General features: G+C 49.2%; 4 protein-coding genes and 1 non-coding gene across 7 annotated transcripts; 1 reads left to right on the forward strand and 4 right to left on the reverse strand.

Annotated features, from left to right (window-relative positions):
- Positions 1–22,336: 22,336 nt before the first annotated feature.
- LOC125405121 (small Cajal body-specific RNA 2) lies at positions 22,337–22,605 on the reverse strand. The gene has a single exon (XR_007233474.3).
- Positions 22,606–34,362: 11,757 nt separating this feature from the next.
- On the reverse strand, positions 34,363–36,162 carry Fam209a (family with sequence similarity 209 member A). Its single transcript, XM_048441208.3, has 2 exons — positions 35,810–36,162; positions 34,363–34,713 (listed from the first exon to the last, which is right to left on the reverse strand). Exons 1-2 carry the CDS (start codon positions 36,056–36,058, stop codon positions 34,450–34,452), a joined length of 513 nt encoding a protein of 170 aa, XP_048297165.1. The 5' UTR covers positions 36,059–36,162; the 3' UTR covers positions 34,363–34,449.
- A 3,316-nt stretch (positions 36,163–39,478) lies between these two features.
- On the reverse strand, positions 39,479–67,200 carry Rtf2 (replication termination factor 2). Its single transcript, XM_048441206.3, has 9 exons — positions 67,044–67,200; positions 64,485–64,579; positions 63,772–63,865; positions 62,643–62,782; positions 62,244–62,322; positions 46,032–46,145; positions 42,787–42,841; positions 42,591–42,686; positions 39,479–40,046 (listed from the first exon to the last, which is right to left on the reverse strand). Exons 1-9 carry the CDS (start codon positions 67,110–67,112, stop codon positions 39,880–39,882), a joined length of 909 nt encoding a protein of 302 aa, XP_048297163.2. The 5' UTR covers positions 67,113–67,200; the 3' UTR covers positions 39,479–39,879.
- On the forward strand, positions 53,784–57,771 carry LOC125404945 (putative beta-1,3-galactosyl-O-glycosyl-glycoprotein beta-1,6-N-acetylglucosaminyltransferase 7). Its single transcript, XM_048441207.3, has 3 exons — positions 53,784–54,801; positions 55,662–55,757; positions 57,482–57,771. Exons 1-3 carry the CDS (start codon positions 53,835–53,837, stop codon positions 57,703–57,705), a joined length of 1,287 nt encoding a protein of 428 aa, XP_048297164.2. The 5' UTR covers positions 53,784–53,834; the 3' UTR covers positions 57,706–57,771.
- A 5,733-nt stretch (positions 67,201–72,933) lies between the features above and the next one.
- On the reverse strand, positions 72,934–110,666 carry Cass4 (Cas scaffold protein family member 4). 3 transcript variants are annotated; one of them, XM_048441193.3, is made up of 7 exons: positions 109,981–110,663; positions 89,388–89,810; positions 82,001–82,102; positions 81,409–81,483; positions 78,210–79,433; positions 76,424–76,498; positions 72,934–74,570 (listed from the first exon to the last, which is right to left on the reverse strand). In XM_048441193.3, the coding sequence occupies exons 1-7, from the start codon at positions 110,014–110,016 to the stop codon at positions 74,160–74,162; spliced, it is 2,346 nt and encodes a 781-aa protein (XP_048297150.3). In that variant the 5' UTR covers positions 110,017–110,663; the 3' UTR covers positions 72,934–74,159. The 3 variants fall into 3 exon arrangements, with proteins under 3 accessions (XP_048297150.3, XP_048297151.3, XP_048297152.3); XM_048441194.3 differs by lacking the exon at positions 109,981–110,663 and adding an exon at positions 100,423–100,583; XM_048441195.3 differs by lacking the exon at positions 76,424–76,498 and having other exon boundaries at positions 109,981–110,666.
- Positions 110,667–119,330: the final 8,664 nt, after the last annotated feature.

Below are 119,330 nucleotides of genomic sequence, written 5' to 3' on the forward strand. Positions count from 1 at the left end.
TCAAGACTTATTATATATCATGTGTAAGTGTGTTTTTGCCTGCATGTATGTAGGTACGTGGTGCGTTAGGTGTGCATCCCGAGGAGGCCCTGGTCATGAGCCACCTCTGCAAGAGCAACAAGTGTTCTTGGCCACGGAGCCATCTCTCCAGACCCTGGAGTGAAACTTAGTCAAGCTTCCCAGTCATTCGCCCGGACACAGAAAGCCTCCACCACCAAGGACACACTTGAGCTATTAACCCTGACATTTCCTAACAATGGAACCAGAGGCTCTGAAAGCCCCGGCAGGACGCTCCTTTTCAGGTCCCCTTTTGTTTGTTTTAATGCCTCTAGTGTTTTCTAAAGTGACTCCAGCCACACTTAAAGGTTGTTTCTTCTTTGACACCCAGTGGGGTGTTAGACAGAAACATTTAGCATTTCAAGGGCCCAGGCTGTTATTCGGAATCTCCGCCCGCAGAGGCTTTGTTTTCTGGCTTCTGCCCCTCCTTCCCTTCCAAGCCCAGAATTACCCTTCCCTGATGGACTGGTGACCTCTCCCCTCCAGGCGGCCCCCAGCTGTTCCAGTTTTTCTGCTTCTGCTTTTAGGTCTGGAGATAAAACTGTCCTCCTGCCATGCCCACACCTGTCCCGGCACACCTGCGTAGTCCTGTATTGAAGATGAGGCTCCGGGGGACCAGAACTGCTGAGTCACCGGGCTGGGGCGGGGGTGGTCTGCAAAGATTGCGCAAAGATTGCACAACCCTAGAGAGGGTCTTCATACCGCTCCAGACCCACATACGCCGTTCACCTAAATACATGCAGGTGACATAATTTCCTGCCACCCACGAGACCCCTGAAGGGAAGCCCAAGGCACACGTCCTTAACGTTATCTGCAAAGAGGAGGCAGCATTACAGGTTTGTGGCCCTGTCCAGTTGGATGGCAATAAATGTGTGAGTGCAAAGTACAGGGTCTGGGTTGGGAGGGGGGGGACCCTCACAGTTCAGTTTTCTAGTCAGTTTTTTGACTTTAGGCGTCAGCCTCTAACCCACATAGAGGGCAGTGATTCCAGTTTCTGATGGTACCCGGCTCTGAAAGGTCACGCACAGTGACGGAGACAGAAGGCTGGTTTCTTCCAGTGTTCATAAGGATCCAGGTGGTGATGGGTGACGGTGGCTATGACAGAGGTAATGCTGGTGATGGCTACAGTCGTGGGAGTGATGATGGTGACGGTGATAGGTAGAGTGAGGAGAGTATTGGTGGTGGTGATGGTGGTGAGGATGCTCAACATGGTGATGATGATGGTGGTGAGGATGGTGAACATGGTGATGATGGTGGTGATGCTGACCATGGTGATGATGGTGAGGATGCTCAACATGGTGATGGTGTGGTGAGGATGCTGACCATGGTGATGATGGTGAGAATGCTCAACATGGTGATGATGATGATGAGAGTGATTATAATGCTGGTGATCCTATTGATGGTGATGAGAATGACGGCCGTGGTGATGATGGTGGTGGTGATGATGACTTTGGTAATGAGGGTGGTGTGGTTATGGTGGAGAGTGTTACCTATGATGATCATGATGACAATGATGATGGTGGTGGTGGTGGTGACAGTGATGGAGACCAAGAAGACAGTGTGGGGCCAGGTCTTGTCTGCCACCAAGTGACCTGAAGGCTGGAGTGGTGAGCTCAAGAGATGTGTCTCAGGATGGCAGGAGCACTTAATATGTGGGCACTGACCTTGTGGAGCACACCCCGGCACAGGCTAAGCATTTCCAGGTTGGCCCCAAGCCAGGGCTGAGGACACGCAGAAATGTTGGGAACGAGATGTAGACCAGGCCCATCAAATCTGGACGGTTAACTCGAAAGTCATGCAAATATATACAGTATTTATGAAGTCTGTTACTATTTAGGGTTTGGGAGTCATTTCAGACAGGATTGGCACTTGGTTTGTCCTGCAGGGTTGTTTTTTTAAATTTGTTTTTGAATATGTGTGTATATATGTGAGTATATGCATATGTGTGAGAGCGTCTATATGTGTACAGAGTCCAGAAGAGGGTATCAAGCCTCCTCTTCTCCTACCTCTACCTATTTCCTTAGAGGCAGAAGAGCTCTCTGAACCCTGGGCTCAAATTTCCCCAGCTAGGCTGAATGCCAGCAAGTCCCAGAAAGCTCCTGTCTCTGCACCAATCAGAGCTAGGGTTACAGGATGTACCGGGCACCTGCCTCCTTATGTGAGTTTTAGGATCTGAACTCTAGTACTCCTGATGGCTCAGCAAAATCTAGCAATGGCTGGACCATCTCCAGCCCTGACCTGCAAATTAACATCAACAAAAACCTGACACATGGCCTGGCAGGGGTGGTGCTCTCCTTCAATCCCAGCACTTGGGAGCCAGAGGCAGGCAGATGTCTGAGTTCGAGGCCAGCCTGATTTACAGAGCAAGTTCCAGGACAGCCCGGGGCTACACAGAGAAATCTTGTTTCAAAGACAAAAACAAAAAAAATCAAAATTCAACCTGACACATGATAATCTCCCGTATTTATTTTTATGGGAACCAGAGTAATCCATCCATCAATCCTTTCTTCCTTTTTCACTCCCTCTCTCCCTCCCTCCCTCCCTTCCATTCTTCCTCCCTTCCTCTCTTCCTCCCTCTCTCCCTCCCTCCCTCCCTCCCTTCCATTCTTCCTCCTTCCCTCCCTCTCTCCCTCCCTCTCTCCCTTCCTTCCCTGGAGACAGGGCCTCATGCATTGTAGGTGAGCACGCTACCACCTAGGGCACTCCAGCTCTGAGGCACAGTGTTCTATACCCATTTACACTGTGTCATAGCAGGGTCATTAGTATACCTAACACCTCCATCCAACATCCATTATATCTTCATTGGGAACTTTCCAGATCTTCTCTCCTAGCTATTTTAAAATAGGCAACTAATTGTCAGCCACCCCAGTTCTGTGAAGTTATAGAACACTAAAAGTTATTCTTGTTTACCCAACACCTGAAATCAACCATATTCTTCTCTCCACCCATTAACCCTAAGCCCTGGCCAGCCTCTGGTAACCTTATACAACTCTACTTTTTAAAGGCATTTATCTATTTATTTATTTGTGTCTGGTGCCTTCAGAGTCCAGAAAAGAGCTTCAGATACCCCGGGACTAGAGTTAGAAGTGGTTGGAAGCTGCCATGTGAGTGCTACATATCAAACCCATGTCCTCTGGAGAAGCAGTCAGTGCTCTTAACCACTGAACCATCTCTTTAGTCCTATCAACGCTATTGATTGATTGATTGGTTGAGCTTTTTTTTTTTCTTAAGATAGTGTTGTCCTGGAACTCACCGCGTAAACCAGGCTGTCCTTGAACTCACAGAGTTCCGCCTGCTTCTGCCTCCCGACCGCTGGAAAGGCATGCGCCACCACTGCCTGGCATCAACTCTATTTTTAAGGAATTATTTATTTATTATTTTTATGTGTATGTGTGTATGCGTGCCTATGTGACTTTTATGTGCACCGCTGTGTGCAGGAGTTCCCAGGGGCCCGAGGAAGGCATCTGATCCCTGGAACTGGAGTTAGAGATGACTGTGAACTGCCATGTAGAGGCTGGGAACTGAACCTGGGTCCTTCGCAAGAGCAGTGATCTTAACCATTGAGCCATCTCTCCAGGACTAGGAGCTAGGATATTCAATCCTGGACTTTTGACTCCAAAATCCAAGAGGGGGAAAGAATTACTATGTTGTCTGGAGATAAAGTTGAAGCAGCAAAAGTTCAGTGTGGTTGTCATTGCCAAAAATACATCCAGGTGGCCCCGCCTGTAGGAGAAAACACAAAGTGTGAGGTGTACAATGTAGTGGTTTAGTTGGACAAGGTACCTCAGGCAGGCCTGTAACTGAAGCACTTAAGAAGCTGAGGCAGGAGGATGATTGTGAGTTTGAGGCCAGCCTGGGCTACTGAGTGGGACCTTTTTTAACATAAACCAAAGCAGCCGGGTGGTGGTAGTGGTGCATGACTTTAATCCCAGCACTCAGGAGGCAGAGGCAGGGGGATATCTGTGAGTTCAAGGCCAGTCTGGTCTATGAAGTGAGTTCTAGGACTGCCAGGGCCGATACACAGAGAAACTCTGTCTCAAAAACCAATAGATAGATAGATAGATAGATAGACAGACAGATAGACAGACAGATGATAGATAGATAGATGATAGATAGATAGATAGATAGATAGATAGATAGATAGATAGATAGATAGATAGATAGAATAAACCAAAGCATAATAATAAACAAGTAGCAACCATCACATAATCACTGCATCAAGCAAAATTGGGTCCTAGCAGAAGTCCCCTGCCTGCTGGCTCCAAGAATGCATTCTTTTCCTCAAGCTCTGCCTGACTGGGCTCACCTTTGCTCAGCTGTCAGCTCAGACACCATCCCAGCTAGATTCCCATTTTAAGGAGGCATCTTTAAATCCCATGGGCCAGGGTCCTGCTATCTGGTGACAACCACCCCCTCATCTCTCTAGTTGGAACCTCACCCACGAGGACCTGTCCTGCTCTGGGAGGGATAATAAACCCAGTTTTGCCCGATTAACAGGTTTTTCTGGTGGACTTAAGCCAATGGAGTTGAGGCCCTTGAAGGCGTTCAAAATGGTTTTTTGTGGGTGCTTATTCCACACAACAGAAAAAGCCGAACTTGGTAGGTGCCAGAAGGCACGAAAAAAAAGTTCACATCTGAAGCTGAGCATCGATGAGCAGAAAATATGACAGACTTCAAGGATGTGCTCAAAGAATGGAAGATGAGAGGTGAAGCCGTGGGAGGTCGTGGGGCTGGGCAGAGGTGACGCGCAGGGGACAGGGTGTCCTAATTTATTCTCTATTGCTACGATAGAACATTCTCACCAAAAGAAACTTGGGGAAGAAAGGATCTATTTGGCTTAAACACTTTCCCATCAGGGTCCATCGGGCTTGTCCATCACTGGAGGAAATCTGGAGGCAGGAACTAATGCAGATGTCGTGGAAAACTTTCTCTCCGAGACTTGCTTCGTCTGCTTTCTTATACTACCTAGGAGCACCTGTCCACAGTGAGCTGGGCCCTTCCACATTGATTATCAACAAATGCCCCACAGATATACCAACAGGCCAGTCTGAGGGAGGTAATTCTCAGTTGAGGTGCCTTCCCCCAGATAACTCTAGCTAGTGTTGACTTGATAGAAACAAATAAATAGCCACACAGAGAGAGTGGCTATCAGAGATTGCCGCTGGCTTCACAGACACCACCGAGTGAAGGAACACCTACTGTAGCCACTGGAAGTAAAGGCAGCTCGCTATCGGAGTGGCCAGGTATTCTGCCGCTGGGCACCAAAATCACCACACACACCCCCATAGCCACCACCAGTCTGCCTTCTCAGGCAATCGTTTCCTCTCTCCAGGTGCACAAGATTGCACAGCGGTCTTCAAGTAGGTGAGGCGCAGTATCCATATTTCACAGAGGCATGAAGCAAGCTGCTGAAGGCACAGCCATAGGATCAGCTTGGGTGGTGGTGTCTTCTTTCTGTCCTCCACCCCCCCACTTCCTCCTCCTGCTCCCCCTTCTCAACCCCTCCCCCTCTTCATTATTTTCCCTCCTCCCCATTCCCTTTTCCCTCCTCCTCTCTTGTGCCCCCTTTCTTCCTCTGTCTCTCCTCCTGTCTTCTCTTCCTCTCCCTCCGTCCTGTTATCACCTCCTCAGCCTTTTCCCCCTCTCCCACCTCTCCTCTTCTTCCTCTTCCAACTCCTCCTCCTTTCCTCTTTTTCATTCCCTCCCTCCCATCCCTCCTCACCTCCTCTACCTCTCTTCTCTCCTCCCCTTTTCTTCCTACTTTCTTCCGCCCCCTGCCTCTCCTTCTTCTTCCCCCTCCTCCTCTTCCCCTCTCTCCTTCCTCCTGTCTTCTTTTGCTTGACTTCACAGATAGCTTCAGAAACAGAACAATGGTGAGGATGCATCCCAGATGGTGGCAGCAAACAAGAGGAGGGTTCCTGAGGTGGCAATGGGGGCTCTAATTCTGCATTGGGAGATCTCAAAGGAGTGGCCTCTGTAAAGCAAGTCAGTCCTGAGACAGGGGGATTCTCATGCCCGTGCTGTGGTCCTCAGGGAACCTCTGGTTTTCATGTACTTTAGGATGACCCCAGAATTCCTTAACTTCCAACCTCACCTGTGCTGGGCTTACCCAAGCTTGCCATCTTGTCCCTCCAGAAGATGGGGAAGAACTCCTACGCTGGCCAGAATGTCTCTACCCTGGCAAGGAAGAACATTCTTGAAAGTCGCTTTTCCCCTTCTCTGGCTTTTAGAGTCCTCAAACGGTGGGCCCCAAAGAACGAAAGACCGTGATTAAAGGAGTGTGCCACCACATTGGACTCCATGCACTAAATTTTGCTTTTTTGTCTTGTCTGGTTTTTCATCTTTTCTTCAGTGCAACCCCCTCTTCTGGCTCAGCAGTTTGGTCCTTTTTAGTGAGGGTCACCTCCATGTGGCCTCCATCTTGGGTACCCTGGCCATGTCTGATGATCAGAGAATCTGCATCCAAACCTTATGTTCAGCCACACTCAGCGTTTTTCAGCATATGAAGCAAAACTTCAGCACTCTTTGGACCAAGCATCCTCTGTCCAGCCCTACTGTTTGGCTTGGGTGTGCCTATTGACTCTATTACATCACCGAATAGCAGACACTGCCTCTTTAAGATGACATCTTTCAGATGTTTGGAGGCTTCTCAGGTAAGGGCCCCCTCAATGGTCTGGCTGTCACACCGATGTCCAGAAAGTCAGCACAAGAATTTGAATCTCTTGTGTGATTTGACTGGCTGTCTGGGTCAAATGATTAGCAAACCATCTTCCTCAGGTTGCCTGACGGAGAAAGATAACTGCCTAGTGTTAGCATTGTTGGGAGACAGATTTTTTTTTTTTTTCTGAAGACAACAACATCACCCAGTCCTCACACAAAGAAAAGCAAAATATCAGGTGTGGCAATTCATGCAGTCTTAAAACTGAAGCAGCAAGGCTGTTGGGAGTTTGAGGTCAGCCCAGGCTATACCATGAGTTATAGTCCAGCCTGGGCTACAGAATGGAGACCCTGCCTCAAAACCAAAAAAAGGTTGAAAAAAAATTCACTGGACATTTAATCAGGCATGTGGCATTTGGTGTATGAGGGTATGATAGCGGCTGTGTGGCATTTGGTGTATGAGGGTATGATAGCGGCTGTGTGGCATTTGGTGTATGAGGGTATGATAGCGGCTGTGTGGCATTTGGTGTATGAGGGTATGATAGCGGCTGTGTGGCATTTGTTGTATGAGGGTATGATAGCGGCTGTGTGGCATTTGGTGTATGAGGGTATGATAGCGGCTGTCACTTTCCTGGGCTAAGAGGCATGAGTGGTTGAGCAGAGCTGGTGAAACGGCTCAGTAGGTAAGAGCTTGCTTTGCAAGCTTGAGGGCTGAGTTCAAATCCCCAGCAGCCAAGTAAAAAGCTGGGCGTGGCTTTGGGTGCCTATGACCCTAGTGCTGAGATCAGAGACAAGAGGATCCTGGGAGCTCACCAGCCAGGCAGCCTAGCTGGCAAGGCAAGAGTTTGGTTCAAGTTAAGAGACCCTATCTCAAGGAAGCGCTCTAGAGGAAGGTGTTTGACATCTTGCTCTAGCCTCTTCACCTACATTCAAACACAAACGTGTGCACACACACTCACATCACATTACAATTTTTTTTAAAAGATAAATTGGGGGCCATGAGACGACTCAGCAGACAAAGGCCCTTGTTGTACAAACCTGACCTCTGGAATCTGGTCCCCAGATCCCACACTGGAAGGAGACAACTGCGTCCCAAGAGTTGACCTCTGACCGCTGTGTGCCGGCTGCGGTGGGAGCTCGTCCATGCACATATGCATACAATAATACAGTTTTAAAATCTGAATAATTTAATAAGATTGAAATGGTTAGCTGGATGTGGTGTTGCATACCTTTAATCCTAGAACCTGGGATGCAGAGTCAGGCAGATCTCTGTGAGTTCAAGATCAGCCTGGTCTTCAGAGTGAGCTCCGGGACAGCCAGGTTTACACAGAGAAACCCTGTCTCAAAACACAAACAAACAAACAATTGAAATGGTTATGTAGTACTTTAAACATCATTCCTTTTGAAAAATAAAAATAAGTAAGGCCAAGATTTCAAACAGGAATAAACCAGGTTGAGCCTTAATCATGTGGGCAAGGTCATTTTCCCAGGAAGACAACACACTCCATCTAGGAACCAGAGTGACCATGGCAGTCTAAGAAAGATTGAAAACTCTCTTTAGGCCTCAAAAAAATTGTTTGTCCTTGTTCCTGCTGAGAATTGACCCATCTTCCAGTTGGTGGTGTTCCAAAACTTGACAAAGACTGCCAAATGCTGGTGTCCGTGAGGACTTCTGGGCAGGTCCTAAGCCCTGGGTACCGGGCTCCAGTCACCCCCAGGTTTCTGATTCCTTTGGAGTGGAATCACATTGTCTTTTTCTCTCTCTTTCTTTTCTCCTCTCCTCTCCTCTCCTCTCCTCTCCTCTCCTCTCCTCTCCTCTCCTCTCCTCTCCTCTCCTCTCTTCTCCTCTCCTCTCTTCTTCTCTCCTCTCCTCTCTTCTCCTCTCCTTTCTCCTTCCCCTTCCCCTTCCTTCTTCCCTCCCTCCCTCTCTCCCTTCCTCCCTTTCTTGTATTGTGTAGACAGTTTATTGTTTGTTTTGTTTTGTTTTGACACAGGGTTTCTCTATGTAGTTTTGAATATACTGGAACTTACTATGTTGACCAGGTTGTCCTCAAACACGCAGATCTGCCTGCTTCTGCCTCCTGAGTTCTGGCCTTAAGGGTGTGCACCACCACTGCCCAGCTAGGGACCACAACTTGGCTGTTTTTTGGAACTGAAAGCTGTGGACTGCGGCGTGGTGCTGACCTGAGTATGGCAGACAGAACCTACGTGTGGACTGGGGAGATGGCTCAGTCAGTGTAGTGCTTGATTCGCAAACATTGGGACCTGAATTCAATTCCACCCCCACCACCTTCTCACCCACTTCTCACCCATCCTCCCAAAAAAGGTGGAGTTGAGATTCCATCCTGGGAGATCCTGAGATCCAGCACTAGCAGATAGAAAAGGCAGGTTCCCACAGTTCCCTGGTCTGCCAGCCTAGTCTACTTGTCAAGATCCAGGCCAGCCTGAGAGTCTGTCACAAATGAAGTAGGTTGATGCTTGAGGAATGAATGGCACACACTAGTGTGAGTGTCACCTTTGTGCGGAGAACAGGACTCAGGACCTCTGGAAGAGCACCAAGTGCCCTTCATGTCAGAGCCATCTTTGCAACCCGTCTTGTTCGTTTGTGTGCAAATGCGCACACACCAATAAAATAAACCTGTAAAGTAATGTAAGTGTGCTAACAAGACAGAAGCCCCACGTTTTCTACCGCCTAGCCCTGGATGCTGCAGCCCTCCTTGTTGCGTAGACATCCTGTCACATGGTACCACCTCATTCCGTCTGGGAGGGATGCATGGATGTACTGGGGGACGGAAGTCCTTCAGGGCCATCTGGAAGGCTGGCTTCCACAGCCCATTCTCGCATCCCCACAAGTCCACAGAAACCCACCAATGTGTCCATCACATCTGGGGTGAAGCTTCATCCTGAGTTTTGGCTATGGTGGGACAAAAGTGCTTCGTAATTCCAGTCCTCTCCCTAGACTCTGTCTGCAGATGGTGTGAGCAAGCGCTCTTTCCCTCTTCCTCGTACATTCTTTTCTCTCTTCCTGGGGATGAGCAAGCGCTCTGCTGCCCAGCTTCAGTGCCAGCTTCCCTCTTCCTTGCCCTTCCCCTTCCCCCAGAATCCAGGGTCTCATGTAGAACTGTCTGTGTAGCTCTATAAACTCTCTTAAACTTTGATTCTTGTGCCCTCAGCTCCTGAGTGCCGGGACAACAGGTGTGCATCACCACAACCCTGTATGTGCACAAGGATGGAACACAGGGCCTCGGGCGCAAGACACAGACCTCAGCTTCCAGAGTGCTGACATTACCAGCATGGGCCACCAGCCCCAGACCTGTTTTGTTTTGTTCTGATCCGGGATCAGGCTGACATGGAACCCATGATCTTGCCCTAGTCTTCTGAGCTCCTGAGTGATGGGATTTCAAACATGAGCCCCCCAGCTAGGTAAATCACCTATTCCTTTAAGGGGTCCCGGTCCCTTGGGCAAAGGTAACATTCCAGAAACCAAGATCTGGGCATGAGGTTCCTGTTGTTCTTGGGTGGTACTCCTCCCCAGCTCCCTGTTGGACAGAATAGAAGGGTGTGTAAGCACACGTGCACACATGGGCTGTGTGTGTAGGCACGCCTTCACATATGTAACTAATTCAGTATCACTGTGTTGAGCAGCACACAATCACATAAAACCACCCTGCTCTGAAGAGTTGCCCTGTCTTCATTGCGGTGTTCCCCTCCATGCTTGGGTCCTTTATCCAATAGCAAGGAAGACAAGCCGGACATGGCGGTGTGCATACCTGTAATCCAGACATTTGGAGGGTGGGGGCAGGGGAATCAGGAGTTCAAAACCATCCTTGGCTACTCAGCTGCTTAGTGGATCTGAGGCCAGTCTGGGTTATATTAAACAAGAAAAAGCTGCTGGGCTGGGCGCTGGTGGCGCACGCCTTTAATTCTAGCACTTAGGCCGGTGGAGCTCTGAGTTTGAAGCCAGCCTGGTCTACAAAGCAAGCCAGGACAGGCTCCAAAGCTACAGAGAAACCCTGTCTCAGAAAAAAAAAAGAAAAAGTAAAGTAAAAAATATCAACAACAAAAAAGGAAAATGTTTTTAGTAAGTGCGCCTGGATATAGAGTTTGAGGGTGTCCCAAGCTATAGGCTCTAATGCATAAAATGGACAGAGATTGTCACCTGTAGGCAGAGGCTGTTCATTTGTTTCCAGGCTACCCAGACCCGAAATAATCACACAAAAACTGTATTATTACAACATTGCTTGGCCTATTAGCTCACACTTCTTATTGACTAGCTCTTATATCTTAAATTAACCCATTTCGGGGGCTGGAGAGATGGCTCAGAGGTTAAGAGCACTGATTGTTCTTCCAGAGGTCCTGAGTTCAATTCCCAGCAACCACATGGTGGCTCACAACCATCTGTAATGAGGTTTGGTGTCCTCTGCTGGCCTGCAGACATACACTGCATACAAAATGAATAAATAAATCTTTAAAAAAAAGTGAGAACTTATAATCATAAAAAAATGTTAAAAAAATAAATTAACCCATTTCTATTCATCTGTGTATTGCCTTGTGATTATGGCCTACCAGTAAGATTCCGTCCAGCATCTGACATCTGTTTCCTGCGTGGTGGCTACATGGCTTCTCTTGACTCCGCCTACTCTCTCTCTCCTCTATCTGCTTGGAATTCCGGCCTTGTTCTGCCCTGCACTACAGTACACCCAAAGCAGCTTTATTCATTAACCAATGGCATTCACAGCATACAGAGGGGAGTCCACATCAGTCACCTGAACTTGTGAGGCTGAGAAAATGTCCAAGATGGACAGGATTTACTATTGGTGATGGAGAGATAGCCTAAAAAGTTTTGAGATCAAAAAGAAAACACCTAGCTCCCTTCCCCTTCATAGCTCCTTCATTCCTCCCAAGCCCATGAGTGGAAAGATTCCTGTCACCCCTATCCCGGTTGAGTCCCAACACTTATGAAGGGATAGGAAAATAATTGAAGTAGTGTCCGTTCTGTCTATAGCCCGCATATGGCCTGGGACATTAGCTGGGATGTTGGTGTGTAGCTTTATTTTGCTTTGTTTGCCTTGCAGAAGATGGAGGTCAGGGCTTTCAGCTTGTGGGATGAACACTACCACTAAGCCCTACCCTGGAGGTGGCTGCAAAGTGTTGCTTTGAGTGGCTTGTGGGGAGGAGAATCAGGCCCAGCTTCTCCTCTGGGTGATGCTTGCTCCTCCACCCCATCCTCTTCTCTCATCAGGCTTTCCCAGGTCTCCAGGGGCGGGGATTTTGCTTTCTGAAGGGAAGCTGGGGTATTTCCAGCGAGGGATGTCCCAACTTCTCTTCCCTGGGTGCACTGTCAAGTAGGTAGTGTGGGTCCATCCTTCCCAACCCTGAATCACTGCACAGAGCAGGCAGGTTCTCTGGTCCTCTGGCTCCTGAAGCAGGGTGTGGTCCAAAGCTGCTGAGGTGCCTTCAGGAGAGCAGGAAACGTCTGTGGTGTGTGTGTGTGTGTGTGTGTGTGTGTGTGTGTGTACTCGGCAAGCCCTCTGCCACCGAGCCTCACCCTCAGCCCAGCATTGCCGTTTTGTGCCTTTCTCATCGTGTTTTGAAACATAAAGAGTGGAACTACTCTGTGGGCGAAGGGTTTTTCACACACGTGTGAGGACTGCATTTGGATCCTGGCACCCATGGAAGGAGCTGGGTGGAATGGTGCCTGCCTGTGATCCAGCAGTGGGAGTGTGAACAGGAGGGTCCCTAGGTCTTGTTGTTGGAGAGTCGAGCTGAATTAGCAAGCTCCTGGTTCAGTGAGAGTTCCCGTGTCAAAAACATAAGGGAAGAGTGTCTGACTTTTGGCCTCCCCATGCATGTGCAAACCCTGCCACATACATACACTCAGGGACACGGCCACACACACACACACACACACACACGCGCGCGAGAGAGAGAGAGAGAGAGAGAGGACTAGCAATGAGTGAGTGTACTAGTGTGACCCAGGCCACAGAAAATGCCTAAAGTCTTTATTTTGTTTATTAATCTTTGGGACAGGGTCTTTCTATGTAGTCCTGGCTGTTGTGGAGCTTTTTATGTAGACCAAGCTGGCCAAAACCTCACAGAGATCCTCCTGCCTCTCTGCCTGGGCCATACCTAAAATTGTAGAGACTCTGAAGCTAGCCCCCCACTTACTCTCCCCAGAACACTTACTGTCTCCGCTTCCACTTTCTCGAGACAGGGCCCCACGGATTCCAGGATGGCCTCAAACTCTGTGAGTTCCTGATCTGCCTGCCTCCACCTCCCAAGTGCTGGGGTTACAGCCATGTGTCACCACATCCGGTTTACACTGTCCTAGGATCAAGTCCAGGGCTCCCTGCGTGGGAGACAAGCACTCCACTAGCAACAATCGAGTCTCATGCCCAGCCCAACACTTTCTCCTCACAAGCCTCCAGAAGAGCTCAGGGCCTGTGTAGGGATCACACACATCAGTGGTGATGAGCCTCTTGTCTGCGGTCTAGTGGCGATGGATCAGCTCCCTTCTCTTCTTAACTTTACAAGGGTGTCCAACCACGGCCCATGGGCTGTGAGAACATACCTACATTTATTTTAGATGGCATTCTGACACCATGTTGTCATCTACATCTGTCATCTATAAAGTTCACACTTGAGAACTAGGCAGAATCACAGTACAATAAAATAAAATCTTACCATGTTCTCCGATTTCGTGTTGGCTCACAAAGCTGTCCTAGGTGATAAGTTGGACACCCCCTGCATCTCGCTATCTTCATGGGCCGGTTTCCTATCTGTAGATAGGGCTATTAGCAAGGCCTCTGGGAAGGTGAGATAGCAGAGCTATAAAGTACATATTTTTGAGGCTTCTTCATGAGAATGAGCACTTTGTCAGATGTGGATGAAGGGCCGTAACCTCAGACACACAGTTTACAGCTGCCGCGCGCGCGAAGCTCCGGATAGCAGCAGTGCAGTGTCCCGAGGCGAGAGCCCTCTTCCCTCAGCCTTCCAGTTTCCTCTTCTGCAAAGCCAGGGAGCATTGGGCAAGATCTTCGCCAGATGCCTGACATTCTACACACCTAGAGCATGCCTCGGAGCACAGGCTCTGCTGAGGACCAGCAGCAGGAAGGAGCGTGCTGTGTAGGGTGGGGGATGACTTCTGGCCTCACTGGTTTTGTTCCTGAGCCCCGCTCTGGAGTACCCTGCAGGCTTACTCCCTTGCCTGGCCGGTCCCCACCTGGAGTTTGGAGCCCCAGGCTCTGCGTTCCAAACTCAGACCCCAGAACCATCTCTGTTTCTGCACGCACATGGCACATGAACAGACTGGAAGGACACAGGATGGTTAGCTCGGCCCTGAGCACAGATGGTATTCAAATTCACGACACCAGCAGCATTTTCTATAAAGAAATCCATTGCTATGAATGCTAGTTAATTAAAAAAATAAATAAAATAAAAGTCAATTAAAAGAATCTTGTCTGTTGCTTTCTTCTTGCTTCTTCCACTTTGAAGGAAGGCCAAGGCTGGGAGTGTGTGTGAGGTCACAGGTTCTGTTCCACCACCACCGCACCACCCCACCCCACAAATGCAAAGTAAGCCAAGGGTGACAGTGTATAGTAGAGGCAGGAGGATCACTGTATGCTTGGGGCCAGTCAGGGCTATTTAGTGAAACCAAGTAAATAAAACAGTCTTGCCTAGAGATATCTCAAATCCCTCCTTGGCCTAGATGAAAATCCTTGGATATCTGGTTTTTTGTTACTGTTGTTCTGAGAGGACATTGAAGAAAGATGTTCTCAAGTTTCCCCTCTGAAAAATAATTCCCACAAACCACACACACTTACCTGACAGACAAATATACACAGAGAGAGACACACACAAATATACTTTCTCTCAATGTGTACATATATGCACACATATACATGTAGACACACACATATGAAGATCACATGCACACACGTGTTATCAAGATGCAACGATGTCTTCCAACTCTTTCCTCCTTGGGTCTTTACTCTGAGAAATGTGTATTCAGCTATATGGCTGGGAGCTGTGGTTTGAGTGTGTGAGCACTGGGAATCAATCACAGACAGGCCTTTACCCTGGGGACTTTGGAGGGAAATCCCTAAACCTGACTCCATCTAAATTCTGCCTTCAAGTGTCCTGGAGCCTTAAGGATAGGAAGGCTGCAATACCAGAGTTTGACCTCAAGATGGCAAACTAACGCTAGGAGTTTGCTTGTAAGTCATTTCCGTTAAAGTGTGGGGAGTCACAAGCATTCCTGCCCACATCGCAGCTTCCCTCCCTTCTTTCTCTTTTTTTTCTTTCAGCTTTCTTCTTCTTCTTCTTCTCTCTCTCTGTCTCTATCTCTCTCTCTCTCCTTCCTTTTTTTTCTTTTACTTTTTTTCTTTCTTTCTGACATAGGGTCTGATTACATAAAAAAGCTGGCCTCCGGCTCACAGAGATCTGCTGCCTCTGCTTCCCCATTTTAGGGTTAAAGGTGTGTGCCGCCATGCCTGGCTCTTTCCTTTGGCACATTCATTACATAGCCTAGGCTAGCCTTTAGCATGGAACAATTCTCCTGCCTTTGTCCTGAGTATGAGCATAGGAACAGGTAGCACTTGCCTGGGACCACACCATACTTCCTATCTTCAAACCTGGATATGGTTTTGTAGACCTTTGCAATGATCTCAACGCAGTCAAACGAGGCGGTGGCTAGTGGTGGCGCACTGCGCCTTTAATCCCAGCACTCGGGAGGCAGGCAGATTTCTGTGAGCTCAAGGCCAACCTGGTCTACAGCACGAGTTCCAGGACAGCCAGAGCTGCACAGAGAAACTTTGTTTCAAAAAACAAAAACAACAACCAAACAAAAAGAAACAGGGTGAGGCAATTGATACATTGAAGCCCGGCTGGACTATAAAGTCTGCGCACTGCTAGCTCCTCCTTCAGTTCCTTTCTTCCTGTGGTGAGGGGGGGCTCCACCCTGGCCCCACACAATGATCCCTGCGGGCTCCGCAATCTTAGCTGACCAGAGAGGGTGGCCATGGGCACTCCAGGAACCCTCCCGTTTTGTTCAGCTGTGGTTCTGTGATCCCACAGGTGGGAGGCTTGTCTGGTCTTGTACGTGCTGAATTGAGTGACCCGGTGAGGAAGACGGGTCCGGTTGAGCTCAGTGCAAGACTAGTGTTCAGGATGAGGAAGACCTTAAGAAAGAAAGAGAAGAGAGGAGAGAGAGAGAGATGGGGCGCGGGGAGTAAGCCCTGGAGGTTGACAACCCAAACCCTAGGAGTCTGGCTGAGAACAGTTTCATTCCTTCACCCATCATTCCCACCTCCTCCCCATCGTGTCTGCTAAACACTCAGCGCAGTTAATTGTGATATAAAGTCAGCCTTACAGAGGCCGGAAAAAAGTCTCAGTGGTCAGAGTATTGGCTGCTCTTCCACAGGACCTGGGTTCAATTCCTAGCACCCACAACTATCTGTAACTCCAGTTCCAGAAGATCTGACGACCCTTTCCTGGCCTCTTCTGGCATTTTACATACGTGGTGCACAGATATACATCCAGACAAAACACTCATACATATAAAAGAAATAATAGATAATTTAAAAAGACAAGAAGTCAATGTTACCAGTATCCTCAAGGCATCTCAAATACCAGAAACAATCACACTAATAAAGCAAGACTAGGCCTGGATGAACTTCAGACCCCAGGAGATGGCAGGTAATACATAAAAGGCAAATCAGATTTTTTACAATTCTGTCATTGAAAAAGCTGACGACCCACTGAGAAGAAAGACAAACCCAGTGTCCATTAAACTCCATTTGAGATAGTTTTATGTGTGAACAAAGTGTTCACTGATTAATCTCTGATTCCCCACCTCCCCAGTTTTCTGACCACTTCAGCATCATCAGGTGACTATGTTTGCATGTGTGTGTCCTCTCAGCAGAGACAAAGAAGGGCAGGGGGAAGGCCGGATATTGTTATGCAAACCCAACTTTCCAGACCCTTCCCAGGGATTAGGGTTGGATGACTCAGTCCTTCCCCTGACTCGGTTTTGATTTGAGATGTGTCAGGCAAGCCTGGAGGAAGTGACAGGCCAGGGACAGAAGACTAGATGGGAATTAGTCAGAAGTAGAGAGCAGAGCCATCACATTCCAGGCGGTAAGGGTCTGAGGCCAGTCCTGAGCAGGACTGAGTTGTAGAGTGTGAGCCTGGAGTCCGGAGAGGCCCAGAGGGCAGAAAGGAGGCTGTGTAAACCGGGCTGAGGAGTAAGTCTTCCTCAGTAGTGTGAAATGGGTTTGAACAAGGGACACACCTGACCATTCTAGCAAGATTTCTGCGGCTTTACTGTGAAAGCCAGTTCTGGTGGGTGTCGGGGAGATAGTCACAGGCTCTCTGTGGGATGGGAAGATGGCCTGGCCCAGGGTACAAAGCAAGGAAGAAGATAGATGTGAGGCACCCTGGGACTCAGAACTACCCACTGGCATGCTGGCTGTGGTGGGGGAGGGGGCAAGGAGGAGGCAGCTTGGGCATCTGACAGAAGAGTGGGGACAGAAACCCTGAGGAACACTGGGAGTGAATGGAGGCCGGAGGAGACAGTGGGTTTCTTTTTGGATGTACTAAACATGGTTCACCCAAGAGACCAATCACAGTAATGCCATACAGGCAACGGATCTGTGAGGTGGACAGGCTCCAAAGTCACAGAGAAACCCTGTCTGAAAAGAACAAAAACCAAAAAAACTGTCCTTTGACCTCCACAGTTGTACACACACACAGACACACACATACATGCACACTCATATACACACATGCACACACAGACATGCACAAATGCATGCACAGCATACACACACCGACACGCACACACACACGGCATACATACACACATGCACACACAATACACACACATGCACACACAAATGCACAGACACGCACACATGCACACACAGCATACATATACATAGTCACATACCCATGTACACACACATACACAGAGTTACACACAGACACACACACACAAACACAGACATGCACACATAATACACACAGACACGACACATGCACACATGCACACACACACTTTTTTTTAATTAAGGAAAATAAAAAATAATGGAGGCTCCTTGAGTCTGTTCTATTTCCCTTCCCGTTTCTGCATGAAAACCCTCCTGCGGAAGCGACTTGAGGGACGAAGGGCTTATTTTAGCCCAGGGTTCCAGGTTCCGATCATCACATCAGTGAGGTCACAGCAAGCAGGGCGTGAAGCACTGGTCGAGTCCACAGTCAAGGAGGGGAAGTTGAATGCACGCCCACTGCTCAGCTCTCACTTTCTCCTCTGCTATCCAGTCCAGAACCCCAAACCAGGGAATGACATCACACACAGTGGGTTGGGCTTTCCTATATCAGCTAAGGCCATTAAGACCTCAAACACCCCACAGGTCAACTGATCTAGACAACCCCTCGTTGAGACTGTTTCCAGGTGATTCTAGACTGTGTCAAATTGACTTTTAAACCTATCCACCACAAGGGGGATGGACAGAAGCCAGCCTGAGAAGGAAGAAATAGAGACGGGGTATAGAGGGATTTGTGTCTAAAGGGAAGCAAAGAAATGGGGCGCAGGATGAGAAGTGTTGGAACGTTGGACAGTTTGGTCTTTAGAACCATGATACAGGCCGAGGAGTCAGAGCAACAGATGACCAGGGTCCTGGAGAGGGCCAAAAACTGGACCTGGGTTCTAGCACAGACCCAGCAGCTCCCAGAGCAGAGTGTGCTTCCTAATAAACCAGGAGGAAGACCGCCCCAGGGCACAGGCTGGGGTGGTCACCTGACCTGGGGGTCAGAATCACCATGACATGCTCACCTCTGGGACCTGCAACAGCTACCAAGAGATGGGTTGCCTAGGCCGCAGCTCCCTGCCAAGGCCATGCCCACCGGCTCACAGGTCAGCAACTTAGGCCACTTCCTCCTGAAGGTACTTCCTGGGAGCTTCACCCAACAGTAGCTGAAGAAGGCCTGAAGACACTGTGGTTTCCAAGAAATTCTTTAGCAACCCTTCAGGTTTTGTCTCCACTGAGGATGGGAAACAAAGAACCTAATAGTCCCTTAATCCTGCGCTCTGCCGCCTAGAGCTTTTTTTAGCTACATAAGAAATGGCAGCCACTAGGGCATTTAAAGAAGGGAGGAGGAAGAGGACCCAAGAAGGATTCTCGATGTCGTGTTGTTTGCTGGAGCAGCTTCCGGTGTGCCAGATTTGTCCATCCAGTTTTAGCCGAGTTCTGCTGGGCACCAAGCAGCGGCAGCTGTTCCCAGCTGTGGCATTGCCACTGGGAGGAGTAAACCACAGGGTCCCAGAGACACACTGGGTGCTCAGACCCTAAGCCATCCAACAGTGAGAACCTGACTCCCCAATGAGTACCTCCTGCCACTTCCAACGAGAAGCACTGCATGCTGTTTCTGCCCATGCAAAAGGCCAGATCAGACCAGATTAGAAACACATAAATGCAAGTTTATTGGGCATAGCTCTCCTGCAAATCCATGGGTCCCAGAGAAGGGGCCAGAGAAGTCAAGAACCCAGGCTAAGGCAGGAGATTTTATGAACCTTAGGCCATGGATGATAATGTGGCAGTCAGGAGGTGAGACTGTGCGCAAGTATGGTCAAAGCTAGGTCCCTGGGCAGGCACTTGGTTGCCACTCCCTTGTTCAGAGTTTTCTCAGAGCTCTGCCAGGGTTGGGGGAAGCAGGGCAGACAGAGTTTCCCAGCTTGGGCAAGCGGGAACAGGGATGCCAACCGAACACTGCTCACCAATGTTTACCCAGTCTGGGAAATGGGCCCATGACAGGACTTAATATATGTAGTTCTTGCTTATATTACATATAAGAGTCCTTGCCTAGCATGCGCAAGGCCGTGTGTTCAATCTCCCTCACCATATGAACCAGACATGGTGGCGCATGCCTGTAATTCCGCACTCTGCAGGTGGAGGCAGCAGGGTCAGACACCTAAGGTCATTCTCTGAGTTTGAGGTTCGCCTCAAAGAACAACAAAGCCATGAACAAAACCGGAAAGCCTCCTGGGGTTGTTGCTGCAGTTGAATTAGCTCGCACTCCTAAAGTTCACAGAGAACATCCCAAGTGTTCTTATAATTATTGGCAAGCGATTTCCCTACCTGCCTCATCTCTGTCAACACCTTACACCAGATTAAGGCTTGAATGTACCCCTCAAAAGTCTGCGTTCTGCAGACTTGATCCCCAAATTATATGTTAATGAGATCTCCAGGTACAACTTTGGAAGGCAACTGGGGTCCCATGAAGTGAGGTTGAGGTCTCAGTAGTAGCTTTAGTGGCTTTATTTTACTTTTGGTTTTTCAAGACAGGGCTTCTCTGTGTAGCTTTGGCTATCCTAGAACTTCTCTCTTTTCTTTTTCTTTCCCAGTTTCTTTCTAGGAATAGAAAATGCTTTAGGTCGTTCCCTTTACAAATTAGATGTGCTGTGTGGAGCATGGCCTGGGAGAACTCTTCTGTTAGTTCCAGTCAGATCATTAAAGTCGGTCATCTTCACGGCGACAGCCTGTGTCCAGCACAGAACTGGGATGCAATATTAAGTTTGTAATAATTTTTAAACTTAGCTACAGGCAGGTTCTCAGGTCATGGGCAGAAGGCAGTCAGGTTATTTGCCAAATTATCCCATGAATGGCCTCTAATTCAGCTGCTAATTCTCTCCACCCCCAAAACCTCTTGAGTTGGGCATCCTTAGTCCACATGGCCCTCAGCACTACCAATCTTCTGAGATCCTACTAGAATTTCCCTTTAATCTCTACTTACAGTGCCCAACTACTCTTCCAGTTCAGTTTCAAAGTCTGTCTGTCTGTCTGTCTGTCTGTCTCTGTGTGTGTGTGTGTGTGTGTGTGTGTGTGTGTGTGTTTGAGAGGGCTTTTCTGTGTAGCTCTGGCTGTCCTGGAATTCACTCTGTAGACCAGACTGGCCTCAAACTCAGAGATCCACCTGCCTCTGCCTCTTGGGTGCTGGGATTAAAGACATGTGCCACCACCACCTGGCATTTTTCCAGTCTCTTTTATTCTTCCGAAAGCTAACATGGTCAGCTTTTTTACAGCAACACCCCACTCCTGGTCTGCATAGTGACACCCCACTCCTGGTCTATACAGTGACACCCCACTCCTGGTCTGTACAGTGACACCCCACTCCTGGTCTATACAGTGACACCCCACTCCTGGTCTATACAGTGATACCCCACTCCTGGTCTGTACAGTGACACCCCACTCCTGTTCTGTACAGTGACACCCCACTCCTGGTCTATACAGTGACACCCCACTCCTGGTCTGTACAGTGACACCCCACTCCTGGTCTATACAGTGACACCTCACTCCTGGTCTGTACAGTGACACCCCACTCCTGGTCTATACAGTGACACCCCACTCCTGGTCTATACAGTGACACCCCACTCCTGGTCTGTATAGTGACACCCCACTCCTGGTCTGTACAGTGACACCCCACTCCTGATCTGTACAGTGACACCCCACTCCTGGTCTATACAGTGACACCCCACTCCTGGTCTGTACAGTGACACCCCACTCCTGGTCTGTACAGTGACACCCCACTCCTGGTCTGTACAGTGACACCCCACTCCTGGTCTGTACAGTGACTGATGCCCACTCCTGATCTGTACAGTGACACCCCACTCCTGGTCTATACAGTGACACCCCACTCCTGGTCTGTACAGTGACACCCCACTCCTGGTCTGTACAGTGACACCCCACTCCTGGTCTGTACAGTGACTGATGCCCACTCCTGGTCTATACAGTGACACCCCACTCCTGGTCTATACAGTGACACCCCACTCCTGGTCTATACAGTGACACCCCACTCCTGGTCTGTACAGTGACACCCCACTCCTGTTCTGTACAGTGACACCCACACCTGGCCCTTGCAATGATGCCCACTCCTGGTCTTTGCAGCAACACCCCACTCCTGGTCTTTATAGGATGCCCCATTCCTGGTACCAATATTCTGCATCAGTTTCTTTTCTGTTGCCATGATAAAATACTATGAACAAAGGCAGCTTAAAAAGAGGGAGTTTGCCAGGTGGTGGTGGCACAGGCCTTTAATCAGCACTAGGGAGACTGGGGCAGTCTGTGAGTTTGAGGTCAGTCTGGTCTATGGAGTGAGTTCCAAGATAGTCAGAGATGTTACACAGAGATGCTAAGAGCTGGAGAGTCGGCTCGTCAGTTAAGAGCAGTGACTGCTCTTCCAGAAGACTCAGGTTCTAATCCCAGCAACCATTTGGCAGAGGCAATGGTCTTAACTCTAGTTCCAGGGGATCTGGCCTCCTCAGGCACTGCATGCATATGGTATACAGTCATGTATGCAGGCAAATCACGCACATAAAGTAAAAATAAAATACAGACATTAAACTGAGTGTAGTGATATACACCTATAATTCTAGAACTCAGGAGATGGAGGCAGGAAGACCAGAAATTCAAGGCCATTCTCATTTATATATTGAGTTGGAGACCAGCCTGGGCTACATGAAACCATGTCTATAGATAAATAAGACAAAATAGGATGGAATAAAAATAAATATGCATTTTTTTCCCTGTTGATGCTGTCCTGGAGGCCTCACTGCACAGTGTCAGTGTCAGAAGAAGGGGAAGTCACAGATGTTTGGCGTTTCATTTGAGGATGGCCCTGTGGGGCGGGGCTGGAGGCACACAACCTACCTGATCCAGTAGAATCAAGATAGAGGCACAGGGAGACATGGGTGCAAACACACATGTACCTTGCACACTACACACACACGTGCACACTACACACACACGTGTGCGCACACACACACACACAATCTTTCACACTGTACTACAGTCGTTCACACCATCCATAGCTCCAGTCAAGCTTCCTCCCACTAGACATGAAGTCTCTGACTTCAAAGGTGTGACTTGACCGTCTCTTCTACAGCAGTGTGGAAGTGTCCACACAATCACGAATTTGCACTTCAGTGTAAATTTGATGAATGGTTGGGTGTGGGAAAATGTCTGTATTCTGTCAATCATATTTTAATAAAACGCTGATTGGCCAGGCAAGCAGTAAAGATGGGAAAACCAGACAGGAAGTAGAGGTGATGCAATGAGAACAGGAGAATTCTGGGAAGCAGAGAGGTTCCTCTGCCACTCCTGCGCAGACCACTGAAGAGGCAGCATGTAACTTGCCCAGCTGAGAAAGGTACGGAGCCATTATGGCTAACATAGATGAGAATAATGGGTTAATATAAGTTATAAGAGTTAACAAGAAGCCTGACCTAATGGGCCAATCAGTTTATAATCTTATGGAGTCCTGTGTGTGATTTTCTTTGGGCTTGCCAGTTGTGGGGTACTGGGTGGGACAGAAACCCCAACAAGCCAGCCCTCATGCTACAGTTGGGGGCGACCACTCTATTCAGAAACAGCTGCGATTCGATGGCTTGGCCCGCCTGTGGCTGCGATGCTCCGTGGGTTCTTCGTGTTCAGGGAGCTCCAGGAGGGACTCTGCCTGACATGACTCTGCCTGACAGAGCTCCAGGTTCCACGGATCAGAAAACTCAGTATGCGCCGTAAAAATGAAAACAGGCAGAACAGGGACAAGTTCAGGGAGGCCTGAGGGGAGGTGGCAGGGACCAGAGACATCAGCCTGACTGGGGGAGAAGAGGAAGTGAGCTGGGAGGGACCAAGGTGGAGGGACTGTTGGACCCACACTGGTGATGGAGGCAGAGCAGGCGAAGGGCTCTGCAGTTGCTCGGAGCGCGGAGTTAAGAACAGGGAGCATCATCAGGAGCATCAACAGGAGCGTCTCCGCAGAGCCTACATACTGTCCTGAAATCCAAGAGTGAGCTGCCAGGACTTGGGAGGCAAAGACAGGCTGGTCTCCGTGAGTTCGGGACCAGCCTAGTCTATCTACACAGTGAGTTTCAGGCCAACCATGGCTGCATAATAAGGCCCTGTCTCCAAACAAAACAAAGAATGAAAGAACAAAGCCCCCAACCTGCACCACTTCTATTTACTCTTTGGATCTCATCCAAAACCCTAAGTACACGTGCCCTGACCCTCCACAGCGGAGGCAGACCTGGTTTTGATTTCTTTTATTTAACCTTCTGGAGAGGATGCCATGGCTGTCCTATTACATACAGAACAGATAGACTCAAAACCATTTATTTATTTATTTATTTGCCTGCTTGCTTGTTTATCAAAATAGGGTTTCAAGCAGTCCAGGCTAGCCTCAAGCTGCTACAGGCCTCGAACTCCTGATCCTTCTGCCTCTACTTCCCCAGCGCTGGCATTACATGCGTGCCCCACCACCTCTGGTTTGTGCAGTGGTGACAATCAAACCCAGGGCCTTCTGCATGCGAGGCAGGCATCCTCCCAGTTGAGTTTACACCCTAGCACAGGCCACTTTGACCTGTTCTGGTTACCACGTGTCCCATGACTGCAAAAACCAGCCTTGCTCACAGTCAGAAGAGGGGGCAGCTCTTGCTGACCCCACTGAAAGGCATTCTAGCCAATGGTTATGCTCTGAGAAGTTTACAGCTGACCAGGGGCAAGGCTAAGCACCCTTGCCTGAGCTATACCCCCAGCCTGATTTTGTTTAGACAGGGTCTCACTTCATAGCCCAGACTAGCTTAGAACATGAACCAATCCTCCTGTCTCAGCCTCCCAAGTACTGGAATTAGAAGCATGTGACACCATGCACAGCTGAGGTAAGGACCAGCTTCTGGGCTTCCACCATCCTCTTGCTTCAGTTCTCTGGGTAGTGGAGACTCCAGGCTGCTGTGTCCCCGTACCTAGCTTGTCCAGCTTCTCCCCTGTTCAATTTACGACTGGTTCCTCGCCCTGACACACAGTCTCCATTGCCTCCTGTCCCAGCTAAGCAGCTCTCTGGGGCTTCTGTCTGGGGATAGCTGTATTACTGTATTACACACACAGTAGGTGCACTCCCAGCAGACTTGGTTGGTGGTCCCCAACAATATCACACATCGGCACCGTCTCAAATTTGGAATTGAAAATAACAATCGTATCTTCATTCTCCAGTCTTGGCCCATGCAGTTGAAAGCAAGCAGGAGGCGATGTTTGCCTTTGGGGTGCCTCACTCTGGAAACTCCCATCGTAGGTATGAGAGGTCCTTTGGGGTCAGGGGAAGGCACTGGTGACAGTAGCGTTAAGACAACTTGGCAGAAGTCCAAGACGATGGCTGCAAAGCTTCTAATTCCTCTCTAGTAGAGAAAGAAAGGCCATACTTTCCAAAGACAGGCTTCTGCATGGGCCCCAAGGGAGCCCCCTGTCACCTGCAAATCCCTACAGGGCTGCTACCTAAGAAAGTCAAACTGAAGCATCTGACAGAGCCCAGGAACCAGAAAAACTGCTCTCCCGCTCCGGGTTGGAACTGCTTCCTGGATCTTGCCACCTGCGCTCCCCTTACCTCCCTCAGCCCAGCTGGATCTATAATGGCCTCGGGCAGGACAGGAATTCTTTACCCCCAGTAAACCTCTGGAAACTATAATTACGGGGGAGGAGTGGTTTCACGGAGTTCTTGGTGCACAGCTGCTTAGGGCTACAAGCCTTGTAAGCAGGGACCCAGTCACCTGGAACAGGAGACCACCCTTCACTTTAATGTGGGGGCCAAGGGGGTGCACGTCCATTGAAGAACCGATGGACAGATTGCAATGCCTGTTTCCTTGCTAGCCAAACATCACCGGCTGGGCTTGGCAGCGGGTCACACAGGGCTTGGAGTTCCCCAGGAAGCTGCCATGGAAGGGAGGCAACGTGCAGCCCTGAAAAGTGTGTGTGTTGGTTATTTACAGATTTGAAAGATGTTCTGAGCTGCGCCTGAGGCTCACTGGTGGGGCGCTTGTCTGTTTGCTCAAGGCCTTGGGTTCAGTCCTCAATACTGGGAAGAACAAATGTGTTTGGTGGCTGGCAGTGTTGGCAGACCGCCGCCGGGAAGAGCCAGGCAGCAAACTTGGGCTTTGCAGCCCAGATGGTCTCAAGAACAGTAACAAACAACATGCAAACGACACAGCAGACTGATGGAAACAGACGGGCGGCAAAGCCTACAATATTTATTCTTTCCAGCGGGTTGGAGGCTAAGTGTGAGGAACTCTTACTGGCTCCAGGTGGATGGCAAACCACAGGAGGACTAGGCCAGTGTCACCACAGTGAAGGAATGACTGTCCCTGAAGATGGTTCACAGGGTGTTCCCCTGTGAAACTGAGCCGGCCCCAGGGAAAGAGTCCTGTTGTGGGAGGTACCTAGATTTGGGCCTGTGAGACCTTGGGTCTTGAGCCTGTGGCTTGCTCCATCCGGGGCTTTGGCTAGGTATTCAGCAACATCAGATGGCGGTCCGGTCCCTACCTGCAGGCATCTGAGTGGGCATCCCCTGAGGGCCTAGGGAGGCTGGCCGAGCTGTGGTGCTCAGAGGGGAGCAGTCCTGCTGCGCTGCCAAGCTCTTATCCTCTGGTCCCTTAAGACAGTGCTTGGTGTCTGTCCCGCTCCACATCAGTACCCCCTGAACTGGGGTCGCATATGCCTGTGAGCCCCTAACGTGGGTGCTGGGAATTGAACCCAGGTTCCTGTGCAAGGTCAGTCAGGGTTCTTAACCATCAAACCATCTCTCCTGGCGCCCCCCTGCCCCCAGTATTAACTTTCCGTGTCATTCTGAAAAACCATATGACAGAAACGTCTTAGGGGGAGAAGTGCACTTGGGCTCCGGGTTTCAGAAAGACAGAGCTAGTGCTGAGAGTTCCTCGTGGCTCCACGAGGCAGGAAGCAGGGGGAGCCATGGAAACCAGAGTGGCCCTAACCTTCAAAGGCTTAGAGCCTGCTTTCTTCAGTCAGGCCTCACCTCCTAAAAGCTCCACACCCTTCAAAATATCTGGAAATGGAGCATTCAGAACTCAAAACGGGAGCCTTGGAGGGTCATCCTAGACTCAAACAACAGGCCGGGGTTGTAGTTCAGTGGTAGGAACACGGTCCCAGTATGCACAGGTCTCCGAGTTCAGTTCCCCTGTGTCACCCTGAGGGCGGGCAGACTCACAATCCAACACGCCATTCTTATAAGGACGGACACAGACAGACCAACTCCGTGAAGAGAGTGTGCTGTTGAGGAGACCCCCACATGGCCAACAAAGCAGAGACGCTTGGTGGCCTTCTTCCAGAGGCCACCAAGGATGGCTAGACCCTAAGAGAAGGCAGAGAACATCCTAGAACCTTCAGGGGTCGGGAATGTGGCTCAGGTGAGAGGGTGGGTGCTCATCTAGCATGCATTTAGCTCTGACTCCCACCCTTGGTGCTCCATAAGCCAGACTGGCACAACCCCGTAATCCCAGGACTTGGGAGGTAGAGGCCGGAGGATCAAAAGTTCAAGCCTATCCTCAGATACAAAGTGAGTTCAAGGCTAGCCTGGGCTACATGAGACCCTGTTTCAAAAAAAAGTGAGTTCAAGGCTAGCCTGGGCTACATGAGACCCTGTTTCAAAAAAGTGTATGGAGACTATCCGTGGAGTCTATGTAAAACAATGAATTGTTTTATACAAATGACTTAAATGTGAGTATCCTGGGTTTGAGATGTGGGGGGTGGTATTTTAGCCAAAAATGGAGGATGACTCTACTTGGTAAATGCTCTCCAAAATGTAAAAATAAAGTAAGATGAAAATAAAGGAACTGAACATCTGGGTTCAACTTCCTCACACTCAAGCTAAGCCTTGTACTGCTGCGCACTGGGGCTCAGTGGAATGAGCGGGGCTCCTTACAGGTTCCAGAGGGACACTACCTTCTCCTTCAGCTACCCTCCCATGCACCACTGTCACCCAGTGCAGCCACTGCCAGCCCTGGTCCCGTGCCTCACTCCCCCTGCTGACTCAGAGGACAGTTGAGCTGTGGATCTGCCTCTCTGATGGAGACAGTCACGCTGGAGGATTCTCAGAGGCCTGGGTCGGTGGAGAGGGGGCTTTGGGCAGTCTATGCTGGACAGTGGCTGGGAGGGTCAGGCAGGTCTTTGGTGCCTGCTGTACCGAGAGGAGGGGAGGGCAGCTTAGACACAAGAAGAAGCTCAGAGCCATTGTATGACCACTGCAGAGGAAGCAGGGTGATTCAGTCAAGAATGAGTGCACAGCTCGGCAGGGTAAGATGTCTGTGATGCTGGGGTTTAGGAGGCTGGTTTTACATGGTCATGATTTGGAAGCTGGCCAAAAGACCCGCGTGACCACCAGTGAACACGGATAACTAAAATGTAGTTTATCTGTACAGTGGAATATTACCTATCCTTGGAAAGGATGGAGCCTTCCTCCACACTAACATGCTATAGGAAAAAAAAAACATGCTATAGACATAAAGGGCCACATCCTGTGAGAGTCCAGGTGTGAAATGTCAGGACAGTCCAACAGACAGGAAGCAGCCAGTGGCTGGGAGAGACGGTGGAGGAGGGGCTGCTAAGGGGCCAGAGCTTCTCTTTTTCCTCAGAATCCACACAAGGTCTTTCTTCAGACAGATGGTATCTCACATAACATGCCTTGCGTGGGTCAGACAGGGAAGTAGGGAAAACAGGGGCCAGGTGGGATTGGGGGGCAGGTGGGAGGGTGTAAGCCTACAAATGCAGTGTCTTCCAGAGCAAGACACGTGATTACCACAGATAGGGCAGCCAGCGGTCACCCCTTCTATGAGAGTAGAGGGATCCACCATCAGGCCTGTCTGTTTTTAAAATAAAAACAGGACCGGAAGTGCTGTTCCTACATCAGGTAGTTCTCACAAGCAACCACACGTAAATCTAGGTTCAGGGGATCCAAAGACCACCGCTTCTGGTCTCTTCAGGAGTGTAGGCACCCATACTCAGACACACACAGAGACACACACAGAAACACAGAGAGACAGACACACAGGCAGACAGAAACGCACACACACACAAATAATAAAAATAGGCCAGCATGGTGGTGCAGGCCTTTAATCCCACACTTGGGAGGCAGAGGCAGGGCAATCTCTGAGTTCCAGGTCAGCCAGGGCTACAAAGAAAGACTGTCTCAATAATAAACTAACAGCAAGCCTGACTTGGCGGGGCACACCTTCAATCACATAGCCCAGAAAGCAGAGGCAGGCGGATCTTCGTGCATTTGAGGCCAGCTTGGTCTACACAGTGAGTTCCAGGCCAGCCAGGGCTACACAGAGAAATCCCGTCTCAAACAACCATTTTTGTTCTCACGAGTCCGCCTGCCTGCACCTCCCCAGTACTGGTATTGAAGGTGTCTGCTGCTAACTACCCTTCCTTCTCTAGCTGTCTGTCCGTCTCTAGCTGTCTGTCCGTCTCCCTTCCTTTAAGCACCCTTACCTCTCTCTAACGGTCCCTTCTATCTTCCTGGCCTCAAGGATTCTACCATGGAACCACAGTCAGTCGAGAATTTGGTTACATGTGTGCATGCATGTGTGTGTGTGTGTGCATGCGCGTGCGTTTCTAAACTGATCTCAGGGTCTGAGGACTGCCAGACAAGCGCTATCCACTCAGATAGGCCCTGTTTCTTACCAATTTTTCCTTTTGGCCCCAGTGAGTGGCACCCAGGACCTCGTGACACTCCAGGCCTTATGTGTTTGCTTACAGTCTCTCTTCCTCAGGAGCGGGAGGCAAGTTTCCTGCAGCTGTTTCACCTCATCCTTGTGGCCCCCACAGTCGCTGAGGGGATGAGCCAATGACTATGGGCTGTGAATGAAGCTATCAAAGCCTGGCTGGTGGATGCCTGTAACTCCAGCAGTTGGTAGCTGGAGGCAGGACGGTCAAGAGTTCAAGGCTCTCCTCAGCTACTCAGCTAATTAGTTTGAGACCATCCACCTCCAGCAAATGTGGAAGCCAGGTGTGGTGACCCACACCTTTAATCCTACCATTCAAGAGGCTGAAGCAGGAGGGTCACAGGTGCCGGGGCAATCTGGGCTACAAAGTGTGTTCCAGTCCAGCCTCATCTCAGAACATAACAAAAGAAAGTCAAGATTTCTATGCATTTTAAATACTGACAGTGAACTTCGGTTTACATATCACGTGATTGTAGTTGTAAGGCCTCCCTCCCCTCAAAGCCCCAGTACAGGCGTTGAAAATGGCTCACTGTTCCAATGGGCTTTGTCTGCCATCTAGTGGCTATAGAAGTAACTGCAAGTCACATGGACTGGCTCTGAAATAATGGACTTTGTTGTGTGCCTGCAGACACCCACTGCTATACTTGATCAGACAACTGTTCCCATGCTCCTGGTGAGAATGCAAGTGAGCACACTCCCTTTAGAGTGTGGGTCCCCCCTCCCCCCCCCCCCCCCCCGTTGGCAAACTTCTCTCCAAAATATTTACATTATGTTCATAAATGTAGCAAAATTACAATTCTGAAGTAGCAACAGAAATAACTTTATGGTTAGGGGTCACCACAGCACGAGGAACTGTATTAAAGGGTGTCAGCATAGGGAGGTTGAGAACCACCTCTCTAGAGGTGATGTGGAAATGTGTTCCCTCTCCCCTCAGAGATGCACCTGCAAGAGGTTGCCTGAGCATTGCACCCTCACCTGCTCCAGACATGTACAAGGTGCTTGTGCTTACAAATGATTAGAAATGCCCTGGGATTCCCCATAGACGGGTGTGGTGGGACATTCAGACACAACCTGCACACACACGGGCAGTCCCAAAGCTGGTTGGAAAAATGAGATGTGTTCTTAGGAAAACTGAGAAGGGAAAGACACGGGCATCCAACAGAGGACCAAGGCATGAGAAAGGCAAACCGATCAGAGCAAAAGAAAAAGACACAGAATGGAGAATGGGAAAAAACTGCCGGGATTGGCTGCCCTCGGGGATGTGCCTGGGAAGCCACAGAGAGAGGAGAGAGATCGGACCGGACGAGGAAAGAGAGGCACCTCCTCAGGGGCACTTTCTCCAAACCTTTGATTCCTGGAGGCTTGGTAACAGCCCACATGACCCCACTCACAGTAAGTACATAGATAGTCAGCAGAGGCTTGTAGAAGTGGGGTCCAAGACGGAAGGGAGACACAGCCAGAGGGAGCCGCTGCACAGCAAACACACCCAGAGGTTTTATGGTGACTTCTCTCTAGCATGACCGTTGGCCATCTTCCCCAACTCAGAGCTCCCCTTTTCCTGAGAGAAGGTGGAACTGAAGTTCCACCCTCAGTGCACACTGCTCCTGCTGAGCCATCCCAACCCACCCACAGATGATCCCTGATCACTTTGGGAGTCTCAACCATCCCAATTCACCCGCAAATGATCTCTGGTCACTCTGAGAGTCCCGTACGTTTCTGGAACTGGGTGCTAAGGGGAAGATGAGGACCTGAGACACAAGCCCTGTTATGAGTCAGAGTATTGCCACGCTTGCCTGTAGAGGGAACGGGCAAACAAGAAGAGGTCCCGAGGAAGCATCTGCAGAGGACGCTGGTGTGCTGAGAGGCAGAGGGGCTCCTCCCCGACACTCCAGGAGAGTTCGCTGGGACTGGCAGCTGAGTGGAGCCCAGAATGGCAGCCAGGTCAGCTGTAGAAAAGCCTGGGGGTTGAGGGGGGGACGGTGCAAAAGTCCTACTGCAGAAATGAGCTTGTCTGAGCATAGTCAGGAGGAGACTGGTCTCAGAGCTAGGAGACCAGAGTCCCTCAGGGCCTCTCAGGAGGGGACATGGACTGCGATGATACCTGTGGTCCATGAGAGAAAACAGAGAGTTAAATCCAGATGGGAAACCTCCCACACTAGAACAATTCGCATATTGTAATTTGCATATCATAGTTGTTTATTGGGTTTTTTTTTTGTTATTGTTATTTTGGTTTTTGGTTTTTTGAGACAGGGTTTGTTTCTCTGTGTAACAGTCCTGGCTGTCTTGGAACTCATTTTGTAGACTAGGCTGGCCTTGAACTCATAGAGATTCACTTGCTTCTGCCTTCCAAATGCTGGGATTAAATGTGTGCACCTCCACCACCTGGCTTTGTTCGCTGTTTTATTGTCTGCTTCCCCGAGAATGTACTACAGCATAATGTGAAATTTATAGTGGTATTTTATTTATGTTTTGATAAATAAAGCTTGCCTGAAAATCAGAGAGCAAAACTAGAGGCCAAGCAGTGGTGGCCACACCTTTAACCCCAGCACTGGAGGGAATATAAAATGAGAGGGGAGAGAGGCTTAGGCTGCTTAGTCTGCTGTTGCCCAACCCTGGTAGAGGTAAGACTTCTCTAGTGCCTTGGCTGCTTTGCTTTTCTGGCTTTCAAGTTAAACCCTAATATCTGACTCTGGGTTTTATTATTCATGGTACAGAAATTGCTACTAAAATGCTCACCATGAACTCAAAGGTTTTTAAAAAATTATACTGGCCAGGGATGGTGGTGCACATCTTTAGTCCCATCACTTGGGGGACAGGTAGGGAGATCACAGTGAGTTCAAGGCCAGCCTGGCCTACAGAGTCAGCCCTTGTCTCAAAAACAGCAAAACAGATATACTGGCCCAAAGGCTAGTCCAGTCATGTGACTCAGCCGGTGCCCGTGAGCATCTCTGCCAAGGAATGAGAATGTCCGCACAGAACCTGCCTGTGCATAGCCCTCTGTGGCACCTGTCCCTAACAGAGCCCTGGGGATCAAGTCCAACATTCACACATGCCAGGCAAGCACTCAGGCGGCAGCCCGGCTCCAGGATCTGTAATATTTCAGAACAATGAGCAAACTGCAGTGGGTCGAGAGCTTGCCTGAGCGGTTTGTGACCTTGGCTTCAAGGAACAGTTTCTCATACTCAGCCCTTAACTATTTATTTCTGTGGCCCCATTTCTATGGCTCGAGGACCGGAAGAAAGGCAGGGTTAAATGTGCCATGTAGTGTATCAGAGGCAGCCTGTTGCATGTTCCCAGAGATCAGGCTTGTTTTCTATTGTTATGTTATGGTTTCCAACGACAGTCCCTCAGGGGGCAGGGGCTACCCACAAGCCAGAGGTTCCCTATGAAAGGTCCCCAAGTCTGCAGCAGGTATCAGCATCAGCATGTCACTCAAAGCTCTGCTCCTTCTTCCAGGTTCTGACTGGTGGATCCATCCCCGGTTGAGTAGTGAGAGCCCTGGTTTTTTTTTTCTGTGAATTGGGGACCCCTTGGATCCTAGGGGCTGTCTGCCACCTGCCACTTGACATGTCTCTTCATGAAACACTCTTGGGGAAGGCTGTTGATGAGATATTTCGCCATCATCCTCGGGGCACAGGTTAGAGCAAGCTTTCTCCTCTGTTGGATCAGCCAGCTCCGACAAGGGCTCCATTCTGCTGCGGTCATTCTGCCTGCCCTGGTGGCATCGAAGCAACCACTAACGAAATTTCAGTTAACCGGTGTGGCTGGGCTCCATGGAAGGCTTGGACACCCACATGTCATTTTCATGTCACAAGGGATTATTTGCTCTGATTTTTTTCCCCAACCACTTAAAATTATAAAGGCAATGAATAGCTTCCAAAGCCACACAAAACCAGACGGCCGGCCAGGTCTGGCCAAGGAGCTGTGTACCTTGGCAGGTGTGGCGACTGTGGCGATTGGTGGGAGGACATCTAAAGTCTGCCCTGAATGAGACCTTAAAACCATTAGCCCTCTCAAGATTACCATTCCTTTGCCTGGCTGGATTCCTCAGTGCTGGGAAAATAAGTGTTCGCGTGGACCAGTGCCTCCCGTCTTCCCATCCCGTAGGCTACAGTAAGCAAAAGCTGGCTCAGCTAAGGGCATTCACAAGGAGGCTCACCACGGCCTGCAAGTCCAGTCCCGGGGAACTGGTGCCCTCTTCTGCCCTCTGAGGGCTCCTGCATGCCTATGGTGTACACACGGACAAGCAGGTACAAATATATCCATAGAAGTACATTTTAAAAAGACTAATTTGACAGGCCTTGTTTAGTTTGTCTGTGTCTTAAACCCAAAGTCACAGAGGGCATCTCCTGGCATCCCTAAACATACCCCGCTGAGTTTGAACTTGAGACCCTTGTGCAAGTGCTGGCCCCTAAACCAGTGTTGGAACTGAAGACATAGGCTGTTACACCCAGCTGTCTCCCTACAAACCCAGCTATCACGGGAGCCACTGCTAGTTTACTAGAAGAAGAAGCTTGCAACACCTCAGGTCTGTGGGATGGAATTGAATAAAAAGATTTTCCTGGCTGTCAGAATAGCAGATGATTCGAGAACTCTCTCCTGACTGAATCACCATCATTTAAAACCCATAATTAAAGTTAGACTCCGTATTGGAATGAATCATGTTGAACCAGGTATTTGCAGATAGTATAGAGAAACCAAGTGTGCACGGGAAAATGATGTCTGCACCTGCTCCAGAGCCTGGCCGACCCCAGGCCCAGAGACCTGTATTAGGAGCACCCTTGAGCAGGGACTGTGGAGGACCAGAGAAAAGGAAAACAGTAACGGCTCCCAGGGCTACTGGGACCTGCCGTCCTGACAAAAGGGGAAGCCAGACGGTGGTGGTGCACGCCTTTAATCCCAGTCCTTGGGAGGCAGAGGCAGGTGGATCTCTGTGAGTTCGAGATCAGCCTGGTCTACAGAGTGGGTTCCGAGACAGCCAGGACTGTTTCACAGAGTAAACCCTGTCTCGAAAAATCAGTGAATCAGTCAAACAAAAAACCAAACCCCAAACCAAAGCGGTGGGGAGCAGAAGGATCTCACGTGGGGGCTCTTTGTTCAGAATAGTCTTTATTATTTGGATACTGTGCCAACACCCGGCTTATCTTCTCTCACACTTTGATAAAAGCCCCCTTCACTCACTCAGAGTCCTCCTCTCCCCATATCTCATATATTGTGACATTATCGCGCGGGTCCATGGGTATCTCTGGGCTATGCAGCCTAGAGCTACTGCTGGCTGCCATGGAGACTTTCAGATTCCGCACCTTGGACACAAATTTCACCAGTTCTATCTCGAGCTGGGTTAAAGTAATGAAAGTGAAATCCTTGCTGGGGGATATATTTTGATTTTTCTTCGGTGGAGAGCGAAACTGACAGCTTCGAAGGCCAGTAGGATTTTGCTCCTGTCGAGAAAGAAATGAGGGTGAATGATCCCAGCGGCTTCAACAGCTCCTTCACCGTTCCAAAAGCTAGGCTCACCTAAGAAGGAACACAATGGCAAACCTAGTCTGGATGTTTGCAGACTCTGACCAATTTGACCTGCCACTTGTTGGTGTAAATAAAGTTTTATTGGCACACAACCAAGCTCAGTTATTTGCACACCATCTGTGGTTGTTGTCAGGCTCAAACGGCAGAGACAATGTGGTTACCACTGAGACGATACAGCCTGCAGAGCTGAAAACGATTTCCAGCTGACCCTTGCTAGGCAGCCTCTGCTCTAGTCAGAATGTCATGTGTTGTGTGTAGTAGACACGTGTATGGGCACACATATACACGGGTTAACGTGTGGAAAATGGCTGTCTTCCTCTACCACTTCTTTATTTCCTGAGACAAGGTCTCTCACTGAATCTGGAACTCCAGAATTCTGCTAGGCTTGCTTTCTAACAGGGTCCTTCTGTCCCTGCCTGCCCCAGCTCTAGGGTTACAGGTGTGTGCTCCCATGCCTGACTTTTATGTGGGTGCTGGGGATTGAACTCAGGTCCTCAAGGTTGCAGGGCAAGTTCTTTTCAGACTGAGCCATCTCCTAGTCCCTGGCCAGTGTCTTGAAATGTAGGCCTCATGTAGGGCTGAACCTGTCCCTCTGATCCCCAGAGAGCTGCTGAGACACTGTGGGAAACACGGGTCACTACTCTTTATCCTAGTATGGGCCTCGAACTTCCTTTACTTGGAATAAAATTTCCTTTGGGTCAGAAATTTGTGATGCGTCAAAAGCAATGTGAATGAAACACGCAGGGGGTGTGTCTGTGAGTCCAGCTCTGTAAGCAGGGCTGACGCGACACGCACCATGAGCTCTCGCATCTACTCTCAATTTGGGAGAACAAACAAAACTTCACAGAAAACCTGTGAGCTGTGTAGTCGGTCATCTCAAACTGTCCCATCCTCTGTGGATGCGGTCACTACTATTGTCACTGAGGAAGCAGATTCACCTAGCTGTCCCCAAGGGACAAAACCTGCGTTCCTGAGACCCACGGCTGTGGCAGGACCACGGCACCCCTTTACCTTATCCTTCTCGCTGTCTCCTCGAAATTTCAGCACCATATATACCATAATGACGAAGAAAAGCCAGAGCCATTTGCTCCCAAGCCAGCTTTGGGAGTGCTCCGGAAGATTCTGTCTAACCCGGAAATGTCCTCCACAAGGCACCTTCCCTGGGCTTTCTTTGGTTTTCTCCCTCAGCGAAGAAAATATGAAGGCGCAGGTGCAAGAGATGCACAGAGACAGAAACAGGAACCATCTCAGCGTCCGCATGGTGAGCAGAGGCTGGGCAGAAAACAGCTCATGGTGGGTCTGTCTGCCGTGGCGCCAGAGAGCCCGGGCCCCTAGTGTTGGACCCTGGTGATGTCACAGAGCTGACCAACCCGGCCATTGTGATGCCTTCAGCTTGAGAAGACTGAGGTTCATGGCAAGTAACCTGCCTGGCGGAACTTCCAGGGAGGAGAAACTTCTAGAAGACAAGGAAGCTGTCTCCTTGCCAGAATGTTTTTTTGTTTGTTTTTCTAAGCTTGGCACACTGTTAGGAGAGACCATCATCTATTTTTGGTTACATTTATTTGATGCAGATATTGTGGTGAGCAGCAGATACACTGTGCCCCACGGAGCTGGGTTCAGTAAGAAATAAGGGTAACTACCCTCTGCTGCTGGTTAGGGGTCATGGACTGTTCCTTTGGTCTGTACCATTGGCATTATGGGAATGGGGATTTTCTTTGGCCTGACTCATCAGCATTTTGACTGTCATCCAAGGGGCTGGGAGATGGCTTAGCGGTGAAGTGTTTGCTATGTAACTGTAAGGGCCCAGTTTAGCACCCAGCATAAGAAAGCTGGGTGCTGTGGTGCACTTACAATTGCAGGGCTGGGGAGGTAGGGACCGGCCAAGCCTGGGCTTCCTGGCCACCCAGTCTAAGTGCTTGCGGCGTTCTGGGCCAGTGAGAGATGATCCAAGTGGACCACATCTGAGAGACAGTACCCAAGGCTGACCTCTGGTCTCCGTGTGCTCACATAAGCACCTGTGCGTGTGTGCGCATGCGTGTAGCCCATGCAGCACAAGGCCCACACCTGGCCCTCCTAGGTCACAAGGAGGGATCTTGTTCAGAGCGACCCGAGGGGCGACTTTCTGCTCACACTCTCGCTGCCTCCAACCGTGACACAGGTTGTATAGACTCATCCGTCAAGGGGCCAGTGACTAAGTGAGCCACAGGGACATTCCCCTAGGACACAGCTTTGGCTTCTGTGGGGCTCCTACCAGCTCAGGTTTGGAGAGATGCAGGCCTTATTGCTGGGTTAGGAACTAGGCTGCATGCTCCGTGAAGCTCCTCTCCTTCCAGCTACAGGGGCCTCCAGGAGCAGATGGCCCTGGCCCTTAGGGCTGTGGGCCAGGGGTTCAGTGCTGCCTGTTTGGAGACTCAGCCTTGGCAGGCCCTGAGCAAGATCTGGAAAACTACAGTGGTGGTCTTGCAGGGGTGAGGTATTCATGTCTGCAAGGCCTGCTTTTGAAGTCAGCTCTGGCATTTGGTAGCTGTTTGGTGATACCGTATGGGAAGACAGGCTTGATTTGCACCAGATGGCTCCATACAACACAGCTCACCACAGCTGGCACACTGGATTTCAGCTATCCGGAAACATTGATGTGTACCTGAGGGGAGGAATCCCTGAATTCCCTTTCCCTCAGTGTGTTCACAGGACCAGGGGAAGGCCAGGCACAGGTGGTGGGTGGAGCTGAGAGTGGAGCTCAGGGCCAGGGTGCCAGAGAGGGGCTGGCTCTTCAGTCTGGTGCTGCAGGGCTTCTCATAGGGAAGCTCAACAAGCGGCTCACCTGCCCTCAGGGAGGCCATGCCTTCCCTAACCATAAGGGCTGGGGAAGGACCTCAAGGGTCCCCTCTGGGGCTGGGCAAGGGAGGAGCCACAGAGCCCAGACAGAAATCGTGGAAAGTTCTGAGGCTAGAGGCCTGGAGACACCAAAGTTTCAAGGCTGAGAAATGTGAAAGTGGTTTTCAAAAGTCATCAAACAACTTAAAGGCTGTAATTAATAAAACATGGCATAAGGGGCTGTTTTCTTTGTAAAGATACAATAAGAAAAAAATATTAGTTCAATGACACTGCTTCCTCTTGCCCTCAATGAAGCCTATTTTTGATAAAAACCCAAACCAAAAATACCCTAGTCAAATAATGAGAATGTTATGAGAATTTTTAAAAAAAGATTTATTAATTATGCATACAGTGTTCTGCCTGCATGTACATCTGCAGGGCCAGAAAAGGGCACCAGATCTCATAGATGGTTGTGAGCCATCATGTGGTTGTTGGGAATTGAACTCAGGACCACTGGGAGAGCAGCCAGTGCTCTTAACCTCCAAGCCATCTCTCCAGTCCTGTTATGAGAATTTAACAGGAGAAAACCCCCTAAAATAGTTTTTCACTATACTACAAATAATTCAGAGAAATGAAACAGCTAATTCAGCTTTGTTTGGGAAAAGCACACAATAAAAATTCATTATTTTTTAAGACATGGTCTCATGTATTCCAGGCTTGCCTAAAACTTGCTAGGGATAGCCTCGAACTTCTCATCCACCTGCTTCCACCTTCCAAATGCTGGGACGACAGGTGCCTGTCACACCTAGATGACGTAGTGCTGGGGATGGAACCCAGGGCTTTGAGTGCCCAGCAGACACTATCGCTGAGCCACATGCTCGGTCCAGGTTAATTCTCAGTGAAAACCTCACATTATATACATGCTGTAATCCAGCACTTGGGAGGCTGAGTCGGGAAGATCCTCAGTGTGAGGTCAGTCAGCTCAGATCTAAAGTGAGGCCCTCTCAAAAAAAAAAAAAAAAAAAAAAAACCAACCAACCAACCAAACAACCAAACAAACAAAAAAACCCACCCAAAACCTCCCAACTATTTCTACAATTTTTAGTGTCTGAGTACGAAGGTCACATGTCCCAGGTTCCCTGCGACAATGCTCATTTCACAGCTTATCCTGTTTGCCCACGACTACACCCTCCTAACTGTCCCAGAATAAACCTCAAGTGTCCTCCGGGCCAGAGGGCAGTGGGGCAGGTAGGTGCTAGTCTCTGGGTTGTTTGCTAAGGCAAGGTCTTGCTATGTAACCTAGGCCAGCTTTGACATCTCAGTGACCTTCCTGCCTGAGCCTGAGGACTTCTATTATAGACATGCTACCATGCTTGGTTTGGGAGTAGGGGCTTTAGTGTTTCTGTTGTTGCATGTTTGCAGGCATACAGCATACAGGGGAACCCCACATCATACGTGAAGCCCAAGGTTGACACTGGGCATCTTAGCTGCACTGCATTCTGGTTACTGAGACAGGTTCTCCCCTGAACCCTGAGCCTGTGAGCACCCTGCCTAGGGGACCCATATCTGCTATACAAGGGCTGGGACCACAGGTCATGGTGCTCACCTGCTTAAGGTTCTGGGGATCCAAAGTTTAGTTCCCAAGTGTACATGGCAAGTGCTTATCTACTGAGTGAACTATCTGCCTGGCGCAGGAGCAGGGCTTTTGAAGTGGCCCATGGAGGCAGTTCTGTCCTGCTCCCATGAGCAGTTTCATAGAGGGTTCAACTACAACTGTGAAGGTGGAAAAGGTGCCATTCCTGTCTGCCCCTGTCACTTTGATGGCTGTCATTTTCTTACCAAGATAGAAGAGGAAGAGAGAGGAGAAAGGAGACAAAAGGGCTTTATTGTGTACTACTCAGTGGTGTCTGGATTCTTCTTTGATGTCCTCGTATCAGAAGAAGCCACCAGGAGCAAGGGCTGACAGCTGGAAGTCTGTCCTAAGCTAAACTCAGAGTCATTACTTCCTTGACCAATTACAACTTTAGAAAATGAGCCGACTTCAATGTAGTAAGCAGAGTCGCCAGGCTAAGCAAGATGTACAGCCTGTGGGGAGGCCGTGGTTATGCTGCAAGGCTCCTCACCCTCCCTGGGACCCACACACCTCATGGCGAGTGACCACACAGGTCGAAGATCGGAGAGGACAGCTTTATAGTATGGTGACACATCAGGCAGCGTGGCACAGGCCACAGGGGACGAGCCCTGCGGGGAGGGGCTGCGGTCCTGCTTTAGAAGCAGTAGGACGTGTGGGTGACCCAGTGGGCAGACTCCTCCTTGGAGCGCTTGGCAGAGCTGTGGCTTGTAAAGATGGACTTGTAGGTTTCGGATTCGTCACTGTTCGCGATGGACCTCTTCAGGGCTCCGCATGGGGCTTTCCCAGCTTTCCCGTTAGTTGCTAGAAAACAAAGACAAAATCTGTAAGGCTGGGACTAAAGATCACTCCAACATCAACTTTTTTGTTTTGTTTTTATTTTATGAGACACAGTTTCTCTGTATAGCCCTGGCTGTCCTGGAACTCACTCTGTAGACCAGGTTGGCCTTCAATTCCCACTTGTCTCTGCCTCCTGACTGCTGGGATTAAAGATGTGAGCCACAACCACCGGGCCAAACATTGGATTTTTAAAGGGAACAAGTCATGCATAACATTTTCCCAATCTCCCAGCATTTTGCTGCTCTACTGTAGAAAGCTGAAGCACAGGACATCTTCAAACTCAATGCGAGGCCAAGAGAGCCAGGATTACGGGAACGAGCTGCCATTTTATACAATGCTGCTAGGAGAGCCCAGAGTTCGTGCACACTCCGGAAGCGCTCTATCAACCGAGCTACGTTCCCTGCCCACGATAGAGTGTAGAAAGAAGGAGACGCTTGTTCTTCCTGGCCGCCCAGAGCAGAAATAATCACACAGAAACTGTATTAATTAAAACACTGCTTGGCCCACTAGCACTAACTTCTTATTGGCTAATTTTCACATCTTAATCTAACCCAATTTTAGTAATCTGTGCATCACCATGAGGTTGTGGCTTACCAGCAAAGTTTTAGCATGTCTATCTCCAGCGGCGGATCCATGGCGTCTCTCCGACTCTACCTTCTTCCTCCCAGCATTTTGTCCAGTTTTCCCTGCCCACCTAAGTTCTGCTCTATCATATAGGCCAAGGCAGTTTCTTTATTCATTAACCAATAAAAGCAACACAGACAGAAGGACCTCCCACACCAATATAGTAAATAAATTTAATTATTTGAGATAGAGTCTCACTACGTAGCCCTGGCTGACCCAGAATTCACTATGTAGACCAGTCTGGCCTTGAACTTGGGGTCATTCCTCCTGACTCTGCCTCCCAAGCAGGCCCATGCTACCCATGCCTGGCTAAAAGCACAGACTCTCAATAGTCTCTCCTACAAGCTCGACAGAGCCCTAACCCCTCAAGGCCTTGCTAACACTGTGTGCTGGCACCAAGCTGTCCCCAGCTCCTCAGCACTCGGGCTGAGTCCTCTCAGGTGGGTACTGCACAAAGACAGAGAGGACCCAGGAGTGCCAGTGGCCTGTCCTGATGGAAGGCCAGGGCCCACTGGCCACTGTTTATGTGGGACATAACGCATCTCACTGCCTCTGTGACCTGAGCTTTTCTTCTTGTAAAATAACTGATCTTAGTTTTCTTTGCAGTGCTAGGCAATGAACCCAGGGCCCCATCCATCCTCAACAGGTTCTCCACCACTGAGCTCAGCACCCATCCTCAACAGGTTCTCCACCACTGAGCTCGGCACCCATGCTAAACAGGTTCTCTACCCGGCTGCAGCATCCATGTGAAACAGGTTCGCTACTGAGTTCAGCATCCATGCTAAACAGGTTCTCCACCACTGAGCTACAGCCCCAGCTTCCTTTCTGCATTTTAGTTTGATATAGAATTGTAGTAAGTTGCCCAGGTTGGCCTCAAACTTTTTATCTTCCTGCCTCAGCTCCCGAGTAGCTGGAATGGCAGGCCTGTGTCACCAGACATAGCATAAATATTTACTTTCCTTTTTTGCTTTCCCTTTTTCTCTTTATGTGTTTGTGTATGTATACGTGTGAATCTATGTCACATACGTACATGTGCCTATGGAGACCAGAAGAGGGTGTCAGATCTGGAGATGGAGTTACAAGCAGTTGTTAGCTGTCAGATATGGGTGCTGGGAACAGAATTCGGGTCCTCCACAAGAACAGTACTAGCTCTTAACTGCTGAACCAGATTTCCAGCCCTTGCTTTTTTCTTTTTGAGATAGTCTAGCTGGGCAGTGGTGGAGCACGCCCTTAATCTCAGTACTTGGGAGGTAAAGGCACACATACCTCTCTGAGTTTGAGGCCAGCCTGGTCTACAAAGAGAGTTCCAGGACAGCCAGGGAGACACAGAAAATCCCTGTCTTGAAAAACCAAAAGAGAGAGAGACGGACAGACAGACGGACGGAGACACACACACACACACACACACACACACAGAGAGACAGAGACAGAGACAGAGACGGACTAAGTGCATAGCCCTGGCTGGCCTGGCCCCATAGTTTACCCTGCCTCTGCCACCGCCGCCAGCCTGTTGTAAAGATACTGAGTTTTGGAGCAGCTCGTGCACTTGGCCAGGAGGCAGGAGTAGAGAAAGGACATCTCTATGATGGAACACAGGGACGAGGGAGCTAGGAAGGTTCTGAGCGCCCGGAGCCCTCCACATAGTGTGTCTCTATGTGGCTGCCTGCTGTGGCACCATAACCTTGCTCAGCAGTAAGAAAAAGAGCAGGATTTGTGTTCAGAATCTTTTGGGCAGCAGGGCTCCAGGCTGGAATGTGAGGCTACATTTTAATTCAGAGGACACAGGGAGTCACCTATGAATTACTGGGAAAAGCAAAAGTCTTCTCTTCCCTTGGCTCTGGCTTCCCAACTGTCTCAAGTCTTTACTGGCTCAGTAAGACCCACCTGTATCCCTGGAAGTCAAGATGCTTTTCTTCTCTCTAGGATCAGGGTCCGCCTCTTCAGGCTTGCCAGCCTTCACTTTGGATGGTCCTGCAGAGTCTGGAAAAGACAAAGTCAGCAAAACAAACCTTGAGCCAAAGCAGAGCCAGGCTCTGGTGACGTAGGACACAGCCTACACCCCAATCTCTTGGCGTCTTACCATCTGCAACACCCGACTTGGAGACACACTCGGCTGTCTTCGGTTTCTTTGTTCTCTGTAAGAAGAGAAAAGCTTCTGAAGGCTGTGGTGGTTTCAATGAGACACCCCCCAGAGGCTTTGGCACTGAACACTTGGTCCCCAATGGGTGATGTGTTTGGGAGTTTATGGAACCTTCAGTAAGTGGGGGTATATGAGTGGGGGTGAGCTTTGAGGGTGTACAGCTTCACCCCACTTCCAGTTCACTCTGCTTCTGAGTGTGAATGAAGACTCAGCTTCCTGCTTTGCTGATATGCCTGGAGCAAGCAGCCAAGCCTCGCACCAGGATGGGCTCTCCCTCTGGAACTGTGAGCCACAATAAACCCTTCCTTCTGTAAGTTGCCTTTGGCCATGGTGTTTTAGCACAGCGATAGAACAGTATCTAAGACAGAGGGTATGCTCAGATGGAGTGGACCACAGAGGCAGTGGGCCTGCCTAGGGCCCAGGGTCCTCTCTGATGGCCTGACACGTCTCTCTCAGGATGAGCTGTCTGCAGGCCACAGAGAGCTGCTGATCGGTTCCAGCTCTATAGTCTCAAACTTTTAAATGAAAACAATACATTTCAATGAGTATTCAACGTCAGTCGTTGGGGATGGTGCTCACTGGCACGGCATCCACCTGGTGCTCATGAGGTCCTGAGTTTGAACCCCAACACCATACCATACACACAAAAGGTCAATATTTCCAGTGACCATCGTACACAAAAGGGCAGTTAAACAGCAACATAAACTCTACATGCATGAACATATGCAGAATCCTATGTACTATGGGAACACAGTTTCAAAGCTGTCAAACTGTGATGTTTGTTTAGCTATGAGGCTTGGGGGCTCACACAGAGGAATGTTAGCTGATTTAAACTAGATTATTCTTGTTAGATTTTTAGATGTTGAATTAGTACAATAGTTACTGGTCAATCCTCAAAAGGCTGACCATTGTGCAATGACAGTCAATTGCACAAATGACTAGGACTGTCCATAATTTTCTTTAAAATCTTATTTCCATAAAAACCCAAAAGGGCTCCGAAGAAACACAGCCAAGCTAGGCAGTACACCTGCTGTCCTGCTGTCTCAGCCACTGGGGAGGAGGAGACAAGAAAATCACGTGTTTAACACCAGTAAGTTCAAGGTCAGCCTGGGCATCATGAGACCCTGTATCTAAAATAAAAAGTAAAACAAAATAATTATTTTGGAAGACCCTCATTTCTTACAAACACTGAACAAAAGACCTTTCTTGGTGGTGGCCTTCAATGTGTGATATATATACAATATAATTCAAAGCATTTGAAAAATAAAACCGTAAGAAACTGTTTCACACATGAAATGCACACAAGCAACCGTGTGAGGGCTGATGTCGCCGTGCAGAAGTACCATGCAGAAAGCCGGCATGACTGTGCACGGCCTGTAAATCAGCACTGGCTGGTAGAGACTGGGATCCTGAGAATTTGCTAGTCAGCCAGCCAAGGTGAAGCGGTGGTCTTCTGGCTTAGTGAGAGATGCTGTCTCAAGGTAACTGAGCAGAATGACAGAGATGACCTGAGATACCTTAGCTGCTACTTCTGAGTGTGTGCACACACTAAGTGTCTACACACCCCAAGCACACGAAACAGAACCAGAGGCAGAGTCGGAGGCATGCAGAAACGCTGAGCCCTGTCTGCAGGTAAGAATATTTGGGAAATATTTTGTATCTTGGTAGCAGTATCTAAGCGCACTCACAGAGGCTCTGCTGAGGAGGCTGCAGGGGGATCTAGTCCCACTGGGCTCCGCAGGACTTGGCAGGAAGCCCTGACAGGACAGTCACCCAGGGCTCCCTGCAGCTCTCTAGCTGCTATTTTTAGCACACAACACCCCTCTCTGTGTTTAAAAAAAAAAAAAAAACCAAAAAAAAAAAACAACAGACCAAGGACAGCAAAAACCAAGCAAGTTTGTCCTTAGGCTGCTGTCTCTTGTCAGACACTCTAGGCTTTTCTGAGCTCCTATGATGGCAAGTGCAGAGTAATGTAGAAAAAAGTAATTTACTAAATTTAAAAATTTCGTAATTTAGAATTAACAACTAAAATGCACAAGCAAAGCTCTGCAGTCCCTTCAGTCCCTGCAGATCTAGCCCTGTGGACGACACTGCCTTCCGTCCCTGCAGCCCTAGCCCCGTGGACAACACTGCCTTCCGTCCCTGCAGATCTAGCCCCGTGGACAACACTGCCTTCCGTCCCTGCAGCCCTAGCTCCCTGGACGACACTGCCTTCCATCCCTGCAGTCCCAGCCCTGTGGACGACACTGCCTTCCGTCCCTGCAGCCCTAGCCCCCTGGACGACACTGCCTTCCGTCCCTGCAGCCCTAGCCCCGTCTGTGGATGACACTGGCAGCTGTAGGCCAATTTAATGCCAGCTCCCCCCACCCATGTCCCCACTCTCCCTACTGCTATAGTTACAACACTTCTAGCATTTGCCTTCATAATTTTTGCTTGTTTCAGGGCTGGGGTCAAACCCATGCCTCTGTGAAGGTGTTCTACCACTGAGCCACACTCTGGTCCCTGGGTCTCCAAACCGGCCTCCAACTTTCTCCTGACTCTACCTTAGGAGTACAGGATGACAGGTGTGCCACATCTGGATTTCCACCTTAGTAAAAACAAAGGCTAGGCCCAAGTTTTCCTTGAGCCTAATCTTTCTATTAAAACAAAACAAAACAAAACAAAACAAAAAACTACAGCCCCAATGAATTCCACTGCATTGCATGCCAACTTAAAAAAAAAATCCAGCACCTTCTCCCCCAAGCCTGCTGGGCTACACTGCAGGCAGATTTGCTGGGAAGATGCTGACTTCTATTCTTGCCTTTATGATTATAAAAACAGAGTATAAGTCCTCCTATTTCTTTCTCTGTACTGGGGACAGAACCTAGGATTTCAGGCTCTACTACGGAGCCAGACCCACGGTCCATGTGTGCTCCTTTAAATCAGTACTGCTTTGCCCTGAGGGTTCACTAATGTCATACTCTGTGCAAGTGCTTGACACACAGGTGTCATTTAAAATCTCTCTACACCATCATGAGCTGAGCAGATGAAGACTAATGTAGCCTAGCCCTGAATCCGTTTTTAGAGGCCAGACCTCCTGGGCTGACAAAACTCAGCTATATACCTCCTCCCCAGCCCCAGCGTCTGCTAAGGCAGCAGAATAGCTTGCAGTAGACCCTGGAGCAGAAGTGAAGCCCCCTCATTACCTTCTCCAGCTTGGCCCGCAGCCGCCTCTCCTCCATCCTCTTCTTCAGCAACTCCACGTCCTCCTTGGTGCCATTGAGCGCAATGATGTCATCCTCCCGGAAGGCAGTCCCACACTGGAGGGCAGAAAGCAAGGTCAGTTTGCATGGGAGGGGAGATATGGAGAGTCCTGCTCTTCACTCAGCGCTGGTCTCCAGCCCATGCTAGGCTCCTGCTGCATCTCTGCCTGCGTCTCAGATGAGCTGTTCTCAGTCTTGGCCCAGAGCAACATAGCCCGGTGGGTGCCCCACTCTGGAGGGTTCCGATATAGGTAACTGATAGGGCGGCTCAGGGTGGCAGTGCAGCCCACACTGGTCCGTGCCTGAGAGAAGACCCTGAGCGGAGGACCACCTAAAGTTGCTGCGCTGTGTTGCTGGGGGCAGTGGTCACTCTGTGTGAGCCCGCTCATCCTTCCCCTACCACAATGCTGTGCACCAACAGCACACTATGACAACAGGCCCTAGTCGAGAGCGTAAGTATCTGCTTACTTCTGATATTCTTTCCAGAAACTTCTAAGTATAAGGCTCGACTCTAGACACATCAGGGCAGAACTGTGTCCAAGTATCTAATGGTGTCCTGGAGAGGGGAACAGATACTTGTTAGTGTCCATGTTCACAGAACTGTAACCAAGCAAGTCACCTCCTCAGAGAAGCCACCTGCCACCACACCATTATGTCTCCTGAGAGCGGGGTCCTGGGCCCTGAGCACAGTGCCTAGCACACGGCAGGAAGAGGAACAGCGACGGAGAACAAAGCTCTCCCACCTGAACTGAGGCTTTTGCTCCAGTGTTTCCAGGTCCCCTTGATTAGGCTCCACCTCTCTGTCACTCAGTCCTCCTCAAGGGTAGAGATCTAACCCCAGGACAGAGACCCTCAGTTGGCTGCTCTGTTCCCCAGGGCCTCCACACAGTCTGGAGACAGTTTGCTGTAACATTTGGGAAGAGGACATTGCCATCCTCTGTTAAAAAGCTAATAAACAGGACCCTGTCCTTGAACATGACCCAAGGTCTCGGGCACCTCCCAGCACACAGGACCAAGTCTCCTGCACCCACGGAGGTGAGGAGTGGCTCACTACAAATCCACCTTTGCAGTCAGGTCAGCTCCCCTATCAGGGCTTCCCTGAGGACACACAGAGCCTGAGTTTGTTGCCCTTCAGAGGAATGACCTGAGGGAGGGGAAGCAACCACTGAAGTGGAGGGCTGTGGTTCTCAGCCACCAGGTCAGCAGGGAGGTGGGGAGGCACAGTCTCTGGACAAGTTGTCCCTTGGGAAGTCCTGGGCCAGGGGACACTTGGGTAGAGAATCCCCTGGTGGGGGAGGGAGGCCTTTTCCTTGGAGAGGGAGTGGAAAGGGATCTTTCTGAACTGAGTGAGGTGGGAAGGAAGGCCCAAGGGGCATGGAGGTGCACTCTGGCGTAAATAACCCTCCTGAGGTCAGCAGTGCAGGAGGCAGGACCCTACTTCCCTGCTGGGATTTCAGCTCAAGTTTCTTTCCAAGGGCACCCGACTTCCCTGCTTCGGTGTTTTTTTTGTATGCTTTGTTTTTGTTTTTTGTTTTGAACACCATTGGAGAGGCTGCCAATGTTTTTTCACAATGGAAAAGCTTGACACAGAAACCTGCCAAGTAAAAAAAAAAGACAACTCGAATTTCTTGAGGATGGAGTTTGCAGTCAAAGCATAAGACCGCCATGCCTTAGGGGTTCTATCGCTGTGGTAAACAGCACAGCCAATGCAACTTGTACTCCACCACTGAGGGAAGTTAGGGCAGGACCCCTAGCAGGCAGGAACTGAAGCAGAGGTGGTGGAGGAGGAACCCGCTCACTGCTACTTTCTTCTACCACCCAGGACCCCCTGCCCGGGGGGACACGACCCCCAGTGAACTGGCCCTATTACTGTTATGGAATAGTAATCACCAGTCAAGACAATGCCACACAGGCTGGCCTATCTTCTCAAATAAGGTGTCCTCCTCTAGGCTTATGTCAAGGTGACAACCCAATTGGCACAGGTGGCTTAGTATCCTGAGCAGCGGACCCCAGGACCCACCAGGAGTGACTGTCACCAGGGGTCAGGGCAGTGCTCTCCTGACCACTCTGCATTCAGGAGGTGTAGAGAAAAAGAGACCAGAACTGGAAAAGAGCTGAGCCTTAAAACCTGTTCAGCATTTCTCTCTTTAAACAGGGTCTCACTAAGGAACTCTGGCTACCCTTGGACACTGTGTAGACCAGGCTTGGCCTCAAATTTGTGGCTATCCTCCTGGGAACTCAGGAAGACCTTCCTTGCCCATCCCTCCACCCCTGCTCTTTTCTCCATGGTGATGGCAGCAACATTCTTTGCCTAGAATCATGGCTGTGGCCTGACACTGTACATACACACACCCAGCACGGATTGATTTTGATAACTAAGTCACCTACTGTTTGGAATTTGAGGCTGGAGAAATGGCTCAGAGGTTAAGGGTGCTCACTGCTCCTGCTGAAGACCCAGGTTCAGTCCCCAACACCCATAAGGTGGCTCATTACCTGTAACTCCAATTCCAGGGCACCTGACACTTTCTTCTGACCTGTGGGCACCTACATGCAAGTGGTGCACGTAAACTCATGCAGGCACACATGCATAAGTAATAACTCTTTTTAAAAAATGAGCTATCTTAAGCCTATAATCCCAGCACTAAGGAGAGAGAGGCAGAACCACCATGAGTTCATGGCCAGTCTGAGTCACAGTTTCAGGCCAATGCAGACCCAGCAAAACCTGCCTCAAGAGCAAAAACAAACACAATGAAGCACCCTCTCCCTCTGAACACCTCAGAAGAACCATTCACACTCACTGACATTAGCCGCTCGGACCTCAGCTACACAAGACTGCCCCTCAAGATGCGTAGGTCTCCACCAGGCCACATGACTGTTCTGGTCTTGGGAGGGCATCTTTATACCTGACCACACCTGACCTTGGGATGTGGGGGAGCAGTTCATCCTAAGGGACAAGTAAGACAGATGAAGGCAGCACCAACCACGGCAGCAGCCAGCTCTTCTCCATGGAGGAAGAGCTAGGTCACCTGTGGTGGGAAGAAGGGCATGGCTGATGCGCAGGCTGCAGAGATGGCTTATGGGATTGATCATGTTTTGTTATTAACACCCTTTTCTCCTTTCCTCTCATCCTGAGACAGGCTCTCACTCTAGCCCACGTTAGTCGAGAACTACATAATTTAAGCTGGCCTGGAACTCACAGTAATTCTCCTGCCTTGGCCTTTCAAGTGCTAGAGTAATAAGGCAAGAACTACCATGCTCAGATCTTTTTAAATCTTAAGAAAAGGTCTCACTTGTAGCCCAGGTTAGCCTCCACCATTATGTCATGTACACCATATCTGGCTGCTCTTTCAAGATTCCTGCTAGATAGAAGCAGAGCCTCAGCAGACGGGATCCGAGCCCTGCACACAGACACAGGCTGTACCTCAGTAGACGGGATCCGAGCCCTGCACACAGGCACAAGCGGTACCTGTTCCCCCCCTCAGGGGTAGTAGGCCTGAAGTTCATAGAGACTCTGCTAGCTCCCCCACCAAGGCCTCCTTCTATAGCAGCTACGACAGCCACAAAACACACTTGCGCCTCAGGCCGCCCTACCAGCAGGTGAGGACACAACCCACCCACGCACCCTGCCATCCAGCTTTGGAATCTAGAAACCTAGGTGGGCCCAACCACGGAACAGCACCGACCTCTGCAAGTTGTCCTCTGACCCCCCACTCATACTTAGGGCATGTGCGTGTGTGTGAGTGCACACACACACAGTAATAAGTTAATTAATGAACATGAAAAAAAAAAACAGATCTATCCAGAGTAAACCTAAATACAGACAAGTGTCAGAAAAATTAACTTCCTGAGAATTTTTTGTTGTTTGCTTCTGGTTTTGATATAGGGTCTCGCTATGTCACCTTCACTGGCCTGGAGTTCGTACATAGCCTAGGTTAAATAGGAACTCTGAGATCCTCCTGCCTCAGTCTCCCAATTGCAGAATGCTGGAATTAAAGTGTGTGCTACCATGCCTGGCCTTGAAGAGCATTTTAGGACTGTGCCCCCAATCTTACAAAATATCAGCCAGCTAGCAGCTTTCCCAGTCTGAGAGGGCTGAACGATCTCCCCAGTGTGATGTGTGATGCTGAGGGAGAGGCCGCTGCTTTCAGAGCACGGAGGCTGTACTCTCCTCATCTGGGCTGCGGCTCTGTCTGCAGCTTGCATTGCTGTTTCCTGTCTCCCCCCCTTTCCCTGCTCTTTATTTTCCTGGCAGGTATACAATTCTGGATAATTCTCAGGGATCAGATATAGTAGCTACCTTTTCTACCAACGTGTCAGAATCAACAAGAGTGCATGTCCCAAGGGATGCAAAGGCAACCCAGCCTGCCAGGCAACTCTGAGTAGCAGGAGCCGCAACCATCTGAGTCCGGCAGAGGAGAGGTGGCTGGGCCACCACCTGCCCAGGTTCCCTCCAGGAACAGGAACTGCACCTGGTGAGTGTGTCACTGACGGCGTGGGGAGGGGATGGTGGGGAGCAGGGCAAGCAGGTATAAGTTCTGAAGAGCTGCCTGGGACTGGAAGCACAGAACCAGCGATGGATGACAGGCAGGCATCACTTCCCCTCAAGAACAGTCCCATGGTTTCCGGCTGTAAGCCAAAGAGAACCAGGGTGAACTGTTTCCACAGCAAGTGAGAGATGACACTTCACAGGTGTAAAAAGCCACCGTATATTAACCCTGACTTAGTTAAGTCAGCCTGGAGGTCATGGCTAAAGCCTCAGTTTCTTATCGGTGGTAGTACTGAAAGTGAACTGGTAGCTGAGCTTGTTCTGAGCAGACACCCCAGGAGCAGACACCCCAGAAGCAGACCTCTGCAGACACATGGCTGAACCAGTACACAGGGCTCAGGCGTAAGCACACTGTGAACTAGACACCCAGCTTACTGGACAGTTGGACAGTCTGTGGGTTCAAATCAGCCCAATGAACACAATATGGCTTATAACTGACATTCAGGGTGCTAGGGACACTGTTCTGAGCCCAGGGACAATGAAGATGACAGAAGAGAACCTGCCCTGCTGTGGCTACAGGGACCTGAGGGAACTCTGTCACACCGGGTCTGGGGCCAACCAAATACCAGGCTGGCAACCACCCCAGTCCGTGGAGAAGAAGGGACACTCAGCTAGCCTGGCTCCCCAGTGCCTCCCCAGCCTTCAGGTTGAACACCAGGCACTCACTGTGAGACATGAAACAATGAGCGGGGCTTTGACAGTAAAGCTGGTGGAAACCCTCTGAATGGATCACATGAATAAAAGTCTTGAAAGGAAGAACAGAGCACGTGTAACGGACTGCTAAATAGTAACAGTGAACAGGCTTGTGCTGAAACAGGGGCATCTAAGCAGTTGCACAGCCAGCCCCAGTGTCGGCTGGGCTGAGGACAACGGGAAGGTAGGAAGAAAAATTTAGCTTGCTCTCGTTCACCTACAAAAGGCCAGGGAGTACGCTGCCGTCTACATTAATTACATAAATGGCTGAAGGAGCAGTCCCTGGGGCTGACTACAGCTGAGGCTTATTGGGGCACACTTATCAATGCAGGCAGCGGAGAACCAAGCAGTCCCTGAGCCTTCTCCCTGGCAAATCTACCACACCAGGAGGGGTGCACCAAACCATAGTGTACTGTGTACCTTGTTCAACATTCCCAATCTTTAGCTGGGTGTGGTGACACGTACCCTTAATCCCAGCAAGATCTCTGTGAGTTCAAGGCCAGTCTGGTGTACACAGTGAGTTCCAGGACAGTCAGGACTGTCTGTTACATAGAGAAATCGTGTCTCAAAAAAACAAACCAAACTGAGAAATAAGTAAAAGCCTAAAATGACGAAACAAAGACTCATAAGTGTTGTGAGAGACTTGCCTGGCATCTCCTTCAGCAAGGACTTCTGTTCTGGTGGATTTCTATGCTGGGGGTGGGGGGCTGTTTATTCTGGGGACCAGACCATTAAATGATGAGGCACCAGAGTGGCATGCATATGGAGGGAGGCCTTGCATGCTTTATAAACTCTTGCTAAGGAGACCCTAAGGTTTGATACTTGTGGCAATTGACAGATGTTGACTGTATCTGTGATCCAGCACCCAGGGTAGCGGCTATTTTGTATTTCAAAGCGTGTTAGGTGGTAAGAAACTACATGAAAATCAATGTGCTATTTAAACCACCCACAACAGACAGAGCTCTCAAGGCTGCTCTGCCTGTCCCCAAGTCACATCCAAGGAAAAGAGCTGTGCAGGTCCCATTCGCCATGAGAGAGGACTCGAGCAGCGCTCACGAGCCAGGACTCACAAACAGCAAGACCTCCTGACATCTCGCCTGGACAGTTCTGCTCTCTGAATGCAGGACAAACATGGTATGCAGCAGTTCTCCAGCATGCGCTCTCAGCAAGGCCTGCTGCAGCTGCCTACACATCAACTGTGGACAGGTCACCATGCTGGCATCAGGAGACATTATTACCTGCCTTGATTTTAATCCCTAGAAATAATTCCTCAGCTCACTTCAACAGGCTTAACTTTGCAACCACAAACGCCCTTTCAATTTGTGGTTCAAATCCTTTATGGAAAGATTCAGACACAAAGTAATGGAGAAAGGCGTAAATACAGGAGAATAACTCGCGAGTGTGCTCAGCACTGATAGTCATCAGGGACGCACAGTGAAACCACAGGGAATTGCCCCTTGCAAGCCAATTAGGATGGTTGCCATGGAAATGGAGTGCCACCAACGTGCAGTATAGCGAACTAAACTCTCCTACCTGCTGATGTACTCACCTGGAAAAGCCCAGAGTGAAGCTATATGCCCAACACGTGAGACAGCCATTTCACTAGCCCACGTTCACTTGAGACAAAGACATCTGTCTATACAAAGACTCGTGCACAATGCTTACAGCATCTTTGTAATAATGAGAAGTTGAAAATGATGTAAGAGTTCATCAACAGCTGAAAAAATAAATTGTGCACAACCACACTCAGCAGTGCAAAGGAACTAACGGAAACTGCAATGGGAGGCTGACTCTCAGAATCGTTACCTTAACATGGAAAAGCCACGAATCTTCTGTATCATCCCACCTATATCACATTACAGAATCCAGGGACACAGAAAGACAAACGGCTGCTGAAAGATGGGGTAGTAAGGACACTTAGGGTTGAAAGTTCCCCTGATGTGGTGATAGTTTCAGAGTGTACACCCAGAAAAAATAATCAGATTACACTCAGGAGTGCTGCATGCACCTGCAGGTAGGCAATTTGGGAGCCTGAGACAGGAGGACTGCTCAAATCCATGAGTTCAAGGTCAGCTTGTACAACACAACAACCTCCCATCCCCCCAAAAAAGAAAGAAAGAACCCAATAAACCAGTATCTGTTCAGATAGCATTTTCCCATCTGTCCATCTACCTATCTGGCCATTCACTATCGTCTGAATTTGCTGTGTAGCCAAGGATGACCTTGAACTTCTGCTCTTCCTGTCCCCATCTCCCAGGGCAGAGGTAACAGCTGTGCAACACCACACCTGGTTCAGGCAGGGCTGGGGATGGAGCCCAGGCCTCAGGTATGCCAGGCAGACACTCAAAGCTGAGCTGCATCCACAGCCCCGAGTGATATACAGTTAACATGCTTCAGGAGAGTTGGGGGCAGGTTACCTGACTCTCTAAATGCCCTCTGTTGCTCTTTTAGGACACTGAGAGGAACCATTTCAAGCTATGGTGGTGAGAAGGCACTGAGCTCAAAGCATGAGCCAGTTCCGAACCACAAAGGCTGTTGTGGCATGTGGAGTGATCTGCGCCTTCATCTTCCTTTACTTCGGGAGCCCAGGTCCTGAGGAGGCTGAGGAGGAGCCCGTCCATTTAGCTGTGGTGGAATGTGGCTTCTATCCAGATGAACTGTGCTCAGCTTTATTTGAAGGGAAAAAGGCAGCCCCCCAAATAGCACAATTCTGCAAACCCCCTCACAATTCTGAAATCCTCGCTCATTTGCGCACACCAGGAAACTGCTCCAGGATGGCCTGGGGGCTGCATTTCATAACGAGACCCCTGTCTGCAGAAGAAAGGAACTTCTCTTTGGCGTATATTATAAGTGTTCATAAGGAGCTGGCCATGTTTGTTCGGCTTCTCAGAGCAATTTATGCACCTCAGAATGTCTATTGTGTCCACATTGATGAAAAGGCCCCACAGAAGGTCAAGAGTGCCGTGCAATCCTTTGTGAACTGCTTTGAAAATGTCTTCATTTCATCAAAGACACAGCGGGCAGCTCATGACGGCCCTAAGAGGCTGCAGGCAGAGATTAACTGCATGAGAGACCTTGTCCACTCCACATTCGACTGGCACTATGTCATGAATCTCTATGGACAGGAATTCCCAATCAAAACCAACAAAGAAATCATAAGCTACATCAGAACCAAGTGGAAGGGTAAAAACATCACTCCCAGGGTGATCCCACTCCCAAATGCCAACCCCAAGCCAGTCCAGAGTCCCCCAGAGCCTCACCCCAAAGAAAACACCCACACATCTCCAAAGACAAGGCTCAAACAAAAACCACCCCATAACCTGACAGTTTACTCTGGAAGCGCTTACTTCGCACTTACGAGAAAGTTTGTAGGATTCATCTTGACTGACCCCCGTGCAAAACACATGCTGCAGTGGTCCAAAGATGTCCAGAGCCCAGAGATGCACTACTGGGCAACCCTGAACCGACTGAAAGGTAGGATCATTCTGCAATGTGGGTGCCGCTCTGGGAAGAAGCTGTCAGGGGTGGGTTTTTCCTGCTGTCTTGCTGTGGCTTTGTACAGGGCCTGCATCTCACAAGGCCTTCCACCTGGAGAACATAGGTGGCCTCTGGTTCTAGGTGTGTGGAGGTAGGTGTGGGTTCATGCTCCCACCCAACATGAACATCTTAGGCTCATTCTGTGTCTCCTCCAATAGAACCTTTTGGAAATCCTGGGCATAAATGTTTGGAAAATATTTGCATTTTTTTCATCCACTTGGTAAAGTTACTGAATAGTTACTATAGCCTGGCATTGTGCTAAGGGCTTACATCTGTCAGTCACAGTTCCGGGGAGGCAGAGGCAGGGGTTGTTCTGTAATATATCCTGGGCTACAGAGTGAGTTCTTGATTAGAAAACAAAAAGAAAGACAAGACGAAACATAAAGCCCCCCAAAAAAAAAAAAAATGTCTGTGGCAACTCCACCACTTCTGAGGGAACTCTGGTGCCATCCTTTAAGTGGGTTTATTAAGTCATCTTAGAGGGAGGCTGGCTGGTTCCTTTGAAGGGTGCTGCTTCAAGCATGGCTACCTACGTCCATCGATAGATAACACTCTTGCAAACAGGGACCCTGCAGAAATGGTCTTAGATCATTCTGTGGTTTCCTATACCTACTGCAAGTCCTGTTCCCACATCACCTACCAAGGCTGTTAGAGGGAAACGCAGCCCAGGGCCACAGTGTGGTCCTCAGGACCCTTTATACATCCAGTGAGTTTCGAGAGACTCTATCAAAGCTTGCATCCCAGCAGCCAGAACTGCACACTACAGTGCATCCTGATTTTGTCCTCCCACCCCTCAGATGCTCCAGGTGCCACATCAGATGCTGGTTGGGAAGGAAACATCCAAGCCACTAAATGGAGAGCGGAGGAAGGAGATGGTCACAAGGGGTGTACAGGTAAAGAATCAACAGCAGCCTGCCTCTGTGTGCAGAGTGCTGGCATTAAAGATGTGCGCCAGTCACCATGTCTGGTTCATGCAGTGCACAGGGCACCCAAGCAGCTCTCAGAGAGTTCTTGCTGCTGAAGTTCCTTTCTGGTTTGATCTGGTGATTGTCTCTCAGAAACCATAAATTCTCCCTCTCTGGCATCCCAGAGGGAAAGGAGCAATTGTGGGCCTAGTTATGAAATGTCTGCAGGGCCCTGGCTGACAGCAAGCCAGTCTGAACAAACGGTTAGGGCACAGGGAGTTGTAGCGCTCTAGGAGGATAAGGTCCATCCTCCGTCACCCCAGCTCACGCTGGAGGAGTCTGACAGCTTTGGGGGAATCATCATTTCACTGCACTATGCTAATGAGGGAACAGAGGGTCAGTGCTCTGCAGAGTTCAAAAGTGTGGGGGTGTACTCTTGTTGTGGTACAAGTTGCAGGCCACATAGGCTGACTACAGAGAGAGCTGTAGCATGGCACAGCACCCCTTCTGGGGGCTGCCATTTGTCCACAAGCAGCTTCCTAAGCACAGTACCAGCTACCACACAAGGATATCATCCCACTTGACACTGCCCTTGAGTGCAGATCCTGGATTAGGACAGTAAACCCCAAACATCGCACTTGGGTATGGTGTGGACCCTGGATTAGGACAGTAAATCAGACATGCAGAGTAAGTCAGGCTCCCCATGCCCAACTATCTAAAAGACTGACATAAAATAAACAAGTTACGGGGATGGGTGGATGTCAATTCTGATGCCAAAATTCTAAAGGATGAGTAAACACAGTTGTCTTAACAGTGCCAGGCCAGGGGCTGGGCAAAGGTTTAGCTCAGAGGGTTGTTTTTCTGGGGGGTGGGGAGAAAGACTCACTATATAGATCAGGCTGGCCTGGAGCTCAGAGATCTGCCTGTCTCTACTTCCTGGGACTAAAGGCAAATGCCTGGTTAGAAGGGTGCTGCTTTTTTTTTTAAGGTAGACATTGTAATTCAATAGGGAGCTACAATGAGTCACAACAGCACCTCTCTGTGTGTCTCTCTCTGTCTCTGTCTCTCTCTCACACACAAACACGCCCTACTGAGCTACACCACCAGACCCTTGTTCATCTTTTTCTTTAGAGACAGGATTTTGCTATGTAGCTAAGGCTGGCATTAAATCCATGACCCTCCTGTCTCAGCCCACCAAGTGCTGTGATTATAGAAGTGGCCGCATTCTTCACAGCTGTCAGATTCTGATTCCATGATATTTCAGGCATCTCCTTGGCTGTGGGCAGTTCATCAGAAAGGTTCTTCTGAGTGAAGCTTGGTCCAAGAGTAAGTAATGAAAATAGGAATTAGATCCAGGGCTTATCAGGCCCAGACTGGCCTGGTACTAAGTGTGTCCTCAAACTCATGGCAATCCTCATGCCTCAGCCTCCCAAGTGTGGTTTACAGGCAGGAGTCTTCATGCTGGTACAGCAGCGCTATCATGGCTCTTGCCATTTAGAACATTCTCCAAATACTAGCTCAAAGGTGAAATTCCCTTCATTATAAGTTAAAAATCCAGCCTCAGACACCGACATCAGTTACGGGACGCTACTTATTCTGAACTCTGTGCACAGGAGCGCCCCCAGCTGACTCCTGAGGAAGTGTGCACCACTTACTTGTACCCTATTGAACTGGTGGGGAACGGGCAGCTAAATTTCTGTTTCTATCCATAGGCCATGATGCCCAAGACACCTGTGTCTATGGCCTGGGAGACCTGCCTTGGCTCATCCAATCACCAGCTTTGTTTGCCAAGTTTGAGCCGTCCACAGACCCACTGGTGGTGGCATGCCTAGAGAGGTGGCACAGAATCAAAGCCCTGCAGCAGGCTGAGGTCCCCGCAGAGTCACACTGGCAGTTTCCCCAGGAAAGCCACTTCAACAGTCAACCCCACCACTAGGGACACTTCTGTCAGTGTCGCTGTTTCAATTCCTGGATGCGAATTAGTTAAAAACCAATGCAGAAATGTGCTCGTGGCCAGACTTCCCTACTGACCGTGGCCAGGAAGAGATCATACGAGGAAAATAACCGAGGCTGTGGCTGGGAGTACAGATCAGAACCTGGAAGGTTGAGCACTCCAGTGAGCAGCTGCTGAAGGCTGCATTTCTTTACCGGATGAATCCAGTTCAGGAGGTCTTGTTCTGAGGGCCTGGAGATGTTGTGTAAGAGGCACTACACAGAACAATGCCCCACCCAGAAGAAAACCATGCTTCTCTAGAGCTATCCCTGTTCACTAAGAATAGTATAACTTTGTTCTAGAAAATTCCAGGAAAACCACCTAGGGGACTCATTCTCTGGGTAAAATGAATTATCCCACAGAGGGAAACAGAGCTTAAGAGTGCTGCCTGAAGTCTGTGCAGTCTTGGCCTGCCATGACGGCTGCCATGATGGCTGGCCCACGATGGCACTGGCCAAAGCCACCACCACAGGGGCTGCTGGACAGAAGTGTGGAAGGAGATGGAAGAGCCACTCTTGACTTTTAATTAGTTTTTCAAGCCAGTTAATTCATGTGGCAAACAGTCAACACTCTGGGTGTACCAGCTGAAGGCACGAATGGCCCCAGCCATCCTGAGTCACACATGCAGGTCCTTCCTTCCTAAGTCCCCAACTCTTCTATTGCCGCTGTTATGGGAGACTTTTATATGTATTCTTTCCCTAACAATGTCCTCAGTGACATAAAGACTGACATGTTCAACTGCTGTGGGAATTTGGTCTGACAGCCAGTTATATGAAGAGGCTTGGCCCAATGGGCGTGGTCTTCTCTAGAGATAGTGACCCGATAAAACCCCAGGGGGAAGGGTCACAGGGGCTCTAAAGACTGTGGAGGGCTTGCTGGTGCTGGTAGCTGAGGCTTGGTAGCCTTCCCCGGACCCCAGTTGTCCTTGGGATCAGAAGGATTAGCAGTTGAAGCAGCAGCAGGTTGCAGCCTCCTTCTGTATTGTGACTGTGATCTGTATTTTGTACCTGTTTAATAAACCTGACTTAATCACAGAGCTCCCTCCCTTATTACCCTGCCTGACCGAATTCCAACAACATTCAACTATTGTCCGTGTATGGATGTGTTGCCTGTAGGTATGCGTGTATACCACATGCCCATGGCTCCCCTGGAACGGGAGTTACAAATGGTTGCCAGACACCATGGGGTGCAGGGAACTGAACTCAGGACCTCTGTAAGAACAACTAGAGCCTTCTCTCCAGCCTGGAAATACTTTTCTTTCTTTCTCTCTTTCTTTCTTTCTTTCTTTTTTTTTTAAATTAAAGTAGGAGCCCTAGAAAGGAAACTACCACACACTATAAAGACCTGTCACCTGAGGCTTTCCCACACAGAGACGAGGTCACATCGTTGATGTGGCCTGGAAAGCCGAGCAGAGTGAAGAGATCTTAATGCAGACCCCTAAGTCAACTTTAAGCAAAATAAGTAAGACTGAAGCAGTTGTTACAGCAAACATTTTCCCTGCTGTGCACTGAAAATGTTAAGGTACCCTTGACCTCTTGGCAATGTTTCTTATTACAAGACACGGAGGAATTCACCTTGTATTTTGGTTAGTCACTTGGTTATTGAAGAAACCAAATCACAGCACCTGCATCTCTCTGGGTGCTCTTCTCTGACGGCAGAGTGCACACCATGTGATCCAAGTGAACTGGAGCCTCTGCCTGTTTGAATTGTTTCACTATTACTGTGTGAACCGTGTGTGTGTGTGTGTGTGTGTGTGTGTGTGAGAGAGAGAGAGAGAGAGAAAGAGAGAGAGAGAGAGAGAGACAGCCAGTTGTGGAGACAAAAGGACAAATCTCAGGGCAGCCCCAGGCCGACAAGCAGGATCCAGCTGCCCTCCTGTCACAGAGGCCTTTATCCTTGCTCTTGGGTTAGTGACTTAGAAATTTCAGACAGTGCCTAGAACCTGACAATCTTTTGGTCTTGACCCCGTGGCTTCATCTCCCACCCCTCATCACGACACTTGTCACTGTGGATGCTGTGTCATCTCTGCATTGGGCAGATTTTTTGCAGAAAGGACCAGCACTGGCTAGTCACCCTACACACCCAGTCAGACTCCTTTTCCCAGGCTCCTTGAGGAGTGGTCATGTGACTGGGTTCTAGCCAGTGGAATATGAGCTGCTCCAGGTACAATTTGCAGGTCTGACCTGTAAAAACTTCCTAAGACCAGGGTGGTGGTCACGCCTTTAATCCCAGCACTCGGGAGGCAGAGGCTGGTGGATCTATGCAAGTTTGAGGCCAGCATAGTCTACAGAGTGAGTTCCAGGGCAGGTTCCAAGGTTATACAGAGAAATCCCATCTCAAAAACACCCCAACAACAATAACAACAAAGACCAAAACTTCCCAAGAGAGGCTCTCTCTCCTTCCCATCAAGTCATGGAATAATGGGAAGAAGACACTGTCTAGCTGGGATTCTCTGCTGGGCACCAGGCACCCAAGGATGGTTTCCACAGCGAGCCAAACCTTCTACCAACGTCCTTTTTACCAAACTTGAGAAACTTCACACTTGGAGTTGGAGTTTGATCCCTGATAACACCTGACTCTATTTACTGTCTTACTTAAAAGGTTCTTGTTTAGAATGTTTGGATCTAAAAGGAAAGGCTCTAAGCCCTTGTGATCCCTTCACTTTATATCCTGAAGTCTGCGGCCCAGACAGATGCTGTTTTCCCAGGCCAAACTGTTCCACGCCAGGCTCTCAACACTGACACACCACAGGGACGTGTCCTCAAAGTTCCTGGGTGGCAGTGCTGAGAGGTGGGTGCCTGAACCACATAGCCCCAGGAAGTAATCAACGCTAATGTCACGAGGATGTCCTTATAAAGGACAGGGTTTCTTGCCACACTGGAGTATAACCACGCTTAGTTCAGACAGAGGATCTGGTAGAGGGCAGCGGGGAGGAGACCTGGTTGAGAAGCACTGAGTGGGAGGGTGCTCCACAGACAGAGGACTCCTCTCAGCAGGAAGGGAGCTTTGTTTACACCTGATGCTCACCAACCTTTGAGCCCAAGCTTGCTGATGATGGTCCACAGCCTGACCCTCACTGTCACGCACAGACCCAGGTCAACAGCCTCCACTTTAAGCCTTGGAATACGGTGCCCTTGCCGGACACTGGCACCACCTTGCTTGGACTTCTCAGCCTCCAGAATGTCAAGTAAATTTCTATTCTTTATGAAGAGCCAGGTCTCAGCCGTCAGTTTCTAACAGTGTGAGGCAGACAAGGATGGGAGGGGGTAAACGAGATTCCTCCCTCGCGTCCCGTGGCCTCTCCAGTGCCCTGTATGCTTTAACTTCTACAGTTTTGCAGATGAAACGGTGCCCTGCCCCACTGCTGAAGTCCAAACCGGAAGCATGTGATGCACTGTCTCCAGACACGGTCATTCAGATCTTACTTCCTGTACAGCACCTGTGTCCCCGCCCTCAACAGGGGACCCATATGTGCCTCCAGTTACATTAGGCAGTTAACTCCCAAGGACATCACTTTCAAAAGGGGAAGCCCTATGTGACATTTGCACATGCTACGTACAAGTCAGCCACAGTCCAGCACCCCTGACTTGGTCACCCATCAGCTTCAGGGATGCTGCAGAAGAGGAATCACTGGGGCTCTTTCGTGGAGCGTGCACTGCCCAAGCTTTGGTAGTGCCTTTGTGCCCTTTAGCTCTGAAGTCAAAGCGCAGGACATCTCCACCGCCTACTGCTAAGGTCAACACTCTCCCCTGACTACATAGCCTTCCATGAGGGTCTCCTGGCAGGAGAGGGATCTCCGGGTGCAGGACTTTGCTGGGTCTTTTCCTCAGGACACCACACCAGTAAAGGGCTAGGACAGGAATTGCCATGACAACTGCTACAAAAAGTCACCAACAGAGGGCGCAATCCGTGACAGGCCTAAGCACACTACACTCACTGAACAGAGTCACGCATGGCTTCTATCTACATTACACTAAATGTCACACAGATAAACACCAGAGGAGCCCAAAGAAGGCAAGGCTCGGGGCAGTACCACTTGCAAGTGCCATGTCATCACAATTTCCTTTGTACTGGTGACATGGCCTGGAGATCAAGGGACAGCACATCTTGTCTCCTGCCCTCAAAATCACACGGTCCAGCTGGGAGACTGACACACACAAGTACAATTCTGTGATGAGGACATCAAGGGGTAACTCAGTGATGAGGACTGGCAAGAAGGATCTGCAGAGCACATGGGGCGGGGACGGAACATGGCCCTCCAGGCTGCCAGTGTGGAGAAGAACTAGGCCTGGAAGAGTGGCCAGGGTGTGAAGTGTGTGCGAGTCTGGACCTGCAACAGTGAACAGCCATAGAAGATGGGGAGACTCAGAAGTGTTAGATGCTTTCACAAAGCTCTCAGGACCGAAATGACAGCGGGAGACACGCCGAAGCCACTCCCTTAGCCGCCAAGGAGGAACAAACGGAGTATGGTGGGAACTCACCGTGTGGCAAACTTCAGCTTTTATCTCTTTCAAGGCGCGTTCAGAAAACACACAGCCGCAGCAACGAAGGAAGCAAAATCTGGAAAGAGACCAAGGAAGAGCAGCTTGAGCCAGGACTAAGACCAGTGGACATGCAGCACCCGACAGAGCACACAGCAGGGCCACAGAGCTGAGCAGAGCCATGGAGCTGAGCCACAGCACAGAGCAGGGCCATGGAGCTGAGCAGGGTCACAGTTCTGAGTGAGCGGAGCAGGGTGGGCAGAGTGCACAGACGGCTGCTGGGGAAGGAGCCCACCGTGACTGAGCATTATTTCTCACAAGGCCCTACTCCAGTCCTAGGAGAACACAGAGAAATCCCAATGAGACTAGGGTCATTTCACCCATCCCGTCACTACTCACCTGTGCCGGCCATTCATCTCCAAGCCCACCACAGGACAGATGAACCGTGCTCGCTGCAGGTCATCATGTTTGTCACCCTTGGTGTTTCCTTTATCCCCTTCCCAGGCAGGGTTGTCAGAAAGCCTGAGTTCTGTCACATTCTGTGGAGAACCATGAATAACGCTGATGAGATGTACTCAGTCAGTGCACCCGACCCACAGGGCTCTGCGGGTCAGCAACACAGTCACCCTGGCCCGGGAGGAGGAGTATGAACACCCACAGGGCTCTGCAGGTCGGCTGCATGGCCACCCAGGCCTGGGAGGAGAAGTGTGCACCTAACCCACAGGGCTCTGCAGATGGGCTGCACAGCCACCCCGGCCCAGGAGAAGTGACTTCTAAGGAATGCCCATCATTTTGGCAGCACCAGAAAGAAAAGAATTGTAAGCTGAATGAGTCTAAGACAGAGACCATTTTATCATTAGGTATGTAATCTTTACATGGTTTTTTTGTTATGTGTGTGGTATATACACATGCATGTGCTCATGTGCATGTGTGTGAGGCTCTGGCCTGGTCACTGTCAGCTGTCTTCCTGGTGATCCTCCTGCCTCCACCTCTTCAGCATATCCTATTGGCATGAGCCACTGGAATCGGCTCAGGTGTCTTCCTCTATCTCCAGCTTATTTTCTCAGAAAGTTTAAGTGTCCAGAGAGCCTGAGAGCCTCCCAGCGTCAAGAACACAGGCACATGTCACCAAATCTCACTTTTAATCTGAGTGGAGATTGGAACTCAAGTTCTCATGCTTGCCTGTCAAGCTTTTTACCAATTAATCAATCTTCCCAGGTCCCAAATCCAGTTTTTAAAGAAGAATTTTATGTGCTTATTCATGTATTTACTTTAGTGTGTGTGTGTGTACATAGGAGCTTACACACACCCATTACAGCACACCTGGGGAGGTCAGCGACCAACCTATCAAGTTGTTTCTTTCCTTCCACCACGGGGGTCCCAGGGATGGAACTTGGGTTCTAGGTTTGCACCATCAGACAAGTGGCAAGTGTTTCCCTGCACTGAGCCATCTCTATCATACACAAATCCTATAATAGTGACCTCACTCACCGAGGCCCTTGGAGCTCACCCACGTCCCATGTCCTACCTTGATGCTGCGAATGTGTGATGCTGCCTTCCCCAGAGCCTTTTCAGCAGATTTGTCCAACAGGAACTCGATGACAGCATCTTTGTTATACAGTCTATAAGAGTGAGAATCAGTTTATCCAATAGCAGTGATTTCAGATAACCAAACGGAGAAGAACTCAACATGACTAAAGTCACCCACATTGCTAACAACATTCTGTGCTGCTAAAGGCAGGTGTAACCCCACTTCAAGTGCTGCAGAGCGCACAGAGCAACAACTTTAAGTTAAGGAAGCAGACTGCCAGGCTCAATTACACCTAAACAAGGACTTCAAGACTTGGAAGAATCAGTGTGAAAGTCCCTACTTTCCCTGTTCTTCAAAAATAAATATCAGAAGATTTACAAGCACCAGGCCCACATTCTTCAGTTATAAGAACTGGCTAGAAGTAGCAGCCCCATCCCCACCCACTTTAGGCAGGTCATGCCCTCTCCAGTTCTCCAACTCCCTGCTGCTCTCTACAGCTGTCATGGCTGCTTCAGGTTTATATCTTAGCAGTGACTATGGCTCCTGAGTGTAAACCAAGTTGAAGAGGAAGGTGCAGAGCTATGTCCAGACACAGGTCATCTTCCCCACATATCTGCTTAGGAGAGTTCCTAGTCTATCAATCAAGCGCCTCAACATTCTCATCAAAATCAACAGAATCAATTCATCTTGACTAAGTAAAGGATCCATACCTGCCAAGTTCACATGCAACAATTGGGCGCCTCAGGATTTCCTGACTTAGAGTACAATAGTTCCACTGGGCCACCAGCTCAGCATCTTTGTCAACCTAGGAAAGAAAGCATACAGTCTTTCCGGTCCTTTCACATGTAAAATGTATCTAATGACACACGGTGGTGGTTTGAATGAGAAATGTCCCTCACAGGTGTAACTGGAGACTGCACGTTGGTTTCCTGGCCACCTAGACCTGAATAATCACACAGAAACTATATTAATTACAACACTGTTTGGCCTATTAGCTCAGGCTTCTTATTAACTAACTCTTACATCTTAAATTAACCCATTTCTATTAATCTATGTATCACCAAGAGACTGTGGCTTACTAGTAAGGTTCCAGTGTCTTTCTCCTTGGGCAGCTATGTGGTGCCTTCCTGACTCCACCTTTTCTCCCTACATTCACTTTAGCTTCCTGTTTAGCTCTACTCTGCCCTGCCATAGGACAAAGCAGCTTCTTTATTAACCAATGCAATAAAACATATGCACAGTATACAGAAGGGAATCCCATATCACACAGGCTCATATACATGAATACTTGGTCCCCACTGGGTGGTGCTGTTTGAGGAGTTATGAAACCTTGGAGGTATAGCCTTGCTGGAGGAAGTACAGTCTTGAAGGTGGGCTTGCAGGGTTTATAACCCTGTCCCCCTTCTCGTTCACTCTTTCTGCTTCCTGTGTGTGGATGAAAATGTGACCAGTCGGCTTCCTGCTCTGCCACTGGCTGCCATGGACCCTCCCTCAGGAAGTAGAAGCCAAAATAAACTTTATAAGCTGCCTTGGTCATGGTGTTTACCACAACAAAGGAAAGAGACTAAGATAGACACTGTGGTGGCTCTAATCTTTAAATCAAGGACAATGACACATAACCAGGAGCAGTAGAGACTATAATCCCAGTACTTGAGAGACTGAGGCAAAAGGATAAATTGTGAAGCCAGTCTCGATAACCCAACAAGATGCTGCTCCTAAAAGAAAACAGGAGAGAGAGAGAGAGAGAGAGAGAGGGAAGGAGAGAGAGAGAGACTGTCCCTGGGGCCCATATGGTAAAGGAGAGATCACTCTATCCTAAGCTTTGCCCTCAGGACCAGCAGCATACACAACAAGCATTTTGTAAGTACTTGTATGAATGGGGTTAATAAAAACTACCCTTCATGATCATTGTTTCCTTTCTTTACTCTTCTGAGATTATTTTTATTTTTATTTTTGGCCAACTTTCATTACACTATTCCTTATCAGTCTTGGGCACGAGACAACAAAAGACAGATGAATACTTAATGCACACTTGAATGTGACATGGTGGCATGGTCCGAGGGCACTCTAGCCTCACTTTTAACACATACTCAGTGAATGTCTATTATGCAGAGAAGCATCATAGAGGCTACAGAGCTAAGACATGCAAGGCCCCCAGTTCACGTGGGAGATTATATATATATATATAATCCCATGTGTGTATATATATATATATATATATATATACACACATACACACATATATTTTCAATACCCACAAATGCAGTGTCTCAAATACAATACTGGATGGGATTCACCTCCGATCCAAAGTTCTTTGAATACTGGAATAGGAAACATGACTCCCTGTGTTGGAAACTGTTATCAAGGGCCTTCCATGCCTTATATTATACAGTCACCACCAGCTCCAGCTTTGAAGTTCACCTAATTGGATGAGCATAACGGTTCATAACTACAGGCTGTATGACTTTGGTAGCATTAATTCACTTTCCTGGACTCAGCTTCCTTGCCATTAGTGCAGAGCTATACAATTTGTTCAATGTCTTGTAAGGTTTAAAGACTGTCCACTCTTTTATTCAAAATATTCATTGTGCTGGAAACTGCGAGAGTTTAGGTGGGGATCAACCGGGATCAATAATCTCTGCCTCCAGAGTGCTGGGATTAAAGGCGTGCGCTGCCACCGCCCGACCCGGGAAGACTTCTTTAATACACACGATGCTCAGGCTGGAGAGACAAGCTCAGTGGTTAAGCCTTTGTACTGTTCTTTTAAAGGAACCGAGTTTGGTTCCTAACAGCCAAGTCTGATGGCTCATGAAAACTTGTAACTCTAGCCCTAAGGGGTCTGATTCTTCCTTCTGGCCTCCTTGGGTACCGCACTCACGTGTCCACACACAAACACACCAATAAATAAAAAATAAAAAGTATTTTTAAAATACACAAAGTGCCAGGCATGGTAGCCCATGCCTTTAATCCCAGCACTCAACTGGCAGAGGCAGGTGTTCAAGACGGCTAGGGCCACCTAGTGAGAACCTCACTCAAAAACAAAACAAAAACACACGAGCAACTGTCAATGCGATCGCCGCTAACTGGTTGGGCCACTCACTAGCTCTCCAGCTTCTGTCCTTTTGAGCGTTAATGTTTACAATTCATCAACACCGAGTATGTTGGGAGGATATCTCCGTCTAATCGTACAGTGGCTGCAAATAGTAAGCCCTCCTTAGGTGCCGGTGGACACTTTATCCCGAGCCCCGTCGCCCGCGGTCCCCGCTTACCTTCTCGACCTTCTTCGGCCCCTTCACCAGCTCGTGCCTCTTGGGGATTGTTCCTCCGTCGCAACCCATCCTAAGGCCGGAGTAAGAGCCTCAGCAAAAAACCAAAACCAGAGGCCGCCGCTTCCGGGGTCTCTGCCGAAACTGTAGACACTTCCGGCGCTCCTCGATGACGCATAAGGTTGTCGCGCCGCAAACGGGGGCGGGGCTCTTGTTCGCATCTTCTCCACGATCCAGGAGTTCCTTGCTCAGCAGTGGTTGCTATGGGAACGTTGCCCGGAGTTGGGCGTGGCTTCAGGGCCTTACGCCGGCACGTCCTCGGGAATGAGCCCACTTCCGGCCGTGGGCGGGCCTTCCGTCTTCCCAGCGGCTCCCCGGGTTTTTTCTGAGTCCCGCCAGCTGGGATGCGCTAGGTGAGGCGGGGGCCCCAGGCAACACATTCAGTGTGGGCTCCCGGGCCTGGGTCCTTGGACCCTGAGCGTTTTGCAGACCAGAGCGAGCTTTGCTGTAAGACTAAGGAGAAGATGGGCGGAATCTGTCACTTCAGCTAGCTTTCATGTATTTTAAGTCCAGACTATTTTTTTTTTTAAAAGACCTGTGTGGGTCTGTATGTGTGCCTGTGCACCACGTGAGTACGGGTGCCCGTGGAGGCCAGAAAAAGTGCTGGATCTCCCTGGACTGGAGTTGCGGATGGTTGTGAGCTGCTAGGGTGCCGGGAACCAAATCAGCGTCCACTCACAGAACAGCAAGCCGTCTTAGCCACTGAACCTTCTCTTCATCCTGTATCCAAGTTTTTAAGGGCAAAATCTGGGGCTCCAGCGTCACCAACAAGCTAAGCATAGCTACCCATCCCATTGTGCTCTTGAAAGAGATTAGTGAAGGTAAAGGCAGAAGAAGGGATGTATTCAGGTTGGCCATATTGGGTAGAGGACAAATCGGGTTCAGCGACAACCCAGCCTGTGTGTGGGGTACCGCCATAAGCTGTAGGCCTAGAGGAACAACAGGGGCGAAAGGCACGTATAAGCCGTCCTGGGCAAGTGTGGTCTCCTTGATTCTTTGGGCCAGTCCGAAGTCCCACTGCTTGAGGTGAACAGGTAGTCTCAGAAGAACCGTTTCTTCTGTGCTTTCGCCCTCATTAGGGGAGTCTGCCCGCTGGGGCTCTGTTGTTCCTGGCATGCTAGGTGGTTATAGGCCAGAACAATGCCTTCAACTACGTGAGTTGAGTTCAAGGCTAGCCTGAGCCTACACGACCTGTACTAGAACCAGCCTAGGCTAGAGAGTGAGACCTTGTCTCAAAAAAAATTTTTTTAAGGACTGTGTATATATCTCAGTGGTAGACCATGTTTTTCTAACATGTCATAAATACATAGGTACATATGTATATACATACACAAAATAGAAAAGGACAATACCAAACACCCAGGACTTGGGTATGGGCTTTTCAAGGTGGGGGAGTCACACTTAGGTGTCTAACCATAGCTACACATCTGGTTTTGTGGCTTCTGAAGTTACATAACTCAAAGGATGCAACTTGCAGCAAAGTTCTGAGATCAAGCGAAGTCTACAGATTAGGTACAAAATAATGAGCTGGTTTACTCAGTTTCCCGTCATGGGGTGCATTGTCCAGGTTCAGGGATACGAGTAGTGTACTAATACAGAGAGACCCCAGACTCACAAGCTTCCTGCCCTTGAGGAAGCAGAGTCCAGTGCTGGTGGTTGGAAGAAAGGTGGAACTCCCAACGTAGCCAATAGTGACTTTGAACTTCTGATCCTCCTGCCTCCTCGTCTTTAGTGCTAGGATTATAGGTGTGTTCCACCACAGCCAGTTTGTGCAGCGCTGGCATGGTGCCCAAGGCATTGTGTGTGTTAGGTGGGCACTCTACCCAATTTGGAATGTGCTCAGCATTTTTGTTGTTTTTAACACTCCTGGTATTTTTGTTTGTTTGAGACAAAGTCTCCCTATGTGCCCTTGGCTGGCCTGGAATCATGGAGATTTGCCTGCCTCTGCCCCCTAAATCCTGGGATTTAAGGCGTGCATAACTATGCCTGGCTTAATGTACTTATTTAACATAACTCTTTTAAAAGGAATGTAGTTTCTGTAGGTAATCTCCTTTTTTTCTTCCTTTTCTCCCTCCTCCTCCCTCCTCCTTTTCCTCCTTTCCCTCCTCCTTCACTTCTCTCCTCTCTTCCTTCTCCCCCTTCTCTTCTTGAGACGGGCTGTGTAGCCCTGACTGGTCTTGAACTCACAGAGATCTATCTGCAAGCAGTCATGATTTAGTCAGTTATGTTGTGTTTCTCTCAGTCTGTAGAAAATGCAAACTGACCCTAGGTGAGAGTTTCCTCCACTTCCTGTGTTCCTTTATATTTTCCTTTCTAGCCAGGCTATGGTGGCACACTCCTTTAATCCCAGCACTGTAGAGGCAGAGGCAGAAGGATCTCTGAGTTTGACGCCAGTCTACAGAGAGAGTTCTAGGACAGCCAAAGCTACACAGAGAAACCCTGTCTCAAAACAAACAAAAAACCAGTTTTTTTTCCTTTCTGTCCTGCCTAAAAAATTATATTAGCATTTTCAAAAGTTTTTAAAATTTCTTTTTACTTTATGTGTATGAATGTTTTGCCAGCATGTATGTGTATGGGCTACAGCTCATGTGTGTATCTCAGAGAACAATTTACAGGAGATGGGTTTATCCTTCCACCAGATAGATCCTGTGAATTGAGCACAGGATTGTCAGGAAGCACCTTCATCCACTGATCTGTCTCACACGCTGACCCAAAAAGGTGTTTTCTACATATTACCTGTTTGGGAAATGATCCATGCCTGCAATCCTAGCACTTGGGAAGATGGCGTTGTTGAAGCTAGTCTGGGCTCCGCAGCAAGACCCTGTCTCAGAAAAAGAACGTATTTACACCAAGGACAATACACGACTCCCCAGTGCTTGTCACACTGAACGATCTCTCAGGTGGGCCCTCACCACTTCCATCCTCTTGGCAAACTGAGCTTAATCGAGGTCAAGTTGCTATCACCACCACCCACCATTTCCTTTCCTTTTTTGTGGAGGAAATGCTGCAGAACGTTGGATATTAGAAACACTTAGTTGTCAAGACGTTGCCAAAAGCCAACAAAGTGCATCTGGTCCTAAAGCTCCTGGGCAGTCCTTTGAAGTCAGCCAGGGGAGGCTTGCTCCCATGATGACCGCTGTCTGTGCTCAAAGGGAAAGACGCACTCGCCGCTGTGAGCAGTAGTTCTCACGAGTCTGTACACAATGTGCTGCTCTCTGTGGACAAGGATTTTCTTTGCTTGCCTACTTGCTAGGATCTCATAGCCCAGGCCGGCCTCAAAGTCCATAGTAGTTGGAGATGACCTGGAAATCCTGCCCTTGCCCCTCCCCACCCGAGTGTTGGGATAACAGGAGTGTGTCAGCACTCGTCTCTGAGGTACTGCGGCTGGCACCGGGGCCTCCTTCCTGCAAGCTAAGCACACACTCTACCAGCTGACCCACATTCCTTCACAACAGTTCTTGGTTTGAACACAACTCAGAAATTTGAAAATATGAAAAGCTGCTAGACTGTCTGTCACTGTCGCTGGGTTCAAGGTTGTGAGGCGTTAGGGCAGCGCTGAGCCAAGGAAGCGGTGCAAATAGAGGCAGTCATGTCATTGAGTAAAAACCAGTATTTCCACAGCAAAAAGATTTTATCCTTTGATTCCCTGCAGCATTTCCTGCTTCCAGCTGCATCTATCCCTGCATCTAGCTGCATCCCTGACCTCACTGGAAGATAACTCCTAGTGGGTGTCTTCCATTTCTGCACGTCTGAGCAGATCGCATGACATTTTGTTCTGAATTATCTTCTCAAGGATGCTGTGGCTGAAAACCTTGGAAGATAAGATAAAGAGTGTGGGACAGTTTTGGATTTTTTTTTTTTTGGCCAAAAATGCATCTGTCTGTCTGTCTGTCTCTCTGTCTGTCTATCGGTAGTTAGATACCTATTATTATTTTTTGAGATGGGATCACCGTGTAGCCCTGGCTGACCTGTAATTTGCTATATTTACACTTGCTATTTATACTAGGCTGATGTCAAATTCACAGAAATATCTACCAGATATATCTATAAATGGATGTATCTGTATCGATATTTATATCGATAGATGTAGGTATACTTTTTAAAACCGAGACAGAGTCTAAGTACATAGTCCTAGCTGTACTCAGCTTGCAGCGATCCTCATGCCGCTGCCTCCCAAATGCCAGCTGCTGAAAATCAGATAAATATGGTGTCTCAGTTATAGACACAGCTCTACTGGCTATGCTTAGGATCTGTTGTAAGAGTTGGGGCATTCCTAAGCTAAGAGCTCCCTGGTTTCACCTGAGCTCCCCTCTGCATTACCCCCTGGGGCTGGAGGGACATGGGTCAGTCAATCGACGGCGTGAAAGTGAGTACAGTTGCTTTTGGTGCTGTGAGTCCTTGTCTCTGCAGATGTAGGTCTGTGCAGTATGCCTGACTTCCATGCTTAGGAGAGTCAGCTGTAAGAGTGATTGGCACATGGGAACTTGGAATTGGGAAGGCTTTTCACCATGCTCAGAATGGCTAAACAGTGGCTGTTTGCTTGTTTGCTTGAGTCCACCAGCTTTCTTCACCCTTTCTCCTCCTCCCATTTGCTCCCCTCTGTTACTTCTGTTTAGTTCTTTATTATTATTATTATTATTTTAGTTTTTCGAGACAGGGTTTCTCTGTGACTTTGGAGCCTATCCTGGAACTAGCTCTTGTAGATCAGGCTGGCCTCAAACTCACAGAGATCCTCCTGCCTGTGCCTCATGAGTACTGGGATTAAAGGCATGTGCCACCACCTCCTGGCTCTTGTTTTGTTCTCTTGAGAGAGGGGCTCATGTAGCCCAGGCTGGCCTTGAACTTCCAATCTTCTACCTACCTTCCAAGTGTTTTGGAATTGCAGACATGTACTGCTACACTTGGCTCTACATGCAACATGTTTTTAAAATAAGATTTTAATATTTATGTTTATGTGTATGTGTATGCTGCATGTGTGCTCTCAGAGGCTAGAGGACATTGGGTCTCCTGGAGTTGTGGTTACAGGCAGTTGTGAGGCGCCCGACGAAGGTATTAAGATTTGAACTCTGGTCCTCTGGAAGAGAAGAAAGTGCTCTCTGGACACTACATTCAATATTCTAAAAGGGATTTGTTTTTTTCTATGTGTATGAGTGTTTGCATGTATGAATATGTATGAACATGTTTATATGTACATGTATACACATGTATACATGCAAATGCATGCATATATTTACCACCTTGATGCTTGTTGCCTGAAGAGGACAGAAGAGGTTGTCAGATTCCTTGGAACTAGAGTTACAGATGGTTGTGAGCCACCAAGTGGATGCTGGGAACCAAACCAGGGTCTTCTCTTAACCCTTGAGCCATCTCTCTAGTCCCTACCGTCACTCTGTTAAAAGTGCCCACCACATGTACAAAAGATAAAAGTTGGCCTTGGCACCACTGCGGGAGACACAGCCTGAAGATGCTTTGTGAAGGTGTCATGTGACATGAGAGACAGAGATTTTTCCATGGAGTGAAGGATAAGGTAACCATGGTGACAAGATCTAAAAGGCTGAACTTCAAGGAGAAAAAGAGGAAGTGGTTTGCATGAGGGGCGCTTGGTAACACCTCCATGGCTGTGAACAGTGTGGGTGTCATCTCATGCCACATCTTCCTGCCCCCCCCGACACACAAATGATGGTTTTGCTTTCCAGTCCAGGCTGACATATACAAACTTGCACACACTCCTGCAGCTGCATTCAAAGAGGAAACATTTTCAATAAACGCTTCACTTTGATCCCAGTGCTCGGGTGACGTGGCTCAGAGACTCTTCCAAGGAAAGGACTGCTGCCAGGGTGCTTCTGGGTTTTTATTTTTAAGTTACAGTTCAGTTTAGTTTTGTTTGTTTGTTTGTGAATGTTCAAAGACAATTATCAGGAGTTAGTTCTCTCCTTCCACCACGTGGGTCCCTGGAATAGAACTCAGGCAATCAGTATTGGCGGCAGGTGCCTTTCCTGAGTCATCTCCCAGGACCTTGAAAATGTGTTTAAATTCATGATTGCAGATAAATAATATAAGACTTGAGACTAGTGAAATATAAACTAATAATCTAACTGAGCCGGGGAACTGACTGACACAGACATGTAACATACAAAATAAGTTAGTAGGGAACCCAACAGAACACATAACAGTCATCTTTGGGGTGAGGTAACATAGCCAAAATACATTTGGGGGGACTAGGGTATCAGTCTTAGTGGCAGAGTACACGCTTTGCATGTATGGAACCCTAGATTCTCTAGCAACACACGGACACGCGCACACACACACACACACAAACACACAATTTGTATACATCTCACAGTATTAATCTGAAACTAACTGATAAAAAAGACAAACTATCATTACTTTTTGGGGGGCTTTAAAAAAACAGGTTCTCTCTATATAGCCCTCTTTGTCTTGGAACTTATGACTGGCCTGGCTTCTGTGGCTTCTGCCTCCCGAGTGCTGGACTTAAAGACAGGCACCAGTAATCCCTGCAGGTCACCACATTTTCTGATGAATGCAACAGAAATGAATCCGTTGAAAATAAGTTCCTTTATCCGTTTCCCCAACTTTCCCTTCTCTTCAGCAGTGGCCAGACTGCAGATTTCTTTGTCTCTCCATCTGTCTTTCCAATCAGACTGGCTCTGAGGGCAGGACCTCTGATAACCTGCTGCCACTTCAGTCCCTTACTGCGACCGTAGGTGCTGCCCAATAAATAAGTGTAGAATGACTGTAAACCACACACACATTTGACTGGCACAAAATGTGGCTTCTACAATTCCATTCCCACTGTTAGTGCCACACACCTTGGTACAGTGAGTTCAACATCACAAGGTCCTGACTTGTCACCTGCCTCTTCTTGACATCCTTGTGGTCAGCTGGTGTCTTTTCGAGACTTAGCCACTTACGAATACCAGCTCTGAGGGCTGTGGCTGTTTGAACCCATGTGATTGGCTTTTCCACAGGATAGAGACAGTAGTTGTAGGTGCAGAGCTCGCCAGGAGTTGACCTTTCTAGGAGGTGTTAGAAAAGGCCTCATTCCAATGTCTCTCTGAATTTCCGAGTGTGATGCTCTAGTCTCTCCACCTCTGTCTGGAGGCAGCCCAGGGCGCTGGGGCTCGGGTACTTAATCACTGCATTCTTGGTGGCCAGCGCCAGGTCCTTGAGCAGTCCACACAGGTGACTGCTGCCACACAGGATCTCATTGCGTTCATCCTTGTCCTGGGTCTCCTTGCACAGTGTGTCCACCAGCTTCTGCCCGACTGTGATGACCAGCTTACTCTGAGTGATGAAGACCTCGGGGGGTTGGCTGTTGCTCAGGCTGCTGGTAAAGACGCCGATGGCTTTGAAGAGTGCTCCGAAATACAGCCTGCAGTGCTCGGAGAGGTGGATCTTCCTGTCTGCATCCTGCCGATTGGGAGCGGGAGAGGGAAGAGAGCTAGGACTCTAGAGGAGAGGAAGGAGAGAATACATAAGGGCTAGGACTATCAGCAGGCTGCAGCTGTCAGTTTTCTCCTGTGTGGGTTCGATTTGCAAGAACCCTCGTAAGAAAAAACATCTGCTAAGGAAATTCAGAGCTGGCCATGGCATTTGTCTAACAGGCAAATGCCAGTGTTTTCAAAGCACTGTTCGGCACGCAACTATGCATTCTTGTGTTATAGATTATAGGGCATCTGTGCATGCTGTTTTATTCAACCAGCTCTGTAAACCGCAAGAAACACATTCTAAATAACACATTGATAACGATAAATCTGCGATTTTCAAATGTTCAAGAAGTGGGGGAGCTGGGTGCTTATCCCCACTCTCTGAAGGTACAGACAGGAAGATTGCCAGCTCAAGACTGGCCTGACCTATGTGGTGAGCCCTGGTCTCTAGACAGAGGGTAGAACAGTGAGCATCTTGGCTTGAAAACACCAAGTATAGGCAAACTTAAAATGTAGTGATGCTTTACCTGGGGCAAGGATGGGGAGGAAGCTATCATTATTTTTTAACGAGGAACTGCTTCAGGCAGTTAGTGGGCAGGGGTCCTGGGATGCTGAGTAGGGCATCCCATACATGGAGCCCTGTCCCCAGAGCCAATGAGGAAGCCCTGTTAGTGTGAAGCAGCCCTGTCAGATGTGGCTTCTGGACTTGAATTGAATCACTTGCTGGGGATGCAAAACCAAAGCCAAACGCTGGGTGAGCTCTAAGAAGGAAGATACCCAGTCAAGTCAGTGGACACCTCTGTCCTCCTTTGCTCTCTCCAATACCCCAGTTGTTGATCTGGTTTACTGCAACTCAACAGTTTCTATAACCTTCACTTCTCTTGCCTCTCAACATTGACTGGTTTTTACTTGATTTTTAAACAGACTCATTGTGTGTGTGTGTGTGTGTGTGTGTGTGTGTGTGTGTTGAAATTATGCACATGTACAGATATTGACTGTGCACATACATTCAGAAGCCAAAACATGGTGTCTAGTTTCTTCCCCAATCTTTCTCTGTCTTATTGCCTTGAGATAGGGTCTCTCACAGAACCAGAAGGTCCCCATCTTGACTAGGTTGACTAGCTAGTGAGCTCCCAGAATTTGCCTGTCTTTACCCCCTGCCTCTGCAGTGCTGGAGTTACAAGCACATGGTAGCCATCCATGCCTGGCTTTTTCCCATGGGTTCCAGGGATTTGAACTCAGGTCTGCCTGCTTACACAGCAAGCACTCTCCCCCACCAAGCCATCTCCCTAGCTCTGGACTCATTGTTCATACTTTAATTAACTTAGAGGAAACATTTAAAGTTGGCAAGTGGAAAACTGCCTTCTACCACAAATAGAAGACAGCCAAGAAGAACAAAGAGTGATAAAATCTTTGGTTTAAAAGACACTGATTAGGTGTCAAAGATACTATGAAGAAACATTAACACTGCCCCCCTAAATGTTTTACTGTGATCACCATCAAAACATGAAAGAGTTGCCAGGCTGAGTGTAGCTCAGTGGACTTTGCCTGTCTTCACAGAGCCCTAGATTCAGTTCCCAATACAAAGACAGGAGGGAAGGAAAGAGAAGATTCTTATGGGGCTTGTGACAGTGTCATCTAATGTCAGTGGTTGCAAGCCGTGACAACTCTGAAGAGCACCTGGAGTTCTTTCTCTGATGCTTAGGGGTGAGAGCTCCACCCGGGTGCCCAGGGTCCCTCTATTACTAAGGAGAGCAGGAGGCAGATGGATGTCACTAACATGGACTAGGCTGTAACTCTGCATTTTCATAGACCAAGGAGAGTTCTCCAGGGCAAATTATATTCATCAGAGCACCGGAGAGCATGAGAGCTTACCGTGGCATGGAAATCTTTGTTTTCATCCAGCCTTTGTTCCAAGATGGGCTCTCCTTTCTCTTGCGGGTTAGGTGGCTTTTGAAAACATTAAATTTTCAGATTACTAATTTGAATAGCTTTCACATTTCTATGACTGTTTAAGTTCACTTTTTTTGTTTCGTTGTTAACAAGATCTTGCCATGAAGCCTGGATTAGCCTGGAACCCACCACCTCCTCCCCAGCTTCCTGAGTACAGAGGTTACAAGCGTGCACCACCGTGCCCCACTTAAATTTACTTTCAAACGGGAGGTTCTGTTCATGCTTCTGCCTACGGATGCATTCATTGGCTTTGGCAACAAAGGGCTGGATTCTGCCTGCCAATGTATCCTGATAAAGTGGAAATTAAAAACAGCCAACTTTCTAGAATATGTCAGCTCCCCTCTATCAGCCAGGCACTTCAGAAGAACCTGGGAGGTGACAGCGCTGCTGTCACAGTGACCTGCTGGGCCTCTGCAGTCTGACAGTGCCCGAACTCAGGGGTCTCCTTGTGGGCCCACAGGCAGTCAGCCAGAGAAGTGTTTCTTGGAGTCCCTGGAGCTGTGGGAAGTTCAGCATTGGGAAGAATGTGTGTTTTCCTCCTCTGAGTCTGAGAAACACATTGACAATGACAACCTAGAAATGCAGGTTAGCAGCACCGTGGAGATGTCACCGTGGTCTGTGACTGCAGCATCGTGGGAGATGTGCTGGATAGTTTTATGTCAACTTGACACACGCTAGAGTCATGGGACAGGAGGGAACCCAATTGAGAAAATGTCCCCATAAGATCAGGCTGTAGGCAAGCCTGTAGGGTGTTTTCTTAACTAGTGAATGATGTGGGCGGGCCCTGCCCACTGTGGGGCCACCCCTGGGCTGAAGGTCCTGGGTTCTGTAAGAAAGCAAGCTGAGCAAGCCATGGGAGCAAACCAGTAAGCAGCACCCTCCTTGGCCTCTGCATCATCTCCTGCCTCCAGGTGCCTGCCATGCTTTTGTTCGTGTCCTGACTTCCCTCAGTGATGGACTATGATGTGGAAGTGTAAGCCAAATAAATTCCTCCCCAACTTGATTTTGGCCATGGTATTTTATTCGAACAGTAACAATAACCCTAACTAGGAAGGGAGGCTAAGGCAGGAGGGGCCCAAGTTCAAAGCCTGTTTGGGCAATTTAGGGCCATCCTTTCCAAAATAAGGAGTGAAAAATAGAATGATTTCAGTCATGGTGGCAAATGCCTTTAAACCCAGCCTTCGGGAGACGGAGAGGGGAAGGTGGAGGTAGCTCTCTGTGTTCTAGACCAAGACTACACAATGAGACCCTGTCACAAACAAACAAACAAACCAAAAGAACAACAATAAAAACAAGATGGAGAATGGCAGAGGCAGCCAGCACACACCTGCACACTACATGCACATACATACAGAGGGCCTGGGAGATGGTTCAATGAGGCGCTTTGTAAGGACAAGCAGCTGGTTCAACCACTGGAACCCATGGGAAAAGTTGGGTGTGGTGGCACAAGCTTGTCACTCCAGTGCTAAGGAGGCAGAGGAAGGCAACTCCCTAGGCCCTGATTTCCAGCCATCCTAGCCTACTGGGCCACTTCTAGGTCAATGGGAGACACTGAGAAAAAGCAGCCAGGGTTGTCCTCTGGCTTCCACACACACACACGTACAGGCGTACACTTCCACGTGCACACATTCCCGGCATCTCCCTCTCTGGTGACCATTTCAGGAAACAAATGAGGCTCCCTGGTGTACTGTTTGTCACCCGAACTCACCTGTCCAGAGCCAGTCACTCTGTTTTTCTTTACTCGCTGAAGGCAGTGTTCGTTTGACTCGGTTTCTCTAAGGGAAGGCTGGATGCATCTTTCGCACCTTGGCTCCACCTCTCCTTTCTCACAGTTCTGTTTAAAAAGGAGCCTTCCGTTGGCAATGACAATGGAGGTAAATCTCTTGACATCTTCTGGAACCATCCTCGCCACCATGACAAACCTCTCCAGGTCATCCAGGCTGTTTTGGACTTTGTCTGTCACGAGAACATCAAGGGACCAATTGCAGCGGTCTAGGTTTCCCTTCGCATCCAGCAGAATCTGGTAGGAACCCGAGATTATTAGAAGCTGGTCTCTAATCCTAGCCTGAAGCTGGCTGTCCGTGAGATTGCCAGCAGTCCCACCAACCCCTTGGGCAAAATCCAGAAACTCTCTTAAGGATTCTTCGATGTGGTCTGCGGCCCTACGGATCATGTGGATGTTGGTCTCCAAGGAGTCTTTGAACCTCCAAGTCCTGCTTACGTAGAGCAGCAGGCTGGCTGCAGAGCTGGCCACTTTGTGCTGCAGGGCCATTGCCGTCTCTTTGGCAAAATCCACGTCCATCCACAACTCCTTCACAGAGTCCTCGGAGGAGGTGCTGGGGGAGGAGTCCGTGGACACGGAGGAGCATGAAGACACCATACTAGCTCTGCTGTCTGAGCTGGCAACAGATAATTGGTCTGAGTCAGGAGACATGGAATTTGTCTGTCTGGAGATCCAGGGGATAGTCTCTGGAACCTCTTTGATCTCCCCCAGTCCCTTCCCAGCCTGAGACACATGGTGCATGGCTTTCGGGGTGTCATAAATGTTGGGCTTGGTGTTCTGTTGCTCCACTCTGGGAATGAGAAACCTGGCAGGAACGCTGTAGCTGCTGCCCGCATCTGAAGGAAGTGAGTCTCTGGGTGCCGGGACAGCGTAGGAAGGCTCTTCTGGAGGGCTGCTTTTCTTCTGCACTCTGCTCTTCAGCTGTGGGGAGAGAGTCACAGCTCCAGTGTGCACGGCGGATGGGCATCCTGGATTGGCACTGGACCCCGACTCTCTGGTGAAGCTGGTCAGAGACGCATTTCTGACATCGGCCTTTCCCAGCAACACCGGAGTGCCGTTCCTCCACTCTGATTGCTGAGGGCTGGATAATGTGTTGTAGCCGCCACCTTGTCTGAAGGCAGTTGTTGGTGTCAGCACAACCCTCTGGCCCTGCGAAAGAACCACATGAAGCTGTCCGGGTTAGCAGCAGTCGAAAGAGTTTGAAAGGGTCTTTACATCTGAGTGGCACTCTTGCTCGGGTTCCTTCAGTGTCTCCCCACTGCTAGCCTGACCCCACCTCCTTCTGAACCTCCTTTCTTTCCACAGCCCATCTTTGTCTGTCCCCCCTCCTCCATGTCGGTGGTGGTTTGAATGAAAACGGCCTCCATAGGCTCCCGTGTTAGAATGCTTGGTTCCCAGTTAGAGAACCTGTCTGAGAGGATTAGGCATGGCCTTGTCGGAGGAGATGAGTCACAAGGGCAGACTTTGCTTCAGAAGCCTCCCACCACCCCTGTGCTCTCTGCTTGTGGTTCAGGATCTGAGCTTTCAGCTGTTCCCGCCACCATGCCTTTATTCTTCCATCATGGACTCTAACCTCTGGAGCCATAACCCCAATTAAATGCTCCATTTTATAAGTTACCTTGGTCACGGTGGTCTCATCACAGCAGAAGGAACTAACACAGCATCCCCCTTCCCAAGCTGACTTCAGAACACTCACTCGTATCCCCTTGCTTAACGTCCCAGTTACTCCCTCTGCTCCTCGTGGCCTCTGTAACCTTTTCTCTCACATCTCACGAACTTCTGCCTCACCCACGATGCTGCTAAGATGCAGCAGTGTTGGAAGATCTCCCCGATCCCACACTCCTTCAATGGGAACATGCCTGTTGGACACATCTGGTCGAATGCAATGACAAATGTCCCCCTCATGAGGGACCTCAAATAATGTTCCCCTGCATAAAGGTGAAGCATGCTTTGAGACAACACGCCTATGTGATCCCTCACAAGACGTCATTCTCTAGCACCTACCAAGCTTTTCCTCTGTGGAGTATACCAATTATCTCACAGAATATTCCAGAACATCTGCAGTAAGAATGGAGGCATGGGAAAGTTAAATGACCCCCCCTCTCTGTCTGTCTCCCCCCTCAGATAGGTCAGAGATGTACAGGGAATCTTCTTCTATTGTTCTTCCCCTTGTATTTTGAGACAGGGTGTCTGATTGAACCTAAAACTCAATAGATTTATTTGCTGGTCCATCAGCTCTAGCAATCCTCCTGTCTCCACCTTCCCAACTCTGGGACTACTGGCTTGTGCTCAGCATTAAAAAACAATTGTATGTATATGGGCATTTAGCCTGCATGTATGCGTACCATGTGCACATCTGCTGCTCATGGAGGCTAGAAAAGAGCATCAGATTCCCTGGGACTGGAGTTACAGACTCCAGTGAGCCATCAAGTAGGTGCTGGGAACTTGGGACTGCAGGAAGAACAACCAATGCTCTTCGCCAACTCTCCAACTCCACTTTTTAGAAAGAATGTGAGCTCTGGAGACCCAAACTCAGTTCCTTGCACTTGCAAGGCAAGCTCTTACCAACAGAGCCATTGCTACAGTTCACTGCCCTAGTCCTGGATAGCAGGGCAAGGAGGGGTTTCACCTTCAGGGCAGTAGAGCTGGTTACAGGATTCTGAGCCTGCCTTTTGGTCAAGTGCCACAATGTGAATTTGGAATGTTCCTTGACACTGAGGGCTTGTCCTTAGCATGTGCTGCTGTTAGAAGGTAATGAACCTGTGGAGGCTGGGGCCTAGCAGAAGGAAGTTGAGCCATTGGGGCCATCACCATGAAGGAATACTGGAACTCCAACCCTCTCTGCTCCTCTCTCTTTGTTCCCTCACCTTCATCGAGCAAGCATCTCGTTCCACCATGTGCTCTCGCTGAGATGCACTGCACCACAGTTTCCAAAGCAACCAACAACCAATCCTGAGCTCCGAAACAGTGAGCCGAAGTAAACCTTCCCTCTCCATAAGTTGCTTATCTCAGGTATTCCATCAGAGTAGCAGAAAGATGGCAATTCATCTAGATAGTAAAGTTTTCCCAGAGGATGCTTAGTCGCCTAGCTCCCCGTCCCCCGTCTGTTCATACTCACACTCACCTGGCTGGCAGAGGAGTGGAGCGCTGCCTTCTGGGAGCTGGTGGGTATGTCGTAGAACTGCTGTCTCTCTGGATTCTAGGGAAAGACCACAAAGAAGGGCAACTTTGAGTTCTCTTTTCGAAGGATTTCTCACACAAAGTCCACAAGTTCAGTGTTTGTCAATGAAAGACACAAAACCCTGAACACTTTGGGGCTCAAGTCACAGTTCTTTGTGGGGAGGAAGTGTACATGTTATGGTAACTGTGCTCGACCACCAACCTGAACCCCCTCGTGTTTTTGTTTTTTTTAACTAAAATCAATTCTGCCTCTCTCTCTCTCTCTCTCTCTCTCTCTCTCTCTCTCTCTCTCTCTCTGTGTGTGTGTGTGTGTGTGTGTGTGTATCTAAGCACAGGCACCTTCTCAGCTCAAGGTATGGGGGTGGGTGGAGGGCTACAAGCACAAACCTGTCCTAGCAGTCCCCCAAATAAACCTTGGCAGCTCATCGCAAGGGTGTCAGCCCTCTGAATGAAGGAAGCCACAAAGGCAAATGGCATTCGAAACTCAGACTGGGCACCAAACCTTAGGGTGTGGAAGGGTGCAGCGTGAAGCTTACCTTAAGGGTTGAGGAGATCCGGCTCTGGACAGGAACGTCGTACACCTGGGAAGGCAGAGTTGGCAACGAGGCCCTTGCAGGTCTGGGAAGCATGTGAAGGGTCTTGGAGAGAAAAAGAGTAGAGTCAAGATTCCCAAGGTCATGATCAAAGTCGTCTTCCAAACAATGAAGACAGCCATTGACTGTTGGCTGTCACTAGCAGGCGGGTCCATCCTGAGGCCCACGGGCTGAGGAGAGATGTGAACGTAGCCCAAAACACAATCCTAAATTCATGCAAAATAGTCTAATTTTTTTTTGCAAGCTTTAAAGACTTGATTGAACAGTTCCCGAGCATGAACTTTATAAATGGCGATGTCATGTCACAATGTCAAAAGTACCTGCTGGAGGCTAGGAGGACTGGCACGCTGCAGGGAGGAACCATGGTTATGGGCATGTCTCCCGTACAAGGTGGGCATCGTGCCTGCAGCAGAGGCTCCTGGGAAGTGGGTTAGGATACGGGTTCTTGGTGTGCGTGTCTGATGAATGTGAGTGCGGGGCAGAGGGGAGAAGAGCAGGAGCCTGCAGCGGGGACAAGCTTGTCCATGATTGGAGGCCAGCCTTGAATACCCTATGAAGGCAAGGATGACCTTAAATCCCTGATCTTCCTGTCTCTACAGCCCACATACTAGGATTACAGGCATGTACCACACTACATTCAGTTTTATAGGATGCTGGGGACCAACCCTAGGGCTTACTCAGGACTTCATGTATGTTAGACAGGCACTCACTAACGGAGCAACACTTCCCACCATGTTTTGTTTTAATAGGAGAAAGCGTACTGGGTATCACAACATGCAGTACAACAGAAAAGGACCTAGGACTTGTCATATCAGGACTCCAGGTTGAGGACTAAGGCCAGGCAAGAGAGGACAAAATAAATTTGCTGAAAGCCCAGAGGGAGATGAACCACCTAGCTAGGTCCTAAGGAACCCAGCACTGTGTAGAGTACTTTCCAAGTTAGATCACTGCCGGCAGGGGGTTCGGGATTTTAATGTTCGGGACAACCCAGGTTGAGGAGCAGCTTCTGAGAACCAGGCCAGGGTCTCCTGATTCATCAATGTATTTGTCACCCAGCCTGGGGATGACACCAGTTAAGCTTTGCCTTGGGTTTCGTTTTGGTGAATGAAGGCACACAGCCCGAGACAGCATTAGACACAAACACTTTCCTGGCTGTCCCTCAGCTGTGGTCACAAGCATGGATAAAGCAGCTGTGAAGCCATACAGCATGTGTCTCTCCAAATACACACTGCAGCTGTCGAGGGTCAAACCAGCCCCTTTCTCTGTTTGAAAACTGCATTCTTCTTCACAAGGGACACAGTTCCATTAAAATTGTGGACCCTCAGGAGCGGGACTTTCTGAAGTACTATCCTAAAAAGGAAACACCCGCTGGTACCTGGAAACCGGAGTCACCCACACGGAGGGGCAGACTCCTCACAAGCTTGGATAAGAGGGTGGAGCCTCACATCCCATCTATCTCCACTTTGTGGTTCTCAGGGATAGACCTTACAGCCCAAGCCTGGGTTGGCTCTTTGGGCTATCCAACACAGCTACTGTTGTGCCCCACCTAAAGCCCACCTTTCCCTCAGCTTGTAATTGAGAAACTGCTTGTGAGGCGCCTCCAGCATCTCAGGTTTAGCAATCTTCTGCGTTCTAGCTGGGGAAGTGGCTCTGTCAGTACAGTACTTGCTTTTCAAACATGAAAACCTGAGTTCAATCCCCTGAACCTGTGTGAAAATATCTGGGAAGGTGGTACCTGTTTGTGATCCTAGTGCTGGGGAGCTGGGGATCCCTAGTCTCACTGCCTCACCAGCTTAGCAGAATGGACAAGTTCCAAGCCAGTAAGAGACCTCGTCTCAAAAAAACGAAAACAAAATAAACCAACAACAGAAAGGAGGCAGGCAGAGAAGGTGGCTCACCCATTGGATAATGGTGCTAACAGCCAAGCCTGACAATTTGAGTTCAGTCCCTGGAGCTCACACAGTGTGGGGAGAAAACTGACTCCAGTAAGTGGAATTCTGACCTTCACATATGTGCTGTGGCAAGCATGTGCCCCCGATAAGTGTAGCTGTGGTTTTTGTTTTGTTTCGAGAAAGATCTCACTATATGGCCCCAGCTGGCCTGGAACTTGCTATGTAGACCAGGCTGGGTGGCCTCAAGCCCACAGGGTCCTCGCCAGGGCTGGATTAATGACATGTTCTACCATGCTGTTTAAATACCACCATAGAATAGCAAAGTGGACAACTTGAGGTTGACCTCTGACCACTGTATGTATATACACACATGTCCATCCATACATGTGTGTGCACACCCATAAACACACACCCCACACATGCGCGCATGCACACACACACACACACACACACACACAAACACATGTATACACATATTAGAAAAATCAAGTCTGGAGGTGGTGGTGCATGCCTTTAATCCCAGTACTCAGGAGGTAGAAGCATGCGGATCTCTGTGAGTTTGAGCCCAACCTGGTCTACTGAGTGAGTTCCAATCCAGTCAGGACTATACAGAGAAAGAGAGAGAGAGAGAGAGAGAGAGAGAGAGAGAGAGAGAGAGAGAGGAGAGGAGAGGAGAGGAGAGGAGAGGAGAGGAGAGGAGAGGAGAGGAGAGGAGAGGAGAGGAGAGGAGAGGAGAAGAGAAGAAAAATCAAACCCTGGTTCTGTCCCTGGTCTTAGGCTGATTGGCCCAGGACCAAACTCACCACTCACCAACAGTTTAATTGCACCCAGCCCCTCCCCACTCTTCCAAGCTCTTCCTTGCCTATTTTGTGCAAATGGTTGACTTTGTGGGTCACAAGTGACTGTGGGAGCCACCTACAGTTCACCCAGGGACTTTCCTGTGTGTGCCACTTCAGAAATGTCCCCTTTCTTGGGAAAGTGTTAAGTTAGATGCTGTCAATTAAGGAACAAGCCATGAGCTGTGGTTTCCAAAGGCTTGCAGGGATGGGAAGTAATTCCAAGTGAGTATCGCAGAAAATCTGTCCCTTTACACTTGAATTACCAACGTGGCCCTTCTCAGAATGGAAGTCTCTTCTGTATGTGGTTTTGTGTGTGTTTCAAGCCAGGTTTCCATATTAAATAAAGGAAGCTGGAATGAAAAGTAAAACAAAAACTCAGAAGAGCGGTTTCCTGGGTGAAGCTGCAGGAGGAAGACATGGGGGCTTCTGGGAGCTGTTTTGGTTTCGCTAGTGTGCACACTAGTAACTGAGCTGTGCCTCCAGGACCTGAAGGTGACAAACTGACAAAAACCCAGCGGAAAGAGTCGCTTTGGGGTCAGCGCAATGGCTTCGTGGGTAAAGGTGCTTGCTGCCAAATTGGATGACCTGAATTTGATTCCTAGGATTCCCTGGATAAAACGAGAGAACCAATTTCCACAAATTGTCCTCTGACCTCCACAAACATAAATAAAAAACAGTAATGAAAAAGAAAAGAACTTTTCTATATAACTGACTAAATATGTTTTAAAAAATGGTTTCAGCCAGGCTCACATAAAGAGGGCCACACAGAGAGCAGAGACTCTGAGGATAAAGGTCATGCTTTTAGAGTCAGGTGGGCAGACAGACACAGACCGACTTGAAAACAACAGTTTCTGCCCTGGGCTCACATCTGGCTCATCGGGATGGGCCATTTGACCTCCCTTGGCATCAATATCCTCTTGTGTAGGATGGAGGACCATTCTAAGCCAAAGGCCCTCAGAGGCTTCGGACACACTGACCCTGACACATAGATGAAAGACTCACAACAACTGGAGAAGCGCGCTGTGCTGTGCTCCAGCCCTCTGTGTCGAACGCCGGACCACTCTGAATCCTAAGGAGCCCATGAAAGGCTTTGCTCCGGCTGTGGCTTCAGTTTGTAGATTGCAGTGGACACAGCTCAAAGGGCCAAGTTTCCCTAATTCGACCTGTGACTGTCCTTGATTGGAAGACGTTTTCTGAGCAGCCTCAGACTCAGGGATAAATGGCAGATGCCTGAGTTCAAAAGACACCCATGCCTGCTTTCCTGTGGACCGGAACACGCACAACTGATTGCTGACTATTCTTGGAGTGCCTGGCTCTTGCCTTTTGGGGGTAGAGGAAATTACGTAGAATCTCCTAAGGGTACAGTTAGGGGTCGAGCTTAGACGTCATCAGTCTGATGGTTCCCCAACACAGGGACAAAGGGGCAGAGGGTGCTGGAGACCTCCTAATGTTCTGGATTGGTAGTAGCTGCCTTTGAAGTCAAAGGAGCCAGGATGCCAGCTCCTTAAAAGGAGGAGGAGGAGAGGGAAGAGGAGGAAGAAAAGGAGGGAGAGGAGAAGGAGGAGGAAGTGGAGGAGGAAAAGGAGGAAGAGAAAGAAAAGGAGGGGGAGAAAGAAGAGAGAAGGAAGCCAGAATGTAGTTTGGACAAAGAGGGAACCTGAAGGAGAGAAGGCAGGGACATTCCTTGGGTATTTTCTGTGGTCCCTGGAGAAACTGCTCAGGGACAGAGGACCCGAGTTCCCCTTCAGTCACTGTGGTTTCTCTTGGTCACCACAGGGGCCCTCCCGGAAGGATGCACACTGCCGACAGGCCTCAAGGACAGACCTTCCTGCACACACAGCACCCATCCTCTGAGTTAAGTTGCAATGGTGAACTTCGCGTTCCCTCACACGGTGTCAGTTTCCAGGGGGACAGTGGAGCCTGGCCCTGTGCTGGGCACTGGGGAAGTTCGGCATCAGTGGGTGTCAGTGGGCATCAGTGGACATCAGTGGGTGTCAGTGGGTGTCAGTGGGCGTCCGTGGGCATCAGTGGGCATCAGTTGGCATCAGTGGGCAAAGGTGGGTTCAGTGGGCGTCAGTGGGCATCAGTGGGTATCAGTGGGTGTAAGTGGGCATCAGTGGGCATCAGTGGGTGTCACATCTGCTGTCCTTTCAAGAAGAGTCAGACAGACCTTTACTATATATATATATATGTGTGTGTGTGTGTGTGTGTGTGTGTGTGTGTGTGTGTGTGTAGTTTTGGAAGGAAATTCAAACTCAAACTGGCTGGCATGACTTCTTTTCCGCATTTTACTGACTTACAGCAGTGCACACGTGGACTGTCAGTACACTTGTGGAGGTTAGGGGCAATGTGCCAAATCTTTCCTCTCTGCTCATCATGTGGGTTCTGAACACCAAACTCAGGTCACCAGGCTTCTTTTTAGTAGGAACTTTTACTTGATAGGTCCTGTCAGTGCCCCTTATGACTTATTCTTAAAGAGACAGGCAGAGCCCCTCCTGAGTCAGCCATCCAGACAGCAGAGGGTGCTAGGTGGAGACTGGGGTAATTGTTCCAAGAAAGAGAGTTAGGGCCTGCCTTGCGGCCAGTGAGTGGTAGGAGGCTCAGGCTGTATCCCTTTGCTGTCTGCAGCCAGTGCCTCTGTGTGACAACTGTTTGTGCTGCCCGGCAGCTTAGGGAGCTGGGGAATCTGAAGTATTCAAATCTTGAAAGGATTAGTGTCCTATTCCAGGCAGTGCTGGAAGCTGGAGAGAAGGGAGGCTGAGGTGTGAGCGAGTTCTGGGGTCCTGCCCCACCCCCGCGTCTAAGACAACTGTTGGCCTCGTGGCCAAGGGCGGTGTGTCATGGGGTAGACTGCCAAGTGTCAGATGTTTGAGGATGCCTATGGTCCTTGAACGCCGAGGCCAGGCCGAGGCCAGTGAGCTTTTGTTTGTTGTTTGTGAGACAGGGCTTCAGGTAGCAAAAGCTGGTCTCAAACTCACTCTATAGCTGAGGTTGGCCCTGAACTCCTGGTCCTCTTGCCTCCATATCCTGAGGGGTGCTCCGCCAGGCCTGGTTTATGCAGTGTTTGGGATAGACCCAGGGCTTCAGCAATGCTAGGTAAGCACCGCACCAGCTGAGCTTCAGCCCCAGGCCAGGGTTGTGGGGCTAACATGTTCTACGTCATCGTTCTGTTTCCTTTTAATTCCTCTCCTTACCTAAGACCCCAAGCTCCTTTCCCATGCTTGCAGAATTCACAGGTTCCACATATGTGTCCCACGGACACCCATCAGTTCCTGATCTGTTTGCTCAAGAAATATTGTTTGCGGACCTGCCTCATGCTAGATGCTGGGAAACATGGGACAGAATAAAATAAAGATCCCTGCTCATTATCTTGTTTAATGTTCTCCTTTCTCAACTCTGCTTCCTGAGGAGAACTATCTGCGTGGGTTCTAGGTCTTTCCAGCCCATATGTGCACCATGCTCACATACACACACCTGTATACAATCACACATACACATGTATACCTACATGCATGAACACATTCACACTACACATACACACACGCAAATGTGCACCTGCATACACACATACACACCTGTATACAATAACACATACACATGTGTACCTGTATGCGCGAACACATTCACACTACACATATGCACACATGTGCACCTGTGTACACATACACACACATGATGCGCACACACACACACACACACACAGTTTTGGGTTTTTTTGTTTCTTTGTTATCTTGCCTAGTCTTTGGTTAAAGGATTCTGTTTTCCTTTTTAGAACAGCTGCATAGAAACAATCCATTTCTTATTCCTATGGAGTTGTTTGCCACGGTGACAGGGACAAAAGACGGTTTTCTTGGGCAGGGATGGGGGTGGGGTGGGAATGGACTAGCAGATAGACACACTTACCGCCTAGCCTGTGGACCTGACTTTGATCCCTGGGACCTGCACACGGAGGAAGGGAGAGGACCAGCTCCTGAAAGTGTCCTCTGGTTTGCATACATGGGCCGTGGCCCAGGCATGCTCTGCTCCCAAATAAATAAGTGAGAGTTGGGAAAAACTTTTAATAATGTTGTAACTGACCTCCTTCCATGCAAACACTTGGGGACCTCTTGGTTTTTCCCTAGCACCAGAGTGACCACACCCCCCCCCATTCCCATCTCCTGGCACCAGAGTGATCACACACCCCTCCATATCTCTATTTGTCTTCTTGTATTGTTTCTACAACAATTCTAGAAGTAAATTGTGGAGACTGATGCATGTCTTCAATGCAGTGAGCAGTGCTTTGCCTTTGACATGGTGTGAACTAACCCGTCACTTGTCCCTCTTGTCCCTAGTGGTCTCTGTGGTGTGGGGTAACCTACAGGCTCCTCAATACACCTCAGTGGGCCTTCAACTGACAGCACAGGGTGGCCAGTCTTGGTGAGCTGGACAGGCGCAGGGATGCTGAGTGTGAACGAAACGGGTCGAGGCTTAGCCATGCTCGACAGGGCTCTGAGGTCCTGTCTTGCACATTTTGATGTGATAAATGGCAATGACTGGGGTGTATCGACGCCCCCGGGTATCATGTACCCTTTACTGTGCTTTCCTTGGAGACAAACTCACCTGTCTGGGGAAGGTCAGAGTCTTTTCACAGATGATCCTGGCACCGGATGGTGAGGCAGGCAATTCGTAGACTTGGGCAGTAGCTGGAGGCGGCCCCTCCACCCAGCTCTTCATCTGTTCATACACGGGTCCAGGGGGTGGTGGGCAGAACAAACTGGGCACCTGATAGAGTGCCTCTGAGCTAGTGAGATCTGTGTCCAGGCCTCTAAGGAGCAGGGGACAGGCTCTGTCTGCAGGATTCTCTTTGAGGACTTGGAGGCGGTTGGCGGGAGCCAGGCCTTGCCTCCCGTGGAGTAGACACTTCCACCATCCTTCACTTTCTGGCACATTCTGCTCCACAATGGTTAGGATGTCCCCTCTGGAGAAAGCCAGCTCATCAGAGCAATCGGGATGGTTGTCGTAAAGCGCTCTGGCCAACAAGGTCTGGGGGAAGAGAATATGTTGTCACTGTCGCTGTCAGCGGCACCAGGCCACCAAGTCACTGCAGCGTAAGCAGGCCTCCAGGCTGCTTTCATCCCCCTCCCGAGAGGCGCCGGCCCTTATCCTTCCCCTCCTCAGGGTTTCTGGTGATGCCGCAGCCTCTGGGATGCTTTGCCTGCATCCCCAAACCCAAGGAGAGCAGCCCTGATAAGCCCTTTCTTAAAGTTGGACTTGCATGCTGTACGATGACACGCAATTGGGTCAAAGTTCCATGTCTGTGTGCCTGTGCGCCTATCCTATTAGCTACCCTCTCGGAAGCTCAGTTTCCTTATGGATAAAATGAGAACAACAATGACACCTATTAATGGAATTACTGCTAGAATGAAATCTTGGTGTGTACGTACGTATATATGCATATATATGAGATTAAATACAGTTTGTTTATCTATTACTCTGTCACCAGCATCAGCCTCGGGCTCAGTTATATAGAAGCTTGAAGGGTGTTTGTTAGCTGGGTTTGGTGGCTCACACCTATGGTTCCAGCACTTGAGAGGCTGAGGCAGGAGGATTGAGAGTTCAAGGTATGCCTGGACAACTCAGTGAGTCCTGTCTCAAAAAATAATAAAGAGTTAGGATGCGTCTCAGTGGTAGAGTGCTTGCCTCATCCGTGGGAGGCACATACTGAGTACTGTCGGGGGCAGGGGACAGTTCTGTGGCAAAGTTTGGAAGATCCACCTAGGACTCTGTTTCTTGATATGTCTGTGACACATGTTTAACACTCTTTGCCAAGAACACTGGAATGCTTTTAAAAATACTTTTTTCACTCGTGTGTGTGCGTGCATGTGCTTGTGTGTACATGCGTATGAAGTGCCTGAGGTGCCCAAAGAGACATTGGATACCTCGGTGCTGGGAACCAAACTCAGATCCTCTGGAAGAGCAGCAAGTGCTCTTAATTGCTGAGTCATCTCTGCAGCCCTTGAAGAGCTTTTTAATCCATTCTTGGAAATACTCAGACTGCCCAAATTGCCCTGGGAGTGGGTGGCTTTCATTTATCCTGGGGAGTGGGTCACCTCTCCGCTTACCCTACCTTGAATTTATTTTTCCAGACAGGTAATGGGCCCTGTGAAGCCAAAGCAGGCCTGCAGATTTCCCCTGACCTCCACGGTGACCCACAAGCTCAGGGACTTTCCAATACTGAGTCGAATAGCAGAGAACAGGCTTGGTACTCCTGTACTCTGGCTGCCTTCTCTTAAGGTAACAGATTTTCCTTCAGAAGCTCAGCAAACTTTTACTGAATGCTACTTTCAACTGGCGCCGAGATTTAAGAAACATTAATTTCGGTCATGTCTTACCAACCCTTAGTGCCCTGATATCCTTGGGGTCCAAAACCTTCCAGGCCCTTTGTGATTTTCTGTCCCCCACACTCCCCACCAGTCTCCCATGATCACTCTTGCTGAGGACTACAGTGCCGTCCATTTGCTTGTCCCTCTTTCCCCAAACATTCAAGTCGCTCTTTACCCACTGACATCCCACACAGGCTTTTAGACTCTCCTTGAATGTCACTTCCTGCGAAAGAGGAGTCTCCGATGCCACCCTGCAAACCAAACTGGTTCTTCCCGCCTGTTTGTGATCTTCCCAAGTCCATGTTCATCTCTAACTCACAGAGGACAACCATCTCTCTGCCTGTGTCCTACGAGAACAGGGTGCACGCCCTCCTCACCCTCAGCTGTGTTCCCAGGGTTCCCATTAACCCTTCGCTAGGATGATGACCAGGGTGGAGCCACGCTGCTGTAACTGTCAAGTTTTTAGCAGGTAAAACCCTGGAGCATGGACACCTAGCTTTGTCTAGAGCAGGAGACAAGGGTCTTTTCTGTGATAACCGTGCCAACCCTTTTAAACAATATTTAAAGAGAATGCTCGAAGAGAGGACCAGAAGATGCTGGTTCATGGTCCTGGAATGTGACATGATGGTTTCACCTGGAGGCCTGCAGAAACCGGTTGGGATGATGCGCTGAAGGGAGTGACGTAATAACAGACACAAAAGAGGACTCCAACCAACAAGAACAACATTAAGCAAAAAACACATGCTAAATGTCCAGGCTACAGGTAAATGGTAAATAACAGATAATTCCAATAGAGTAGGGTTATGGACTCTCATGGAAAGTTGACTAAAGGCTCAGCCTTAGTGAGGCTATAGGCATTGTGTGTGTGTGAGCCACTGCACCTGGCAACTCACTATATCTGCAGGAGATTCACAATTACCTCGTTGAAAGCTACTTAGTGATTCCATTACTCAGGAGGCTGAGGCAGGGTTATTGTTAGTTTGGAGACACCCTGGGCTACTTGCTAAGTTCCAGACACGGGCGATGAGTAAGACCCTGTCTCAGGAGACAGAGACAGAGAGATAAAGAGAGAGAGAGAGAGAGAGAGAGAGAGAGAGAGAGAGAGAGAGAGAGACAAAGAATCACAACTTAACCATCTATTTTGGGAAAATGAAAAACAGAAGCTGGCCTTCACCCTTCACAGTTCTTAGGAAATCTATCCAAAGCGCTTTGGCGGGGAAGCCTGTCACTGATTCGTGCAGGATCTGTCCGGTTCACCATGGGTGTCATGGAGCAGTTGTTGAAAGCAGCTGAGCCACACTGTCCAGACAGCAGCGACTTCTTCTGGGACTAGACATTCAGAGAGGTGGGGGTGTTTTCAGAGAACAATGGGTTTTTAGGATCATCCAAGCCAGGAAGCATCTGCCCCATGGGGCCCCCACAGCTGTCCTGGATCGATAACAGCTGCCTCATTCCTGACATATGGTTTCCTGCAGCTGACTGCTTGCTGGCCTCATCTTCAAAAGCAAAGTGACCTCTAAATATGCCACAGTGCAAGTCCCTTCTGTATCGTGGTTCTTTATAAACAGCAAGTGATCAATGATTACAATTTCCTGATTAATTAATTAGTGGCAGCGTTGGAGACGGAACCTAGGGCTTCAAGTATGTTAGGTAAGCAACAAAAATGCCCCGAGCCTAGGTCACCAAATTTTAATAACAGAGACCAAGTTTGATGCACAAGAAGAATGAAGCTAACAGGGCAAAGTGGTACATGTCTGTCATCCCAGCTGGGGGAGGTGGGAGCAGGTGAATCAGGAGTTCAAGTTCATCCTGGCCTATAGAAAACCTTGTCTCAAGAAGTCAAAACAAAACAAAGTGAAACACCAGCAACAGCAACACCAGAAGACGAATGAAACACACGTAGACCCTAGGAACAGAGTGGATTATATGGAACAAGACCCTATTTTCTATGGAGTGCTCAGACATTTTACATCACAAATTCCAGAAGTCTCAGACACAGGCTGTCTTGTCTCCACTTTACAGGTAGGAAAATAGAGGGTCAGAGAGATCTAATAACCTTTAGACTCAATGGATCTCTTCCCATAATATTCTAGATACATGCACACACACATATGCACACACATACACACGAATGCACACACACACACACACACACACACACACAAACACACATGCATACCTGAGCCTGTCTAAAAACTCAGATCACTCACAACTGCTTTTTAGGATGCCAGCTAAGCTCCTGGGGGTGGCTTTGAGGCCCCGTGGTTGTCCCTCAGGCCCGCCACTCCTGCTCTCATTGCTGGTCTTCCAACCGTATTGTCTCTTGACTTTTCCATGATTCTCCTAGTTTGGGACCATCCCTTGCCATTCCATTTGCCCAGAACACTCTTTTACCAGATCTATGCATGGCCAGTTTTCAGCTCAGGGGTCACCTATGTAGAGGCTGCCTTCCTCTATGCAGAGATGGGCTCCCACACGAAGGACCTATAGAAGGCCCTATGGGTAAATCCATCGGGGCAAGTCATGGCCAGTTTGTCACAGAGGAAGAGGAGACACCACAGTAGCCCCTATGACAACAGCAGCAAGTCCTCACTGTGCACCCAGGCTCCTGGCACTGCCATGCTCAGTTCGTTGAAACTAACATATGGAAGCTGTTGACAGCCACGGTCATGGAACCTGGCAGCAGTCCAGTGGTCACAGAGGGTAACTCGCGAGCTATTCTCTAATAGGGTGTTAATTTGGAAACATTGGCATGAATACTCACATGACAGTGTTGGACACATGTTTATCTCTGTTTCTTATGATGTTCTTATTTTAAAACTTGAAAACGTTTTATTTTGTGTGCGTGTTTGTGGTTGCATGTGTACATCAGCAGGCCTGTGAAGGACAGAGGACAATTTCCGGGAGTCAGTTCTTTCTACAGTTTGGGTCTCCAAGATACAACTCACGTTACCAGGCAAGGCAGCAGGTCCCCTTACCACCTTTACCCACTGAGTCTTCTTGCTGGCTCCAAGGTTTTCCTTTTCATTCTTGTTTCTATGAATTTCTTTTATTTTTCGAGACAGGGTTTCTCTAGTGTGTCTTTGACTGCCCTGGAACTCACTCTGTAGATCAGGCTGGCTTCAAACTCATAGAGATCTGCCTGCCTCTGCCTCAACAAGTGCTGAGATTAAAAGCATATGCCACCATGCCCTGTGAGAATCTTTTTAAACGAGTATCATGTCCATTTCTGTCTTGCTAGGTTTAGTTTTATGTGCTTTCTTTTTTTTTTTTTGGTTTTATTTGTTTTAAAAAAAATCTTAGTTTATTCTTTATTTTGATGGGTGTTTTTCCTGCATGTGTATCTGTGAACCATGTGCTTGCCTGACACCTGAGGAAACCAGAAGAGGGCATTGTATTTTCCTGGAACTGAAGTCACAGCTGTGAGCCACCATAGGTGTGCTAGGAAATCAAATCTGGTCCTCTGGGAGAACAGTCATTGTTCCTAACCTCCGAGTCATCTCCACAGCTGCTACGGTTCTAATGCAGGATCTCACATGGCCCATGCTGGTCTATAGTCCCTAAAGAACTGAACTTCTGGTCCTTCTGTTGTGCCTGGATGTTTCTCTCCCGCCCATAGGATTGCGCTTCACCCTGTCTCTACCTCCTAAATTCTGGGGTTACAGATGTGTGCCACCACGCCCAGTGTGGGAGAAATGTGGCCATCCAGACAACTTGTCATTTTCCAGTTCCTCTAGCTGCCCTGTTCACACATCCTCAAGCCCTCCCGTGTGACTTCATACATGTCTCTCCCTTTGTCCACAGGCCCTCTCCCCACCTTCACTGACTAGGTCCTCCTCAGACGACATTTCCATGGCCACTTGCACATGCTCATCCCCAATCAACAGTTAGGAAACAGAAGAGACGTGAATAGGCATTTGGAAGGCAGAAGCAGGAAGGGCTTAGGACCCTTTTGTCTTGAAGACAAAGAACAGAGGTGACCTCATTGGGCGCGGAGGAAGGACCCGCAAGAATCAGCTTGCAAACTCTGTTTAGCTGGGGGAGGAGATTGATCAGCTAGAGACCTGGGAAACTGTCCGACCGTCCATCCATCCATCCATCCATCCAACCACTCACTCACCAGGACATATGCAAATATGAATATACCCTTGCCAGAATCTGTCTGAAGACACCGTGGTAAACGTGACAGTCCCTGATCTACTAATGTATCTTCTTATGGATACGGCTTGTTTCTATTCAACTTCCACAGAAGTAAACGTCGGATCCATTGAAGTAGATGAGAGGCTTTATGAGTGTGATGGAAATGAAAAAAAAAAAAAAAAAAAAAAGGGAAATTGGAAGAAGCCAGGCCTACCGAGGGCAAGTTGTGGTAGGAGAGGTGGGGAAAGTTTTCTGGGACGGTGGCTTTCTGGGGGCGGGGCTTAGTCAGTTGAAGGGTGAGTGGGATGGCCTGTCGGCAGAGGAAGAGAGACCCCCAAGCGAGGGTGTGTGTGGGGGCGCTAATGGAGGGGTTAGAGGAACTGGAACAGCTGGAAGGCCGTACACAATCGTCAGGGCTTTGATTTTTGTCGCGGCTACTATTTATACCTCGTGGCTAGGTGGAGTGTTTGGAGTTCAAGGCAGATAGCCTAAAGGATGCCCAAAGTGGGTGGAGCCTACTTTCCCATGGCTGCAGGGAAAGACTGGGGAAGCGCGGGGTCCACTGGGAGAGGGCCTTGCAGGAAGGCGGGGAAAGGTAACTACCAGCAGGAGGCTCGTGCTGGGCAAACCGACAAGCCACATCTGTCCTACCTTCCTCCGAAGCCAGAGGAAATGTGGAAGCATCCTTTCCTGGCTCCAAGCAGGGCCAGGCGCAGCCTCAGCTCCACCCTGGCATCTTTATTCCCACCCCCCCCCACCAACCCCGAAACCCCTCCGCAGGCTGGGAGGGTATGGTTCCTGCACCACAGGAGCCTGCCCCTCAGCAATACCTTTGCTTTCCATCTTCCTAGTTTATGGAAGGGACAAAAATGCAAAGTCAAGGGTCAGACCTGGGGGTGGGGTCTGGAAGTCTGCCTGGTTGGCCTCATTATGAGAGTTCTGAGGCACTTGCCACCAGGGGAGGTTAAGGGACTTCTGTGCCCAAGGTCACCTATCAGAGACTGTCCATCGGGGTTCAGATCTGGGCCTGTCACCCTGGAAGCTGTCACTGTCACATCTCCATATCCAGCTCTTTCAGCATAAGTCTAATTTGCCAAACGAGTTCAAATCTAGAACGAGCTGGTTTAAGAATGATCGGAGGCAGGGACTGTGCCTCTCTGGTAGGAGCTGCCTGGCACCGACAAGGTCCTGGGCTCCACGCTAGCACTGAAGTAGAACACAGAGAGGGCAGGTAGGCTCTGGGTGAGAAAAAGTTCTGTGAGTGCCACAGCTATAAGACACGTGGGCGAGGAGGGGGCTGTGGTATCACAGGCCGACTTTAAAGAACCACTTTGCTTCTCAAAGGGCTGAGCCAGAGGAATGAGAAGCAAAGTGATCCCCAGAATGTAGCAGAAGGAGAGAACTGACTCCACAGAACTCCTCTGACCTCCACATGCATGCCACAGTACATGCACCCACATACATACATCATATATAGCATCCATACTGACATATGGTAATAATAACAATGAATAGTAAGTAATTTACCTCTGAGGGGATCAAGGGAAGCAGTGTGCTGCACAGCCCACCCTGGCTGGGGTTTAAAGGCCTGCCCTGCTTCTCCTGGAGGTGAAAGTCAATCGCCATGGGCTGTGAGCACCTGTGCCTAAGGCAGGACTCCGCAAAGTCCCTGACTGTCCCTCCGTTTAGGGACCTTCTCTTCTTCCTTCCTTCCCTCTTTCCAAATTAGGGCTCAGCCAGTATGACGGGACCTAATCCTGTTTCCTGCTTGTTTTATCCTTCACAAAATGTCCTTGTCCCCAGACTCCTCTGCCTCTAAAATGAAGGAGTTCATAGCTGGGGACAGAAAAGTCATGCGATGGCTTCCGCTGAAGCCACGGACACTGGAGGGATCTAGCACACGGCGAGGCCACAGCAGGAGACAGCAAAGGAGAGAGTGCCCAGACAACAGCAGTCCCTGCAGGGGGGGAGGGCCAGGGCAGCAGGGTGAGCACAGGTCTCTTTCGAACTACAGTTCTGACACATGGCCGCGCTGAACATTTCCGCTTCTGTCTCGCAGGCGCCGTGGCTCATTTTCAAGAATTCTTAGTTTTTAGGGAAGGTAAAGGACTCATTCACACTTCCCTTTTTTGGACCATGAAAGGATGGTTAATTGAAACTACACCTTAAAAAGAAAAATAAACTACAGGGCTAGAGAGATGGCTCAGCGGTTTAGAGTAATTGCTGCTCTTCCAGAGGACCCAGGTTCAATCCCCAGCACCCACTGGTGGCTCACATACATTTGTAAGTCCAGTTCCAGGGGATCCAGTACCCTCTTTTGACCTCCACGGGCACCAGGCACATATGTGGTGCACATACATATACACAGCCAAAACACCTGTATACATAAAATAAAATATAAAGGTAAGGTAACATCCACTGGCCAATGAGATGGCTCAGGTAAAGGTGTTTCCTATGTAAGCCTGATGATGTTAGTCTGAGCCCTGAGACCCAGACAAAGGAGAGTACCCACTCTATGAAGCTGTCATCTTCTCTCCACACCCAAACCATGGCACAGATAGACCCCCAACATCATATACATGCCATAACACTAAATAAAAGAACAATATACTGTGCACAGGTGGGAAATGGAAAGTCCCAGGAACAAGGTTTCCCAAGAGTCCACTAGATTATCTTGACGAGAAAGCTAAGCTGGGGGATAGTTCACATCGTAAGGACGCAAAGCTAAACTAGGAAGCATCAGAGCGCGCAGACGTTTTCCATCATTTAAAAAGGTACATTATGTTTAGAGAAGAATAAAGAAAACCCCTTCACCGCCTCCAAGCTCCCACCCACATTCTCTGCAAAGAGAGGGCTGCGGAGGAAGAAGGACCCTGAGGAAGAAGCAGAGCATCCTTGGGGTGCCACTTCTGATGGAAGGTGACATTCAGACAGGGGGCAGGAAGAGCGTCGGGGGCTCTGAGGGGCTGTAGCAAAGCGACTCTGTGAAAGTCACCTAATCCCACAGCTTCCTTGTGTGTGATTGTGTATGCCACCCAACATCACTTGTTGTAATTTAGCAAAGAGAGAGAGAAAATCCTCGCGTGTGTGGAGGAGTCGCCCACCTCGGGTATCTTTCTCAAGGCACTCCCCCTTAGGTTTCAGACAGGGTCTGATTTCGCTAGATGGGCTAGCCAGCAAGCTCCAGGGATCCTCCTGTCCCTGCTCACTGACCCATGCTGGGATTATAGACATGCGCTGGTTTTTTAGCGGACGCTGGGAATCTGAACTGAGGTTCTCCTACTAGCCCAGAAAGCACACTACCCCCGAGCTACTGCCTCAACCCCGAGAATCACTGGACTTGGAGTCCGTTTACTCCCACAGCCTGAGAACAGGCCCATAACGAAGGTACTTAGGGAAGGCAGTGGACCACCATCTGCTAAAGTCTACAGACTAAACCTGCTGGTGCATGAATATTCAAGGTGTTTACACTGGAAGACTTGGCAAGCCTGGGAAGGATAGGCGAGCTCCCCGCCAGGGAGGCTGCGCTGTGCACTCTCCCCTCCTGCAGCAGATACATAATGTTTTGGGTCTTGTGCACAAAGATCCAGCAGGGGAAGTAGCTCAGCTAGCAGGAGGGCCTGACACATGGGACACATGAGCTGGAGTGTAGTAGCAGGACATAGTGACATTCATGACACGATTGAAGGAGCCATGTGCCCACTTTCTCATCCTTGGTGCTAGCCTGTGAGGTCTGCAGTTATAAGGGGATACCAGGCCAGCAGGCCCACTCTTTTCACTTCTCTCTTCAACATTCCGTTCCCAGTCCTCTCTGACTCGTCTTCACATTGTCTCTCCTTTCTTCTTTGTATTTCATCACCGTCCTATGGCATAGAAAGGAGCTTACTCGCTCCTCCCCCAACCCTTCTCCCATGTTCTTTTTGTTTTTCTGTACTGAGATTCTGACCTGGGACCCAGAGCACCCCAGGCTCCAGCCATCCTTTACTTTTTTATTCTGAGACAGAGTCTCCTTTAGTTGCTCAGGCTGGTCTTGAACTTGTGATATTTCTGCCTCCACCACCCAAGTAACCGGTGCCACCAGGACTAGCATGAAGCAGCTTCTTCTCTTCTTCTTTTTTAGAGACAGGGTTTCTCTGAGTATCCCTGAGTATTGGCTTTCTGTCCTGGAACTCGCTCTGTAGACCAGGTTAGCCTAGAGCTCACAAAGATCCACCTACCTCTGCCTTCCACGTTCTGGGATTAAAGCTGTGCACCACCACTGCTCGGCCTGAAGCCGCCTTTTCTCTGTTACTTTCCATTGAGAATCCTTCCCCAGCTGTATTTACACTAAAGTAAAATTCCATGTGTTATAGGGAACTGAGAGAGTCTCTTAAAATAGCCAGAAGAGCTTCCTACATCGTGCCCAGAGCTTGCCCTCTGAATCGGCGCTGTATCCAGTTGTCTCACAAGGAGCAGCCCCTCCTCCCTTGTCCCAGTCAGCTTCGTCCCACCTGTATCCCATCAGCAAGGGGACTGGGATGTTTAGATGGGGTAACAGCCAAGTGGTCTCTGGCAGCATCCTAGATGTAGACACTGGAGGGAATTGCTGCCCTTGCTTTTCCAAAGCAGTGCAAAGTAGTTGGAGGTTAAAGAGGAGCAGCTGTCCCGAGGGAGCTGAGTGACCTGGCGCCATTTATCCAAAAGGATGCCCCGGGACCCTCCCTCCCTGATTGCTTTTTATGCAATATGACATTTAAGTTTTCAAAAAGAGAAGAAAGAAAAAAAAACTGGGCAGAATGTCACCTTTTGTTTTGTCTTTGTCCCAAGGTTTTGTTAGGTAGCTTAGGTGGCTTAGTACTTGCTGTGTAGCCCAGGTTAGCCTCAAACTTGTAGCAATACTCCTTCTTCAGCCTGAAGTTTCAGACATTCCCATACTCCGCCCCCCCCATACACAGAAAGTAACTTTTAAAATAAAATAGACTCTTTTGTTTCCAAATCTGTTTCCCAAAGTATCATTCTTTTGGAAACTAGGATTACCTACCTGGAGGTTCAGCGACAGTCTGAAATTACCCCAGGCCCTTTGCCCACGGCCCCTGGGAATCCACCATACAGGAAAGAGATGCCAGACAAGGAGGGCACTTCTCACAACTCACCTTCATCTTGATCCTCTACCGACACCGGCAATGTTCCACAACCTCCTCACAAGGCTACACAGGCAAAGATGATTGCCCCAGCCTCTGGCTCTCTACAGTGTCTGCAGGACTTCAGAGGTCGTGTGCCTGACAGTGCTCTCTAGCACCTGCTCTGGCCTGTCTCTCTGGACAGAAACCAACAGCCCGATTCCCACAGACACCCCCGCCCCCCGGAAATCTCCAGTCTGTCTGGGTGCAGACAGCCGTGGTGGCTGCCTTGTCAGGAGACACCAAGGACAAAGAAGGGGACAAACCCAGAGGACATGACTGAGAGGCAGCATAGAGGAGAAAAAGGGAAACCCAGGGAGGGCTGCTTCCTCATCTTCCTGATCCCTCTGAAAATGCCCCTAGTTCATAGTGTAACCCAGACTCAGACCGACGTTTTCGTGGTGGGAGTGAACGCAGACCTACCTAGCAGTCATTTTCTTCCTGCTGGTTTGAATGAAAAAGCCACACATTTACAGTGACTTCGACAAGTATAGAAGGCAGTGCCTTTTTTGAGGAAGACTGTGGCCTAGGAAAATTCCAAGCCACCATCAGGAATTAAACATTTCCCTCTTGACGTCTGGCCACTGGGCTCCCAGCAGGGGTGGGTCTTGCCCACTTGGTCAAGCACACTTCTATTTATTTGGCCTGTGTATACCAGGAAACAGGTACTCAGAGCCCTTGGTCTAAGTTCAGGATTTTGCTGTCATTGTTTGAGACAGGATCTTACTGTGTAGCCCTGGCTAGCCTGGTACTCTGAAGCACAGCCCAACCTTGTCCTTGTTCTGGTGGTTCCCTCCTCACAGACAACGCCACCCCCACTTCTTGCTTGATGTATCCTGGTATTTGGTTGGAGCCAGGAGTAGTGGTGCACACCTTTAATTCTAGCACCCAGGAAGTAGAGGCAGGGGGATCTCTGTGAGTCCCAGGTCAGCATGATCTACATAGCAAGTTCTAGGTCAGTCAGAGCTATGTGGTGAGACCCTCTGAAAAAAAAGAAAATGCAAGGAAAGAAAGGAGATGGAAAGAAAAAAAAATACTTGGTTGGGAAAACTGACAAAACAAAACCAAAAAAAGCCCCTAAGCTTCCTTAAGCAATATTAACCCTTAAAAGTATGGATTTGATGAGCTAGTTTTTCTCATATGTATTAATGTAACGTAAATTATACGTAATTTGCAGATGTATGTCAAGTACTACCTGTGTGTCACACCTAAAAATCTCTGGCCTACCAGAGACAGGTCCCAGAGGGATGTGACTTTTCCACTGGAGTGACCAAGGAGAACTCAAAGTTGGCTAAAGTCATTCAACAACACATCACAGGTGAACGAAACTTCATACTCGCACACTGGCTTCGGAAGCTTCACACTTGCACACTGGCTTCGGAAGCTTCACATTCGCACACTGGCTTCAGAAGCTTCACACTCGCACACGGGCTTTGCGTACTTTCCAGGGATGCGAGAAGGCCTATGGGACCCTGCCATGTCAGCTTCCGGCTGGCATGCGCTCATTCATGCCTGTTTACTGGGTTTATTATTTTGGAAGCGACAGGCTAATGGGTGACTCACACCACTGGCCCGGTCCTCGCTGGTCATTGTTCAGTGGCTTTTGATCGTGTCACCAGGGAAGCCTCACAGAACGAGCACCCCAGCAATATAAACATTGGGAACTGACCAATTTATTTGTGTAATCCTGGCTGTCCTGGAACTTGCTCTGTAGACCAGGCTGGCCTGGATCTCACAGATATCTGCTTGCCTCTACCTCCTGAGTGCTGGGATTACAGGCATCCGCCACCGCCGCCTGGCCCTGACCTGTGTTTTTATACCTCTTTCAGTGGAGTTCAGTTTAAATCCTGAACTGGAAGCAAATATTCCACAAAGTTCTTTTCTTTTGTCTTGTTAACCAGGTGACAAACATCTCATCTCTGGGGACAGAGACCCTATGCTTTCTTCTCCACATCAGTTCCCCTAAGAGAAACAGACAAGCAGTCTGGCTGAAGGCAACACGCATGCAACCAACAAACATACTCCTGGGCCAGTGAGACGACGGCTCTGTGGGGAAGGCACGTGTCAAACCGGACGCCCTGAGGGCAATCCTCGGGACCCAGGTGGTGGGAGTAGAGAACTGCCTGCTGAAAGTTGTTCTCCGAAGGCCACACAGGCCATGGTGCACGCGCGTGTGCGCACACACACACACGGGCCATGGTGCACACACACACACGCCATGGTGCGCGCGCGCACACACACACACATGCCATGGTGCACACACACACACGCCATGGTACACACACACACACACACACACGCCATGGTACACACACATACACACACACACATTCATTCTCTCAATAAAAATGAAACAAAGGTAAAGAACATAATAGTTTGCCTTGCCACCTGCAAGCTCAAGGACAAATGCTTCCTGAGTGCCAAGAGCAACTTTGGGGTTCACTCTGCTCCTTCTGGGAGGTCTCACAGCCTCCTGCTTGGATCCAAGGCTGTTGTTCAGGCCTGGGATCACACCGAGGCTTTGACTTGCCACACTTCTGCTCTGAGCTGAACGTACAGCCATCCTCTGAGCCAAGCAAACGTTTCATGAACGATACACATTTGGAAACAGTTCTTGAAAAATGTAGTTCCCTTTTTCTGCAGCTCACGTTGGAGAGCTATCTTCTCCTCGGAGGCAGCTTTCTTAGCCATCTCCCCTTCCTCCTTTTCAGAGTGATTTCCCTCTAGGCCTCTGTCATTTCCTCCCTTAGTCATTGCAGCTCAAAGGGACTGCACTGCATTTCCAGGGCTGCTTCCCCATCTTGTTCTATTCCCATGTCCTGTGCTCGCTTCCCTTTGAACTTTCTGATGCTGACCATTGTTTGAAGCGCCAGGATAGTGGTGGCATTCTATTTTCTTTCTTTTTTCTTTCTTTCTTTCTTTCTTTCTTTCTTTCTTTCTTTCTTTCTTTCTACTTTTTCCCCTTTCTTCCTTCCTTTTTTCTTTTTCTTTTTTTAAATAAAATGCCTTCTATAGGAAAGAAAATGTCCAGAGGAAAGAGACCATTAAACAAAAGAATAGACAGATAGTGAGTGTGCAGTTGATTTATAGATGGGCGGTAACAACCAGCTATGAAATAATGAGGAAGAGCTGTCTTGGTGATATGTACCTTTAATTCAGCACTCAGGAGGCAGATGCTATTGGACCTCCGAATTCAAGGCCAGTCTGGACACATAGTGGGTTGCAGACAAGCTGGGGCTACACAGGAAGACTCTGTCTCTGAATAAATAAATGCAGGGTGAGAAAGAGCAGACACTCATTCCTCTGTAGTACTTAGACTAGTGACTGCCACACAGTAGGCCCTCAGTATGTACAGACTAGTGACTGCAACACAGTAGGCCCTCAGTATGTATAGACTACTGCCACACAGTAGTCCCTCAGTATGTATAGACTACTGCCACACAGTAGGCCCTCAGTATGTACAGACTAGTGACTGCAACACAGTAGGCTCTCAGTATGTATAGACTACTGCCACACAGTAGGCCCTCAGTATGTACAGACTAGTGACTGCCACACAGTAGGCCCTCAGTATGAACAGACTAGTGACTGCCACACAGTAGGCCCGCAGCATGTATAGGATGGGTGGAGGGACACTGGTCTTCTGCTCATGTTCCCTCCAAAGTTCAGAGAAAATGAATCCTTCTCCATGCCGATGGACATAGGATGATTTTTATCCAGAATGGAAGTGAAACCCCTGGCCTTGAGTTTTTTAGCTCAGCTCTAGGTTTCTGTCCTTTCTCACTCAGCTTCTGTTGCATAGCAACCCAAGGAATGTTTTCAAACATCAATCGGGGGTGGCATCCGCTCTAAGTAGGTGAGTAGTTTCCTTTGGAGCTTTGAAGTCCTGACACATCAAATAAAGAGGCTATGTTGCCTCACTGATCTCCCCTCCCCAGCCCCAGTTCTGGACAAGCTCTTCATTTCTTTCCTCCGCTCTGAGTACCCAACCTTTCTCGGCATCCGTTCCCCACACAGGGCCTTTGCGCTCGATCTGCGCATGCCCCCTCTTTTGCCTGGAATGTGTCATTGCAACTCCACGGGGGCTCTCTGTGTCCACCACACTTGCCAGGTCATCTTGCTCCACCTGAAATCGCTGTTTTCATTTAGTCTGCCTGTTGTTCTGACCCAGCGGCTACATCAGCTCAGTCTTCTTGCCCCAGAACTCCTGCAACCCAAAACCGCTGCGTCGGGTCAAAGGTTAAAGCATGAAAACATCTGCTTGTGTTTCCTCGCTGGGTCTTGCGCTTGGACTATTTCACCTCATGAGATGACGAGGGGAACCTGCTGCCGAGATCAGAGGGAAAATTCTTGTGACCATAACTTTAATCCTAACAAAGCTAAACGGCCACGTGACCATAGAAGGGGTGGCATTTCTCAAGTCTCAAGAATCCAGGTCAAGTGGCGCTCAGGCTGGGCTTAGGAGGGGTTAAAGAGCTGAGAGTCCAGGGTGACTTCTGTTCCCAGGTACCTGACAACGAGGAAGTGCCACTCCTGTCTCTGTGGTGGGGCTATGTTGTGTCTGCTTCCCAGTAACTGCCTGTTGACTGGTGGCCAGGAGGCATTTACTGAGCACCTACTGCACACACACACACACACACACACACACACACACACACACACTGCTGGAGGCCCTTTTTAGCACTGTAAGCAGCTTAGGGCCTGCCCCCACTCCAGAATGTCTTTCCAGAGAGAAACACACACCAACCATGAACCCAGTGGAGTCAAACAATGTTCAGTCACGCTGTGTGAAGACAAGATGGGAGAGAGAATGATGGAAATATGTGGGGTAGGGGGCAGATTTAGTTCCAAAAAGGCTTCTAGGTGGGGCCTGATGGGGGATTCACCATAGGTTGCTGGGAGAGAAGGGAGGAGGGAGCAGGAAAGGACTGAGGAGTGGGCTCAGCTGAGCCTGTGACTCTTACAGCTTCAGGCACATGAACCGCATGCGCACGCACGTTTTCTGGCACTGTGTGTGGAATCCTGACTTACAACCTCAGTGAAGACAGGCTGAGCTGAACTTGCTCCTCACAGACAAAGCCTCTGAAAGTACCCTTATCCTGGCCAGTGGCTGGCATGCCCTTGTTGTCTGTCACATTGGGTCACCTCCCAACCAGCCTCATGGGCATTGAAGGCTTTGCTTTTCATTGTAAGTCTTTTCCCAGATCTTTCTGAGGGTAGAGAGGAAAGACAGCTGCTGCCCCTGAGACAGAAGCCCCCATAATAAGAAGTTAGATGCTCCTAGAGATGAATATAGCACCATCACTTTCAGTGATAAAGATGTGTTGGAAATCCCTCTGACACCAGTGAGCACATAGACGTCTTCGGGGAAAGAGGAGACAGGGTCTCAGGTCGCCCACACTGGCTTCGAACTCCTGGCTCTCTTGCTTCCACCTCCCTAGTTCCGGGATCACAGGCTGTGCCATCTACTGCCCAGACAACAGGGCAGTTTCAGAAACACCAAGAGGTCAAAATAAGAACTCACTTACAATAAATCACTTATGTGCCTTCTCTTCCCCGCCCCCTTTGAAGCAAGGGTTTCCTCTGAGCAGATGCTGGCCTCAAACAGATGATCCTCCTGCCTCTGACTCCCCGGTGCCGCGAATACAGGCATGTGCCGCAGCAGCTCTTTCTGTCCTTTAGAACAAGCTCCTGGCACTTCTTTAAACAACTTACCGCCCGTCCGCCCGTCCGCCCGTCCGTCCGTCCGTCTGTCTGCTGTGTGTTTATTGTATGTGTGCTCGTGTGTGTGCACATGTGGAGGGCAGGGGATAACTCGCAGGAGTGCGTTCTCTCCTTTGATCGTGTGTCAGGTGGCCAGGCTTGGTGGCAAGCACCTTCTACCTGCCGAGCCATTTTCAGCACTTCTTGACTGGCTGTGGAGGTGAGTCAGCCAAGAGACCAATGAGACAGCGGGTTCACCGCGGGGCGGTGCACGCGGGTGCCTCCCTTCTGCATCTGTGGATGCTGAAGTCACCAGGCTCTCCTCTTGCTAATATCACATCTGTTTTTACATGTCCCTCTTGTCTTGGAAAACAGCGAACAGTCACAGCTGCAGCATACAAGCAGCTCATTCACCTCCTCCAGTGGACAAATGTGAACTTGGGGTCTGATTGGGTAAGTGGTCTTGAATGATAGTGAGGGGTTTTGATGTCACATGCATTAAAGAAGAGGACCACTTCCCTAGCAGAACCCTCCCAAGCACCACTCCTATTTAGAAAGCAAGCGAGTGCCGATGAGATGGTTCAGTGGTTAAAGACTCCTGCTACTCAGCCTCATGACCTGAGTTCAATTCCTGGGACCCATGTGGCAGAAGGCCAGAACTGATTCTGTCCTCTAGTTACATAGTGCTGCGACATTGGCCCCCACCCCCAGACATGCACACACAAACAAAATAAATAAAAGTGTAATTTAAAAAACAAAACAATTAAACAACAAACAATGAGGCCAAACCAATTCACAGATCAATTAATTGTACCAATGTGATCTGGTTTTTAATGCACATTGTTGATTATATTATATATATGCGAATTCTATTATATGTTGATTATATTAGGTTATACGTTGCTTATATTACATTACATGATGATTATATTACAAATAGCAACAAGCTTCAAAGTTAACTCACTGCTCCTGCTCATTTACGTGAGAAAAGTAGATGACATTGAGTGTCGCGGTGCATGCATTTAATTCCAGCACTCTAGGGGCAGGAAGGGCAGTGGCAGATAGATCTCTAGTTTGAGGTCAGCCAGGGCTAATTGCTGAGACCCTAGAGAGAGAGAGAGAGAGAGAGAGAGAGAGAGAGAGAGAGAGAGACAGAGACAGAGACAGAGACAGAGACAGAGACACAGAGAAAGACACAGAGAGAGGAGTGGGGAGGGAGAGAGGTGGGGCAGAGAGAGGAGAAGAGAAATACATGTGATTATGTGCTTTTACACAGATACCCCAGAAACGAAGTTTACAGTTAGCTGGAGGCTCCTCTGACCTAGGCGGCAAAGACCAGGCCCCCACTCGGCACCACCACACTGGAAAGAAATGGGTGCCTTAGATGAGCTGAGATTACAGCTCCAGTCTGGATAACCTGTCTGTGAGTTTGAGAGTCAGTACATGTTTCCTAGAGAGTTGTAAGAATAGGACACAATGCAGCAGACATTACACGGGACCTGCAAAGCGAGAACACCATCTGGCTTCTTGTTTGTTTCTTGAGTTAGGGTCTATGTGGCTCAGGCTGGCCTTGAAATTGCAGTCCTCCCCCTTCAGTTTCTCTAGAGCTTACAGTTCAGGCCACACCCTCTTCTCCCCAGCGCTAGCTGGCTTTTTATAGACATAATTTACTGTCCTTGTCTAAGGTGAGACCGCAGTGAGCCGGCTGAAAGCTGGGTGCAGTCTGCCCGGTTGACTTGATGGGTCACTGATAATCCATTGGGTGTTTGGTAGCTTCCTTATGTGGAAGATGAGGGTGAGAGTCACAGCTACTTCATGGGAAGGCTGTGAGGGAACACTGAGGGAGTGAGGGTACCCAGAGTGCTCGATGCGGGACCTGGTGCCCACACAGAGAGTGGCGACAGTTAGTTACTGGGACCTGCATCAAGCAGACAGGTGGGCTGCACGCCGATGCCCAGGACGTCAGTTGGGCCACATGCACGCATACACACTGCCCACAGATCGTGCAATGATGTAGAAAATGTGCAGAAAGAAATTGGTGCAAAAGTAAAATCAAGTTTCAGATCTTAAAAACATCTCTGTGGTTCAGAAAAAATAAAATAGAACTGACAAAGTCATGACAGAAAAGTAGGAAGTGGATTATGCTAGATTAATGACGCGTAAACCGGGCTGAGAGTACAATGTGTGGTTCTAGAATGAAGACTGGCTTGGACAAACAGACCAATGAATCACAGCCAAAATGGTGGAAAAGCGTGTGCTTGGAGAAGGAGCACGGCAACGGTCTGAAGTTCCAGCGGGCTCATAGAATCAGTGTGATGGGAGGGACAGGCTCAAGTGCTCAGGGAAGAAGCATCTCCTGTTGTTTTGCACCAGGGTCTCGTGAAGCCTGGGTAGCCATGGCTGAGGATGACTTTGAATCTCCCGTCCTCTTGTCTCCCAGGGTTGGGATTACAGGTGTGCGCCTCCAGGGCTGAGGACAGAACCCGGGGCTCTGCCTGTGACGCAGGCACCCGACCTGCCGCACTACAGCCCCAGCTTGGACAGAGGAGTGCAGGGTCTGCTGTTGATTTTCAGACAGCTGAACAAAAACAGCGAACAAAGCCTGTGCTGCCTCGACTTACTGATCCCCCAACGCCCTGCGAAGGGGGAGAAACTCGCGGGAACCAGTGGCTTTGGGTGAAAGACACGCGGGGCTTGGCTAAACCACTCAGTTGAAAAATGTCAGCGTGAACCACAGGGCAAGATTCTCAGCTCAGATATTTACACGTTATCTACATAAGGATCTGCCACGGAACCCAGCCCTGGATCCCACAGCTGACACTTGTTACCATCACAGTGACAGCCGGTACTTAATTCTGGCAAGTAGCCTCCCCATTTAGCGACTGTCTCTTTGTCTCTCCTTTGTCTTTATCATTCTATTAAATTTTAGAAAGGATAGGACAGAACAGAAAAGCATCAACTGTGAGTGTCATTTTCCTGTGGTTACCCCCACCAGCTGTGTGTGTGTGTGTGTGTGTGTGTGTGTGTGTGTGTGTGCAGTAAGGATGTGTGAGCCAGATGTCGCGACATCCTTCTCTGTCACCCACCCACCTTACTTTGGAGTCTGAAGCTGGAGTTGCTTGTCTCAGGGAAGCTGGCCAGAGAGCTGCAGGGACTTTCCCGTCACCCCTTTGCCATCTCCTGGGTTACAGGAGAATTCCTCCATGGCTGACTTTTTATGTGGGTGCTGGGTACAGAATTCAGGTCCCCATGCCTGTATAGCGAGTACTTTAGCTACTGAGCCAAGTCTCAAGCCCCGGTACCCTTCTTAGGGTAGCAGTGTGCCATGCTACAGAGGAATGTCTCTTGGTTCGTGGCCCAGACTTGAAGCCTGTACCAAAGCTCAAGTCCCCAGCAGCCAGGGGAACACGAAAGCAGCCCATGAGCATCCTCACCGAACTGAACAAGCGTAGAGTCAAGGTCTAGGCGCTCTCTGATCAAGGGAAATGAGTCCCCCAAGCCAATCAGCATCCTTAGACCACACTAAGCACACTCAGGATGCAGAGGTAGGAGAGAAGAGATGGCGTGGACAGGGACAGAGCTTTGCATCTTGCTAACGAAGTTTGCGGGGTAGCGAACAGACACCCAGTGGAGGCTTGAGCTGTCTGCCTCCCGCTGATTTCTCCCGGTCATCTTCAGCCATCCCGAAGCCAACAACTGGTAAAGAGAAACATTCTCATTCCAAACCCACCTGCCCCCGACGCTTATCCTTCACCTTCTTGGAGACGCAAAGATAAAAAGTGATCGGGCCCACTGCTGCCTCTCGCGCGCAGGGCCTCATCAGTCACTCACCTTGGGTGCAGCTTCTCTGATGTTGGTGCCTCTCATGTCGGTGATGTGAGCAGGCTCCTTGGAGCTCTCCAGCTAATATCTCTGGCTCCAGAGCCCGATGATGCAATGTCACTGCATGCTGGCTGGTTCCCAGCAGCTGGATTCTATGGAACTGTTTGCCAACACATGGAACAGTTGAGAAGATCCTTTCAAGTAATGAGAGTCAAATGAGAGGGATAAGAGGGGCGGGGCCAGAAGCGCACACAAGTCACCCTCACGCCTCCTTGCCTGACGTTTCACTTCATCTGTAAGTGGATGCTGACACTCATTTGCTATGTAAAACCACAAAAGAAGAAGAAGGAAAAAAAAACACACGAAAAAAACCCACCCTTCTGCTTTACAAGGTGAAGTTCCTACTTTGAGCAGCCCGGCGTAGGATCACACCACATTCTTGTCCCTTGAAGACTATGAACAATTCCCAACCAGTGGGCCCAAGCAATTCCATGATGAGGCGGAGTGGCTGCGTTTCCGCTGTGGTCAGCATGCCTTCCTTCCTGCCCCTGTCCCTCGCCTTGTGACATCGAGGATAAGAACAGTAAGTGTCGAGCCGCAGGAGACAGTTCTCTCTCGTGTTCCTTTAAAAACAGATCCTTGCTCTGAACCGCAGGCCCTCCTCCATCTTCACTCTAACCCCTGGTGGTGAGGGTTATCTTAGTGTGGGCTATGGAAAGAGCCCAGGGCCCGGCCCCACGCACAGCTGTCTCTGGGATCTGATGACGACATTCTGACAGTGCAGTCCTCAAGACTTTCCGAGTTGAAAGCTTTCCCCAACCAGGACCCACTATCCAGAGCGCAGCCCCTCTGCAGAAGAGGCCAAAATAAGCTTGTGCTTCCATTTCACCTAAGCGTGAGGGGTCCCATCTTCTAAGCAGCTCCTCCCAGCTGGACTAGAACTTTCTATATAGATCAGGTTGGTCGTAAACTCAGAAAGACCCACCTATTTCTGCCTCCTAAGTGTGGGATTAAAATGCGTGCCACTATGCCCAGCCTTTCTTTACAAACTTTCAGTTTCTTCTGGGTGCCCCACACCTCCCAGTCCCCACACCTGATTGCCAGGACGTAACTGACAATTGAAGTAACTGGCTAGTTTCTCGACAGGGCTCTGCCTTTTCAAAGGCTTATCTTTAAAACGTGAGAAACTGAAAAGCCAGGGGTGGTGGCACACATCTTTAATCCTAGCACTCTGGAGGCAAAGGCGGGCTCAAGGATAGTCTGAGTCACAACGCAAGTTTCAGGCCAGCCAGGGCTACTGAGTGAGACCATGTCTCAAATTTTAAAAAAAGTAATTGAAAAACATTGAACAGGCAAGATCGTTCAATGGGTAAAGCTGTTTGCTACCAACCTGGAAACCTGAGTTGCAGCCTCTGGAACCATACGCTAGCAGAAGAGAACCAATTCCTGCAAGCTGTCTGCTGACCAGGCATGCATGTGCAACCCCTCCCCAGATAAGATAAACAAGCACGATAAAAACAAGAAAGTAAATATACTATCCTTGTTTGAAATTATGTTCGAGGAACAAGCAGTCAGCAGCGTGCATATGATGGCAGATAACAGGAAGGGACAAGGACTAGACAGAGTGACAGGTTCATTCATCAGCGGACTCAGAACTGGGCATGCTACTGCATGCTGCAGTCATCCCTGCACCTGTAGTGCTGAGCTAGGGGAACTGCTGCAATTTTAAGGCTAGCCTGGGCTACCTAGGAGTTCTAGGCCAATCTGGGCTGCAGTGTGAATCTATGTCTTAACAAACTAAAAGAAACCGACTTAGTTACGCATTCCGTGTCAAAGCCCACAGGGAAGACGGAGTAGTTCCCATAAGGTTCACGAGGAAGACGAGATCTGAAAAGGGTGGGCGTGAGTCAGAACATAGGCTGCAATGGAAGGAGGACGTGCGTGCTCCCATTAAGGAAACCCAGCACTTGCAGAGGAGTCCTGAGTCACAAGGAGGGGGAGGGGGGCTTCGGTGACAGCCTCAGCATACAGAAGAGCTTTCCCCACTGCTCTGCATACAGTCACGAATCAAAAGGCATGACTGTCATTCAGAGCACTGGAGATTCCTCACAGCAGGGGACTTTGTGTCAGTTATTTATTTATTTATTTATTTTAGTAAGAACCATGTTTTGCTTGTATGGACATAAATGCACCGGGTGCTTGCAGTGCCCCCAGACACCGGAAGAGGGCGTTAGATCCTCTGGAACTGCGGTTCCAGCTGGTTTCCAGCCTCTAAACTGCTGAGCCGCCTTTCAGTCACTGCACCATTGATTTAAGCCCTGATGGTTTCTAAGAGCCCCCTCACCTCCCACTTCTTTTCCTTCTTTGAAATAGGGTCTCGCACAGCCCAGGCTGGGCTCATGGTTTCCGTGTAGCTGAGGAGGACCTTGAACTCGTGATCCTCCTGCCTTCACCTCCTAAGGGTTGAGACTACAGGTGTGTACCACCTGTGCGTGTGGTGCTGGGGATCGAATCCAGGCAGGGTCTTCTTGAGCACGCTACACAAGTACTCTACCACCTGGGCTACAGCTCAAGCCCTGACACTGAGCTCAAATTAAAAGCCCTTGTGGCTTATACTAATTTCTAAAACAAGAGTCACAATACATGGGGGGGAGGAGGGCTGAGAAATCTTCAGAGAGTGAGTAACATTCCTAGAAAAACAGAAGTCCGTGAAACTCCAAACCCACGCCCAAATATTGCTTGTTAGGGAAATAGGAGGAAGGGAGTGGAAAGAAGTATTTGGCCCAATACCCAATACTAGCCAAATGAGAGAGAGTGACAGGGACACGCGCACTCTCTCATTCACGTAGAGGATCCGCAGAGCTCACCTTCAGCAGCTGCTGGTGCGATGCTCACTAGCCAGAGCTCTTGGTTTTACACTGTCAGCCCCTCCCCCCTCTTTTCTTTCTTGTGGTGGAGTTCTTAGCACCGGAGAAGCCGTGAAACCAGAACGGAGGGGAGCTTGCAGGCCAGCCCAGGAACCGGTACCCCAGGTCCCCCTGTGGGTTTACACGTGGTGGGGATGCCCGTCCTCCCTGCCAAGGTCTCTCTCCTGCTCCCTGTGATGGACAGCAGGAAGGATAGCGGTGGTAGGCTGGGTCCTGTTGGTGGACATTTGTGACTGCCACACACTGACAGGTTGAGCAGAGCAGGAACCCGAGACTCCAGAGTACTGGGATTGGGCCAGACCCACAGTGCCATCTCAAGGCTTAGCCATTACCTGGGGCTGGGGTCCAGCCTTCAGGCTGAGTGTGCCGCGTGGCAGTTGTCCCCTCACGCATCCACAGCGGTCTCAGGATGTAGCTGTAGCTGGGTGGCAGCCCAGTGCCTTTACTTATAAGGATCTGGGCAGGGGACGGTGCTGAATCCATCTGGTCAAGTGTTGGTCGCGACTAAGGAGTCGCTTGACACTTCTTTTCGGGAATATTTGCACGGAAGAGCAGACACTGGCTGTGCGTGATTGACCTTGCTGTTTCGACATTCCGTTTTCAGATGCTGACTGTGCTTTTCAAAGACCCTGCCCTTCTAATACATATATTGAAATGTTTATATAGGAGTGCATCTGAGATCTTGCTTCAGTCATTCAGGAAAGGTGTGGATGTTTGGGTAAATCAAGATTGGTCATGATGGGCTGGGAATGTGGCTCATGGGTGATGTGTATGCCTAGCTTGTGAAAGACCCTGGGTTGGATCCCTGAGACCACAGAAAGACCACATGTCATGATGAAGGGTCTGTGTGGTAGATACACTGGGCCTCATTGCACAGGAAACATTGTGTGTGTGTGTGTGTGTGTGTGTGTGTGTGTGTGGTGTTGTCCTGGCTGGTCTTATATCAACTTGACACACAAACTAGGGTTATCTGGAAGAAGTGAACCTCAATTGAGAAAAATGCTTCCATAAGATCTGGCTGTAAGGCAGTTTCTTAATTAGTGATTAATGGTGTAGGTGGGGCTATTCATGGGCTGGTGGTCCTAGATTCTATAAGAAGGGTGAGCAAGCCAGTAAGCACCTCCCCTCCATTGCTTCTGCATCAGGTTTTGGCCCTGCTTAAGCTCCTGTCCTGACTTTCTTCAATAATGAACAGCACTGTGAAAGTGTAAGCCAAATAAACCCGTTCTTACCCAACTTGCTTTTTGGTTATGGTGTTTCATTGCAGCAACAGAAGCCCAATTCTCTCTGGCTCTTTCTCTGTAACAGCATGGCAGAGATACCACAGTGCGCATGTGGAGGTCAGAGGACAACTTGTAGGAGTTGGTTCTCTCTTGTGGGTATCAAACTGGGGTCCTTAGGCTTGGTGGCAAGAGCTTTCACCCCCTGAGCCATCTCACAACCCCCACAGACTTTAAATTTTCATAACTTTTTAGTTTATATGTACGAGTGCTTTGTCTTTATGTATGTATTGTCTCACATGTGTGCATAGGCACACATGTCAGAAGCGGGTGTCAGACCCCTGGAACTGGAGCTAGTTAGGAGTCAGCATGTGGGTCCTCTGAAAGGAGCTCGTGCCCATAACTGCTGAGCCATCTCTCTAGCCCTAGACTTTGCAGTCATTTGGTAGGTGCTGAGACGTGAACTCAGGTCCTCTGGAAGAGCAGCCGGTACTCCAAACCGTGGAGCCATCTCTCCAGCCTCCAAATTCACTATTTTATGGTACAAAAAAAAATCAAATTTAAAAGTAAATTTAGAGATGTAAAACCATCACCTTTACCAAGTTAATTTCATCTCCCTGAAGGGAAACTTCATCCCCAACAGCTGTCTTTCCTCACATGCCCCTCCCAGACCCTGGCAACCACAGCTCTGCTGTACTGTTGACTTCAGCATACATTTGAGATTCCCTGCAAAAACCAGACGGAGGCTGGGCATGGCAGCATCTGTCTATAATCCCAGCACTTGAAAGGCTTTGAGGGCAGCCCGGAATACTAGTGAGATCCTGTCTCAGTCTACAGAAAGGGAGAAGAGCTAGGTGTGGTCACATCTGCCTATAATCCCAGCGCTCAGGAGACACAGACAGGCAAATCTCAAAAGACACACATAGACACACACACACACACACACACACATACATACACGTGCATGCACGTGTACATGTACACACATGTACACACAGAGAAAAAAATTTCTGCTAGCTAAACATCTGACAAGCCGGGACTAGAATCAACAACAAACAAGGAACCAAATCATCCACATCAGTGAACTGGGCAGAGTTCTTAAAGAATGAAACACAGATGGCCAATAAACATGAAAAAATGTCCAGTTTCACTAGCCAACCATCAGAGAAATGCAAATCCAAAGAACCCCAAATCCAGTGTCACCCCAGTCAGGATGACAGTCATCAAAACAAAACAAATGACAACAGATGTTAATGGCAGATGTGACAAAGGGAACCCTTATTCATGACTGAGAGAATGCCAAATCTAGCTTTGTGAAAGTCAGTATGGAGGCTTCTCAAATAACTAAACAGAGGCCTTGTACATGACACGGCCATGCTACTCCTGGGTATCAACCCAAAGTTCTCTATGTCAACATGTCACAGAAGTGCTTGCATGCCACTGTGTACTGTAGCACTGACCACCATAGCTTCATCATGGAACCAACCTACTCGTCCAACAACAAAGGGGGATGGGAACTTCTTTCCAGCCATTACATAGAACGAAGTTATACCATTTGCAAGACAATGGATTCAATAGCTAATCACACTGTGAATTGAGACAGTCTCAGAAAGAGAAATGTTTTCTCTCATTTGTGGCGCCTCGATTTTATATAGATATATAAAATCATTTACACACACACACAAGGAAAGAAGTAATATGGTCTATGTGGACAGGGAGGAGCAAAGGAAGGTGGAGGGGATGAAAGGAAGGGCTGGGAGGAAAAGGAGTATGTGCATATCTGATACATACTTGTGTGAAAACGAAGACATCGCATTAAAAGACCCTGTCTCAAAAAACAAAAGGAAGGACAAACTTGCTGAAGGTCATAGTAAAGTAACTGTGATAGGATTTGAAGTTGAGAAAGATGCCTTAGTAACTCACATTGAAAGTTGGTTCCTATCAGCTTAGCAAGCTCCTGACAATGCTCTTTTCCCACACTGAAGGATGTCTCAGGTTCATGGAATAACTATGACGCTGTAACTGATATGTCACGTTCTTGAGAACTCAGCCTAGACCAAAATCGAAACTCATTTAGACATCGGACAAACGGAATCTGGCTAAGAAATGGGTTGGGCTACTTCCTACAAGAGGCTAGGGCAGTAACTTGTAAACACATTTGACTTCTTGGTCCCGGTTTGACTCATTTATGAATGGAAGGTCTGAGATGGTACCTTAGCTACTTTGCTGCAATCTGCCTGCATTTTAAGGCCAGCGAGGCTGACAAGCAAGTATTGCAACAACAGGCTATTCTGGGGAACTGGGTGCTTTCAAAATACCTGACAGTCTGAAGTTAACACAATGAGCCAAGAACCTCTGGTAGTGGGCAAGGAGTGGGGTAACGGACCTTGGGTTTCTCTTGTATTTTTTTTTTTTTGAGATAAGATCTCCTATTGCTGAGGCTGACCTTGACATTGCTCTGTACCAGAGGATGGTCCTGATCCTTTTGCCGCTACTTCAAGTGCTGGGATTATAAGCATGCTGCCACACCCGTCTTGTAACCACATCCTTAATGTTCTCGATGAGCCAACACAGTACTTTTTCTTTCCTCAGCCCCATACTAGCTCAGGCTAGCCTGGAATTAGGCTAGCTTGGTCCAGCATGGCCTCAGAATCATGGCAATGCTCCTGCCTCAGCCTCCTGAGTGCTGTAATTACAGGCTCGTGCCATTAGAGAACAGTACTTTGGACTCAGTTTTCTTTTCTGGGCTTAGTGGATTTGCTTACTTCATTTCTCCAGGGTCTAATAGGTAGGTATCTTAGGAAAGCCAGCTGCCTTTGTGTTCGATGCCCATCAACGGTTTCCACCCCAGCTTTCAGCTGTAAATTTTACTGGGTTTGGTGGTATTCCAACACTGTACCAGGACTATAAAGACAGCTGAGCGGAACAGTGTACAGAGGGTTTACACCCTGAAGTTTTCAGACTGTATCACTTCAAGATCTTGAATATCTGGGCTTATATCCACTTTCCAAGTGCCGGGGCTGCAGTGTGTGCCACCAGGCCTGGTTCGTGTGATGTGGCGTTTGGGACCCAGGTTAGGAACTCTGCTAGTTGGGCTAAATCGCTAGCCCCCAACTTGCTTTGTCTTTGCTCTTTGGATGTAGTCTGCATATGCATACATTTGCATGGATAATTCTAACTGCGGGTCTGTTGACTTTCACTAGTTGGCACCACGACGGCTTGTATCCTGACTGTAAGCTCTCTTGACCCTGTAACCTAGGAGAACTGAGGACTGGGGTTCAGATGATATTCTCACAGTGACTCGGGCTGTTCTGTAAGGCACTTGTGGCTGCTTACTCATCGGAGATGGCTTTATATTTCCCAGGTGGTTTGGGTAGTGGTAACAGGTCCACATTGGCTGGAGGGACAGTTGGTAAACAGGCTGGCTCTCAGAGCCTTCCCCACTACCCCATCCTGCGCACTTGTCAACACCCCAACTAGTGCAGAGCAGGTGGATCTTTGTAGTTCTTTTTACTGTGTGTGTGTGTCTGCGCGTGTGCGCACCTTGAAACTCAACCTTACTTTCTGGGACTTAAAAAGCAAAACAACAATCTTATTCTTTCCTTTACTATTTTCTCTTCTGGGTCTTGATGCAAGTTCCCACCCCATGAAGCCAAGCTTTATTTCTGCTCAGAACCCATGACCTCACAAGGTCACCAGGCCGGCATAGCTGCTGACTCCAACCCCACTAACCTCTGCATGTTTTCTTGTTTCTCAGGACCTCTCTGGTGTTCTTGATAGCTCTATTTAGAGCTTAAGAATAAATTCTGCTCACATTTGAGCGGCAAGAGTCTCAGGGTGGCTCACTTACTTTCACAAGTCGGAGCACAAATGCCTTCCCTCGCCCAGAACCTGTTTACACCAGTGCTCCACACCTCCACTCGCTCAAGTGCTAGCTGCGTGGAACTGAAGGAGGCCTCTGAGCACCCAAAGGACTCACAGCTCACAACAGTGACTACCTCCAGGGCCAGAGCTGAGAGACCAGACTGCCCCATACCACCTTTCTAAAGAAAACTGAGATACAAAGCAGTGTTTTCTTGAACTGATCTGAAGGAAGGGAACTATAGCCAAGTCCTTTCTGTTCAGAGAAGAACAAATGTACCTAAGCCTTCTAGAACAAGCTCCAGGCTGTGAAACATACGGCCCACCCTTACGGCTTAAGAACTGCCATTCAAGTGTCGGAAGGCTCATGGCAATCTCCAAAAACACAAACCAGCTTACGTTACTGTTACGTAAAAAAATGTTTATTTTAGAAGTCACATCTTTAAAAAATAACATAGGTTGTTCTGACCAGATATAAACTCATCATTCAACTGCCAGGGGTGTTGTGCACAATTACCAAGCTGTGAACACCAAGTCTGTGCAATGTTCTTGACATCTACATGAGCTAAAAAACGTGAACGTGGCTTTTAAAAGGCAGGGGAGAGGAAGGGACAAGAGGGAGGGGAGGAAACTACTTTGGAAACAGAGAATTTTGATCTTGTAAATGTTAGTATTGAAACCACAGGCACTGAGACTCGCCCGGGGACTGTATGAAGTGGCATTATCTTAATTCACAAGTGCTGGACAGCATCCTGGCTTGTGCTGGGAGTGCAGGCAGGAGCAGAAGTGGCGAGCCTCTGCTCGGTAGTGTTGTCACAGCAGGAAAGCAAGAGGGAAGTCATAGGAAGGAGCAGGGAGCCTGTGGGCAGAGCAGGGCAGAGCAGCTGCCCTTGGCCCTAGCCGGTAGCTTTCTTATAATCTTATGGGTAGCACCCCCAAGTGGCCACGCTCCAAAGCTGGAGAATCAGAACACAAAATAAACGTTTTAAGTTCACACTTACTGTGGATATAAAAATACAGCTCTTCAGGATTGTGACCCCAAACCCAGTGACCCCTGCCTACCCAACCCCCACCCGAGTGGTGATGCTGGAGTAGAATGTTTATGCCAGAGTCCCCGTAACACAGCAGTGACCTAGTGTGGCCTAGTCACGACTCTATCAGTGAGCTCATTGTTCCCAGGTACTGCCCAGGTCCCCAGGGATTCTTCTTCAGGAGGCTCACAGGGCTGGTTCATCTCCGTGCAGCAAGACAGAGACCCCATCAGCTTTCCAGACACTTCAAGAGAGAAATGCATCAGATGGCACACGGTAGTAACCCCCAAGAGCGTGCTCCCCTGTGTACCCCAATTAGA

Source organism: Myodes glareolus, chromosome 10, assembly GCF_982192425.1.
Source record: "Myodes glareolus chromosome 10, mMyoGla1.1, whole genome shotgun sequence".
Taxonomy (NCBI): domain Eukaryota; kingdom Metazoa; phylum Chordata; class Mammalia; order Rodentia; family Cricetidae; genus Myodes; species Myodes glareolus.

What these genes read in the sequence shown, in the direction of transcription:
- Rtf2 (XM_048441206.3), bottom strand. Translation starts at nt 67,112, where the DNA reads ATGGGTTGCGACGGAGGAACAATCCCCAAGAGGCACGAGCTGGTGAAG. An exon ending in GGCCGAAGAAGGTCGAGAAG is followed by an intron (nt 64,580 to 67,043) that starts GTAAGCGGGGAC and finishes TTTCTTTCCTAG; the next exon opens with GTTGACAAAGATGCTGAGCT. An exon ending in CTTGACTTCCAGGGATACAG is followed by an intron (nt 40,047 to 42,590) that starts GTGGGTCTTACT and finishes TTTGTTTTCTAG; the next exon opens with CAACTAACGGGAAAGCTGGG.
- Fam209a (XM_048441208.3), bottom strand. Translation starts at nt 36,058, where the DNA reads ATGCGGACGCTGAGATGGTTCCTGTTTCTGTCTCTGTGCATCTCTTGC. An exon ending in GAGACAGCGAGAAGGATAAG is followed by an intron (nt 34,714 to 35,809) that starts GTAAAGGGGTGC and finishes CTTTCTCGACAG; the next exon opens with GAGCAAAATCCTACTGGCCT.
- LOC125404945 (XM_048441207.3), top strand. Translation starts at nt 53,835, where the DNA reads ATGAGCCAGTTCCGAACCACAAAGGCTGTTGTGGCATGTGGAGTGATC. An exon ending in AACCCTGAACCGACTGAAAG is followed by an intron (nt 54,802 to 55,661) that starts GTAGGATCATTC and finishes CCCACCCCTCAG; the next exon opens with ATGCTCCAGGTGCCACATCA. An exon ending in TGGTCACAAGGGGTGTACAG is followed by an intron (nt 55,758 to 57,481) that starts GTAAAGAATCAA and finishes TTCTATCCATAG; the next exon opens with GCCATGATGCCCAAGACACC.
- Cass4 (XM_048441193.3), bottom strand. Translation starts at nt 110,016, where the DNA reads ATGAGAGGCACCAACATCAGAGAAGCTGCACCCAAG. An exon ending in GGATCTCCTCAACCCTTAAG is followed by an intron (nt 81,484 to 82,000) that starts GTAAGCTTCACG and finishes GTCTTTCCCTAG; the next exon opens with AATCCAGAGAGACAGCAGTT. An exon ending in TCCACTCCTCTGCCAGCCAG is followed by an intron (nt 79,434 to 81,408) that starts GTGAGTGTGAGT and finishes GTTCTTTCGCAG; the next exon opens with GGCCAGAGGGTTGTGCTGAC.